At 32.4% G+C, this 144,179-nt stretch overlaps 3 protein-coding genes across 3 annotated transcripts; 2 read left to right on the forward strand and 1 right to left on the reverse strand.

The window, feature by feature from the left end:
- Positions 1-37,607: 37,607 nt before the first annotated feature.
- Positions 37,608-53,081, reverse strand: LOC127708477 (uncharacterized). Its single transcript, XM_052213352.1, has 9 exons — positions 52,722-53,081; positions 49,275-49,813; positions 48,402-48,556; positions 47,776-47,909; positions 45,923-46,073; positions 43,671-44,405; positions 41,234-41,428; positions 39,819-40,027; positions 37,608-38,331 (listed from the first exon to the last, which is right to left on the reverse strand). Exons 1-9 carry the CDS (start codon positions 53,053-53,055, stop codon positions 37,646-37,648), a joined length of 3,138 nt encoding a protein of 1,045 aa, XP_052069312.1. The 5' UTR covers positions 53,056-53,081; the 3' UTR covers positions 37,608-37,645.
- Positions 53,082-53,307: 226 nt separating this feature from the next.
- Positions 53,308-102,235, forward strand: LOC127708475 (uncharacterized). Its single transcript, XM_052213350.1, has 15 exons — positions 53,308-53,652; positions 56,619-56,929; positions 58,352-58,506; positions 58,918-59,051; positions 65,123-65,273; positions 66,155-66,704; positions 67,258-67,492; positions 68,069-68,232; positions 69,895-70,135; positions 73,592-73,794; positions 74,515-75,418; positions 77,244-77,423; positions 90,682-90,802; positions 98,726-98,940; positions 101,510-102,235. Exons 1-15 carry the CDS (start codon positions 53,367-53,369, stop codon positions 102,130-102,132), a joined length of 4,473 nt encoding a protein of 1,490 aa, XP_052069310.1. The 5' UTR covers positions 53,308-53,366; the 3' UTR covers positions 102,133-102,235.
- Positions 59,206-64,015, forward strand: LOC127708488 (uncharacterized). The gene is made up of 3 exons (XM_052213376.1): positions 59,206-60,780; positions 62,457-62,496; positions 63,642-64,015. The coding sequence occupies exon 1, from the start codon at positions 59,438-59,440 to the stop codon at positions 60,776-60,778; it is 1,341 nt and encodes a 446-aa protein (XP_052069336.1). The 5' UTR covers positions 59,206-59,437; the 3' UTR covers positions 60,779-60,780; positions 62,457-62,496; positions 63,642-64,015.
- Positions 102,236-144,179: the final 41,944 nt, after the last annotated feature.

Raw genomic sequence — 144,179 nt, forward strand, 5'->3', positions numbered from 1 at the left:
CCATAAACAATTATTCATTTTATTTTTAATACAGACTTATTTCCTGCATTTTGTTTGCAGAATATTTGTTTTTTCCCTGTCTTTGGTAAGGTCATTTTTTCAGTTTTTTCAAAATTCGTCGCCTAGAAAGGCAGGAAGTGTTTTATCCAGCTCATCATGAGCTTTCTCTGCCTAATGACCATTTAAGTATATATATATATATATTTATTCAAGATAAAAAGGCATGAATTTGACAGTTACAAAATATTACAAAGACATAGATACAGCACTAGACATAGTTGATAGACACTAAAATGATATACATGTTTACTAAAAATTTTAAATTAAGAAATAAAAAATAAAATTATGAAAATTTTCATGATATTTTGATAAATGATTAGACTAGATTAAAAATGAGTGAAATTTAACTTGACTAGATTTTACACTGTAGCCTAATATCTTAGGATGACCCACAACAGTTAGTAAAACTTATTTCCAGTGGTGTCCTTAAGTAAATACTTAGACCAGTTAGCATGAATTTTGTTAATAAAAAAGCTGGGCATACAAACATGTAACTTAAAAACCATTATCTACTCTTTAAAAAAAATTATCAAAGATAAGCTATATAAAAACTATCTCCATTTCTGGAAGGAAAATAGAAATAAAATATTACAATCAGATCAAGGCAAACTTAATACTTATTTTTCCTTTAAAACTCGATTTTGTTTCGAAAAATATTTGGATCTAAAAGATTTTAGATAAAGGTAATCAATCTGTAAGAATAGAATTAGCGCTCGTCCATTAAGGATCGAGACTGATAGATATGCAAAAAATATGTGAATAGAACACCTGGAAAATGTTTATACTGTAGTGTACATTGAATAAAGTTGAGGATGAGATACACGTTGTGACTAAATGCCCACTATATGTTGATAATAGAACTGAGTTTTTTACTGAAATTTCACTAACCTGCAATAATTTTCAATCTTAAGACAACTTTCGAAGTTTACATGGCCATTTACACAAGAAAATTTAGATGTATATAAATGTTTGGGAAAGTATTTATTTAAAAATCTGGAAATAAGGAGAAGTTCAAACTGGATAATAAATGCAAATTAGTCATACATATACTTATTTTGAGTAGTATATTTTATAGATGTTAATTGTATTATCTGGTTCTGTCCTTGCCGCTTATATAACAGTTATTGTAAAACTGTGTTGTTTTCTAATGTCGCCATCAGCATCAAATATCCGTGACACTAAGATAAATGTTTCCTAAAGGGCTGCTATTGGTAACATGGTTTAATTATTCTCTTGATGTGTGAAGGCTGTAGAAAAAATCACCGTGCTTTAATTGTAATTCCCTTTTATTTTACAGTTAAGATATACATTGTTGTGTTATTTAGACGAATTATATATACAGAATGTGTTTTCAGCCTTGTATCACCTTCACTGGTGATCCGATGGATAAAATCTGCCGTAGAGTTGTCACTGGTTCAGACGTACTCATAATATAATTATTTCTGTGACTGCATCCTACATGAATTTGTAAGATCCTCTACGTTAGATAATTCAGCTGATCTGTAATATTCCATCTTCATGCCTTATATATCATGTACTGTATTACGACGCTAGATAAAAACTGACGAAGAAAGGTAACACCCGGCCACCGAAAGCTTGATTTTTGTCGGCCTAGGTGGTCGAGTGGTCTAGCGCGCGGGCATAGTGCAAGGCGATTTGGTGCCACGATATCTCAGTAGCATGAGTTCAAATCCCAGCCAGGGAAGAACAAAAATTTGCCTCCGCAAATTTACAGATCTAACATTGTTGGGCTGTTATTTGGACGAATTATATAGACTCTTCAAAATTCAAGAGTCTATCCTAAATTGAGGTAAATTATATGGCTTTCCGAATACCGTTTCGATTCCTAACATCACTGAAGAGACATTAATTGTCGAAATCCGGATATGGTGTGCAAATTTTTGCACCTCATGTTTGCGGTATACCATCTTTTCCGCAAGTTTATTGTTTTCTGTTTGGGATCAAATTAATAATAAAGATCCATTTTGTTACATGTTGTGATCCGTTTGTTTGGCAATTGCCAATGGCAGTCAGCAGTGTTTAAGAACATCCGTTAATCGACCTGTTAGTCAAATGCGTTTTGTTTAAATATACTTTTTCACTTTTATGGTCTGTTGGAAAATGTTGTTTGTGCTGTATTTAGACCCCTCAACCAAGAAATTTGTTTTGCATGCACATGTATAAAAGTTGCGGTTTTTATCCAACGCAATCATAGGTTTGAACGTTGTTTTCAATTTAGAGATACATATATATATATATCAAATGCGTTTTGTTAAAATATACTTTTTCACTTTTTTGGTCTTTTGGAAAATGTAGTTTGTGCTGTATTTAGACCCCTCTAACAAGAAATTTGTTCTGCATGCACACGTATAAAAATTGCGGTTTTTATCCAACACAATCATAAGTTTGAACGTTGTTTTCAATTTAGACTTGTTTATATTTTTTCGTTTGGGCTTGTATCATATTTGCCTTCGGGTTTATATGATCCGTTCATCCTATTTTGACTCCTCAAAATTCAAGAGTCTATCCTAAATTGAGGTAAATTGTATGGCTTTCCAAATACCGTTTTGATTCCTAACATCGCTGAAGAGACATTAATTGTCGAAATCCGGATATGGTGTACAAAAACCTTTGCACCTTTTGTTTGCGGTATACCATCTTTTCCGCAAGTTTATTGTTTTCTGTTTAGTATTAAATTTATAATTAAGATCCATTTATTACATCGGTGATCCGTTTATTTGGCAATCGCCAATGGTAGTCAGCAGGGTTTAAGAACATTTGTTGTTCGACCTGTTAGTCAAATGCGTTTTGTTAAAATATACTTTTTCACTTTTTTGGTCTTTTGGAAAATATTGTTTGTGCTGTATTTAGACCCCGTCAACCAAGAAATTTGGTTTGCATGCACATGTATAAAAGTTGCGGTTTTTATCCTTGCCTAATATATCATGTACTGTGTTACAACTCTAGATTCTACTGACGAGAAATAAACGGATCACCAGATGTAACAAAGTGGATCTTAATTATTTATTGAATACCAAACAGAAAACAATAAACTTGCGGAAAGATGGTATACCACAAACATGAGGTGCAAAAATTTGTACACCATATCCGGATTTCGACAATAAATGTCTCTTCAGTGATGTTAGGAATCGAAACGGTATTTGGAAGGCCATATAATTTACCTCAATTTAGGATAGACTCTTCAATTTTGAAGATATAAGTGAATTCTTCTATGTGTAACTTATGTTCCTTTTTTTCAAACGGTCTGCATGTTGGTTGATTTTGTTTTGTGAGGGGGGGGGTCCATTAGAATTGTTTGGCCTATCCATACGTTATCCTCTTAAGTTATGGGAACAATTTCTTTGTGTGCTCCGTAGTTGTCTATAATGGATATAAAAAGATGTGGTATGAGTGCCAATGAGACAACTCTCCATCCAAGTCACAATATATAAAAGTAAACCATTATAGGTCAAAGTACGGTCTTTAGCACGGAGCCTTGGCTCACACCGCACAGCAAGCTATAAAGGGCCCCAAAAATACTAGTGTAAAACCATTCAAACGGGAAAACCAACGGTCTTATCTATATGAGAAACGAGAAACGAGAAACACTTATGAACCACATCAACAAACGACAACTACTGAACATCAGATTCCTGGCTTAGGACAGGTGCAAACAATTGCAGCTGGTTTAAACGTTTTAATGGTACCAACACAAGTGAACATACACTGAACGAATAAATTTGATCTATGATACAATGTAAATACAAAATCAATTAAATAAGGGATGAATAACTAAAGTAACAGTTACTGTATTATACCGCTGTGAAATGTTAAACAATTTCAGAACAACAATAACGTTAAACAAAAATCCGCCATTTACAATAATATTATACACAGGTAAATGAAAATAATTTTGTTGTTAGGTATACAGTTTAAAAGGAGAAAGGAAATATTTTTACACAATAAATAATTTTGATGTTCATAGTTCGAAGAAGTGAAAAATTATAGTAATACCAAACACTTATCAAAGCTGGTATATAGACCAGATATAACCCTGAATAAGTAAACATTAAATAACAAAAAAGCATTACAAATAGTATCAACAGGTCAAATTAACAAGAAAGTACGATTTGAGAGTACTCGCAGTTACTGACAGCTAGTTAAAAGCCAAAAACAATTAATAATTAAAAATCATGCATCAGAGGCTAAAATCAACTAAAACACATCCCAGGGATTTAGTATTTTAACGTCATGGACAGTCAAAGAAGACATGACTTGTGCAATGCCAAAAATAAATGTATCGACAGGCAGTAGGATAGTTAGTAGTTAACCTCTTAGTAGATAAAAATGAACGTGGGTGTGTCTTTATACATCCCGTTTGAAAAGAATACAGATTTAGTTATGGTTTAATTTGCTGATGACAAAATCGATATTAGTGCCAATGTAAACTATATTCAAAGATCTAATTACAACATTGGTAAGATAACCTTTACTAATAAGTTTGTTCAAAGGTTCGATGAGTTTACACGGATCACATAGTGATTTCCGCGCTTTTAGTACAATATGACCGTAAAATTTAGGATGTGAAATACCGTTTTTAATAAGTTTTCTACAGGTACAGCCAAATTTACTAATCAAATCTTTGTATCTATGAAAGAATTTAGTAAAAGTTTTAAGTAATTTATGGTAACGAAATCCCTGACTTAATAATTTACCAGTGATGCATTGATTACGTTCGTTAAAATCTATGACATCACTACACACACGGGCATAACGAACGAGTTGGGATATATAAACACCGTATGGTGGAGCCAAAGGAACATCGCCGTCTAAGAAAGGAAAATTAACAATAGGGAATGAAAAATCGTCTCTTTTGTTGTAAATTTTAGTATGGAGTTTCCCTTTAGACATTGAAATGTCTAAATCTAGAAAAGGACAACTACTGCTGTTTATGTTAGATTTAGTTAAAGTAAGTTCTTTTGGGTAAATTTCGGTAGTATATTTAGATAACTCTGGATTATTTAACGAAAAAATATCATCCAGATAACGGTAGGTATTGTTGAATGAATCAACCAAATGTAACAATGACGTGTCTTTACTGAGTTTTGGTCATAAACTGAGATTCATAGCAATACAGGAATAAATCTGCTATTAAAGGGGCGCAGTTAGTGCCCATAGGAATACCTACTACTTGTCGATACACTTTATCGCCGAAACGTACATATATGTTGTCCAGGAGAAAATTTAAAGCTTCAATCATATCTTCACATTTCCAGTAAGAGTATCTAGCATACTTTCCTTTTTCGTTACAGAAAAAGGCTTTAAACGAGTTACAGCAAATAATTTTGTAACGAGATTTCTCAAAAGACCATTCAAATAAATATGAAAACTTTTTCTTGATAAGATTGTGTGGAAGTGTAGTGTAGAGAGTAGAAAAATCATAACTGTCAACAGAATTAAAAGGACCATCAAAAGCACGTATTTTATCCAAAACCCCTTCAAATATTTTGACACTCCAAAAATAATTAATACCATTATTTTCATAAGCTTTATTACAAAAGTTAATAACAAGTTCTTTGATAGTAGTAAGGGAGGTAGTTAGAAGCACTGATAGATTAATAGTAGAACACTTACTAGATGCGGAGATGAAACGGAATTTAAATGGTATTTTGTGCAATTTAGGTAACCAGTACATAGCAGGGACTTTCAAATGTTCGGAGGAGGCTTTAAGCTTGTATTGTTTCTGTATTTAACAATGAGATTGTCGGGCAAATACAGTATTTGTTGAATTTCTTTGCCGGCAGGTATAACTAATCAACTAATCATGCACTGATGACAGTTTTTAAATAAATTATTTCCATTTCTTTACCCTTTTCAATGATTTTTACCATTTTATTTCACTGGTAATGATAGAAACTATAAAAGATTGGGGAAAATCAATTTACATACAAAAAAGAAAAGCGTTCATGCGGTTAATGTCCCCCACCACATTGCATACTAAGTAATTTTTGCATAATGTATACTTCCAACGGGCATAACTCCCCCAGAATATAAAAACTTACGATCGGCACTGGTTTTCGAACCCTATACTTATTTTTAATAAGCACAAGTTTTCGAAATTGATGATGATATTTTTAGTAGTAAGTTTATTTAAACCTGTCGTAAAATATTTATCAAAATCTTTTGAAATTTGAATAATCCAGATGTCCAAAGGCACGACTCTAATAATAATAACGTTAAAGGAAAACCGTTGGAGTTACAGATGACACAAATTGGGTACCCTCTAAAATTTAATGGCAAAATTGATCCACACTCTGGAAACCTAGCTGAGAAAACAAAATAAAATTTGAAGAAGGTGCATCAGATCTTTAATATGTATGCAATCACTGAACAACATCGAAAAATGCCAAAGGGAAATTATTACTGTTGACACAAACTAGATATTATACTCTCTAAAGTATTCAATAAAAAAACATAATTTTCGCAGATGATAAACCTAAGGGATGACCATTTGATTTCCAGGGACAGAGGTTTGGAAATGAATATATCCTTGCATGATAGGAACTGAAAATAAATAATATTGCATGCCATAGATAGGATATAAACACATATATTTTGCCCCCACAAAATAAAGATTATAATTTGTGTACAAAATCATAACAGCGCGAATTAAATAAACCGGCCTAGGCATCAGGTGAAAATAACCATTCTTTCTGCTGGAATCCCCCTGTCCCCTTTCCCACTAGAAAATAAAATATTTGTCCCGTAAGATAAGTGAGATCAGCCATATCTGTTCTAAATATGAGGCGCACATTTTATTCAATACGTGTGCGATCACTTTGCAAAGTTATATAATATGAAAGGAAAATGAAGGCATCATGTATTACAAAAAAAACTAGGTACACACGATAACATTCGATGACAAAAAATATTAAGTTTCACATATTGGAAATCTGGGAAAAGATGTTTGAATATTTCCAAAATAAGAGATGCACATCTTAACGAATTACGGATTTACAGATGACACAATCTAGATTCCCTCTATACATACATGTGTTTCGGACAGACGGATGGACGGACGGATAGGAGTGGTAAACAGACCTGCTCTCACCTCTGGCTCGCGAAGCGGCTAAATATTGACAACTTTTATCGCCGAGTGTAGACCAATTTATAATTCAGAATTTCTCGTTTCATTTCATGTTTTATTAAACTTTTTCTAGTAATTACAACGAGTGTTGTGTCTAGCCAGAAAAATCCTGGTAATTATTTGTATGCATATATATTTTTAAGTCCAAATACACATAAAATACAATTCCGATCAAGAGTGATAATTTGAGGGAAGGGATAATACAATGGACTTGTTGGTAAAATGTCAAACTTCAGCAATAGCAGTTATCTCAAATAAAAATCTTAAATATTGTATTGACTAGTATAAAACATATCATAAATACAAATCTTTAACAAAGGGGTTTAAATGATATATTTCGAAACAGCAGTAAATACTTTGAAGTAGGGTGTTGAAATATGAAAATGAAGTCCAGGGATATAATTATGATTTCATTTCTATGTTCAAATAAGTGTATCAATAATTAAAACTCATGTGAAAATATATACATATTTAAATCACCGGATCTAATCCTGTCAATGGATTCGCAGTGGTTGTATATATTCGAATACATAATTAAGAAGCGAATTATTAAGATATATATAAAACGGTCCACGTATATTAGTAATTAAATATATAGACTACTTTACAAATAGGATGAAAAGCAGAACAGTCTTACAAAATCCGTTCAAATCTCCTACAGATTTATACATTTCAAAAAGAGATTTAATATGACCGTTATTTTCGACAACTTAATCTATCTGTGTACGCCAGACTTATTTTGAAAAAAAATAATATTTTCACTGTGGATCGATTTCTATTACTTATAAGAATAATACGACATGTGTGATTTTATTTTATATATATTTTGAAAAGTAACAAAAAGAAAAGCTGGATTTATATTATCTTAATTAACTGCATAGCAAGTGTCATGTGAAGTTTTATATATACTGTGAGCAACAATGAGAACAGCCAAGTGTCAAAAACTTTCGGATTATTGATTACAAGCATTGATAATTTATCACACAAGTTATAATATTTGATAGATTGAAAGAGAAAATGAAGTTTTTTAACAATGTTTATCTTATCCAACCAGTAGGTGATTTGCTGTGTTTACCTTAGGTTTATTGCACTTTATTTATAATATTACTTGCAAAAAATGCCTATAGATCATTATAGAATGACAATCCAGGCCAAACCCCTGGCCTCACTTGGTGATAAACATCATAACGAGACGTCAGAGCCAGTTTTACTTGGGATAGCAAGACCACTGGGTCATCTTCGCAAAACCAGAAAAGTTTCAAATGCTGTTGTGAATATTCCAAAGCCAGAGAAATCGGAAGACTTATTTCCGCAAGTTAGCGGCATAGGAATATATGACTCTGACGACGAAATGTCTTCAAAAGGATCTACTGTTTCTAAAGATACTAGTCGCTCGAAGACCTCAAGTCGAGACAGTCTGCCATCAGTTCGAATGACTAAATCACAATTGTTCGAAAATCGATACAAACTCGCCGCCGCTCGTTCTCAACCCGATGCCACAAAACCGGCAGATATGTACAGTAAACGTGTAGTGTATTTACCAATGTTCAGAATCAACGTAGAAACGTACATCGGAGAAACAGAAGATCATAAAACAGTTGAAACTACAAGAGAATCTCTTAAAAAGATGCTGGATAACAGTCGCAGCAAGATGAAATCTCCCGATAAAATTGCTCGTAAACTGAGAGACTATTTTAAACAGCAAGAAATTGATAATATTAGAAAACAAGAAATAGAAAAGGAAAACGAAATTTCACGTAAGGAAATGTTACGAGTAAATATCCCCAGAACTCCATTTCTGACTGATCCATCTTCTATAAGAATTCCTGGTGTAATGTTAGATGGAAGAATTCACGGGACAAATTCAAAAGTAGAACCTTTAGATTTGACATCTGTTACGGACGATGATGGCATTTCTGTGATATCTGCTAAAACTAGCAAAACAAAACTATCTGATAATGAAACGGCAAAGCTTCAGTCAGGACGAGGAACGCCTAATAGCTTTACAAAACCCTATATTGGACTTGTTTACGGTCATGAATCTGAAAGAGAAGCGCAGAGCAATTATGCAACTTATTCTGATATCCGTCGAATGAGACAAAAAGGAAGATTAAAAGTAGTCCAGAAAAGAGACAGTTCCGCGAAAACAAGTCGATCTACAAACGACACACAAGACGCTAAAGACTGGATAACTATTCAAAGTAAACCGGTTTTAAAGTATACTACACCACAATCTGTCAAACCAAAATTGGATCCGATAATTGTACCGTCTCATCCATGCTCAGAATGTCCAATGTGTAAAGCTGCAAAATACAAATCAACCGAACCAACGGCAGTCCCTCCAAATAGTCCAACCTTGAAAAGACCGGCAATTGAGGAGGACTGCCACGAAAGTCACCAATTCCAACCAGACGTGACTGTTCAAACGCATACTTCTAACAGCACTCATGACATTCCAACGCATGAAAATTTCACCGAGAGAGTCAATACTGGGCGAGGACCAGAGGTAAAAGTGAAAAAAGCCGTTATACATAATGATACTTTGGCAGTGTCAAAAGTAACTATAAGGATGTCTCGATATAAAGCTGGACACATGAAGGATGCTAAGTTAACCAAAAGTATTTCTAGTAGTACAGGATCTATTAATGAATTGTAACGTGGGTAACGTTGTTTCTATTATCATTCGTTTGACGATTTATTTTTCCAGTGCTATTTCGATGTATTGATTTATCACATTATAAATTATGGGTTTTATTATATACATTTAGTTCGTTTTTATAAAATATCAAATTTAAACATGCAGGTGCTTACATCAGAAATATGTTTATTTCCTTATGTTGTCACTATCGCACAAAAAAGCCATGCATATTTATTTGATAATGAACCATAACAGTATGTTTCATATAGAGAAATTTTCAATACGTTGTCCCCATACATGCTTTAATTAAATATTTATTTCTCACGTAAATAATTTTTCGTAGTTTAGGGATATTCAAATTTTCATATTTAACCAATCTCCTTTTTTTTCTGGCGTCTTATAACTGAGTTGTGATTTTCTTATTTGGATTCTTGCACTGTTCCACTGAAACTACAATACCGATAAAAAAATTTAACCAACAGTGACATTTTTTTGTAATCAAATCGAATCTCAGATGGCGTCACCTATCAAAATCCAGCCTAAATAATGTTTCGGTTTGTTGTTTTTAAACTATATATGCTTTTACAAATGATAGAACTCATTTTTATAAACTTAAATGGCTCGGAATGAAAAAAATGAATACTAAAGGTCTGTTATGTTTTTTGACAAGAATATTCAACATAAAGTGTTTATATTTTTTAACTCAATGCTTAGAATAATTGTAAGACAAGTGAATGGTAAAAACATTTCAAGGACGCAATCATTGCCACTGAGAGCATTTTTGGAGTATATATTTTAGATACAAGTATGAAAACATATCAATCAATCATATATTTTCAAACAACTTTTAACAACCTATTACATATGACGTAACAAGGTTTTTAAGTTTCCATTACCACACATACTTAACGGTTAATTTAAGTAACTTTAATGTTAAACAATTTAATATGAACGCACAAGACCCACTTTATAATCCAAAACAAACGATTTACGACATAGTTAAGTATGCTTAAGAATTAATTCATGTATCGAAAACGTCAAATGATATATTTCAATTTGACTCTGAGGAGACTAAAATTATGTAATGGAAAAATCACGGGTATGATTAAATCGTAAATCATATAAAAAAACAGGGTTCCTCGTATGGCATGGTTCATTCAAACAAATGTTTCTATACATTGTATAACTGCAGGTAATAAATTACGTCAACCGGGTCAAACCAATATCATAATTTTCTTTATTTTTCCTAATGACATTAATCTTAGATTGATTGATTGTTGCTCGCTTCACGTCCCAGATGGATGAGAGAGCGATCTATAGGAGTTAACATTGATTGTTGTTCGCTTAACGTCCCAGATGGATGAGAGAGCTATCTATAGGAGTTAACATTGATTGTTGCTCGCTAAACGTCCCAGATGGATGAGAGAGCGATCTATAAGAGTTAACATTGATTGTTGCTCGCTAAACGTCCCAGATGGATGAGAGAGTTAACAAGTATGAAAAAACTTAGATACTGTGTCGATCAACTTATTTTTGATGACGATCGTAGATTTGAATATAGGATGTTATACGTCAATGAGACAGCAACCGAACGACAAAAATAACTAAAGGGCATCTAGTGGGCAACAATCTTCAACCATAGAAAGGTTTTCTATGCAATAAGTAAAGATTTAAATCATCCACGTGAAATCATCTCGAATTTATAAACGTTTTGAACAATTTAGACTGAAGAAATCAAAGATATACTGTAGTTAAGAAACCATTCTCTAAATTCGAACAAAAACATAAAGATATGACATGTGACATTTTTTTCCAGTGATGTGGTTTGTTTTACTCGTGACTTAAAAAAAAACAAGCAAGCAAAAACAGCCTTATAATTTGGTTTATCAGACGCGCGTTTTGTCTACGTTAATCTAATCAGTGGTTCTCGAATCATAACAGTAGGAATGCCTAATACGAAGTTGAAGAGCATTAAAACCCATCAACACAGAATTGTTTATTACTAGGCTGGTGATAACCCGCTCGAGGGACGAAACGTCAACTAGCTAGTTGCGGCATCAACCCAGTGGTGGTAAAAACTCAAAAAGATACCAGGCTTACTATTTGGTACGCCAGACAAGCGTCTAGTCTACAGAACACTCAGCAGTGGCTCTTAAATCAAAACAGTTGAAAGGTAAAATAATAAACCAAGTTGAAGAGCATTGAAAACCAAAAATTCCGAAAAATTGTGCCAAATTTGGCCAAGGCTATCTAATAATATAACATTTTATTTACAGAAAAGTGAGCGTACCATTGACACAGACGTGCTGACTGCTGGAATGGTTGTAAATGCGTTTTTTTTTTTATTCAGATTATTTCTAGTGCGCACGACACGTATTTCTGCCGTAACTTTTAGCAATACTCTCGACAACAAAACTTTGGTTAGCCTAAATATCAAAACTTTGGTTAGCCTAAATATCAAAAAACTTTGGTTAGCCTAAATATCAAAACTTTGGTTAGCCTAAATATCAAAACTTTGGTTAGCCTAAATATCAAAAAACTTTGGTTAGCCTAAATATCAAAACTTTTAAATACATAAAATCACAAAGGGCCTAAGGAAATCAGCCAAATAATTACTTGAGGAAGTTGCAACCTTATATAGTTTTAGTACAATAAAACACTTAATAAACTGGTAATTAACCAAAAGTTACTATTACAATCATACCAGTACCGAAGCACTGGCTACTGAGTGGATGGTACCCTAGGAGACCAGCAGTTGTACCGATGCGCTTCTAGAAACAAAAACATCACCACACGTGTTTCGGTAATAAAATTCATAAAATAAATATAGACAGCAAAAATATCAAACATTTTTGAAAGAGCAACCAAAATTGAGAAGATCTAATGTAAATAGAACATCCAAACCCGCTTAAAGTAGATATACCTAAGGGTGTTGCAACTTTAGTTTTAGTTCAAATACACAATTGATGACCTGTAAATTTTCAAAAGTATAATTAAAATTCATACCAGTACCGAAGCTTCGGGTGGCAAAGGGTTGATGTTAAAGTCCATCAGCAGTGGAACCTACCCAGTAGTAAAAAGACAAAAACGTACGATTAGATTAATTGTCTTGTGCAAGAAACATTTTTCGATATCCAAAATAAAAATCATTTGAGATCATAAAAAAATCGACGGTAAACTTTGTCTAAGGGATCTGCAACCACTGTTTTAATTAAACAATGTTTGCACTGGAAATTCAAAAGGTATCGATTAAATTAAACCATTATACCGAACGTAAAATCGTCACAAGTTTACCAAAGCGATTAAAAAGTGTTCATTATGAACAATCATAGCATATTTCAAATAAGTATTAAGTTCTTGTACTGATCAATTCTAATACCGTTTCTGTCAGATTTGTTTATCATCATCATTGGTATGGAATGGTTTGAAGGGCATTACAATACATATCATTTTGTTAGAGCTTATTTGACCTCTATATTAAGCAAACGATTTTACTTAGGTATGTCACTGGTATATTTCTGGTTCGATACATTTTATTTTAGTGCCATTTTTGTTTGTTAGTGGTATTTTTTGTGTGGAAGCAAGGTATGAAATTGGTATTTTTTTGTTTAGGTACAAATATGTTCGTGACGTTTTTGTTTTGGTACATAGTATGTTAAGGGCATTTTTTGAATTGGAACATGGTAAAATAGTGGTATTTTTCTGGCATTTTTTTTTGCATGGTATGTTAGTGTCAATTTTGTTTTGGTACATGGCATATTAGTGGTATTTTTTGTTTTGGTATATTTGTTAATGGCGTTTTTGTTTTGGTACCTGGTATGTTAGTAACATTTTTTTGTTTTGGTATATGGTATGTAAGTGGTATTTTTTTGTTTCGGTACATATATGTTAATAGCATTTTCGTTGTGGTACATGGTATGTTAGTGGCATTTTTGGTTTAGTGTATGATATGTTAGTGGCATTTTTGTTTTGGTACATGAAATATAAGTGGTATCTTTTGGTTTGGTACATGGCATGTTAGTGGTATTTTTTTTCGTACATGCTATATGTAAGTGGCATTTTTGTTTTGGTATATATGTTAGTCTCATTTTTTGTTTTGTATTTTTGGTCTATGATATGTTAGTGGCATCTTTTGTTTCGGTACATGATTTGTTAGTGGCAGGTTACTGTAACTGTTTTCTAACTATTGTATATGTTTTTTTTCTTATTTCCACATCCGAATTTTGTTTAGTCATGTTTAACCCGCAGAGGTCGCACTTTGAACGTACAAATATACCAGTTATGTTGAGTGGATACATGGGGATGTATTCATTGTCTTTTCTTTTAAATACATGTTAATGTAGTTAAGTGTTATTTTCTCCATATTTTATTTCTTATTTCTATAAAAACCTAAAATTTAAGGTGTACTTGAGATTTTTTCAACTGTAAAAATGAAGTAGAAAATCATGCTTCAAAGGAGCGAAACTGACGCGTACTGAAACATATCTATATATCCTCAGTTGACTTGTTCAAATTAAAAGTGTTACTACTTAGTCGAAAGATTAAATCCATTAAAAGCCAGCGCATTATACATGTTCAAATATTCTATGTTGGATTAACTTCAAAAGAATAAAGGCATCACAATTTCCCCTGCACTTGTTTTGAAAAAATTATGAAATCTATGGAATTGGATGAGAGTATAGATAATGCATGTGTAGGTTGATAAAATTTCCATGTCCAGAAATTGAAACTTATGATGTTTTAACCTCAAAGTACACATACGAAACTGCCCTACTGTGAATTTTGATAAAAAAAATCTATATGGAATTAAGCCCTCAAAGTTTTTTTTGTATATTTGTTTTAAACCTGGTCTTACTTTTGGCACATAGTGCCAGATCTAAGGTCACTTTTCGGGTTCTTGTATTTAAAAGAATAAAAAGATTATAAGTCAAAGTAGCTTTACCTAGACTATAGGAAATTTACTATAATATAATTTTTGGCAGACAGGCTTGTGACATAATAAATCATTATATGTAAAGTATAATAATAAACAATATGAATAAAAATGACAGGTCATGTGATTTTTTTCAATGGTAAATTATTAAATCCACTTGATAATTAAAAATAACACGTACATACAGTCTTCAGATAAGTATGTAAGTATTTAATTTATCTGTCATCAATTTTATGAACAACAATATAAGTTGTTAAATCAATTCGTCTGTGAAATAATGTTAAAATTACACACTTGAAAGAAGTGATAGACTCATATACAATGTTTGATTGACACGGGCGCGTTTATGGAGATAACTAACAGTGGGCAAACTGGTGAGTCGAGAACAATAGAAAATGGTTCACTTCGGTAAAGATTTAAAAGAGGGAGGTATACTGGTTTACATTTGTACCTCTGTCCCTGACACATTTCTGTCATAATCTTCTGTTCAGCAACTTCATCTTCTTTCACTAAGCTTCATTTTGGTTATACCTTACCGTGTAGCACAGTTTCGGTTCTTCCAATGTTCTACTTCCTGTTTGCCGAAAATGGAAAATATATACCTTAATTGTTTTTAAATGACTTTAATATGTACTTATTTTATTTCGTTATGAATGATCTTTGTGCGCTCAGCATTGAACGCTATAGTTGGCCTAATAAATATTTTTTTATCATCATACACAATGTATATGAATTTTGGTCACATTTTTCTCAGCAACTTCAAGTAATAGCTTTCTGATATGTGGCACCAGGCTCCATCTGGTTATGCCATGTCTTTTATGACCGAGTGTCATACATTCAACTTAAAATATTAAAATAAGGAAGTATGGTATGATTGCCAATTAGACAAATATCCATTAAAGATAACATGACAATGATATGAGCAAATGCAGGTTATTGTTCGGCCTTCAACAATGAGAGAACCCCATACTGTATAGTAAGATATAAAGACACCGGGTTACAAAACGTAAAACTGTACAAAAGAGGAACCAACGACCTGATGTATACTACCACCTTAAGTGAAAAACAATTATGGCAACCAGCAACCGAAGACAACCAGCAATTGAAGACAGCCACTGATTATGGCAACTAGCAACCGAAGACAGCCACTGGATTATGGCAACCAGCAACCAAAGACAGCCACTGGATTATGGCAACCAGCAACCGAAGACAGCCACTGGATTATGACAACCAGCAACTGAAGACAACCACTGGATTACAGTTTCCTGGCTTAGGACAGTTACAGATAGAATGTGGCGGGGTTAAACGTGACTGTGAGAGCTCAACCCTCCCCTAATCTGGGACAGTAGTGTAAGCATAAGAACAGACTATACAAGTCAGTTGGAAAGGGCTTAATTCATTAGATCGATACTAAGGGGTAAAATAGCAAAAAAGACAAAGGTACCGATCTAAGAATACTTAAATTTAACCATTTGTTCATCACACACCCTGTCCCAGACTATGATCATCGAAACACTATATGTAAAACCATGGAAGTACTATTCTATATAGAAACAGAATACTGTTTAACTTAATAATCGTTCCTTTTCCATGTCCCAGCACAATCCCTTTTAAAATCAATCAAACAGTGGATTAGTGGATCAGTAAGAATATATTATTAAAAAAATAATAATAAATTCATTTTATCCTGTAAGTCGAAACATCTGACATAGGACAGCACTTTCATTACTGTTTTTCGTCTCAATTATATCAGAGAAACCTCTAGTTTCACCGCAAAATACAGACACAATACAAAAACACCAAGACAACCATGGGCTTATCAAGATATTTTTTTAGATAAATTGACAGAAAATAATGTATGAATAGGGCAAATAATTCGTATTAACTGCATAACAATAAAAAAACGATCTTTTTTTGCTTATGAAAGGAATAAAGTCAGTTGACTCGGCAGCTCTCTGTTTTCAAGTCACAAAATTTTTAAAATTCGGAATTCATGAAAAATCTGCAATATTACATTTCTTGGAGATTTGAGAAACATTATAGTTTGTATTTAAAACTGAAGTTATTTTCTATCAAGAGTTTGGGCAGCACGTGTTTTATTGTGAATTGTATACCTATGTATTTAACTGAAATAAATCGCTTGCAATAAAGTTTGCAACCAAAGTTAAGGAATCAAAAGTTTCACGTTTAAACCAAACAGTTTAAATCATCATCGGAGACTGATTAAAGACTTTGATAAAACTTTTAAAATAGCAATGACTATTTTGAGTGTCATATAACGCGCTTAATTTATTGTATAGACTTTCGAAGTTGAAATTATGTTACAAGGGAAACAACTCGATACTTGTTTGTCAAAAAACCAATTCATATATTCAGTAAAATTTTGAATTAAGACTTTATACATTTATCGTTCATACATTGAGATAACCCAACACTTGCAAAAACGGTGCTATGGATTAAAAAGAAAGAAAAAGAATAATTTAGACGTGTCTTTACTGAGTTTGTCATAAACTGTGATTCATAACAGTACAGGAACAAGTCTGCAATTGGTGCCCAAAGGAATACTACAACCTGTCGATAAACTTTATTCCCGAAACGTACATAAATGTTGTCTAGGAGAAAATGTACAGCTTTAATCATCTCATCATGTATACTAGTTGCAGCAAATAAAATTGCATTCAGATAAATCAAACGACCATTCAATTAAATAGGAAAACTTTTGTTTGAAAAGAGTGTGTGAAAGTGAAGTATAAAGAGTGGAAAAGTCGAAACGTTCAACAGAATCAAAATGGCCATCAAAAGCACGTAATTTATCTAAACCATCCAGAGACGTTTTTTACACTCCAAAATTAGTTAATTCCACTATTTGCGTATGTTTTTATTACAACAGTTAATGATAAATCATTTGATAGTAGTTAATGAACTAGTTAAAAGCACTGAAAGATTAGTAGTAGAAGAAGCCGAGATGAAACGATATTTGACGGATTTTTTGCGTGGTTTAGGTAACCAATAAATAATGGGGACCTTCAAATGTTCAGAGGAAGCCTTAAGCTGAGATGTGGTAGTAACATGATTATTTACTATTTGACTCTCTGTGGAGCGCACGGCCTTGAATGTAGTTGAATGTATAATTTTATTCTTAAGGACTTCCGTGTAGTATTTACGACATACCACCACCGCATTGTTGGCTGCTTTGTCGGCCGGTACGAACACAAAACGCTTTGTGAATACTGTACGTATTGAAATTAAAATCTGTAATTCAGTGGTTTAGTGTCGATGGTTGAAGTCTGCCTTACAGTTTTTCATTCGTTGTTTTTAGTCATAATCAAGCCGTTTGCTTCCTCTTTCGAATAGTTTCACTAATTTTCATATCGAGTCCTTAATTTTTTATCTTACTAACTATATAGTTGTTCCCTACCGTCGTTCTTTGGTCACTGGTGGATAGATGTTTCAATGAAAATCATGTGCCCACATACCGGTATCCTTATTTCTGTATCAAATGAACGCCATGTACATACTCGTGACATAGTATGTATATTGATAACATGTTAAAGCCATTGTAAACCTCTTTGCGAATAAAATTTCACGACAGTAGCACATGTTATTTCGACATGAGGAAAGGTGCATGGGTCAGTAGATATTGTGTTTCAGAGAGGCTTCGAAACCATACCACAGAGGCTGATTGATTTTGGATATCTAATAGTATATGAGAGGATAAACAGCATAAAAAGCTAACATATATAGCTACAAGAACTATTCATTTTTTACTTTCATATAATCTGTTCGGACCTAGCGGTTCAGGAAATTTGATAATCTCTCGACTGGTATTTTTCTCATACCCCTCCTGAATATGATGTATCTGTTCAATATGACGACTTTAGCCCTAGCTGCTGAACGACGAGTTTAAGTATATCATTTTCAGTGACGATATCAAATTTTGTTTAACGAGAACCATCATATTTACAGATGAGATGCTGATAACGAGTCGACTTGCTTTTTTTAATTATTCAAAACTCTATGGTATTGTAACCCTATAAAAGTAATAACGTTTTGGCAAAAAAAATGTATATAACATTGACTGTTATTATTAGCTCTCTCAAGCTGAAGTTTTTTGTGGTATATATACGCTTAAATTTTTTAATTAATTCGGGATCATTAACAGTAAGTTCATCATCAAGCTATTATTTAAAAAAATCAATTCATTTGTCAGCATTTTTATGCTCCCGCCGTGCCGGTGAGGGCATTAAGTGTTACCCTTGTCCGTACTTCCCAAAATTAGTACGTTCTTCTACTTTAGTTTGCTTCTACTAAATGTTATGAAACATATACACAATGCTTATTACCACAAAACACAGTCCAAGTTCGAATTTGGGTTGCGTCACGGTTACTGTTCCTGGGTTATATATATGTCCCTTTATAACGTTATATACAAGCGGGGGCATCATCTGTGTCCCATGGACACATTCTCCATTTATTAATTTTTTACTTTATGATATTTCCATTAAAGCGATGCATTAGTTTAAAGGAAAAATTGTGCATTGAGTGGTGCGCAGTTAGTTGTACCCAAGGAATGCCGATAATTAAAGTTTGACGATGTACAATTTTGCGTTCACGAACAGAAATATTGTCCAGCAAGATTAAAGCCTTTATCTTGTCTGCACACGTCAAAGAAGAACTATTTATCTATGTTTTACGACTAAAGAAAGGTCTCTATTTTTACAAGTTATTTACATACAGTAGATGATGGAATTACTGCAAACACCATCAATTTCCTCAGCCGAGGCCATACATCATAATGTGTTTCGACTCCTAGCTCAGTACACTCTCAGGATGGGGGTCCACAGTGGTGATCAATCACTGCGCATTGGTGGTGGGTTTCCAGCTTCTACTGTCTTTTTCATCCATATCCCGCAAGACGCTTTCTCTGCTGATTGGCCCATTTTCTGAATAGCTGATCGTCTATGTCGGCCCGTCACTCCTACGGCAGAAAACAACATCCACCACTGACTGTGCAGGGAAGCCTCTGCAGCCAACCTCAACAGGAAAGCTTCATGTCTGCCATCCTCTATCTCTGCACTATGTCAACAGTCCATCATATTTTGCCCTGTTTCTTTCATTGGCTTCGCCACATCTCTCCTTGCAGGAAACTATCAACTCTATAAATGCTACTTTCTTACTGCCTGTCTTTATGTATGTTTCTTGTGTGCTTTGCTTCTTTCCTCTGTTTTTCTATCAACCCAGTAAGTTCCCGGAGTACTTGATTATATCGCCATGGTTATCTTCCCTGTGTTATAACGATAGTGCATCCTGAAAGAACATGTTGTAGAGTTCCTCTGTTACCGCACAAGAGGCTATCTGGTGTTTCTGAAAGGTTCCACCTGTGCAGATGTACAGGTGTTTGTAAAACATCATACACTGATCTTAGAAGGAACTGTAGTTGGAATTGAAGATATTTCAGACCATGTAAGGGATCGTTGTTATAATTCCCATCGTGACCAAACACCTTGGCTCCCTAATTCTCCTGTCTTTGCTTGTCCGTTTTCTTCTTCTCTGGATTTTATCTCTTTTTGAACTAGACTTCGTCTCTCATGAGTGTTAGCGTTTTTCCAGTAGCAGCTTTTCGATGTACCAAGGCCGTGGGTTCCTACAATGTCTTTATGCCTCAATCTACTCCCAACAGATGAATTCAAGACTTAATTTATCAAAAGTCAACTCAATGAGTTTATTTCTGGTCAGATTTTGTGGAAGAGTTGTCTACAAGTTCGAAGAAATAAATGTCAAAAGAGTTACTTACCTTATCAATGCATGGTATTAAAATTTTCTAAGACTTCATCAGAAATAAAGAATGTTTAATGATAATGTAGCAATTATATATGAAGTCCCGAAGCAAATTAAGCTTGTCTCCAAAGATCTGCAGTTTATTGTATTGAAGGGATGTGATGTTGAATACCCTCTTGGAGGAGAAGAGGTTTTTTGTCGAATAGTTTAGTTCAATTTCATATAAGATTTACAACATTTACTGTTATCATTAGGTTTTTTCAAGATGACGTTCTTTGGGAGGAAATTCACTTAGATTGTTTGATAAACTCGGGATTATCAAAAGTAAGTACATCAATCTTTGTTAATCTTCTGTCTCCATAACTATCATAACTTAAACAAAAATACAAGGAGAAAAGATACCAATCCACAGGTCGATGAAAAACAGACAAACCATAAAAAAAAAAAAACGACAAAAAGACAAACAACAGTTTACAATACACTACTTAGAAAACTTAGGAACACACTCAAAACCCAGGGTTAACTCGGGTGCTCTGGAAGGGTCAGCCGTTCCTGCTCCAGGAATAACGTTTTCAAGTCTTTGATGCCGGAAACCTTCGGAACGTTCAACGAGGAACCACAAAAGACTTTTCAGACTTACTTGAGTTGCATGTATACATACTAGTATAGCAGGATCGGTAACGACAATTATACATAGGAAGTCGTTTAAAAATAAAACTAGAGAAAGAAAGTAAAACGAAATTTTTTTAATAAACTCTCTGTCGCTATATTTTATCCGCAAAATTCATTTTGGCACTTGCAGAAAACTGATATTCAAAACAAGTGTATTAGATTGGATTGGACTGGATTGGATTGCATTACATTACATTGCATTACATTGCAATACATTGCATTACATTGCATTGCACTGTACATTGTAGTAGCGTATTCAAACTAATTTGTATTTTTTTTGGCACATAAATGGTGATTTGTCTCTAATTTTTGACATGCATGAAATATCTGCCACAGAACGGAAAGCAAACAACAATAAAAACAAAAGTGCACACGCTGAAATGTCTCGCCTGCTTTATTGACCATTAATTGAGTTTATGTTGAAAGTCTTAAAGATAAGGGTTTTACTAAAAGCATCACAGAAACTCAGGTCAGATAAATCCTGTCAAACAGACCTTACAATTTTTTATACACAAAATATAGTTGACCTATTGCTTATGATAATTAAAGAACAGACCAAAAAAAACAACAAAAACAACAAAAAAAACAACAACTTAACATTGACCATTGAACCATGAAAATGAGGTCAAGGTCACATGATTCCTGCCAGACAGACATATTCACCTTACAATCATTCCATACACCAAATATAGTTGACCTATTGCTTATAGTACTTGAACAAGAGTGCACACGCTGAAATGTCTCGCCTGTTTCACTGACCATTGATTTTATGTTGAAAGTCTTAAAGATAAAGGTTTTACTACAAGTATCTCATAAACATTTTTAAAGATCCATGACAATGAGGTTAAGGCCAGATAAAAACTTTCACACAGACATATACACTTTACAATTATTTCATACACCAAATATAGTTGACCCATTGCTTATGGTAATTGAAAAACAGACCAAAACACAAAAAACTTAATGTTAATCACTGAACTATGGAAATGAAGTCAAGGTCAGATGACACTGGCTAGACAGACATGTACACCTTACAATCATTCCATACACCAATTACAGTTGACCTATTGCTTATAGTACTTGAAAAACAGATCAAATCACAAAAACTTTACATTGACCAATGAACCATGAAAATGAGGTCAAGGTCAGATAAAACCTGCTAGACTGACATGTACCCATTACGGTCATTCAATACAACACATATAGTTGACCTACTGCTTATAGTATTTGAGAAACCGACCTAATCATGCAACTTTAACCTTGGTCACTGATCCATGAAATGAGGTCAAAGTCAAGTGAACCCTGTCTGACGGACATGTAGATGTTGCAAGGAACCCATATACCAAATATAGTTATCCTATTACTCATAATAAGTGAGAAATTCACATGACAAAAAAACTCTTCTTTTTTTTCAAGCAGTCGCTGAACCATGAAAATGAGGTCAAGGATATTGGACATATGACAGACGGAAACTTCGTAACATAAGGTATCTGCATACAAGATATGAAGCATCCAGGTCTTTTACCTTCTGAAATATAAAGGTTTATACAAATAGTTTACGCCGCCGCCGCCGGATAGTAATACCTATTTCTCGCATACTGCGACGACAGACAAAAACGAAAAAAAGGTTTACTAGACAAGTGTTTACAATTTTCCCAGTTATACAACACAATATCTATATCTTAATATATTATTAAACAAACAAAAAACAGATGGACAAATGTGAGCAACCACAAAATACCAAGATTTTTTAAAAGGTGCGAGCCAAGTTTATGCAAATAAAATGCTCGTATGCTGTACAATTTGGTTCCAAATGTATGTTGACTGATTGGTCACTTATCGAGTCCCTACCCTCCTTTTTGCTCAACCAATATGCAGGGGAATGTACTGAAGGTGTTAAACGATACGATAACTTAGAGATTATTAACACTAATTGTTTTGTTTAACAGCAAATACTTTTAGCGAGTTGGTCATTCGTAATTTTTGTCGATTCAACTTTTTATTACTGTTTGCAATTCTCCAGTGTCAGTGGGCTATATAGACTTGATACTTTTTACTGCTCAACCACATGTAAGAGGAATGTACTACAGATGTAAAAAGATTCTAGAATGTTGTCCGATTATTTAGTCACTATTTTTTCCATGATTCTATAGATGTCAAGGGTGACAGCTTCCATTTAATGTCCCTGTCAATCACACGACACGTCAACATAAACCTGGAAAGCACGATCACCCGTATAGATTGTTAAATGATCCAAGATGTTTTAAATGAGACATAATAAACACAAATAAGCATCAGTTTATAAATGTTTCTTAAAAAGGAGAAAATGGTTCACGCACCTGAGAACATCTGGTTTTGATACTTTGTTTGTCATTTTTTCTCTATCTATCAAAATGTTCATGGTTATAGTCGAAAATGTGTAAAAAAAAATAATAAACAACAGTAATTCAAGTACAATGGCTCATACAATGAATCCAATGACAATGTTAGTCTTGTTGACATATTTTAAGAAATTTGTTTGTTGATCATTATTGCTGCTTCAGTTTCTCTCTACCTACACTGTTTTTCGAGATAAAAGAAAAAAAAGTGAGATAAGTTAGATAAAATTTTGCAATTTTAAGTTTCTCGCTTTATCTATATTGGTTTTGAAGATAATGCCTAACGCATAATTGGTAAACAAAAAATCGCGATTAAAAGGCAGTTACTCAAGGTGAGAATTATTCATATATCATGGCTTGCTGATAAATATCGGTGTCCAAATTTGACTTTAACTATATAGTTTTCAAAATGATAGCATCCACCCCCCCCCCCCCCCCCAAAAAAAAGGGATACATATTGCCATTTAAGGGCAATACTGCTATAAAGGAATCGATTGAGCAATTTGGACCTTAGACAGTTACGTGTGATCGTATTGACGCGACGTTTTTTCTCTTAATTGTTATAATAGAAAAACATTTAAGGATATGGTGTATCCATCCATGACACAAAATCAGTACATGCTCAACAACAAAAAAACACACAAAAAGCAAGGAACAGCGCTTTTATTGCTGTTCTTCATCTTAAAGTCAAAGTAAGGCCTTCAACACGGTGCAAAAAACTCCGAGTCACCTCACTGCAATTTTTAGACGGCCTCTAGCATCGGCTTGAACGGAATTCTTTGCAAAAATAATTTGGATAGACTTTGTAAGATGTAACACTACCATATCGGGCCCGGTCAAAAAGGAACATACTGGAAAGTAGTACAGCTTTAAAACAAAACAGTTCCTTCGCATAGGTGTAAATTTAAAACTATGTAGAACATATTTTAGTAATTAAGGAATCAAATGAAAGGTGAAGGACTGGTGATCCTTGTAGAACACATATTGACTGATAATTTTGAATACAAGTAATACAAAAATGTATGAATGAATTCTAAAACTGAGAGCATTTATTGCCTGTTACTAAGATATGAAGTACCTGTTTTGGTGAATCCAAAATTCTGGTAATAGTTTTTAGAGATATGGTTCAAAAATGTGATTTTGATCCCTTTTCCCCTCGATGTTCAATTTTCTATGTTTGGCCATTTAGACAGAGCGGCCATGATTTTGTTCTTTGCTTTCACAACATATTTGTAATCTAGATAAAAATAAAAAGATGACCAAATGACGTAGAAGGTTAGCAACTGTATGTCACTGTACGGCTTGAACCATGAGCAAAACCCATACCGAATAACAAGCTATAAAAGGCCCCAAAATGGCAAATGTAAAGCAATCCAAACGAGAAAACTAACGGCCTGATTTATGCACAAAATAATGAACGAAAGACAAAGTTAACGACAACCGCTGAATTAAAGGATCCTGACTTGGGAGGGGCACATACTGAATGTGGCGAGGTTTAACATCTTTACGAGTTTGCACAAATCCTCCGGGACTCCCCTAACCTGGGAAGTGGTGTAACAGCACACCATAAGAACACATTATAAAAATCAGTTGAAAAGGGTTTAACTCATCAGATCGATACAATTTAAGCACAAAAATAACCAACAAAAGACACAAATGACACAAAGTACAGATCTGACAGTACTCGCAGTTACTGAAAGCTAATTCAAAGCCAATTAATATAGCCATGCATCTAAGGCTACAATGCCAATTAGTATACACATCCAACTTCCAATGGATTTATAGTAAAGACGTCATCAACAGTAAGAGAAAAACATGACTGTGTGCAATGTCAAAATATAAGTATCAACAGGATGTAGGACCGTGAATGTACCTTTTAACCTATTGATAACAAAATCAATATTTATACCGATATATCTGCTTATGGATGACTGTGGCCAAGTTTGGTTCAGATTGGTCCAGTGTTTTCATAAAAGATTTTTTTTTTAAACTTTATCATAAAAGAATTTTTTTCTTTTAAACTTTACGACGACGGACGACAAGTGATAGCAATACATTCAAACTAAAAAAATATATAACACATGGCTTATTTACACCCCTCAAGAATTGTTCATTTTGTGAGAAAAAACTCATATATACAAATATTTATTTTCCATACATGCCATACAAACAAGGATTTGTATAGTAATCCTTGATACAAATAAAGAGTAAATTCGAAACGAGATTACTTGTTAACAAATAATTTAATATCTACCGGTAAGTAGTTTTAAAGTTGAATTAAGATGGAAAGAACAATAAAACATTAACAATTTCTAGTTTAAAGCTTAGATAAGATTGTGAGGGACAATGATCGAACTTCTAACAATATTTAACTTTAAAGCTTAGATAAGATTTAAGGGACAATAAAACTTTAACAATTTTCAGCATTGGAAGCTTGATAATCTTTCTTTTTACAATGCCAACAACTGATACAGCAACATGTTAAACGGTCATCAGGGTGATAGGAACACGGACACCAGTCACAAAAACAAAACAACACTCTTAATATCTCTAAACTACAGAGAATCATATCTATAATAGCGACCACTGATGTTAATACACCATACACAGAGTCCCAGTTAGATATTGAGAATATAAATCCAGCATGGATACCGGTTGTCACTTTAAACAAAATAAATATTAGCCTCCATATTTTTGGATGATAATTATCAGCTATAAGTTCCCATTTTAAAGCAATGATGATAGTTAAAATGATAGCTAAGGTCAATAATACGGCCACATATACTATTATAGGTATTTTGTAGCTATCCAACCAATCCGGAAGTCCTATCTTTTGCCACACTATAACGAATGTTACTGCGTCCACTATGTAACCGATCCACACACGGATGGCAAAGACAATTACCCATTTCCGAGGTTCTTCTTCAAGTGTTTTATCTATGTATCGAGAAGCAAAACATCTAAATACACATAGCAAAATATCTCCATTGTTTCGACAACAATCCGCCATAACCTTTATTATTGATTGTAAAGATGTTCACTACACCATTAAGAAAACGCCCACTCGTGATCTAAATATAAACCTCTCATTGACCTATACACGTCTGTATTGTATTACTTTATTATACAAAAACTCTTCATTTTTAGTGTTGCACGATTTCCGAAATCTGTCAAACTTGACGGACATGTACCCTTAAGGTATCGTCAGTTTGCGTCATACTAAAATTGGTCAATTTTAAACAATAACAAATTAAAGCTAGTTTCTTTTTTGGAAGGCCGCGGGGCGTAACGCTCTTTGTAACGAAAGTGCCATTGTTGAATTTGTAATTTTGCATGTTGAAGCGGACGAAAAGCTACGAGAGTGTTTATTGATTCGACACTTTATCTATGTTTTTCTGTATACCTGTATACTATTGTTACTAAAAATATTCAAGGATGTATCAGCATTAAGCATAACATATATGTATATTATAAATTGAGATTTCCGAACCTAAAAACCAACATTTGTAGTGATATAGTTCAATGCAATTTTGCATGTTTTCTGCCAACTGGTCAGATGAATTAATTTCTAGTTGCTTTCAATAAAAGATACTTGATTTAAACAACAATTGCAATTGCAGTTACATCATAAGTTGACAACTGAAACTCATGCATCTTAGTAGAAATTCATTAATGAGGCCCTAGTAATGGACTTCTGAACTTAAGTAAAGATGAGAGAAACAATAATTATAAGTATATACCGATTTCTAACTTAAATTAATGAATCTTAGTAGGTTTACAATCTCATAAAGATAAGGAGATGTGGTATGATTGCCAATGAGACAACTATCCACCAAAGTTCAAATGAGGTGGATGTAAGCAATTATAGGCAACCGGTACGGCCTTCAACAATGAGAAAAACCCATACCGTATAGCCGGCTATAAAAATCCCCGACATGAAAAATATGAAACAATTCAATTGAGATTACTAACGGCCTTATTTATAACAAAACAACTTACGAAAAACAAATATGACAGACATTAACCAAGGACAACCATTGCAAATACAACCTCCTGACTTGGGGACAGGCACACGTAGAATGTGGCGGGGTTAAACATGTTTAAAGGCACCAAGCCTCCCCTAACCTGGGACAGTGGTGTAACAGTGCAACATAAAACAAACTATAAAAATCAGTTGAAAATGGCTTAACTCATTATATCGACACAAAGCAGAAAACATCTAACGAAAACACAGATCGGACGTGGCAGCATATCTATACATCCCACAACAAAAAAGACTCTAAGTAAAGATCTGAGAGTACTCGCAGTTACTGACAGCTAGTTCAAAGCTAATAACAACTAATAAAACAAATCCTGTTTCTAATATAAATAAGAAGTTGTGGTAATGGTGCCAATGAGACAACTCTCCATCCAAGTCACAATGTGTTAAGAGTAAACAATTATAGGTCAAAGTACGGCCTTCAACACGGAGCCTTGGCTCACACCGAACAGCAAGCTATAAAGGGCCCCAGAAACTAGTGTAAAACAATTCAAACAATTCAAACAGGAAAACCAACGGTCTAATCTATATAAAAACGAGAAACACTTATGAAGACTAAAATATTAATCAGTACACATCCAACATCCAATGGATTTAATATAAAGACGTCATTAAAAGTCAGAGAAAAAGTATATTAACGATTAAGTTTCTTTGTTTTATGGTTTCAGCAGCTGTTAAATTTTTATAAAACAAATCTTATTGAAATCAAAATAGATCAGACTAATTTATTACAAGACAATAGTGGGTAACAAATGGACGTTTTCACTCTCAAGCACTGAGTATGTTTAGATCCTTGTCTAAAAATACCTAATAAGCGATAAGCTAGAATTGTTCGTCATAAATATCCCTACTCTGTTTGCTATAAGAGTTTTTTTCTTCATGATGTGCACTAAACATTTAGTTACTAAATATTTAGTTGAAATACCTCTAAATTTTGTTAACAGTGTTTCTTCCGGTTTAATATATTTTCACATGTACAATTTAAAATTTTATCTTTTTGATGCTTCGATGAAATCCATGTTCTTCTTTGATAGCGGTTTTTGTTCTTTTCTGTATTGTCGTTAAAGCAAGATTGTGTAGCGGTAACACAGAAATTGTTCGGACCTCAAGAAGACACACTAATAATGTCAAATACAAGACGATACAGGACAGTTTTTGATAAAAACAACGAAATAGCATTACTGATAAAAAAAATTTTTTTAAGTAAATATCTTAACAAATCAAGATATTATAATATTAGCCCAGAAGGTTCAGCATGTTTACAGTCCTCGTGTTAGCAGCAAGTAGGATAGCAGTATGGTATCTCAAATGCAGCTGACACCAACAGATGGTTCCTTATAAGGACTGACTGGCAAGCTAAATACATATGCGGGACTGTCTCTGTCCTACATGTATCAAAAGCATAAAAGGTAGCAGCGTAGGTAACTTGAATGCAGTTGACACCATAGGACGATGCCTTTAGGATATATGAACATTTTCAGTTATAGAAAAAACAACGTAGTAAGAACACCGACCGTCCCGAGATCCTCATGAGTATTAATTGGCGTAACCCCCCCCCCCCCTTTTCTCATTAATGCTAGTTGTCGGTGACATTACAATCAATAAATATACATAATCTTAAGGAAGATGTTGTATACGAAATTACATATTAGTTTTAGTAAATCAACACTTTCTATGCAATAAATAGCCAAATGATTTTGTTTTGACAATCCAAAATATTAAGATAGTATTAACTTTTGCAATGCCTAATAACTCATACCATTGCGATACTTCAGGGGTTCTTTTCACAAAATCTCTTACGATAAAAGCTTATCGCAAGTTGTACTGAAATGTTCAGGACTTACGAGTATTTTTTTCTCGTAATATTTTTTGTGCAATGAGTCGCAGGCGTTTATATTTTGATCTCCTGTCAAGAAATAAGCCGTGATATTGTCAGAACCTCAACAAACAGGGAGAGAGATCTATTTGCGTCAAAAAAGTGTCTTTTTGCGCAAGGAATAGGTTTGTGCCACTATTTTTTTTTTAATACACCGTATCATTTGCTCCAAAAATTTAGTATACGATTGCGCCAATTCGTAGATAAAGTTTTGTTCTAATTTTACACGATACAATTGAATGCTGTTTCTGAAAGAAGAAAAAGCCAATAATATTAATGAAATGAAAGCAAGTGACCATCAGCAAATACATCTTATGCTTCAAACTCAAAAATTACAATCATACTTTCAATATCATTACAAAAACGAAGTCGTCGTCTTAATTCGTCAATACTATAACTTTCTGTATTTTTCTTATTTTTTCCTTTTTCCATCTGACCTGGATGCAGTTTTTTTCTTTCTCTGTATATTAATTGTCGAACAAGTTTCGAGTCAAGCTGCTCTTCATCAAAATTGAACAATTTCAAACAAATGATATTGTATGGTAGCTCGAATATCACTTATGTTGCCATTCGATCTCTGTATCTACTTAGTCTTTTGTTGCAAAACACCACCTTATAAATCTCAACTCTTCTGTATACACAACAGTTGTCCCATTTATTCCATCAAGTATTGTATTTAAGATGTCATAATGTACTTAAGACTGATTTATCTGATTTAACATAAACAATTTTATAAATGTGCACCGGTGCTAGGTGTCGTCTTATACTTGCAGTGAGGTGAGAGTTTTTTTTTTTGCTCCGTATTGAAGTCCTCACTGTGATTTTAAGATGAAGAACAGCAATAAAAGCACTGTTCCTTTGCTCTTTGTGTGTTTATTTTGCTGTGCATGTACTGATTTTGTGTCATGGGTGGATACTCCATATCCTTTGTTTTTTTCTTTTATACAGGTTATTTGAAATGAATTCCGAATACTGGCGCAATTAGTACCTTATAAAAATAAAATTTGGCGCAAATGATATATCTTCAAAATAACAATTGACTCAAAAGGGCTGCAACCAAAGTATATACATGGAATTGTCGTACTTTGAATTTAGTAAAGATTGAAAGACTTTGGAAAATAAAAGTGTGAAATAATTTCGTGGAAGATTGATCCTACGGTACCTCTTTAAAACACTGTGTTTATAAACATGCCTAGTTTTCTGGTTCACCGACGTTTACTTCACAATCTCTGTCGTATTCACTGAAAATATTATAAATGTGTGCATACAATGAGTGTGTGTTAGGTTAACAAATGTATATTAGTACATGAATTCAATTTGAAAAAGTCACGTTATTTCAATTGACAAATTGTTATATATTGCCGTCAATTTTCAAGTTAAACAAAAGTTATTAAATCAAATGATCATCGTTAAAAACATTAGCACTTCAAACGAGCAATTTGTCAAAACTTAAATAGACCATTTAACTTGTGTATGGTAACGTTATTTTCCACCTTAGAATGAAGCCATTTTATATATATATTAACAATGAAATTGTTCGATTCATAGGTAGTTTTTTTTAATGTAAAAGTAAAACAATATTAATCCATCCATGCATTTCACTGTACGTAGATATGAATAAAGTCTGGACGAATAATCTATTATGATCCGATTATACCATAGCATACACTAATTAATAAAATGGTAACTATTAAAACTTTTATCTCGGGTGACAAGTTTAAATATGAAAAGATACGACTTTTTACAAATTGAAACGGCTTTTTAAGTCATGGAGAAAAAAGATTACGAATAACATGTGCTGCCTTCAAACTGACAATTGAAAGAGACATATGCAACGTGGAAAGACTTGATGATCTCACAAGAAAAGGTTGTTCGGTATAAAACTTTTGTGACGACGTGTCCAATGGACACACAAAAAATCCGGTTACTTGGACGGCGACTTAGACCACATCCAGTGGAGCCAGTTCCGTTTGCTTCATGCAAGGAGAAAAATTTATCTGTTTATCTTAACTTACTCGACTCAAGAGATAAATTCGTAAAAAGTAAAAAGTACCAGGCATGGAACTATTATTCTGATAAGGATGTAATCGAGGAACATGCGTCTAAAAAGACATCGGTAGATCTTGCAATCATTGAATCACCTCCTGCTCATGTTACTAGTGTTTCTGTGATTAAGGCGGACAGACAAGGTAGTGGACGGTCTGTAGGTAGATCTGAGAGACAAAACAGTGAAAGGAGGAAGTCCGCCAAACATGCTAGCGAACGGTCTGTTGGTAGATCTGAGAGACAAAACAGTGAAAGGAGGAAGTCGGCCAAACAATGTAGCGATCGGTCTGTAGTTAGGCCGGACATACAAGTTAGCGAGTTGTCTGAGGTTATGACGGTGAGACAAGGTAGCGAACGGTCTGAAGGTATGCCGCAAAGACAAGGCAGTGAAAGGAAGAAAGTCGCCTTTAGTGTTAATGAAAAGGTTGATGATGCAGATAAATTTCCATCCATAGAAACAAGTTCACGTGCTAGCTCACATGTAAGAGCGAATACAAAACTATCCGATTTGACCTTTGGCAGTCGAAAGTCACCAGGACGAAAGAGTACTGCAAGTATTGATAGTGCGTTAAGTAGAGATGGGGAATTATTTCATATAACATTTAGGGGATGTAGCAGAGAATCACAACGAAGATATGATCCAAGAAGTGAAATACATAGTGACTATTATTCTATTAAAAAAATATCTGAAAGTCCTCGGAAAAAGGTGCAGAATATACAAAAGACAAAATCAGCCATCTTCCCCGAGTCAAAACAATCCTTCCAAGCTATACTCTTGGGTAGTCAGAAAAGAATGGTGAAGAAATTCGACAAAGGAAACATCAAACTTCCATATTATACGTGGGATAAATTAAACAGAGTATCACATTTAAGAGGATATACTTCAGTGCCTATTTTTTGAAATAGTTTTTGTGTTTATATGGACCATTTTAATCTATTGCACAATTTGAAGAAGAATGATAACCGCATTGATATAATTGGTCTATCTGTGCAATAACAGTAGAAAGTGAATTGTTTAAAAGAAGTTTACAAATACTGCTCTGTTAAAGTCACTGTATTCCATTGAATATATAGACTCAAAGAGTGTTATAAAATGTGTTGGATATGAAAACAACTGCTATCACATTGGTAATGTCGAAAGAGACAACAATCACACCTGTATATTTATACATTCCATCCTTTAATGATCGATTTCAAGTTTTACGTCCCCTGACAACTTTCCAGCATTCGTTTGTATTTTACCCCTGTCAGTGTTTGTTTCACGAATGTAGAATTTTAAATTGTATTATTTATCAATTGCTAATTGTATATAATATAAAGCAAAAATGTATAGCAATGGGCATAAAACAAAAACAATCAAATTCCGGAATGTGGTTATGTTTTCAAACTTTATTCTGTACAAGCTACGCGCTGTGTCCTCTTTTTCAAAGTTGGGGAAAGAGATCATAACGCTTCCCTTGTTGTCGCTCCAACATGGTTAAATGCAATACATATTATTGTTCTCGCCTCATGGCCACTGTAAATCTGTCCTGAGCTCAGGTCTAAAATAACCATATAAATAGAGTTGAGTAATGTTGTATAAGACACAACTTCTAAGCTTTTTGTACGCTAATAATACCAACATGTTTGACCGGGCTCATAAATTGAATACTCTCGACCAACATTTTTTGCACAATCACTGATTTCAGTGAAGGATTTAAAAAAAACAACACGGTAAATGAATTGTACATAAAACTTGTAGTGTTTTAAAAAAAAATAGACACATATATAGTTTGTGTATAGTTTAAAGTTTAAATAAGTAAATCTGACTCTAAAATCTTGACAACAAATTAAAAGTCTTAAGGGTTTTTAGGTTCTTAAGCTGATTTAAAATATAAATTATATATTGTTTAAAATACACTTGTTTGAACGGAAAATATTCATCTGCTGTACACCATAACCAAAACACAATGATGTGGCAAGTCGTTTTTTTTATATTTATCAAATTTCAAGATATCTTATAAATTATATAACATCATATTAACTAAATAAGATATCTCAAAAAGGATATCTTATAGATATCTTATAAACTTTATAAGATATCTTGAAATTTGATAAATATAAAAACGGATTGCCATATTAAACAGATGCAGATCCAGGATTTAAAAAAGGGGGGACCCCTAAACTAGGCATTGTTAGGAATATAGCATGTTAAATGTCTATACATTAACCATATATGTAGCTCCATAAGGGGACCAAGGTTCCCTGCCCCCTAAATCCTGCCTCTGTCAATGTGTTTTGGTTATCTTGTAAAGCAGATAATTATTTTCCCTTCAAACACTGACTGCATGCAGATATTGGCAATCGTAAACATTTATATTAATATCGATTAAATAAAATTGAGAATGGAAATGGGGAATATGTCAAAGAGAAAACAACCCGACCAAAGAGCAGACAACAGCTGAAGGCCACCAATGGGTCTTCAACGCAACGAGAAAATCCCGCACCCGGAGGTGGTCCTCAGCTGGCCCCTAAATAAAATTGTGTACTAGTTCAGTGAAAATGGACGTCACACTAAACTCCAAAACATATAAATGAACTAAAATTAAAAAACATACAAGACTAACAAAGGCCAGAGGCTCCTGACTTGGGACAGGCGCAAAAATGCGGCGGGGTTAAACATGTTTTGTGAGATCTCAACCCTCCCCCTATACCTCTAGCCAATGTAGAATAAAGAAACACATACGCATATATCCATGCCATCTTCAAAGAATTGGTGTTTCTATTAATGTTTTCAATAAATGAGGACAGACAGGAGGATTGAATCCATTCCTACACTTTGTCCCATGTAAGATGAAAACCAGGCTCTCTGCATGTTAATGAAACTTTTCAACAACTCTGAGGTCTTATAAATTGTATATTTGTTCTGGTTCCGATTATGCATAAAATATTTGCCACTGGACGTTATGCAAGCAACAATCAATCAATCACTTTCCAACCCTTCTTCTTTTCGGTCTATTTTCTTCTTTTCTTGCTCCTGTTTTACGAAGTTTTTAATGATTTCAGTTAACAAAACATGCTGTAATATGTCATCATACGAGGCTATAGACATCTGCTTCACAAAACATGCTGTAATATGTCATCATACGAGGCCATAGACATCTGCTTCACAAAACATGCTGTAATATGTCATCATACGAGGCCATAGACATCTGCTTCATGATTTTGAATTGTATATCTTTTATGCTTGTGAATTTTGAATATAACCTTATTCAAAAGTCACATCAGATATTGTCTGTAAGTTATCCAATTTAGAACATTAGATCTACAAAGCTACAATGTATGGTCTATGCCTTGGTGCCAAAGCTCATTGTGTTGAGATACAAGATGATGAACAAACCATATCAAAAGAAAACCATTGAGTGTTATGATGTGCAACACCACGATAACAACAGTCACATACTATTATACTACCTCAAATCAATTAATGTTCCTAATATATGAGTCATGAAAATAAAAATATGAAAAGTTAAACGATGATAATGGAAGATGGCAGTTGGAGTTCCAGAATCGATAGAAGGAGAGCTGGGAATCAAAATTGAGAAAGGGAAGAAAAATTAACAGTTGACACAGAGATATGTGTCACCTGTATGTTATATTGATAGGTTATTGCAACTGTTGAAGTTTAAATTGGCATTACTTTAACAATACTTTCACATTCCAATGCCAAAGCATTTGCACATCTGGATACCAAATACTATTGACTTCTCATAAGTGGTTCCCCTTAAACTGACATAAATACAAAAATTAACATGTAAACTATCCAAAAGTTTTAACATCAACGAACCATGACTGAGGGGCAGGACCAAATAATCTTCATGGATATGAGATGTGCAAATGATAATACAACTGCATACCAAATATTATAGGATTAAACACATTTTTTCTAGAGGTTATTGATGTGTAAACCGGGGCGATTAACTCACAAACTGAATAAAAGTCCGAAGGACTTTTATGTTAAGTTTGTGAGTAAGAGCCCCGGTTTACACATCAATAACCTCTAGAAAAAATGTGTTTAATCCTTATAATTCTTCAGTCAAACATTCGCTATTTTTAGTTAAGATTTTTTGTTTGATGGCTACTACCATCAAATGCACATGTCGTAACTAAGGAGTTAGCCGCCATATTGAATGTCTAAAATCCGTAAATGTTCGATAAATGCAACAGAATCTAAAATGAAATAGCACCTACCTCAAAAACGGCATTTTAATGAGATATTATCCGAATTTGAAGCGTACAAGTAACGAAATAATCTTTCGCTTGAAAGTTTTCATTTGTATGACGTCGTGTTTTGCCATGACGTAAATGCGCTAAATCATTCATGACATTTCGCGGAATTTTTCATGAATTTTAATTTTATAGATTTTCAAAGCTTTAATGCAATATTTTTTTTTGTTAACATTAAAATAGAAAAAAACTGTTATGTTTTTGTTTTTCAATCTCAATTTGCTGAAAATCCCGGACTCCCTGCATATGCATGTGTATCGCGCATGAATAGATGGTACGAAAGTAGTTTCGGAAACATGGTTTATCGAAGTGTAAACCAAGGTAAAAAATTCTAATTGACCAATCCGTTTCAAGTATTTATAGATATGCAAATCATATAAGAATTATCATTAACTAAACATAAGTGGTTCATCTTCAATTGACCTAATCACAAACTTCAACATGTAAACTAAGCAATAGTTTCAAAGACAAAAGACTATCACTAAAGGGGCAGGGCAAATTAAGCTCCATGGAAATGGGATGTGCCATTGCTAACACAACTACATACCAAAGGTCATTGACAAATCACTAGTGGTTCCCCTTAAATTGACCTAATCTCAAACTAATACATTGTTGACGCCACCGCAGCTGACAGAAACAGCATGCCTTAGTCTTTCCTCATCGATTTCATCAATTCAAGACAAAAACAATATGTCATACAGGACCTATTGACAAGATGAGCTGTAAACATTATTGGGGTCTCCAATGCCTTTATAATTTTCTCTTCTACAAAACACAAGAACTAGAAATTGTATAAATGTGCCTTTATATGAAAAAAATGGTATATGTCTTAGTGATGATGAGAAAAGCTTTATCATTTCAAGAAATCAGGGACAGGTGCCCATACTCCAATTCTTCTAAAAATGTGTGAAACCCCTGTAACTTTCCTATCATCTGGAAAAAAATCATAAGATTCTGAAATTTTGCCCCATACCCTGCTCAGCAAACACCTAAAATCATGGGTCTGTAGATCTGTCCCAGAAATACTGTGAATTTATTAAATTTATTTAAGGAATGACTGTAATATTTTTTCTGTCTATGAAGAAATAACATAAAAAATGTGGTGCACACTGAATAACCCACGTAACCCGAATAGACAGAAAAAAATATTACAGTCATTCCTTATAATTTAATTTTAAATAAGGAGTAAATCATGAAAAAACGTTGATGATATCACGGTCACATGACAAAATTAAGCTGATAAACAACAAACTTTCAGCCAATAAGAAGATGTGTTACATCCAGAATTAAATTATATAAAGTTATTTGAAAACTTTGACTACTATGAGATATTGAGATATTTTAATAACAATCTCACAAAGGCAGCTGTGCATGACCATGATATCTCAGATACCTAAGATTGACATTTCCAGGATCTGACCAGGCTCAATTGGGTCAGAGTTGAAATAAAAGATAGGCAGAAGATATCTGAAATCTCAAAGACTTGTATTCTTACCATTTGTTTCAATTCTTTTTCTCATCTGGTCAATGTTCTATTGGATTCAAAACTGATCATAAATTGTCAGAAAAGGTGCATGCATACTGTCCCAACTATGATAATGAAAGAAATTACTAAAACCTTGTAAGGTTAAAATTTGCTTCCTATCCAGTGTCATTTTTCTTGTTTTGACATTACAATATGTTTATGTTTCCAATTTAGTTCATGTTTCATATTTATCAATCACTTCCAAAACGTTTAATGATTTTATGATTTTCGGGTAATTATTAATGAAAACAAGTTTTAATCATTATATTTCAACATATTTTCATAATTTATTGTCCCTTTTCTTTAAGGGATGCCAGCATTTCTAATGCAGCTATAGTGTCATTATCTATAGGTTTATTCGGATCATCTGATATTATATGATATTCAGTCCCGGACTCTGTCTCATACATAACACAATGGGTAATTTCCTGCACATTTGACTTATTCATATTGACAATACATGTAATATCATGTTCAGGACAATAAGGTTTGTTATCTAGATCAATTTTCTGTCCTGACATTGGCTTGGTATCTTTGATATGTTCTGTCACATGCTTAGTATCTTTGATATGTTCTGTCACATGCTTGGTATCTTTGATATCTTCTGTCACATGCTTGGTATCTTTAATATGTTTGGTCACTGCATTTGTTTTCTGATTTAAACTCTGAAGATGTCCTATTCTATGATTGGTTATCAATGTTTTATCTCCACTTGCTACCTCCTTTTGTCCTATTCTATGATTGGTTATCAATGTTTTATCTCCACTTGCTGACTCCTTACTCCCTTGCTTTAATTTATCTTTTCTAATTCCATTTTCACTGCTAGTTCTCGGTATTTTCTTGTTTAATGTTTGCTGACAAATTTTATGATGGCTGGTTAGATAATGCTTTCGATGAAAAAGTTTTCCACATTTGTCACACTGGTATAGTTTTAAATTTTGATGTCTTGACTGTTCATGTCGTTTTAGTGAACCTACAATATAATTTTGTAAAATACAAGGTATTGTAATATTTGTATTTTCCAACTAAATCTGCATTAAAAGTGCTGTCAAAAAAGGATGGTAACTGATTACAAGTGACAAAACAAATTAAATTCTAACAAGCAACACAACATATCAGACTATAATCAGCAACACAACATATAAGACTATAACTAGCAACACAACATATTAGACTATAACTAGCAACACAACATATCAGACTTTAACCAGCAACCGAACATATTAGACTATAACCAGCAACACAACATACAAGACTATAACCAGCAACACAACACATCAGACTATGACTAGCAACACAACATACAAGACTATAACTAGCAACACAACATATCAGACTATAACTAGCAGCACACAGCAACACAACATACAAGACTATAACTAGCAACACAACATATCAGACTATAACTAGCAACACAACATATCAGACTATAACTAGCAACACAAAATTTCAGACTATAACTAGCAACACAACATATCAGACTATAACAAGCAACACAGCATATTAGACTATAACTAGCAACACAACATATCAGACTATAACTAGCAACACAACATACAAGACTATAACCAGCAACACAACATATCAGACTATAACCAGCAACCGAACATATTAGACTATAACTAGCAACATAACATATTAGACTATAACCAGCAACCGAACATATTAGACTATAACCAGCAACACAACATATTAGACTATAACTAGCAACACAACATATTAGACTATAACCAGCAAACGAACATATTAGACTATAACTAGCAACACAACATATTAGACTATAACCAGCAAACGAACATATTAGACTATAACTAGCAACACAACATATTAGACTATAACTAGCAACACAACATATTAGACTATAACCAGCAACCGAAAGCATATCAGACTATAACCAGCAACACAACATATCAGACTATAACCAGCAACACAACATATCAGACTATAACTAGCAACATAACCTATTAGACTATAACCAGCAACACAACATACAAGACTATAACTAGCAACACAACCTATTAGACTATAACTAGCAACACAACATATTGGTCTTTAACCAGCAACACAACATATCAGACTATAACTAGCAACACAACCTATTAGACTATAACCAGCAACACAACATATTGGTCTTTAACCAGCAACGCAACATATATTACACAATGTATATGATAGCTAATAACACAACAATTAAATTTAAAACCAGCAACACAGGCAGATTCAAGATTTTGAAAAATGGTAATTGCAAAATAGCATCCTGCATTTTGTTCGGTAACTAATCATTTTCATTCTGTTTTCGACAAGGTTATTTATTTTATGATATCACAAAATTCAAGTTTTACCATCAAATTAAGGCAATCTGCGTCACTATGCATGACAAATAGTCAGCAAATGCAAACTGTTCCGAAAAACTTACACGGTCCTAATGAACCAAGTGAGCTAAAGTCATTTTATGCTTACCTTTCCTTGTAAATACTTGGCTACACACAGTACACTTGAATAATGAAGGAGAACTAAATATATGTCTATTGTTTATATGTGCAGTAAGATGAGTGTCAGTAAAAAATCCTTTAAAACAATGAGGGCATTCCAATCTTTTGGGGTCAGAATGCATCTGTAGGTGAGATTTAAGAGAAAATGATTTTACAGTCTTTCCACAGGTGCTACACCTACAGTAGAACAATGTATACATGTATATTTATATAGTCAGATCAGATAAAAGACTTCCAAGATATCCAAATGACTCTTCTGGCAATCAACAATAGCCATGCTGATCATGAATGAACAAAGGATATATTCAGGTCAAATTTTTATAAAACTGATTTCCAGTTTCAACTGAAACTTTCTTGTAGTAATTTTTCATGTGGTTTATGCTTTGAAAGAAGTTCTTCCAATAATTTTCCTAAAAAACAAACACAAAACCTGAAATTTATGTGTTAATGCAAAATACAGAATATCTCCTTTTGGAACACCATTCAGCTTTACAGCTAAAAACAGCATGTTAGTTTATAATAGTGACACAAGATATTCCAACAATATTTGTGAAATACCTTTTAGTGTGTATTGAACACAACCATGCAAATTGAATTTATGTCAAATATTACTCTGAGTCAGGGGTAAAACTTTATTAAAAGGTATAAATACAATCAGAGACATATATACACATATATATATATGTCTCTGATACAATGTAAGTTAATTTGTGAGATTCTAATGTTCTTTGCAGTATTGAATAATCTCCCCTTAACCTTCCCAAAACATTTTCCATATAAGAGTATTTTTGAACTTTTAAAACCACTGAAATTCTGTAGTATTGGGAAGTCAAAATATGCCCCAAATATTTTTTTCTGCTTGCTATCTATTTTTCAATTAGAATTCAACCTTTGTTTTCAAGAACATAGCAAAGAAATCTACTACGCACAGATAATAAGCATCTGCACAAGTCTTCAAAAATTGCTCAATGGAGGCTTGTCGGCCTCTAACCACAATTATTTTTTTCCATAGTTATCAGTGTTATCTTTGTAAAAGTCAACTGAATTAAAGAATTATATTGGTTCAAATGTAAATGCACTGGCTTATATAGAACATCATTATTCTACTAAATTATGCATGTTTCAGCAAAGTCCATCACAATTTTTTCTCTTGAAAGCCATATTCACATCCAAAGGGTAGCATTTGAGTCTTAAATAAATGACAAAGGCTAATTTCTACCATAATTTCGCTTGAGTCTTAATCATATATTTTCCTTCACTGGAAAAATATTTCATATACCTGGCAGTCCTTGCTGAACATAAAATATCACCTAACATTCAATAGTCATTCAATAGTCATGACTTAAAACATAAAAGGATTGAAATGACTTTGAACATACTTACAAACAAGTAAGAGATCTCCTGTGAGCTTTCATTAACTTCTTTGATTTACAATCTTTTCCGCTACCTTGGGAATTAGTCCTGTGCCTTTCTGTAACAGATTCTTTACTACCAGTAAAGATTTTCCCATCTTTACCACCTTTTATTTGCTGCTTTGAGTGTCTTGTCAGTGTGTGATCTTCAATTTCTTCAACTGTCCTGGAAAATGAACAAATATTATATCATAGAGCTTTACAAGAAATGTTGTTCCATGCATCAAACATAAAAATTAAACAAAAATTAGGAACAATATGCTGAGTCTTATGAATAATTGTTTCTGTCCAAGGGAAATAAGTGTTTAAAATACCCCCAGTAAGCGCCACTAATATTAAGAATAAATAAAACAGAAATGTGGGGTAGGGTATACGTTCATTACGTAGCAACTTAAATCATACGATACATACACTTTGTAAATTAACAAATACCATTTAGTGCAAAGATTTTCAAAGAGGGAAATATATCAAACCTAAGATTCTGAGAGCCAGTCGAAAATTACAATTATAACCACAAACCATATGCTCAGAAGTGATAGTAAACTTGTAGTAAACCATAATACATATTGTGGTTCATTGTAACAATTGGTCAGTATACTGTGAAAGTATTTTTATTCATGGGTATCGATTTTCTTGGTTTGAGCAAAAGTTACAAGTTTGTGGGTTCTTAAATTCATGGATTTTAATTTTCTGAAAAAAAATTGAGTGAAGAATTTGATACCATTTGAAGCAAAGATTCTTGAAAATAATCATGTTATTTTATAATGATTTGTGGGACATTGCAAATTAAGGTTCTCATTTTTTTCTCTTACTTGTTCTGCTTTCATTACTGACAACATTCATCAAATTTGTTATAAAATAATTGCTGTCGGAAATAAGCTGATTCATCTATGCTTACAAATTGTCTCAATTGAAGGAAATTGCAAAGTAAACATTTTAATTGTTGCACACGTGTAATCAGAATTGATGACATTAATTAATTGAATGATCAACCGATTAATGATCATCAAAGGTGTTAATTGGGCCATAAACATGTCACTAATGAACAACTCATCATTGCAAATCATCACCGTAGTCAGAATTTCTTCGACCAAAACTAATTTTTGATGAGAATTAAAAGATTTAATGGGTAAAATCCTGTCTGAAGTTGTATATATAGGTCATAGTGCACTTGCTGATATTCGATGTATTGTCTAGATTGTATGCCCAAATACATGTAGTCAAACTTACAAGGGGATCTTTCCATGTCATGATTTGGACAACAGTTCTTATATTTCCTTAGAAAGTAAAATTTGTGGATAAAGCCATTATTTAAGAAACAATGCAAATTAGGAGATTATTTAAATTTTTAATAAAAACCAAAACCTATTGACATTGATTGACTAGTAGAAAAGCTGCCCTTCTTAAAATAACTTATAATCCTAATAAACTGTTATCACAGAGATATGTCTCGCCTTTTTGTAATTTTGATAATGCAAATGTTGAAATTAAAATAGCAATACTTTAACATGTAAGTTATGCAAATATTCAAAGTCGATGAACCATGACTGAAGGTACATGGCTAAACAATCTCCATGAAATGAGATGTGCCAATGCTAATACAACTGCATACCAAATACCATTGACTTATTATAAGTCGTTCCCTTTAAACAAACCTAAACACAAACATTAACTTGTAAACTATGTAAAAGTTTCAAAGTCAATGAACCATGATCGGGGCTGGGGCTATATAATCTCCATGGAAACAATACTTGCAAATGCCAATAAATTTGCATACCAAATAGCATTGACTTAACATTAGCAGTTCATCTTAAACTGATCTAATCACAAACTAATACATGTAAACTAAGCAAAAGTTTCAAATTAAATAGCCCATGACTGAGGGGGCGGGGCCAAATATTCTCCATGGAAATGAGATGTGCTAATGCTTATACAACTGAACACCAATTAACATTGGCCTACCACTAATGGTTCCTCTTGAACTGACCTAATCACAAACTAATACATGTTAACTTAGCAAAATTTTCAAAGTCTACAGACCATGACTAAGGGGGCGGAGCCAAATAATCTCCATCGAAATGAGATATGCCAATGGTTATACAACTGCATACCAAATATCATTGACCTACCACTAGTGGTTCCCCATAAATTGACCTAATCACAAACTAATACATGTAAACTATGAAAAGTTTCAAAGTCAATGGACCTTGACTGAGGGGGCGGGGCCAAATAATCTTGTGCCAATGCTAATACAACTGCATACCAAATATCATTGACCTACCACTAGTGGTTCACCATGAACTAGACCTAATCACAAACCAATACATTGTTGATGCCGCCGACGCCGGAAACAGCATACATATGTCTCGCTTTTTGACTCCGTCAAGGCGAGACAATAAAAAAATTACCTGGGGTTTCCATCATGCTCTTTCTCATGTTCAAGTTGTTTCACCATATCTGACTTTACTTTCTTTTTGGAAAGACAAATTTTAGATTGAACATTATATGTCAAACACTTCTTTCCTATTTCTGAATTATCAGAATGTTCTGTCATTGTATCTTTAATCTCTGAAGGACTTTTCTTGTTACAAGTTGCCTGATCTTCATCCTTACAAAACTTTTGTTCCAAAACTAAGCTGTCATCAAATGTTTCTTTTTGATTTTCTACAATCTTGCAGTTATTGGACTTCATATTTTCATGATTCGATTTCCTTTTGCCTGAAACTAGTTTAATCTTTTTTGAACTTTCTGAAACAGAACCAGAAGAAGATACATTCCTTTTCTTAGTCTTTAAACTATCTGTGGTCTGTTTATCCGATGATAGAGAACAGTAATCAATTCTCTTGTTTCTTGTTGTCATTTTACATGGAGATTTCACAATTTCATTATCATTTACCATTTGTGTTGCCTCAGGATTGTCTCTTAAATATTTTAAAGGATTATTTTCTGTCAAGTTGACATCTTGTTTGACAGGATACTCTGATACAGAATAACCTTCCACCTCAGTTGTAATATCTGTGGTGTTCTTGTCATTTTTGTCACCCAGCTTCACTGACTTACTGGAACAATATCTATATAAGTTTAGTAATTTTTGCTGATTGCTGTCAAAATTAGGAATTTTATCTTTAGTTTTCTTTCTGTGTCTGAAAACAGAAATTATATTTAATAATATTAATGTTAATTTATAAGCATTCATGTGTATTTGTTAGCTTTGGATTTGCTGTCTCAATGACATGTTTCTAACACCTTTTATTTATACATGATTTTATATACTCGTTACAAATAATGTTTCAGTCCATATTATTGTTAATTTTTCTATCTTTAAAAACCTGCTATGAATAAGTAATCCTAGAGAAATGGAAAAGTTGTGTTTCAGATGAACATATATATCCTTGTTTATGAAAAAATGTCCTGTTTCCCTTTGTATTTTCTTTCGTAGTAACTATGACATAATTAATGGTCGAGTCTCAGACAATTGAGTATCAAATGATAAAAGTGCCCAGTATTCTCTCTTGCCAAAGAAGATTTTAAGCCTGAATGGTAAAAACTATTTTAATAATTCTTTTGCAACTTATACCTTATCTTGTATGGTTGGGAATTTTTATACTACAATGTATTGATCTCTTGTTTTTTACATCAAAAATATTAGCAAGTTCCAGAAAATTACATAGATTGAAGTATGTCTATGAGAAGCCAAACTGATAGATAACTAGAGGCTCTAAACAATGGCCACTCTCCAACATTGTAGACAAGAATATAATTTATGACCAAAATCTCTTTTTGGTTGATCATGGCTTGCTTATCATTTTTACTGTTTAGATTCTCTGTTGACCAATGGTTTCAGCAATATTGACCTTTATGAAGATCTTGTCTTGTGGGTTCATTTTGCTATTCAAAGTTTCTCTTTATCTATTACATGTATAGTTTTTGAAAAAAATAGACAACACAATAAATTGGTAAATAGTCTTCTAAGGGCAATAACTCCTAAGAATATCAACTGACAATTTCAGCCTTTTGTCTTATTGTTTTGCTGATCATTTTTGCTTTTCTATCTATCAGATAATAGGCAAAAATGCAAAAAATTGGTAAAGTTGGTCAATTAAGGGAATTAACTCAAATAAGGAGTTCAGTCATTTTACTAATTTGTAGATCATGTCTTGCTTATCATTTTTGCTATTCAAAGTTTCTCTCTCTCTATTCTACTTTTCTAGATATTTGGCAAAATGAAAAAAAAAATGGTAAAATTCATCATTTTAGGGCAATTACACCTATAAGATCCTATAAGAAGTCATCTGACAGTTTTCACATAAATGGACAGTAGATAGATCTCATTAGTCTGAAAATTTCTGCCTCTGTCAGATTTTCTCTATAGTGGTTTCAAGATCGATAATAGACAAAACTTCCATTTTACCCATATGTTCTATTTTTAGCCATGTAAGCCATGTTGTTTGACAGGGGGCATCAACGAACACATTTTTTTCAAAATTGATAAGCCAAGTTTGCTTCCAATTGGCCCTGTAGTTTCAGAGAAGATTTTTGTAAAAATTAACGGAAGGCAGACAACAATAGACAATGGACACCAAGTGATGAGACTGAAATGAACTCATTTTTCAATACAGACTTATTACACATTTTTCTAGAATATAGAAACAAAATATACCTTCTCCTGGTGAAAAGAGTGCAGGTTCCATCAACACCATCATCATATTTAATTCTAAATGGCATTATGGAAAATGATAAGGTGCATGGCCAGTCTGAATTGTTCTTAATAAAACTTGAAACCTGGGTCTTCAGTAGTGTCCAAATCTCTTCTGAAATAAGATTTATAAGCATAGTATGTTTTCCACATTTAATTTTTAGAGTAGCAGTTTTTGTTTCTCACCTAATCACAAAAATATCTAAATATGAGCATTCATTCTTTAATTTTCTTAGTAAAAAGAACATAACTCAAAAGAAATAGGCAACTTGAATCAGCAACAAGAGTGATAACATTGAAATACGTTGTCTAGTTAAATGATCAAGACAAGAAAATATATAAAAATTCTTTGATATTATTTTCCTACATTTATCAAAAAAACATAATTTTGAACATTGCATCATAAAAATAACTTTTAAATCAGGTGAACAGTAATGCAAAAAACATGTAAATCTTACAAGTCTAAATAAAGGTAGCCTAACACTTCAGATAGCTAAGAAACTGACATAAGCATGAAACTTAATGTTAACCTTTGCAAGTCATTAACCAATGAAAATATTGTCTATTTTCCACTTCCAGCTAAATGTTGTCTTATCATTATTCTCCAATATTCAAATGAAGTTGTATGTGGAAAACTGTATTTAAATAAAGATATATACCTGAAGACTGATAATCCTTCAATTCTTATATACAAAATGTAGTACATTAACTTTTCAGATGAGATCTTTTTTACTACTTTTTACAACCTAACTAAAAAATTAGACCTCCCAACTGTCCCATTTTATGGGGGATTTTCCTGATGAGAGGTGTTAACCTCAACTTTAGAAACCTTCGTTACATGCATTTAATACCTTAAATCAGGCATTCAAAGGTATGAAAATTACATATAAACACAAATACTAATTAATAAAGTATTGACACAAAGATATCTCCCCTGTATATAATTTTTAAAGGTAAAATACAAACCTTGAAATAAAAATTGCAATACTTTTAACATGTCATGTATATATATGCAAAACATTCAAAGTCAATAAACCATGACTGAAGGTTCAAAAGCCAAATTAAATCCAAGGAACTGAGATGTGCAAATGCTAATGCAACTGCAACTTCATACCTAATATCATTGACTTACAATAAGGGGTTCAGCCTAAACTGACCAAATCACACACTAACATGTTAACTATGCAATAGTTTCAAAGTCAATAGACCATGACTGAGGGTGTAGGGACAAATAATCTCTATGTAAATGAGAGGTGCCAATGCTTATACAACTGCATACCAAATACCATTGACTTACCATTAGTGGTTCCCCTTAAACTGACATTATCCTGAACTTTAAAAAAATTATTGATTGATGTTCCCTTAAGGTCCTGTGGCAAATATTTCATGTATGTTCACAAGGATTAATAAGTTTCTGATGCTGCCTCTGATGCTGTCAGAAAAATTACACCCAAGTCTCACCTTCACGACTTCATTGAGGTGAGACAAAAAACATTGAATATAAAATTAAAATACTTCTGGCATGTATAAAAGATGCCTTAGTCACTATCATGCTTTAGATCCCCCATGATGATTTTGAAAAGCTGGCAGGTATGGATAATGGACATCTTATTTCTTTGTACAGTCTACCTGAATAAGGGACATCCTATTTCTTTGTACAGTCTACCTGAATAAGGGACATGTATCCATTTACACTTTACATCTGATCTGAATAAGGGACATTCATTTACTTTTTATAGCCTACCTGAATAATGGACATTCATTTACTTTTAACAGCCTACCTGAATCGGGACCTCCATTTTCTTTTTACTGTTTACCTGAATAAGGGACATCCATTTTCACTATATCTATGTGTAAATTAGCAGTCTGTAAAAGCTGGACATCAGGAGTAAAGAGTTGTAATGCACCACATGCACTCTTCCTCAGGTATAATCTTTTCATTACATTGTATCTGAAAAATCATGATAAAAGACAAATAACATCAATTAACAAATATCTTTGAAGTCTCCATATAATTTTTTTTTCTGGGATGAGAAAGTCCATGATCAAATTTACCACAATCCAACAGTTTAAAGTCAAATCTTCCCAGCCAACACAGAAAATACAATCACCAAAAATAACAGGAAACAAACTGTTTTAATCCTTACTTGGTTCGTACATATAGAAAACCATGTAATTAAACACAGTAAATGTAATTCTGAAGCTCATGATCAAACAATTATCATTCCTAGACTTTGAAATTTTAATAAAAAAGTATGTGTAGTATAGGTTTTGATGTAAATATATCTATGTGGCTATAAAATCTAGAGCACCTGCTTACATATAAATATTTGTTTACTGTAATAATGCTGTAAAATGAAGTTAGTTTATATTTTAAGTTCTAATATGATTAAATATAGTGGCCTTAAAGTTACACATATACGCAAACCCTATATTGCAGTACCTGCATAAAAGGTCCAGTAAACCCATGGTAATAATAGCTGGTGAAATTGTATCTACTATTGTTACCTCTGGCCACAACGAATAGAGTTCCAAGAATATCATCAAATACTTCTGTCTACCCTGAAATTCATATGGTCCAAGCACACTTAATTCTACCTGAAAAAGGAGCAAAATCTGAAAAACTCAGAAATAATCTCAATTATACTTCAATTGATTTTACTGTTAATATAGTCTTTATTCTCTGTTAAATATCACTTATTTTCAATTCTGATGGTAGTACATTGTAAAAACTAAAATGTTAAAAAGATTAATTCCATTATTTCAAAACAAGACAATGTTTCTGGAACCATTTCCTTTCAGAGCATCTATGGATCTTAATGTATAACATCAAAATGATTGTGAAAAGTGACATGTCTACCATGTACATGTAGTTTAGAGGGTTAATTGAGAAATACTGAAGATGGCAAGTTGCCAAAACATCTAAAATTGGTTTATAATTAAATACTACAATATTCATAATAATGTAAAATATGTTCCCTTTTGGAATTTCTACACAAGATATTATTTTTAAACAAAACTCTATGGACACAGTTTTGAGAACTGGCAATTCAAAGTGAAAATGCACTTTTTATGTACATTCTACATACTCATAGTTGTTTCACAAATTTTTAATTAATTGTATCTCTGGATGTATAAATGCTTCATTCAACTATTTTTCAATGAAACTATAAAAAGACAACAACAATATGAGTTCTAAATGTATGCGAAATTTCATAAAAATCCAAATATGCAAAAATCTACAAAATTCCAAGATGATTATTTCTGAAACAGGCAGGCCACAGTATAACTAGAGTGTAATGTTAAATAATCTTACAGAATGCCAAAAATAATCAGGTTCAACATCAGATTCCAGGTTATACATTTCTACTACATATTTATCTGTGTTTTCACACTCTTCTTTTTTCTCCTTCTCCTCATTTTTCAACATACAACTCTTCTCATCAGCTGAATTTTGCTTGGTAGTGCTATCTTGGTTTGTTTCATGCACAGTTTTTATTTCGTTATGACAAATATCAGACAATTCCAACGATTGGCCGATGACATTGATATTTTCAATATGATCAACATCGATGAATGTGCTTGTTTTAAAGCATTCAATTATACAATCACTGTTTCCATGACTACACAAGTTTTCCCTTTCTTGTAATACATGGTTGCCATGTTTTTCACCATATAACATATCTAATATGTCCATGTCATTTTCATGCTCCTTTGCAACAATGTTAGTTGTATCTAATCTTGAACTACAGATGGGACAGTTCCTGATCAACATCTTGACCATTTCAATCATACACAGAAAATAATATTTATCTCTACACAGTGCTACAGTTCTGTTTTTACCATGATGTTGACCTACAAAATATTCATCAATATTACATTATGTCTCTGCTTCATGAATGAAAATAACCCCTAAAAGATTTTGTGAGTCCATATCACTTTTATTTACCCAAAAAACTTAAAAACTAGGTCAGAAACCACAAAACTAAAACAAGACCAAAATAGAATAGCCTAATTCATCCAAGGTCATCTTTGCCTGAAGAAGTTTGATTCCTTTAACTTTTACGGATGTATTCTACGTTTGAGAATTATTCTCCAAAAAATGTGATACAAGTGGAAAATATTAATGAATTTAAAAACATTTTAATCATACTAAACTCTGTGAAAAAATTGTGTACTTACAATAAGTAGTTTTGGAGTAATAAAATTTTCAAATTTTATAACCAATCCGGTCAGTGTCGTCAGCCAAAATGTTGAGAAAATGGGTGAGGGTTATAAAGAAATTTTTACCAAAAATATCTACATCCTATATCAATTTTTTTCTTTTCAAAATTCTTAGATATGTTATTTTTCAATCATTTTTAACAAAGAAGTTGAAATAATATGCTTTTTGTTCTAAAAAAAAAAAAGAAGAGAAAAATCCCAAATTTACAAAATTGACAGCATGGTCAATTTGACCCAAAAAAGCAACAAAATTTTATAAAACTTTCTAATATTAACATCAACTTATATTTTTTTTAAGTTAAATTTATTCAGATTGGTCCACTTCATCTTTAGTGAAAGTATGAAAAAAAGTTGAATTGTGAAACTGATTTTTTCATGATAATCATAATACCCCAAAATTGGGTAACAATTGATGAAAAATGGGAATCATAAAAAATGGGGTACTTTCAAATGGCCATAGCTAAAAAAGAAGTGCACCACCATATGGTTTTTCTGCATCAATTACTTTCTAACAGTCATATAAACCCAAAAATGAGGTTAAGAAAAAAAGTTTAATTCTAGAAATTTTTGGCTCCTCAGAGTGGTCCTTAAGCAATTTATCAATTTATCTTTGGACAATTTAATAAAAAGTATGTTATAAATCATGCCTCTTCATAATATTTGCATGAAGGTGACCACGGGAGACCTTTAACATTTGTCTGTAAGTTTTTTGGAATGGTCAATACTTTATAAATACAAAGAACTGTTTATAAAACAACCAGGTGATGGAAACTTAGTTGAATTGCTTAGGTGAAACTTTGGCAAATCTAAATTGGGAACCAGGCTGTTTCACTTTCAAAAGTTCCTTTTGGTTCTTTGATCTTGTTTTGCTTAACATATTTTCTGTTTTCATTTTCCCTCTTTCTACTATAATGTTTGCCAATAATACAAAAGAAAGTGTATAAACAGTCATTCAACATGTTTAAGGGCAATAACTTTTTTAAGAAATGGATTTTCAGTTTTAGCTTTATTGATCTATTTGCAGATCTTGTCTAGCTGATCATTTTTTGCTGTTTACTGTTTCTCTTTATCTTCTATAGTTTATGCCCAACACATAAAACAGGGTAAACATTGTCATTTAAGGGCAATAACTCTTTATACATGTTATAAGGAATTAACTTATAATTTTGACAGAGTTGACTCATTTGTAGATCTTGTTTTGTTCATTATTTTTGCTTCTTAGTTATCTTGATTTATTGTAGTTTTTGCATAATATGTTCAAATTGGGGGGAAATCATTTTTAAAGGGCAATAACTCCTATAAAAGGTCAACTGACTATTTTTCTCTCTACCTTTTTAAAGTTTTGAACTTTTCAAGATAAAAGGCAAAAATACAAAAAAAATGTTAAATGGACATTTAAGAGCAATAACTCCTACAAGATGTTGTCTGACAGTTTTGATGAAAAGAACAATAGGTAGATCTCATCATTCTGAAGATTTCTGTCCCCTTCATATTTTCTCTATTGGTAGCAGTTTTCAAGATAATTTAATAGACAAAACTTGCATTTTACCCCTTTGTTCTATTTTAAGCCATTTTCTTTAAGTACTTAGTACTTAAACAAAATCTTATATTAGAGTAATTATACATTTTTATAATATTAAAGAACTTGGACATGTTGGAACAGTATATCTAACGGGAAATGAATCTGATAGGCTTTTCAGTATAAAATTGATAAAATCTCGAACTTTACGAGACTTCGCGAGATTTATGGATTTTGGAAGCATCTGATTGAACTGCTCAATAAATTATAACCACATAATTTCAAACGTTCAACAAATACAATGAATTGATAAGTTTTATTGTAAAGTAGATATATTTTGTCATATAAAATGACCAATATAAGTGTGATTTATTTGATGTGAAGTGTTTTATAATGGTTTGTGAAACTCACGGTTATTGGGAATGCCATCTGCACCATTTTTTTATTACCCCGTTTGCATTCTGTATACCCTTCTGTGATGAAATGAATGCGACTATGACAAATTTGAAGTGACAGATTACAAGTTCAATACACTGGCATCACTTATTACTAAGTTTGAATGACATTTTATTGATATTATCAGAAATTATTAAGATAATAGCGAGTATGTATTTTACACATGTCCGTTTCCATATCATATCATGTCATTAATTAACTATGTCCATGACCCGACGATAAAATCAGCTATAATTAGGTAGTCATGGTAGTGTTAAGTCCCGTCAATATATATATTCCTGTAAAGAATAAATATGATTTATATACTATCATGACTGTAAACCATCTACATTTTATTTTCGGGACTTACATGTATTAAATTGCTAGTGGTAGAAATTATAACACAGCTTATATCAATTGTCATAAATATGTGAAAACTTGAAGCATCACTACATCTATTAAATCCCTTTTGAGATCTTGTGTCAGGAGCAATTTTCTGATTTGGAGCCAAATTATTCTTATTGTTACTTTTTGCGGGTAATCATAGCCAGTACCTCTTCAATAATGGTCTATTTCATTTTTTACCTTCTTTGCTTATATGACATTCATAGAAGGCCTGCAACTTATCCTCGTTGGAAAACAGAACCAGTCTGTTAAGTATTTTTTTCTCACTTTTCTGACGGTCAGTATCACTATTATTATCACAAGCCAATGCAAGGGGAGCAGAATAATACTGTAAGTAAAGTTTTCCATTTTCAATGATAAAATCTAAAGCTCTTTGTCTAAGGTTAGATCTGTGTATTCGGTTGGTGTAACGATCATCTGAAGGATACTCATTGGTTTGAAGATAGCTGAAAACGTGTTCCAGATGTAATTTTTGATAGGGAGATTTTTTTGTCTGCTTCTTATTTTTTTCCATTTTGCCGGTGTTTTGCAAGGTTTTGTCCCTTTTGTTATCACGGTGAAGTGGGAGAAAATTAAACGTTTGTTTGACTGATTTCTTTAATATTTGAAAGTAGAAATTGTGAATATAATTTAAATATTGAAAATCAGTTTAGACTTCTAAGTTTTACTTCATATGAAAACTTAGAACTTTACAATATTGTGAATTTTTCTTAAAAAAACAACATAACATTTGTTTGAAAATTTACCATTGCACCAGTAAACAGAATTGCAAATGGCGGTGTGGCCAGAATGAAAAGTGAACGATAAATACCACTTATTATACCCATGCCCCCGAAGAAAAGAAGAGCTGCTAAGAGCAGTTTGAATTATGATAGTTTGATTCATTATTTGAAGTATGAGGCATATCCCCCAGAAGTCAACTCTGATCGAGAAAAACGAAATATCCGGAAGCGTGCAAAGTCGTTCCGCCTGGAACAGCTTCCTAGTGGAGATAAACTTTATTTCACATACACATATTCAGACGAAGAAAATACACAACACACAAAGGAAGTAATATATAAAATTGAAGATCAGCAAAGAGCTTTTGACGAATTTCATATAAATTCTAAAGGTAATTAGAGCATTTTTTGGGTGGAACTTTTAATAGGATAAAGTATCCTCGTCTCATGGGTTTTCGTGCTATTAAGAATGCATTGTGACGTCACAATTTCCATTGAAAAAGAATGCATAGTACGAATTGAATTCATATGACGTACGAAAACATATGATCTGACCATACCTCTTTAGCTCACCTGCCCTGGTCCGAAGGGCCAATATTATTATTATTATGAGCTTTTCTTATCAGTGACTTGGCATCCGTCGTCATCGTTAACTTTTACAAAAATCTTCTTCTCTGAAACTACTGTTCCAAATTAACCAAACTTGGCCACAATCATCATTAGGGTATCTACTAATCTAGTTTAAAAAAATGTGTCCCATGATTCCGCCTGCCAACCAAGATGGCCGACATGGCTAAAAATAAAACATAGGGGTAAAATACAAGTCTTTTATCTTGAAAACCACTATAAATAGAGAAAATCTGACAAGGGCAGAAATGTTCTGAATGATAAGATCTACCTATTGTCCATTTACTTCCAAACTGTCAGACGACTTTTTATAGGAGTTATTTATTGCCCTGAAATGACGAATTTTACCAACTTTTAAAATTTTTGCCTATTATCTTGAAAATTATAATAGATTATTATGATAGAGTGAAACTTTATATAGCAAAAGATAAGTTCTACAAATAAGTTGACATAGTTGAAATCGTCTTATGACCCTTTATTGGAGTTATTGACCAAATTTAGAATCAGTGCCCATGAACTTGATATAGAAAAGGGAAGACATAAAGGAATACCCCCAGACAAAAGATTTTGTAAATTATGTAATAATGACATTGTTGAGGATGAAATTCATTTTCTTCTTCAATGTCCATCACTTAAAACTGAGAGGTCCAGTTTCATTTTAGAATTATCCTCTAAATTTACTAATTTTAAAATTCTAAATGACCAATCAAAATGTGTATGGTTGATGTCAAATGAAGATCCATTTGTTAATAACATAATGATAAAGTTAATAGATAGTTTGATAAAGACTAGAAGAGCAAAATTAAGTGATAAAACATGAGTAGACAAGATCTACAAATAATTCAACATGATTTAAATTGTTTGATGACCCCTTATTGAGGTTGTTCTCTTTAATAAAGATTGAGAGTATCCATTGTTGAAGATGCACTTAGACCTAGGTGAGCGACACAGGCTTTATAGAGCCTCTAGTTTGTTGTTGATTCAATAATAAGCATATGGAAATTTTCTAGAAAATCCTCAACCTTCCCTCTTTGGGCTCTTAAATTTGACAATTCAGTAATTAATATATAGCAAATTACTGCATGCAATGCTAGCAATGGTTTCCTAAAAATGATGATGTATTAATAAGTTAAGGATTATATATCCTTTTGTTGTTTCAATGCTAATATAAACATATGAAAATTTTACTAAAAAATCCACAGCCTTTACCTTTTTACTCTAATATTTGACAATTGGGTACTTAATAGAAAAAGGATTATTGTATGCAGTGCTAGCAATGATTTCCCTTAAAGAAGTTTATAAATAAAGATAATGGTTAAAACAAGTATAAATATGGACCTATTCAAGTACACCCTCTAGGGTGTGCTTGACTTTAGAAACTCAGCACAAGGTTTTTTGGATTGTAAAGATTGCTTAGGACTTTTTGTAAACAATAAACCCTAGCACAGCATGGTCAAACGAGTGAGTAATCTATGTTTAAAATTTTATAGCGAAAATCTATGTAATAAAGTGTGGATCTTTTGCAAAAATCTTGGCTTTATTTGCCACAAAATCCCCCATTTTCTATTAAATGCAATGGAACATATAAATAGTATTGCTTTGAACGACTTTTCCAATTGATATATGTGCTTTTGCTAGTCTTGTATGTTTTTTAATTTTAGTTCAGTTATATGTTTTGGAGTTTAGTATGGTGTCCATTTTCACTGAACTAGTACACATTTTTATTTAGGGGCCAGCTGAGACCCACCTATGAGTGCGGGATTTTCTCGCTGCGTTGAAGACCCATTGGTGGCCTTCGGCTGTTATCTGCTCTTTCGTCGCGTTGTTGTTGCTTTGACATATTCCCCATTTCCATGATTTCCATTCTCAATTTTACTAAATGGCACATAACTTTAATTCTGTATTTTTTCTGTTTTGATATTATAGCACTTTGAAAATTTCGTAATAAACAGACTTACAGAAGGGGTCATAAACCTTAAATCGTACAAATATGAACCAAATTCAAGTAAATCTTGTAGGGTGCACTTGAGTTAAGTGACTCAGCAGAGGTCTTTTGGATTGTTTAGGCTCATCAGAAAGAGTGGAAAAATATGGCTGTGCATACATGTTAACACCAAAAAATTTACTCTTGAGTACAGACATGCTTGTTCACCTGGTAAAGTTTTAAGGCATGACAGGAACTATATTATTTTTTGCCAATGCAACATAATACATCTTATAGCTATTAATTCCTATCTGGATAAGTTCTACAATCAAACAACTTTTCAAACCAGTTGAACTTATCTTGGACCTTGTTCAAAAAATGTATTGTCTTTTCATAGAGACATGTTTAAACCATCGTAAACACATCAAACAAAGCATTTTCAATGACTTTTATTTGTCTTTCAAAAATTGCTTCTTAAACTATCAAAATTCTAAAATGTCCACTTTCCAAACTTTTTCCTCCCTCAGCTCATTGCTGATGACCTTTGTTTTGTTCAGCTTGACCTCAACAGGAAGTTGTCTAAGTAACTGTTTTTCCCGGATTGGACTAAACAGCGATAAGGTGTATACAAAAGACATACATTTAACCAACATTTATGAATTGCAACGTTAACAAGAAGTTTGATCCACTGTTTAAATTGTTACAAATTGTATCATCAAATGTTAATGTGATGAATTTTCTGCACATTTCATACATGTACATTGCTACTTTTATATTAAATGAAGATTTTTTTATTTCCATTTTTAGGTGTCCACATTGGTCGTGAGAAATTACTCACCTTGATAACAGAAAAATATTACTGGCAGGGAATATGTATCAAGATTCGAGAATTCCTCAGAGCATGCAAAGAATGCCATCAAAAGGTAGAGGCACAAGTTACAAAGAAGAAACTCATGGAAGAAAATATACAAACAGAAGGATATGTTGCTGTAAAGATCGAGGATGATCAGGATGATGAAGAAGTAATGGAAGCTGAAGATTTATCTGGTGTATCACTAAGTGATATATGGACATCATCTGAACAACAGTCATTACAATCTCAGCATTTCTGGGATATTGTACGTAAAAGTGACCTAATTTGTCAGTTTTTAAAAACCAGGATGTTCTTTCGAATGTACAAGAATGTTTTTGTTGAGTCTGCAACATATTGTCACAAAAGCGAGACATAGGGATCCTACAATGATCAGCCAATGTTGTCAACATTTTGGTTCAGTCTGTGGTTTGAATTGTTTAAGACATCAAAAACTTTGTCTAATCTTTTATGGAGTTTTATGAAACTTGTACAGTAACTTTTTATGACAAAAAGGCACTCACAAGGTTTCGCAGAACACTTTACAATTTTTTTTAATCTTTTACACAAATTTGTATGAAATGCTGTAACTTAAAAAAGAATTTAAATATTTATGTCCATAATTACCCTTTATCATTTTGATTCTTTTATATAGTGAATATCTGTTTCACAGATGACGACAGATATGTTCCAATTGTCATAACTATAATCCTGTTCTCTTTTCCTCAAATGTGACCTACTGAATTAGACTTATCACCTGGTTTGTACTTACATGAGCAACACGACGGGTGCCACATATTGAGCAGGATTTGCTAACCCTTCTGGAGCACCTGAGATCATCCCCCAGTTTTCAGTGGGGTTTGTGTCGTCAGTCTTTAGTTTTCTGTGTTGTGTTTTGTGTACTGTTGTTTATCTTTTGTTTTTTTATAATTTTTTCGCCATGACGTTGTCAGTTTTTTTTCGACTTATGAGTTTGAATGTCCCTTTAGTTTCTTCTCCCCTCTCTTTTACAATGTTATCCAAAAAGTATTCATCACCCACAATTTGTAGCATTTCATAAAATAACATATAATTTTTCAAAAAAATGTTTTGAAGGCATTTGTAATTGGAGTTTTACAAATCATGTGTTGAAAGACACAAAAATGTCTAGATCTGTGGAAACTCTGAATAATTGGTACCAAGTTAATAAAAATGAAATCAAAAATGATATATTTTCTTTGAAAAACATGGTTTTATTCGAAATTTATAGCAAAAAATTGTAGGTGACAAATACAAAATTGTGTATGAACATGAGGATGATCTAGAAAAAATGCAGTTTATAAAAAAGTGATTCTCTAGATGGATACCCATCCATATGACAGCACCTAGATCATAAAAAAAACAAAAAAATACGACTGAAAATTCAATGAATTTGAAAATCAGAATATGTTGAAGTTGTTTGAAATAAGACAGAAATCTTCTTCAGATAATGTACAGAAAACGAGAACATCCAATTGTATTAAAGATTTTGTAATTTATTAGTGATTGAAAATAGAATAATTTAATATTTCATTGAACAGATTTTACATTTTGTTTACCTTTAATAAACTTATTTGAACTTGAAGTGTAAGGAGATTGTTGAAAAGTGAATGAAAAAAAAATATAAAAAGTTTTTTTTTTTTTATAGTTTATTATTTAATTAATTATATAGGTTGAAGTAAAGATGTTAGGACCATATCTTTGTAATGGAAGAAAGAAACATGTTATGGTATTTATGGATGTATTTTCCTTATGGCCAGAGGCAGCTATTGTGGAAACAATGTCCTCCACTGTTGTAACACATGTTCTGATCAATCTGATATGTAGGTAAGAGACTTAAACAAAATATTAAATGAAGTGATGAGAACAAAAGGAAATTATATTTTAGCTTGTATGGATGAATGAGCTAGTGTTGGCTTTTGCCATGATGGCCTATCATTAAAATTTTATTGCTTGTTTGACAACTTTACATTTTCAATCCGTTTAAAAAATCTTAAGAAAATTTTCCTCTGCAATAACCTTTAAAGTGTTAAGTATCAATATTACATTGAATTATTCTCCTAGACAATAAATATGGCTACCGTTAATTTAGATAGAATATAGGGGCTAAAAAAGGCAAAATGTTATTGTTTATGTTGAGCAACACCCATAAGGTATAGTCAGCTTTAAAAAGCCCTAGTGAGAAAAGGTAAAACAATTCAAAAGAAAGTTAAAGCATCTCATTTTATTTGTGAACAGATTTGGAGTGATGAACAAATTGTTAATGGGAGCTGATCAAACTGATACAAATATTTTGATGTTACCTAGGACAGATATTCTTATAGCTTCTGACATAGATATAAAGATACTGCACAGAGCCTCTCCACAAACAGGTAACAAAATAGTAATGTAGAGTCAGTGAGATAGGTTGAATATAAGAAAAAGAGAATTCAAACATCGGGTATGTATGCACCTATTAAGATACCGCATGGGTCAGAAGAATTTTAGTATTGGAACAGAGTGGATTGGAAACATGTATCTTGGTCATAGACATATTATATATCATAACCCGGGCTTGACTCGGGTTAATAGTGAACCTTTTATTATGTGCCAGCCACACGCCTATTTTACAGTTGAGTGATTTTTTGTATGTCCAGGTAGTATATAAGGCCAGGTGACCTGAGTAGTATCCTCTTTTATTTCAAGGCCGCACGCATTTAAGTACGTATCAAGCAGACCCTGTTTGATCGATACACGTGTCTATACTATAGATTTTCAAATGGCAAGGTCTCGTAGACCATCTTCTTCAGAATCTGAAGATGAAAGAAACTATGAGGAGATTATGAAGCTTTTTGCTTCCGAGGATGAGTTTGACGCAAGTTTCTCCGGGTTTTCTGAAAATATAAGTGTGAATCTCGCTTCAAATACACCGGAGTGCATTCAGGTTTTAGATAAACCGGATATAGATTCTATTTCACAAACTGTGAGTACAAACGTAAAAACTAATAAGAAAACAGTGGTTGTGCCTACAGAAAAAGGACCTGGAAAAGGTCCAGGCAAAAATAAGAAAGGCAAAGCACCTTTGAAAAGAAGTATTCAAATTACGCAGGACGAACCGTCCGCTAGCTGTAGTAAGCCAAAGGCTCCCAGAAAAACTTCTAAAAGTAAACAAGCTCAAGCCGAGCAAAATGAGTTACTGAAACAATTATTTGCTGACTTATCTAGTAATATTGTGTCTGCAATAAATGTCAATAGTAGTGGTACTGCAGGTCCAAGTAGTGACTCCCATAGTTTTATACAGGAACTTGAAGATAATGACATTAATGAGGTCGAAAATGACCAAAATGTTTTCAATTTGTTTGAAACTGATGATTTGTCTGAACATGAGAGTAATGTTGATCCCACACAACTTGTCGTTGAAAGTGAAGACGAGGAGTTTGATTATGAAATGCCAAAAATTTTTGAGGACGATGAACGGTTTGATTCTGAGGTCAGCCCTTCGATAGCATCAGTCATAGAAAAAATTTGTAAGAAAAAGTCGGATGTTACATCTTTGACTAAGGATAGCAAGATACCTAGCAATTGTAAAGCTTTAGTACCACCACCTGTCAACCCAGAAATTTGGCAATTTTTAGCCCGTAGAGCTAAGACTGAGGATTTGATTTCTCAGAATATTCAAAAGCTAACAGGGGCAGGCATGGTCCCTTTGATTAAGGTGGCGGAATTATTACGAGGGAAAAATCCTTGTATTAAGACAATGAGAGAGTTAATTTCAAGAGCTATTTCTATACAGTGTAATTTGCATTTTGAGCTATCTATTAAAAGGAGAATGAATTTGAAGCCTCATATTGAACGTAAATTCCATCAATTGTGTAACAGAAATGAGGTCGTGGGTGAAAAACTCTTTGGAGATGATATTAGTAAAAGACTTCGGGAGATTAATGATGCACAAAAGATAAACAAAACTTTCAGTTCAAAAAACTACAGAGGCCGATCCTATCGGCGAGGGTACCGGTTTGGTATGTCAAACCCAAGAGGCAATTTCAGAGGGCAGAGCCGCTACCCAAGAGGGTCATACAGGCAACCCATGATGAATTCTCAATACAGAAGAAAAAATTGAAGGTTGGTATTACATGTAAACATGTTGAAAAAGTTGGCTTAAACATTGGTAAATTAAAATATCATATTAGAAATTGGAAAAAATTAACATCAGATAGTTGGGTATTAGAAACAATTACTGGTTACAAAATAGAATTTGATGAGATACCAGTTCAGAAAATAATTCCAAGACCTATAAAATTTAATAAAAATGAGGAAAGACTAGTTGATACAGAGGTATCTGATATGTTAAAAAAGGGAGCAATTAAAATTTCACACCATGAGAAAGGTGAATTTATTTCAAATCTCTTTCTTGTAAAAAAGAAAAATGGAACATTTAGACCAGTTATTAACCTGAAAAAATTAAACAGTTATATTCAGTATTATCATTTTAAACAAGAAACTCTTGAAGTTATTTTAAAAAGCATCTCTAGAAATGCATTTTTTACAAGCCTGGATTTGTCCGAGGCATATTGGTCTGTAGCGATACACGAAGACAGTAAAAAGTATTTGAAATTTATGTGGAATAACAAATTATATAATTTTGAATGTCTCCCATTCGGAATAGCTTCGGCTCCAAGAATATTTACAAAAATCATGAAAGTGGTATTTTCACATGTGAGACAGTTAGGCATTAGTTCTTTCTTTTATATTGATGATTCCCTATTACAAGCATTTTGTTTCGAACAAGCAAAAAGAAACACACATTTTGTAAATGATTTAATAGAATCACTAGGTTTTTCAATAAATATAGAGAAATCAAATTTTATACCTTCACAAAGAACAATGTTTCTGGGATTCATTATTGATTCAGTTTTGTTCAAGGTATTTTTACCAGAAGATAAAATACAAAAAATTATAGAAATTTCATACAAAGTGTTTGAAAGGAAGATTACACAAATTCGTACGGTTGCCCAATTAATTGGGTTATATTCTTCATCTTATCATGCAATTACACTTGCACATTTACAGCATAGATATTTGGACATTGACAAAACAAAAGCTTTACAAAAATCTTTTAAAAATTTTAATGCTCATATGTCTTTGTCGGTGGAGAGTAAAAATGAGATTTTATGGTGGATTCAAAATATTAAAAAAGAAAATGGTTGTCCAATTCGACAAGAGCCTCCAAAAGTTTATTTACAAACTGATGCGTCGTTGATAGGTTGGGGTGCAGTATTTGAGAAAGATTGTACCCAAGGTAGATGGAATATAGATGAATGTCAGAATCATATTAATGTGTTAGAATTAAAAGCAATAATTTTGGCATTGCAGGCTCTTTGTAGATCTGTTAAAGATTGTCATATTTGTGTTAGAACAGACAGCGCAGTAGCGGTTGCATACATCAATAATCAAGGGGGATCAATATTATCACTTTTAAAACTTGCAAAAGAAATTTGGTTTTGGAGTACTGAAAGAAAAGTATTTATATCTGCGGTACATATCCCAGGAAAACAAAATATACAACCAGATAATTTATCTAGACAATTTAATGATTCTTCAGAGTGGAAACTAAATAGTTCAGTTTTTGAAAAAGTGACTTTAAGTTTATTTAACCCAGAGATTGATTTGTTTGCGTCTCGTTTAAACAAACAACTGCCAAAGTATGTTAGTTGGTTTCCTGATCCAGAAGCTTATGCTTCAGATGCATTTTCTCTCTCTTGGAGTAATTTATTACAATATATTTTTGCTCCTTTCAGTCAGTTGCCAAGAGTCCTACAGAAAATAGAAGAGGACAAGGTAAGGAAGGCATTAATTATAGCTCCTGTTTGGACCACACAAACATGGTTTCCAAAATTATTAGAATTATTAATTTCTACTCCACTAAAATTACCAAATTGGTCAGATCTATTAACTTTGGCTCACAATGGTCAAAGACATTCAATGAACAAACGAAGATTATTCCTTATCGCTTGTATTGTATCCGGCAATATCTCATTGATAAAGGCTTTTCAAAAAGAGCTGTTAGAATTCTCTCCGAATCATGGAGAGATTCAACCAATAAACAGTATGAATATGCTTGGAGGAAGTGGATTTTGTGGTATAGTAAAGAACAAATTAATTCCACTTCTCCATCTGTGATACAAATTTTGAATTATCTATCTTTTTTGTATGAAAATAAAAAATCTTACAGCTGTATTAATTCTCATAAATCAGCTATTTGTCAGACTCTGACATTAATGGGTATGGCTGAATTAGCAAAAGATAAACACATAACTAGATTTATGAAAGGCATTTTTAATTTAAGGCCGTCTTTACCTAGATATACATTTACATGGAATGTTGGTACAGTTTTGAAGTACTTATCACAATTATATCCAAATGAGAATTTATCTCTAAAAATGTTAACTCTGAAATGCATTGCTTTATTTGCATTGTCATCAGCTCAAAGATCACAAACACTTGTTAATTTAGATCTGAGATTTGTATCTGTAACAGACAATTCTTTGATTTTTAAGATACCAGTTTTACTAAAAACAACTAAACCAAACAAATCTAATTTGGATGTTATCATACATAAATATCAAAAACAGGATATTTGTCCTGTTAGATGTATTAAACATTATATTTTACGGACAAAGGATGTTCGAAAAAGTAAAAATTTATTCATTTCTTTTAGAACATTCAAACGTGTTACAACTTCAAATATTGCTCGTTGGTTGAAAATAGTGTTAGGTAATGCAGGAATTGATATAAACAAATTTAAGGCACACTCATATCGTAGTGCTTCAACTTCAGCTGCTAAACAAGCTGGAATTTCACTGAATGATATATTAAAAACTGCTAACTGGAGGTCAGCCTACACTTTTCAAAAGTTTTATTTTAAAGATATTGAAACTCCATTGCCATCATATACTGAAACAGTATTTAATTCTTATTTATAGCTAGTGGTTTACAGGAACTGTATGGTGGACCAGGAGGATCAGCTATGGTTTTTCTACGTACATGTTATGATGTATCTAGCATTTCTGCGAGATGAATGGTTTTTGGACATTCCATTTGGTTTTTTGCAACAGGAGTTTGCTGACATTTGGAGTTGAATCGAACAGTTTTAGTCAATAGCATTAAATTTCGAGAACGTTTGAGAAGAAGCATAGAGAAAATGTGATAATTTAAGAATAATGAGAAAACAACAGTGTTATTTTGTTATATTTGTTACATGTGAGAGGCATTTTAAAGTGAACTTTATAGAGTATTAATTGTTTTCTGAAGATTGTAACAGATTTTTGTTTTTGAACATAATAAAAGTTATTATGAAGCTTATGTCTTTATTCCACAAAACAAAGAAATATTCTATTATTTCATGATAGTCATTGCAATTCTGTGTAGTTTTGGAGTAATGTTATTGAGACAAAATGTGATAATTTATGATCTACTACATGTACATATTATGTAGAGTGGTAGTTAGGTTTTCTACTAGAGGATGTTTTATATTTGGTATTAATAGACAATAGAGACTGTTTATGATTTTGGTATGAAAACAGAAACATCTAATACATGGAATAAAAAGATAGAAGTTAGACATATTGGTGATTGTGTATTCTCTTTCGTACAAGTGATATACATGTATGGAGACAGATGAATTTTCTTTTTATCTGCAGTTAAATACTTTGATATGATTTAGGCTCATACATAGATACTTGTTAAAGTATGAGAGACCAATTGTTTGGTTATGGTGATTGATGTTCTTGTTGTTCTTGTTGGTATTTGCATTTTTGGCTGTAAAGAGTTCACTATTAACCCGAGTCAAGCCCGGGTTATGATATATAATGGACCATCATCCAAACATCTGTGATGTGATGGATGAAGGTCATTATATGAGGAAGCCAAGGGCTTCCGAGGGTTAATAGTACCCTCCCTAGTGAAAACCCATTCCCGATGAGGTTTGATATAAATGCAAATACTGGTCATGTTACTACCCATTTACACTGGAGATTTTACTGTTTGCCTCAAAATAAAAGAGGATACTACTCAGGTCACCTGGCCTTATATACTACCTGGACATACAAAAAATCACTCAACTGTAAAATAGGCGTGTGGCTGGCACATAATAAAAGGTTCACTATTAACCCTCGGAAGCCCTTGGCTTCCTCATATAATGACCTTCATCCATCACATCACAGATGTTTGGATGATGGTCCATCTTCAAGTATACAGACACTGTATAAGAACAGGTGTTCGGGAGAAAATTTTTGTTTGAAGCAGATGTACTTCTACTAGACAGGTAATGTTAATAAAGAAGAAGTTTCATTTCTCTGACATTCAAAGGAACATTAAAATATGTTCTAGTTTTTGATGTGATAAAATGAATTGAAATTTTTATTTAAGAGTTTTTATCTTTTCACAATAACTCTCTTACTTTCAGCTGAAGCATGGCATGAAATAGAAGAAACCATGAATCAGTTTGTTGCCAATAATTCTGACTGGACAAATTGTCTGCCCTTTGCTCTACTGCCACACAGAATATCTCGTGGAAGAAACACTGAATACTCTCCAGCTTATCTGACATACAGCAGGTAAGGGGATATTAAAAAAATTATTTGGACATCAGTAATATACTAAAAGGCTTTGCTGTATTGTTACTTAAGGGACACCTGCCAACCTTTTATACAAAGCAGTAAATCATGAATGTAAATTTCATTTTACATTATAATTGTTACCATTTGTAAACATTCTTTTTTCCAAGTTTGCTATCAACTTGTTAGTAATTGAAAATTACATCAAATGTGATGATGAATGCATAACTCCAAATTAGATTCACAGACTTTAATTTTATATAAAGATGTAAAATGATATAGACATATATGAACATGATGAAGAACATTTTCTTTGTTAAAATATTTTAAAATTAAGTTCATACATTGTAACATCATCTTTAAGAGAAATTTATGACTCAAAAATACATTGGTAAAAAATACTAACTTTTTTACTATAGTTTATAATTGGATATCAAATTATAAGTCAGGGTTTGGCTGTGACCAAGTGATCTAAAAAGTTCATTTACAGTTATCACTAGCCTGTCAACACTGAGGTTGTGAGTTTAAAACCTACTCCTAGCAGGTGTGCTTGACTCCTACTTTAATTGACTAAAATTCCCAGTTTTCCTGCCGAAGGTCATGATAGTCTCTTGCCTGGGTACTCTGGTTTCCTGCCAAAGGTCATGATAGTCTCTTGCCTGGGTACTCTGGTTTCAGTCACCTATAAAAACTGGCTGCAACAATAAGGCAAACAAAGAGTGCTGAAATTGCTGTTAAACACCAGCAATCAATCATTCAAATCAAATTACAAGTGACAAAAACCATTTCATGGAATTGATATCACTAAATAGCCACAATAATTTCATTAGAACATGCTAAATTATTGTTGAATTGAATAATTATCTATTTTGAATTTGTAGAGAATTAAATCTTCCAACTCTACTGACACATCAACCCACAGCAGAATATCTTCAAACAAGTGATGGATATATTCCTATTGACAAAAAGTTACAAACCCTAAAATCATTAATGACTGTTTACAAAGGATATTGTGGTGATGATAATGTTTCTCAGGATTCTGATGCATTTAAAGGTCCATATATGAATATGCCTCGAAAAAAGGTTTCTTCAGGTCATGTTAAAACCATGCCTCCATCTATTAGTTTAAGTAGTCAAGAAGTGTCTCCAACAACTTCATCTCAGATAAGTCATGTGGGTATTGATACATCTGTGATGTGTGATGAAGATGATAAAAGCACAGACGACAAAAATGTCAAACCGAAAATAGAAAATAACGAGGACCAGGAAACTTCAGTGAATCCCCCACTAAGAAGGAAAAGATGGTCAAAAACTCATAGAACCAGAATGGATAACAGCAGTAATAATAGTGATGATCTAAGTATAGAGGAAATACAGAGCTATGAAAAACTTCTAAAAGTCGATGAAAATATCAATGCTGATAAATTAATGGTATTTAATATTAAAAAACAAATATTCTCCATCATAAAAGAGGGCAATGGAAAAATCAGTGGTTTCTTAAACATGATTTATTAAAGTAAATATGAAATTGAGCTATGAATTTGTTATTACTGTGGAAGTTAAGAATACATTAATTGATATATTGAATCTCTTGATGATATGTTCAAGTTCATGGCCAATTTCTGAAGAAAACTTCAGTTTGAAAATGTTTATAAATGTATGTTTACTTTCATAATAGATAGCTAATTTGAGCTGGAACTGTTGTAACTTAAATTTTTAAACAATGTTGTGTTATCTTATTATATGAATAAACTAATTTTATTCGATAAATATTTAATTCATTTTTTAAAAACAGTAATGCTGAATTCGTAAAAGAAATGTTAACATGTAGGTTATATAAAAATGTAAGTTATATAAAAAAAGTAAGTGGAAGTACATGTATGTGACAACATGAATTATGTTAACAAATGTCGTCAATGAAATGGGGCTCTTTAACCAACATACATAAATTGTCAGGTTATTTAGAATTTAAACTTCATTTTAGGTTTCAGGAGAAGTTGATGCATATTATGACGATGTGATATTGTATCTTAAACATAAAAGATATGGAGTAGGTGTTGTAAATGATCACATGAAAAGGAATATAAGAAAGATGTCTGAGAGTCATTACTTAGAAGGGGATATGCTGTACCACAAATGGAAGACAACCAGTAGGATTATACCTCTCAGATTTGATGAAAGATATTATATTATGGAAAATTACCATATTGATAACAAAGGTAAGACAGACTTTATGTTCATATTCATATTTAAACCTATCACCTTTAGTAAAGGTAACTAGATTCTGAAAAAATTACCGTTTTCAAAAATCACTTTTTTGGGCTTTTTGTACTTTTTATCTGTTTCCTTATATATATCAATGGGTTTATTTTTATACCACCACACCACTCTGGGGGAAATTTTGCAACTTGTCTGTCCATCAGTTTGTTCATCCAATAAATATTTTTCACTTTTCTCAGGCATTACTGAAGAAAATGACTTTATATTTGTTAAGCAGCTTCAAAGTGATGAGTTGTAAAGTGTGAGCATAATCCATAGTTTTTACTCCTTTATTCCTTTTTGCTTGCTCTTCAAAACAGCACAAATGGTTAAGCTGAGTCATGTATTAAAAATAGTAAGTAGTTCGATATCATGAATATAATTGCACAGAGATTTTTTGTTTACACATAATAATTGAGTTGGTCACTTTGAGGCACATTATGGATAATGACCCAAATTACAATTTTGATTCTTATATGCTATAAATAATAATGTATTGTATATTAAAGTATTTTGTACTATATGTTCTGTAACAGGAAGACATTTAGGATTCAGACAAATGTACGAGAGACTGAATAAGTTCCACTGGAAGAGTATGGCTGTAGATTGTGAAGCTTATGTTAGGACTTGTGTTACTTGTAACCAGATGAAAAGTGTTAACAATGAGAGTCTATTTGAGTATTCTTATGATGTGACTGATGTAAGAACTATTATTAAATCTCTCAGGGTTTTATAATACTGTAAATTCACAAATTATTGCAATGTTTTTATTAATGTGAAAAATGTGACAGTATTAGGTTTTCAATATTAATAAAAACTTGCATTCATAATTTCAGTAGCGATTTTCCTTCACAAAACTTTTGCAATTGCATTAATTAGATCTTGCATTTTTATCAGTAAACGGGGATTTGCAATAACAAATGCACACATTTATTTCTGAATTTACCATGTTTACAGGAGTTATTAAAAAAAATATCAATTGTCACAGCTAATGCAAAACATGCTTAGCTAATAAGGAACTATTTTACATGTTAACTGTGAAAACAGATGTTTTGAACGTTGAATTATGCTGTGATATCTTTGTGTGAACGTAATGTCATTCCTAGCAAATTTGACAGTTGCCGATTTTGTGTTACAAAATTCCGCCAATTTGTTGCATACGAATAACCATGATAACATCTATTGTTTTCATACTTTTTGTTTTTTGCTACATTTCTTTAATTACTGATATTTACAAGCTTTGTATTGCTAAATAGGTGTCAAGACGGACAAAATGGTGCTTGCTTTCTAAATTATCCTATATTTATGTACTCGGTGACAGTAATACACATGATTAACCTTGACTGTTAGCGACCTATTTCTTGCACGCTATGTTAATGTGTGATTTGGCGTATAAAAAGGGGATTTCCCACATTAAACATGATTATGATTTGAATTCTAACTCATCAGCTTAAATTATAAGGTAAATACTTACGACATACGAAAATATATTACAGAAAACCGTTAAACATATTTATTGTTCCTGTATTTATTGTATTGCTCTATAATTTATATAATTTTTTTATTGTGAGACAACGGTAAAAGCACTTTGCATAGAAGAAATAAGGATTTTATTAACTAAAAACTATTGTTGTCCAAGTAAAGGCAACAATTATAATGACAAATATAAGGTAAAATCTCTTTTTCATTGATAAAAAATGTATAAGGAGTCACAGAGTTTGTTTTTTGCTGTTTAAATCATTTAAGAGTATCTGCTGTATATAATAAAACTTTGAAAAATGAGATTTAGATGCACAATGTAATTGCAATGTCACACTAACTTCAGCTTTTCAGCACTATTTCAGGATGTGCAGAATATTAAGATGTTTATACGTTGTGTTTAAAACGGATAAGTAAAGAGAATCTGTCATGTCTGTTGGACAGGATTTTGACAAATGATAATTCAAAGTCAAAATTGCTAAAACAAAATTGTGATATTTCCCTTTATTTCATGATTTGTACTTCTACTTTCTTAATAATTACTCTGCTATATCTCAGAAAGTATAAAAATAACATATATTTTTTTCTTCACAATATTTCTATCTAGTTCCAGATGATCTAGTATCATGCAATAATCATGAAAATCTGTGAGATTGCCAATTAACAAACCTGCTATCTCAGTCGTAATGCTTGTATTACAAAGCAGTTGTATAACAGTATTTAACATTTTTTCACAGAAATCAGTATTCCACAATTTTGGTATTTGTGTACACAAATTTCTTAAATATGCTGTTTTCTTGGTGTAGTTTTAACAATAATAATATACTATTTCAATTTAGCATATTTAACATTTTATTAAAACCTATTTCATTTTTTTCTATAGGAGGAGAGAGCCAAGCTTGCTGAAGAAAACTACAGTTTGTTGGTTAAGTATCTACAGAAAGGAAAGATTTTACAGTCTGTTCAACCAAACAAAGCTAGACTGATAACATTACTGGCCAACTGGTTCATTATCAACAATGGCCAGTTATACTACAGGAGACCAGATAGAGATTTTAATGTGTGTCTTGAGATAGCAGCTAGAGCCAAGAAAAATGCCATTAGGAATGTTCATGTTATTGCAGGTTAGCTATAGACATACTAACTTTCAAGAGGTTACAAAAGGTCATGACCCTATTTTGAATTGAAAAATAAAATTAAATGAAATTTCTTGACTAAAGTTTTGTGTAAATGCAATAGTTGTAAAATGTTAAAATGCTTCATGAAAGTTTTGATTAAATTGAAAGAAATAAACCTTTATTATTCTTTTATGATGTGCAATATACTTTGATTTGCTGTTTAGAGGATGTCACTCGTTTATATGTGGATACATTTTTATACGACCGCAAAAAAAAACAAAACACATTGGTTTTCGCACTCTAACTTTAGTTTAAGTGAATGGATCGCTATGAAATTTTACCACAAGGTTCAATACCACAAAAGGAAGGTTGGGATTGATTTTGGGGGTTATGGTACCAACAGTAAAGGAATTAGGGGCCAAAAAGGGGCCAAAAATAAGCATTTTTGTAACTTCCAGACATAACTTGTGTGTTAGTGTATGGATCTCTCTGACATTGTACCACAAGGTTCCATATCACAAAAGGAATGCTGGGATTGATTTTGGGGGTAATTGCCTCAAAATTTAAGAAATAAGGGGCCAAAAAAGGGGCAAAAAACAAGCATTTTTCTAGTTTCATGACAATAACTTGTGTGTAAGTGTATGGATCTTTCTGAAATTGTACTACAAGGTTCCATATCACAAAGGGAAAGCTGGAATTGAGTTTGGGGGTATTTGCCCAAAACGTTTAGGAATTGGGGGCCAAAAAGGGGCCAAAAATAAGCATTTTTCTAGTTTCCAGACAATAACTTGTGTTCAAGTGTATGGATCTCTCTGAAATTGTACTGCAAGGTACCATACCACAAAGGGAAGGCTGGGATTGATGATGGGGGTAATTGCCTCAATATTTTAGGAATTAGGGGCCAAAAAGGGGCAAAAAACAAGCATTTTTCTAGTTTCATGACAATAACTTGTGTGTAAGTGTATGGATCTTTCTGAAATTGTACTACAAGGTTCCATATCACAAAGGGAAAGCTGGGTTTGAGTTTGGGGGTAATTGCCCTAAACGTTTAGGAATTGGGGGCCAAAAAGGGGCCAAAAATAAGCATTTTTCTAGTTACCAGACAATAACTTGTGTTCAAGTGTATGGATCTCTCTGAAATTGTACTGCAAGGTACCATACCACAAAGGGAAGGCTGGGATTGATGATGGGGGTAATTGCCTCAATATTTTAGGAATTAGGGGCCAAAAAGGGGCAAAAAACAAGCATTTTTCTAGTTTCATGACAATAACTTGTGTGTAAGTGTATGGATCTTTCTGAAATTGTACTACAAGGTTCCATATCACAAAGGGAAAGCTGGGTTTGAGTTTGGGGGTAATTGCCCTAAACGTTTAGGAATTTGGGGCCAAAAAGGGGCCAAAAAACACATTTTTCTAGTTTCCAGACAATAACTTGTGTTCAAGTGTATGGATCTCTCTGAAATTGTACTGCAAGGTACCATACCATAAAGGGAAGGCTGGGATTGAGTTTGGGGGTGATGAATCATAAGGGGGTTCCAAAAATTTGGGGGGGATTTTTTTTTTTTTTCATTTTTTTTCTTTTTTTCCTTTTTTTTTCTTTTAAAATTTTCCATTTTATGTTGGTTATTTCTGATATATATTTAAAAGCAAATAATAACGATATGGTAGGAGATACACACCAAACAGGATGTGTAAATTATTATATAATAAGTATTGTGCAATAGCAAGAAATTTTCAATTGCACAGTATTGCACAATAGCAAGAAATCTTCAATTGCACAGTATTGCGCAATAGCAAGAAATCTTCAATTGCACAGTATTGCCCAATAGCAAGAAATATCCAATAGCACAATATTGTGCAATAGCAAGAAATTGTCAATTATACAGTATTGCGCAATAGCAAGAAATATTTAATTGCACAGTATTGTGCAAAAGAAGATACTTCGTATAAATTGCTTATTTTTTGACCAATTTCAATGGGGTTTTATTCTTGAATTCTTGGGATTCTTTAATATGCTGAATCTAACCGTGTATTTAGTTTTTGGATTTTGGGCCCCGTTTTTAAATTGGTCCACATTGAGGTCCAAAGGGTCCAAAATTAAACTTTGTTTGATTTCATCAAAAATTGAATTATTGGGGTTCTTTGATATGCCGAATCTAACCGTGTATTTAGATTCTTAATTTTTGGTTCCGTTTTCAAATTGGTCTACATTAAGGTCCAAAGGGTCCAAAATTAAACTTAGTTTGATTTTAACAAAAATTGAATTCTTAGGGTTCTTTGATATGCTGAATCTAAACATGTATTTAGATTTTTGATTATGGGCCCAGTTTTCAAGTTGGTCCAAATCGGGGTCCAAAATTAAACTTTGTTTGATTTCAACAAAAATTGAATATATGGGGTTCTTTGATATATGCTTAATCTAACCATGTATTTAAATTTTTGATTTTTGGGCCCTGTTATCAACTTTGTCCACATTGAGGTCAAAAGGGTCCAAAATTAAACTTTGTTTGATTTCATCAAAAATTGAATTGTTGGGGTTCCTTGATATGCTGAATCTAACCATGTATTTAGATTTTGGATATTGGACCATAATAGGTGAATGTCCAATTTAAAATTTTTAAGTTCTTAGACCACATTCATTCTGTGTCAGAAACCTATGCTGTGTCAAATATTTAATCACAATCCAAATGCAAAGCTGTATCAAGCTTGAATGTTGTGTCCATACTTGGCCCAACTGTTCAGGGTTCGACCTCTGCGGTCGTATCAAGCTGCGCCCTGCGGAGCATTTTATTTTATAATCACAAAATATAATGAGTCTGTGAAAAAATAAAGATAAGTTTTACAGCTTTTCTATAAAAGCATGCAAGGCAAACCTTTGATCGACTTGCTTGCTATGTTTGCTTGGATGTTTGTAAACAAAAGGGTAGGCAGAGTTTCAGTCTGTTTAATATATACTGGTATTTGATTGGACAATAAAAATTGACATACAATGTGAAACTTAACATTTAAATGAAGTTAATGTTTATTGTCCAATCAAATTCCAGTATATAGTAAACAGACTGAAATAGACTACCTACCTGTTATTTACAAACATCCAGACAAACATAGCAAGCAAGTTGATCAAAGGTTTGCTTTGCATGCTTTTATAGAAAAGCTGTAAAAATCCTGTTTTTTTTTTAATTTGATTCAAGTAGCAAATAAAAATCTTCAACTTTATACATTCTATCTTCACAAGTTGTCTCATATCTGGGTGAAGCATTTTATTGACATAAATATTTCTTCAAAGTAGATCTTGTTTCAGAAAAAAGTTGCAAATCTTTTCTTTAATTGAAGAAAAAATGAAAGGAAACAAGTTAAAAACTTTAAAATTTATTTAAAATTCTATAGCATCAGCTTAAAAATTGTGTTCAAGTTTAAGGTACAATACATAATATATAAAATATAATTTTTACCATTTTTATAGAACGTGGAAATCATTTAAATCAACTTGACACATTACAAATGTTAAGCGAAGGATATATATGGAATGGCATGAAGGAAAACTGTGAAGATTTTGTACACTCTTGTTGTAATCTTCCAAAACCAGCAAACGTCAAAAGAAATGCTGCATTAAAAAAATATGATCTTCTACAAAGGGTTTCATTGTACAAGAAGATAAGAGTTATGGTGAGTTTGTTGGAATGTTTTCTCATTTGTAATATTAAAATCGTTTTACTGTGGATTAATAATTTTTGGTTGGATACCAATTTTCATTGATTTTGTGGCTAAAGATGAATCATAAATTTCGATGTTCAATAAAATACAAATACAAATTATAATATGCTTGTATGCAGACTTTGGCAAAACAACTTAATCAAATATCTACAAAAATACAATGTTTCCTCAATCCAAGAAATTGGTACTCACAAAAATATACGAATCCACAGTAATAGACCTTAGTCAGATTAAAACTTTTCAATAAAGGAGATGATGTTTTTTACCAAAAGATAACATGAAACTTTTGACAATTTCATAGCGATTTAATCAGAAATGAAAAAGTATTTTCTTATTTCACTTACAATTTGTAAAATTGTTTCATATCATCATTTTGGATGTCAACAGACAGTAAATACTTAACCTATAGGACTGCTAGTGTTCATTGTTATGTCATTATGCTAATTACATTGATAAGTTGATTGTAGTTCCCTCAGTGTATTTTTGTAAAACATATTACCGATTGAACAGTTTGGGCTTCAGTTATCTCAGATTTCCTATGGACTGAAAATGGTGAGAGAGAGAGCATACAGTCAATTTACAATAAATGTTCATTTAGTTTTAAAGACAATTAGGTGTTTTAAAATGGTAATTTATTGAAAATAATACCTTAAAAGTATTTTTTCATTGCAGCAAGATGATCCAAAGATGACGCAAAAAACTAAGCAGCATAAGTCAATTGCATTATATAGATATCAAAACATTTTAGACGACACAGCTGAAGATTGTTTCAGGACAGACAATGATCACACAGAAGTTTCTAGTGAGTTCGTAGAAATGACAGAAAATGACCAGCCTCATTTTGAACAAGAGAATGAGATGGAGATTGAAAATTCCGGATTGTGTGAAAATACAGACGCTGATACATCTGTGACAAATGAAATTATAAAAAAGGACGAAGAAGTAGGAGAACTGGATGAGATTAGCAGAAACCAGCCATCTGTTTCTCAAGAAGAACAGACTATGATTTGTAATTCTAGTGATGTTATTGAACAGCATGTAGATGATATTGAGCAAATAATAAACTGTAAACAACTAGTTGAAGATGACCAGAATATTAATCAACAGGCAGTCCTCCATAAACAGGCAAAAAGTCATACAGCTAGTCCACATACAAATTCTAGTGAAGAAATGGGAAATGAAGGATCAGTGGATAATATGACCTTGGAGACATCTGATGGTAGCCAGGACGATGTTATTAAACAAGAACATAGGTATACTTCATCAAGGGTGGTCGATACTAGAGAATCTCGGATGATTCCACTGGAAGAAGCTCTACTTCTTTGTTCATCTGATAATAACTTACAGGGCTCAGGAGATATACATATAGATAAACATGAAAAGCATGATATAGCAGTTGAGAACAAAATGGTAGAGAGTAGACCAACACAGACAGAGTATCTTAGAAATGTTTCTGATGAGGTTACACTGTCAGCCATCAGATCTATATTACCATCTGACGAGCATGATGAGGAGGAAGGAGAACTGTACGATGAAGAAACGGAATCAGAGAATGAAGAAATGACTGCAACAGCAGGTAAGTCATGTTCTCACAAGGTTTTAAGAAAAAGTTATATTGCTGGGCTCTGATTATATTGCATGCTTGTCATTTTTCACAATGGAATAATTTTAGTTTACATTGGTAGCTTTTTATTCATTCTGAATATATTGGTTATCACGGCCTAAGCCTTTTTATCAAAACAAATAAATTTTTTTCACAAAAAAACAGACCCAGCAGATGTGTATTTTTTCAAACTTTTTGGGTATAGTTAGTGTGGTATTTGAGCAATATAAGTCATCACCAAAACTTGAATTTAAGTTGAACCATTTTTACAGAATATAACATTTAAGGATATTAAGAAAAATATATATAAAATTTTATTGTAAAATATTAGCTTTAAATCAAATATAGAGCTTTTTTATTGAGATAACTGAATGAGCCAACAAAACAGATATTTATTAACAATCCTAATACACCAGTTTTCATTAAAACAAAAAATAATTACTAAGGTATTCAGATTATATGAAAAATTGAAAGTTAATCTAATTAACACTATTTTAAATCATGTATTTTTTTTGCAGGACAGAAATTTTGATATGTGCTTCTTGCAAAAAATTAAACATTTGGAGAAATAACTTTTTATTTTGCCTTAAAACTACGGAATAGCATGTCCTTAATAAATGGGTATTGGACTTGTAAAGAAAAATGTTGCAAGGTTTTAAAAATGTTTCTCTCTTTGCATCATTACTTCTCCTTGCTTTTTTGTATGATATGCCTTTGAAGTCCTAGTTTTTGTCTCGCCTTGACGGAGTCAAAAAGCGAGACCTAGATATGCTGTTTCCGGCATCGGAGTCGGCGGCGTCAACAATGTATTAGTTTGTGATTAGGTCTAGTTGTTTGTGATCAGGTCTAGTTTATGGTGAACCACAAGTGGTAGGTCAATGATATTTTGTATGCAGTTGTATAAGCGTTGGCACATCTCATTTCCATGGAGATTATTTGGCCCTGCCCCCTCAGTCATGGTCTATTGACTTTGAAACTTTCACTTAGTTTACATGTATTAGTTTGTGATTAGGTCAGTTTATGGGGAACCACTAGTGGTAGGTCAATGATATTTGGTATGTAGTTGTATAAGTATCGGCATATCTCATTTCCATGGAGATTATTTGGCTCCGCCCCCTTAGTCATGGTCTATTGACTTTGAAAATTTTGCTTAGTTTACATGTATTAGTTTGTGAATAGGTCAGTTCAAGGGGAACCATTAGTGGAAGGCCAATGTTAATTGGTATGCAGTTGTATAAGCATTAACACATCTCATTTCCATGGAGAATATTTGGCCCCATCCCCCTCAGTCATGGTCTATTGACTTTGAAACATTTGCTTAGTTAAAATGTATTAGTTTGTGATTAAATCAGTTTACGATGAAGTGCTAATGTTAAGTCAATGATATTTGGTATGCAAATTTATTGGCATTTGCAAGCCTTATTTCCATGGAGATTATATAGCCCCACCCCTTCATCATGGTTCATTGACTTTGAAACTTTTACATAGTTTACAAGTTAATGTTTGTGTTTAGGTTTGTTTAAAGGGAACGACTTATGATTAGTCAATGGTATTTGGTATGCAGTTGTATTAACATTGGCACATCTCATTTCCATGGAGATTGTTCAGCCATGTTCCTTGAGTCATGGTTCATTGACTTTGAATATTTGCATAACTTGCATGTTAAAGTATTGCTATTTCAATTTCAACATTTGCATACAAAAAGGTGAGACATATCTCTGTGATAACAGTTTATTTGATAATTTGATGATATAAGCAAGTGTTAAAAAAAAAAGAATATTTTGAAATTAAATTACAGAAAATGATTCAGACTGGAAACCAAAAGAAGTCAAATCTAAACACCAACAACAGGACACCAGTGCAATAGTAGGCAGCAAGGACCCTGATTTGGATCCCATAAAGAAGAAATATGATACAACAACCAGATTTCGTTGTAAAGAATGTGGGAAATGCATTAGAGGGATCATAAGATACAGAAGTAAGTTGGTAGCAACAACAATATATTAGTTTGTGATTAGCTCAGTGATAGGGGAACTTTAAGTGGCTGGTCACTGATGGTTGGTAAGCAGTTGTATTATCATTGCCACAATTGCAAAGGAGATAATATGATCTCACCCCTCTCAGTCTTGTCTCATTGTCTTTTGATTTTGAAACTTTTGCATAGTTTACATGTTAAAGTATGTGTTTTAGACAATTTAAAGGGAACTACTTATTCTAAGCCACTGGTATTTGGTATACAGTTGAATTTGCATTGGCATTTCTCATTTCCATGGATATTATATGGCCCTGTTCCCTAAATTATAGTCTATTGACTAAAACATTTTCTAAGTTTACATATTAAAATTTTTGATTAGGGCAGTTTTAGATGAACCACCAATGGTAAGTCATTAAAGGGAAAATTCGCGATTTTTTACTTATCATCTAATTATGTTCATAATACCATAAAAAACATATTCACCAAGTTTTATCTGGATATGAACACCAATAAAGAAGAAAATTGGGAATTATTAATTAAATTTATTCGAACTTCCTGACTTATGTGACGTAGTTTAAGTCTTTTTGCATGCCGGGAGTGGAAATAATCTCATTTTAAGTCTTGTTCGTTAATCATCTTATAACGCGATTTAAAGCGCATCGACGATTTTTGGTGTAGCCATTAACCAACTAATAATTAAGAAAGTAAAGTGTCAGCCGTGCAACTTTTAAAACTAAAAATGTTCTAATTATATTTAAGGATTTCTGATATGATTTTAGTAATAAAAGTAAATCATACAATAGAATATTTTTATGATTTTTTTTCCGACGGATACTTTGAACAAACATATTTATCTGATAATGTATTACATGCTTGTATTCTGACCTTTTACTTCAGCCTAGCAAACATTTCCCGATAGTACTGGGTAAATACAATGTGTATTGTACTGAGACACTTAGTGACTACCTGTTGAATGCGTGGTTAAATTCCAGTTAATTAAAAGATTAGCATTATGTAATTCTAATCTTTTGATCTTTACTCAGTGAATTTAAGCCGTCACGGTTCACCGTTCCAGGTGTGAACAACATTTCGTATGAATGATAAACGGGAGAATTTTAATATTTTGCATAAGCTCAATTTAAATGTATTATGAACACTGAAAACTTTTTGTAACAATGAAATACTGAATTAATTTAATTGAATGAATTTATGAATAATAATGTCCTTATAAACACGAGTAAATGAAATAAAAAATAGTACTATTTTAAATTAGAATCGGTGACCTTGAATGTTTGAAATAGATAGTAATTACCAATTGCAATTACATAATTTGGTCCGTCCAAAGCGATCTTTATTTACATATTCAGGAATTAATCTACTTATCAATTTTTTCAATTCTCACCACGTACTAATACTTCAGCTATTTGAACAAAGATATCAAAAAAGTTGACAGAACAATTTAAAAGTCAACTTTGTCTTATTGGAATGGAATCGAATAATTACGAACAAAAATTATTATTTTTTTTTTATTCTTTGTGATTAAATCTGGCAAAGTGCTGTCTATTTTATTTCAATCAATGTGTGGTTTCAACCCCGAGGCCTTTAAAATCTAACATGAATACACAAATATTAGTTTGGATAACCTGGAATTTCAATAATGGAATCACCATTGTTATAAATACACAAGCTCATCAAATTATAAAGAATAACTTCTAGCTAATTTTTATACTAGATCAAAAGACGTCGAATTAACTTATTCAATTAACTTTTTCTCAATTTCTTGTTTTCTTATGATTGGAACGTGGTTGTTTTTGTAAGAATAAAAAAGTTTTATATATAAAGCCCTTTAAATAAATCTATACTATTAAGCTAAAATGTCTCGTTCAGAGAGTGAAAGTTCTGATAGTGTATCCAGCTCCCCAAGTGAGGCAAATTTTGACGAGTGGGGTCAATTTGGGTACATATTAGAACCAGAGTACACTGAAGAAGAACTCCAACAAATTGAAGCTGCAGAAAATTCTAGACAGCAGGATATTATAAACAACCCTCGCCAGTTTGACACCAATTGGTGTTCATGTACAAACTGTATAGTCATGCCATTGCCGGCGGAATGTTTCTGTTGCCACGAATTTACGCTATTTGACGAAAAAATGAAATTTGGTGAATGTGTCACTGAAAATACAGATTTTAGAATAGTTTGTCTAAACCCCGTTGTTCTGGAAACAAGCTACATTAGTTTCCTGAGGTACAAGCGCCATAGAGGGAGAGCTCCAGACGCACTTACTCACAGGCAAAGCAGACTAATGGCTTATCGTCAGTTTGTTTGTTGGGTCAGGAAAGGTCAACCACTTGGCAAGAAACACAGAATTATCCTACCGGCTTGTGTAGTTAACATAATTAGAAAAGAGTTTCCGTCACTGGATGGGGTATACGAAGGATTCAAAGAATGTGATAGTGACACGTCAGACTCTGAATAGTTCTAAAATTGACATTTAAACGATTAACCAATACAATTTTTCACAGAATGTTTCAGATTAATTTTATTATTTGCGTATTAATAAACCTATATATGAATTCTTTCACTTTGATGTCTAATTTATAGATTGCTTGTTGTATATAACATTAAGGTTTGGTTTACCACAGTACCACGGAAAGTTGATATGATTTGACCCGAGATCATCCCTAGTTTTTGGTGGGGTTTGTGTTGAGCCAGTGGCGGATCCAGAACTTTTCATAAGGTGGGGCCCGCTGACTGACCTAAGGGGGGCCCGCTCCAGTCGTGCTTCAGTGATTCCTTATATAATCAACAAAATTTTTCCCACGAAAAGGGGGGCCGGGCCAACAGCCCCCCCCCTGGATCCGCCTATGTGAGCAATCTAGACCAGTTTTCTATGATGTGTTTTTTATCCCTTTGTTTGTCTTTTGATCGTTTATTGGTTATTTTTTGCCATGACGTTGTCAGTATGTTTTTTTACTAATGAATATGACTATCCGTTTTGGTATCTTTCGCCTTTTTACAAACAAGACCATGGAACTGGATATTGGAAATTTATCATGCTATTGCACAAGGTAACAAGTTTGTAAGAGAACATGCCACTCTACCCGGATACGTTAATCGGTCGACCAGTCTCCGGGCCTGTCTCTCACCCTTATACATATTACCTTTATAAATGACTTACAAATCATTGGTTGTCGTTTGTTGCTGTGTAACATATTTGTTTGTCGTTCATTTTTTGTACATTGATGAGGCCGTTAGTTTTCTCGTTTAAATTGTTTTACATTTGTGACTTCGTGGCCTTTTACAGCTGACTATGCGGTATTGGTCCTGCTCATTGTTGAGGGCCGTACGGTGATCTATAGCTGCTTAAGTATTTCTGTGAAATTTTGTCTCTTGTGGAGAGTTATCTCATTGGCAATCATACCACATTTTCTATTTTATATTTTAATGGAGGTAATTATATCGTTTATGGTTGTTATACTGCTCAAACGTTTTGGAAAGACAATAGAGTTTGAAGTACTTCATACAGGTTTATTCTTTTTGACACAATCAATAACAAATTAACACACAAATAGTTATTCATGTTACATTATAACTTTATACGATGCAGAAACCTAACATTAATAAATCAACGAATTATGATACTGTACACGATTCAAATAAAGATATTACAAAGGTAAATACTTAGTCTCTCACAAAGGTTTCATTTTGCATATTTTTACTATCTGACTCTCTCGATCTCCTCTCATTTTACAAAGACTTTGTTCACTACTTTCCTGAATTTATTTATACATGTATATATATTTATGTACGGATTTTGTACTATCCAGAAACTTACTTCAATAAAGCAAGGAATTCGACTTGGTACATGATTAAAATATAGATATTACAAATGGAAAATAATTCAAGTCTTACACAAACGTTTTCGGCTTGCATCTTTCTTCCATCTGCCCCTCTTGATCTCCTCTAATTAAGCAATGACTACTTTCACTTCTTTCCTCTATTAAACTTGTTTATACATATATATTTATAAGACTTCATATAAAAAAAAATAAAAGCATCAATAGGGATAGTTGATCAATTAATGCAACATCACGCTCAACAAACTGTCAATTTGTCAGATATTTGATCAAGAAAAGCGAGACCTGTGATCGTCAACCAGGTCTTCCTTACACGGCGCAGGGTCCTTGCTTATGTTTGCTGGCAGTGACAGTGACTTAAGCTGGTGAATTGTTTTCCTGTTGGTTCCCTCCTGTTGGCTGGTGACTGCAAACTGTAATATATCGGCTTTGAAATCGTAATCCTTCTTTTCGTATATTTTGCGGGCCGTCCACCTTCCAGTGCTCTTGGGACATCGGGTTGCGAAAGACAGTTTGCCATTGGCATCGGTCTTTTGGTTTCTTCCGATGTTCACATTGTTGTCTACCACTGCCAACTGAGTACGGGCAACCATGGATGCATATTCAAACTCGATTCGCTTGGGACAGTATTTCAGCATCATGGAGTGGTACGTTTCCAATGCTCCTGTGTGGCAAAAAAGATCTAGTTGACGTATGTCCCGCAGAATAAGCTTGTCTGTGACAACCTTCTCTAAAGCAGCATATACTTGGCTGTCTTGGTTCAACCATTTCTTTTTCCTTATATCATCAGGGCTCAGTGGGGGGTGTCCACATTGTGTCACAATCTTCCCAGGAAAGGTGTGCCTATTGGAAATGTGAAAAAGCAGGCTTCTCCATGTCTCTTCAAGTTTATCAGGATCACCATCAGCTTGTCGGGAGCAGTACCAAATATGATTACAGATGGAGGGGATCCATGGCTTAACCTCATTTAGTAGCTTCTTTGGCTTTATGGCTAAGATCTTCTTCTTTATTGACTTTGAAAGGTGCCAAACGTCAAACTGATGTTTCTTGTCACTGTGATCTGTTGCCATGGCTTTGCGGATCTGGACATGTCTGTCTGTAACTACGACTCCAACGGTAAGATCTGCAGCCTCAATGCTGGCAAGGGACCGCTGAAATCCTATTAGTTCCATCTTGTTTGATGATGTGGTCTCGGAGACTTGAACTAAACTGAAGTCTGGTATGACGCCGGTGGCTGAGTCCATGAACGTATATGTACAATACTTTGCTGAAAAGCCCGGACTGTCACAGCGTCCATCTCCACCAAGGATGAGCTGTTTACCATGTAGTTGTTGCAGAATGACGTCTCTTTGCATGGTGTAATAGCGGTCAATGGCAGGGATGGCGACGTCTTTCTGTAAGCTGTAAAATTGGGTTGATCCAATAAACTTTAGTGAAAGTATTTCGGCAAAGTGAGATACTCTTGAGAAGGTTTCACCGGACAGGATAATAGCTGTAGCCACCATCATATTACCTGCAGGTTTATTGTTGACCAATGGTTGTGACTCCCACGAAGTTTGGTGACCTTTCATACATAGGAACTTTACTTTCATGGCAGTACCGTTATAGATTATCTCGGATTCGTCAGCAGCAATCGGTTCTCCACAGTCTGTGCAAATAACTCGTGCAAACAATGACTTCAGGCAGCTCTCAAACGCAATAACCTTAGGTTCTGTGGTGATGTGTTGCGAGGAGTCAGAAGAGGATGACTGATTTGAGTCTCGGGATTCGTCGCTAGGTACATACGATAAGTCGCTGTCGGGCTTCTCTGGGCTGGATGTTGGTGTAGGCGTGGATGCATCGGATGCATCCTGGTCTTTCAGAGGCGAAGTAATAAAAGCTGTGTCAAGTGGTTGTGATGAGGAGATAGGGACCTGTAAGTAGCTGTGGTTTGTCATGGATGTACCGAAATCGTTGTCAGTTTGAAGTTGTGGTTGTGGTAATGTCTGAACCCCGACGTCAACCATTAATGGTTTCGACTGTAAAGAAAATGGGGATATAAAATGAAATTACCATACTCGTTTGAATTGTTTTTCATTTCGAAGCGTTTAAGTTGACATGCAATATGGGTTTTACTCGGTGTTGAAGGCCGTATGATGATCTATAGTTGTTAATTTCTATGTCATTTGGTAGCTTGTGATCTGTTATCGCATTGGCAATGATACCACATCAAGGATCTTCGTTTTTTATATATATAATTCAACTTGCATAGTGCCTTGAGGTTCAGATTTAAAAAAAATATAATACCGATATGCATAACACTTTTTCCACACTTTCAATGACGGAAATACTAAGAAAATATAAAGAAACTTAAATAAACCAAATCTATTTCAGTCAAATTGTTGAATACTCCTTAGTTGTGTTTGAACTAAATTGGTTTTATACATAAGAGGATTGCACACTCAGTACCAAGAAATGACATTACTTAATCGAATCAGAAATGTTACTTGTTCTTCATATATCATGGTTCATTCAGCATTTGTAGACAAGCCAAAAACACATAATTTCTAGGAGGCATATGACCTATTATATATTGATGCATGAAGATGTCAGTATTTTCAAAAGTTAGAAAAATTAAATTCCAATCAAAAAACCTACTGACTATCTATTACCATAACATCTATGAAATGGTCTCTTTACCTTGTGAAATAAAAAAAAGCTAAGAATACTTACCAATACATCGACCTTTTCCCCTACAGCTTTCACAGCATGTCTGGTTTTTTTCTGTGGAATGTTGTTTTCTGAAATAATTTTACCAAAGTTAGTTCGAAGACAAAATTGCACATTTGAAAATTTCTAAAAAATTACACCTACAACACAATAAACATCAGGAATTCGTTCGTCAGATTGATAATTGATTGTTGGTTACCTCGCTTCAAGTGGCAAATATTTCATGCATGTTCAAGACGTGACTACAGATTAAATAAATACATTATATAGTAGTTAAACTCGAAGTATACAATGCAGAAAAAAATGAATATATAGAATGACGGTATTATGATGATTTCCAACGTGAACACACGAGGACGTCTATATCGACACGAGTCTAGGTGCGTTTTTATTTTTTTTAAATTTTTTTTTTCTTTCTCTTTTTTTTCTTGCAAGAAGAAGACATATGTACACCCAGCTTCATTTCGGAGTCTTTGTTATCACAACAGTTGGTTAATAAGTTAACTTGTTTTAAATTATGAAAATAATAATTAAACATGTATCCTCTCCATTTCAATTAGACTCGCATGCAAGTACTGGAAGTTTTATCTATAGTTCCTGCAGATTTTCATATGGAGTTAATATGTGTCTATAAATACCTTTACTTTCTGTCACAAATGAATTCCCTCTGTAATCGTTGCCCCCACTGTCAATTGGTAGTGGCATCTGTTGGAATAAAGTAAAACATTATAAGGCAATGATAATAGATGTACAAAGACCATTGGTAATTTTTAAAATGAAACTAGTCTGTTCTACTATTCAAACCGGGGTATGTAGTCAAACCTTTAAGACTTGAAGTTGCTTTATATAAATAAGAATGTGGTACGATTGTCAATGAGACACATTTTACCAAATTTAAAATGAAGTGGAAGTGTCTGGAAGTAGAATATTGTGTTTTTACGCTAGAATTAGTTAAAACATTTCTATTTTAATGTCATTAATTAAATATTTGGAAGCAAAAACCAAATTAGGTTCCTAAAAATTAGTATGAAATAGCTGTTATTGTACTCCACTTCCTTTGAAATATTTATTTTTGATCTGCCAACATCGCATTCATTTATAAGTCAAAAAGATTTGAACATGGTGAAATTTTTACCTCATGCAACACTCTTTTTCTTGTTTGTGAATTATTGTCATCTCTTAAGCCTTGGTTGTATGCAAAAACTGTTGGTACTGCATCTGACTTCAGTCTTCGTTTTCTTGGTGTGAAGCCTATCAACCTGCCCTGAAATATAATAATGTAATTCATATGTTACTCTGTCTCATTATTTTCACTTCTGTCACATGGCTAAGTCTCTGTTATCAGTCTAAGCAATGAAGAAATGCTTACGTAAAAATTGTATGGAAAGCCATAGTATACTGCATGATGGGATGAAAACGGGTTTGCACAAGTGGGAATAGGTAGTTCCCCTTTTGTAATGACTGTATCACAGAAACAAAGTCACAGGACAAAAAGTCACATACGAAATGGCACGGACAAAAAGTCACAGACAACAAGTCAAGGACAAAAAGGTCAGACAATTAGTCACGGACAATAAGTCAGACAATTAGTCACGGACAATAAGACATTTTATTTTAGTTTATAACTCTTTTATCTATAATACTTAAGAAATCAATCGAATACAGGTTTCCTAAATCATTTAAGATGTTTTGATAAAATTTGATATTGATCAATTAAATGCTGTTGAAACTGTTTTTGAATAACTGGTAACATGGTGTCAAACAATTTTATCATTTATAAATCTTCATGTTATACAATATAAAAAATAAAAAGATGTGGTTTGATTGCCGATGAGACTACTCTCTACAAGAGACTAAATTGCACCTAAATTAACAATTCTAGTTCACCGTACGGCGTTCTTATATGAGCGCAGCCTGTATCGCATAGCCACTGCTGTTAGATGCACCAAAGCAGTGGCGGAACCAGAGGGGGCGCAGAGGGCGTACGGCCCCCTTTTTCTTGCACTATTTTTTTTGTAAAATGATTAATCATACTAGACCGTGAACTTTGCCATGTCCCGTGTATTTAATTTTTATGCGACAATTCTTTTCTTATAAAGATATTTTCCATGTCCATTTTTTACTGACAAGTCCCACATCAAATATATTGATTGATTGATTATTGTTTGCTTTACGCCGCATTAGCACAGAAAGGCTATATCGCGGCGAGAGCTAATTCGAATATTATAACAACTTTTAAAATCAGACAAAAGGTCTTTCAATAAACTAAAATTCTAGACTAAAGCAAATTGATTATTTACAAATAAAAATCAACACTAAGATAACGTGATAAAAATTAAAATCGTTTTAAATATAACAACATTTTTTATATTTTATAATATATTCCAATTTCTTTTAAGAATGAAACAATATTTGTAAATGGAACATTATTAAATAAATCATACATATTATTGACATTGAAATGCTTCTTCCGAATATCAGCAAAGTCAATACAATTAATTAAAACATGTTTAATAGTATACTTGCAGTTGCAAGGTACAAATTGTGGTTCATCTTCATTTTTTAAAAGATACTCGTGTGTCACTCTAGTATGACCAATTCGGCATCTAGAAATAACACACTGATCTTTTCTGCATCAAATATATTAATACTAAGCTTTGGATCCATCCAATCATTTTATAATAGACAATTAATGGGGAGAATACAGTATAAAAAATGTCCAACCCTTACACTTTGACTATAAAATATACATGCCCCACGTCAGGAACCGTTAAGAAAGTGCATTTTACACTTATCTTATGTTTTTTAGCCAAAAAAAGGTCCAAAAATTTTTTCGCCTCGCTCCGCTCGGCGAAAATCAATTACTTATCCCCCCCCATTTCCAAAATCCTGGTGCCGCCACTGCAAAGGACAAATGTAAAAAAAATTCAAAGAGAAAAATAACGGCCTTATTTATGTACGAACTAATGAACAAAAAACAAATACATGTATGTTACACAGTAACAAACACCCAACACTGAATTACAGTCTCCAGACAGGCACATACAGAATGTGGCGGGGTTAAATTCTTTTGAATGCAGGGTAATGCAGATTAATTATATTTTGAAACTGTAAAATGAATTTGTCATATAAAAAGAAATTACTTCAATATATTTCTAATATAAATATATAATATTTTATAAGCAATTGCGACTTGTTGGTCTATCAGTTATGTGACTTTCTTTCCGTTTACCTTGCAACTTTTGTGCGAGGCAGAGAATTTAGAAGATAATACATATATTCATGGGGACTCAATGCTCGTCACTTTTGAGAGCAATAAACTATTTAGGGTATTTTCTTCGTAAATTATAAATATCGTTAAAATACTATCACTATAAATGTTCTGTGCACTATATTTTGAAAGTAAATTCGTTCAACAAATATACTATTTGACCAGGTATATCAATTTGGAATGGCATTATAATTATACATGTTAATCTTACGTGAAATCCTAGCACGAATAGATAATTAACCATACTAAGTTTGTCATGGGAAACAATTTAAAATAGTAAATTGTACCTATATATATACATTGGCCAACTTCTGTCGCGAAACAAGCACACAAAGGTCGGGTTTTTTTCTTAAAAAATTGCTTTAGCATATTCAAAAAAATAATGGTCAAAAATAAAGCAAACCTACTTTTTATACACCAAAAATCTACATCATTCCATTTAATTCTCAAAATCTTATATTGATAAAAATGACAACTCCTATATTGAAGTAATTGAATGTACAGAAAGACAAATGATTACCGCACGTCCTCGATGCAGGCCACGAACTAAATATCATCTTGATGTCATAATCGTGCATGCATGTCTTTTCAATCCAAGTATACGCAAAGTTCCTAATAGCCAAAATATTTCGTAAATGCGGCCGCTCATATTGGAAATAGGACAAGAAAGTATGGCGGACAGTTACCCATAATTTCTCGGTTAAATTCTCTAGGATTAACTCAAAACAATGTTGTAAAATGATGCAGTATGATTTTTTCTTAAATTATTTATCACAACTCAAGATCATAACTAATTATAAACATTTGCTAAGCAAATAAAACAAGCTGACAAATTATTATGTGACTTATGGTGTACAAAAATAAATTCCTTGTACAATTGAAATTTAAAAAAAAAATCATTTTATAATCTTCTATACTTAATTTTGAAACCGAAGTCAAAATTAATAATTTACGGTCTAATTATTTCTGTCTTTGCACATGTTAGAATTAGACAGCCTGTGGATATAAATTTTAAACTCTTAATTTCATATTTGTACGGTTTTGTGTATTTCAATCAGATTAGGGACACAAATTGTAAACAGGATGTATAATACACCTGACAGCATTTTCGATGACATTTTTACCTGTGCACACCTGGGTCACTCAGCTGGGAAGAGCTGCGTAATGTCACCAGTTTATGAGCCCTCCAGGAAGTCACTAGAATACCTGAATGTGACACTTTTACATGACCTCTGGCAATAATTCAAATTAGGAAGAACCCGAAATGAATAAAATGTATTACATATGAAAGATAGTTTTTGGCATGGCATTTCAAAAAGTCGAAAATCGCTACAGACACCTTTTAATCTCATTATATTTAAGCTTTTACAACTTCCAAATTAGTGTCCGCCCCACTAGATGTATTCCTATATATTAACTTGTTATCATAAATCTACGAAGAAAAAAATACTCCTTTTCGATTGACCATAAATCATTACAAATATCGCTAGCCGACCTGTCGACATTTTCTATCACGAAACTGCTTAGCCTTAACTTGTTAAATTACCATCTTCTATGACTACGCAACTGGATTGTACTAGTAGACAGCTAAGCATAACGAGGGGCGATAAGACCTATTAAGTTTCCCCACGAATCCGGGTTGACATACGCTCCCACCTACCCATCACCTCTTGAACCTTTTATATATCACAATATAAAAAAGTGGGGGGGGGGGGGGGGGGGTTTAAACAGCATCTGTAATTATACTACATAAGGTTCTATATTATATAAATAAAACCTTATTTTTAAAGCATTGTTATATTACACAAATGAATCTTTAAATGCTTTACATATTATATATGTGTACATACGTTTTTAGCACCTAAAAACAAAAACATACTTCATTGAACTTGTGAATGTAGGACAGAAAGTCACAAGACAAAACGTCATAATTCAGTTTCGTGTTTATTTTTCTTTGAACGATGAAACATAAATTAAAATTTTTAGTTTTTTTTTGTTTGTTCTTGAAATATTATATTTGAAGCAAGTTTGTAACTGAAATTTATTCAATAAATATCAATAATGATCAAATAATTGTTATAAAATCAAAATGTCAAAGTGGCTAGGTACCTTACATGGCTTCATTGTGCCAAGAAATATATATCCTTTGCATGATTAAAATCAAATAACTTTTTATTTTTAAGGCTTATAATGAATTTCCTAAACTTAAAAATGAAAATATGTAATAAAAAGATAATATTTCAAGATTTTTCTCTTGTATTTTCAAATAATTATCAACAATTTTTTTGTGACTTTTTATCCGTTTACCAAACGTGTACATGAAAACGAGAAATCGGTTACTAATGCATGAATGCAGAAATACTGAACTATATTAATCTGACAATTTCCATTCAACAAGGTTTTCTTTTCAACCAGGTTTAGAACGAGATAACAATAAAAACATTCATGAGAAAAAATCATAATTACCATCAAATTTCCATCGAAACAAGATGCTTCAAAATGGTCTGCACACACCTTCTTGAACTTGTTGTGAGTGAAGCTGGTTGGTGTTAGGTTAAGGTTAATCATCCACGTCTGGTACAACTCTTTCTTTTTTGCAGGATCCGGGAAAGTGTGTAAGCTTATGCCATCTGAACTCCGAGTTGAACATCCGTACGCTTGACAAGTCATTTTGACACTGAATGTACGATATGCCATGCTTGTTTTTTGATTTTGTGGTATTAAGATATTTTATTCAAATAAACTCATCACGTGACAATTTGTATCGGAGATGCCGTCAAAATGGCGATAAGTCCGGAAGTGATAGTGGGATTTTAATTTTTATTTTAATCACTTATCGAGAAGAATTAAACATTAATTTTAATGAATATATGAATATTTATATCAAATAAACATAATATAAAATTTTCATTTTTTTGCGAAGTTTCCCTTTAATACTGTAAATTCAGAAATTATTGTGAGGTTTTAATTATTGTGAATAATGCCACTGGGTGAGTATCACAGTAATAAGAACTTGCATTCTGATATTTGATACATATGTCTGTATGTATATTTTCCTGAAATCTCGCATTTATGCCTATTCTTCAAACATCGCAATAATTTCTGAATTTACAGTATTCTGTATGCAGTTGTAATGCCATTGGCACATCTCATTTCAATATTGATTATTTAAGTCTGTCCCTCAGTCATTGTTTATTGACTTTCTGACTTTAGTATAGTTTACATATTACACAGGCAATTCATATCTCTGTGTCAATAATTAATTTCAAATAAGAATTTTTACTATATGTTTTTATTGCAGCACATTTATATGAACACACATGAATTTGATATTAAACTTATACTATATGTTTTTATTGCAGCACATGTATATGAACACACATGAATTTGATATTAAACTTATGCTATATGTTTTTATTGCAGCACATGTATATGAACACACAGGAATTAAACCTTTTGAATGTGAACATTGTGATAAAAGGTTCACAACTTTAAAGACAAAGAAAATCCACATGATGAGACATACTGGTGGTCAACAATTTCTGTGAGTCATTGTCTTTGTAGAACTTGTATTTAATTATGTCAATATTCCTATTTACTAGTGAAGTGTCTAATACAAAAAAATTGATATTTTTGAATGAAGATGAAGAACTGCAATAAGAGCACAGTTCCTTTGCTTTTTGTGTGTTTTTTGTTGTGTATATACTGATTTTGTGTCATGGATGGATACCCCATATCCTTTGTTTTTATATTTCATGTGAATTTGTTAGTTAAATATACTTACCTGGTACAATTACATTATATATAGAATACTTTTCGTGTATTAGAAAATCTACTCCCATTGCAAAAAACACCCAGATGAAGGATGTTTAAACTTATCTGCTTCATGATGTTTATCCCATCAAAATAACCTGAGTAGAATGATTTACATTATTTTTGACAACAAAAAAGTATATTTAGAAGAAAAAGCTAATAAAGAAAAATATGAGATTCTTATGACCCCGCCGTAGCAGAGGGGGCATTAAGTTTTACCCTTGTCCGTACATACGTACGTACATCCACAAGTTGGTTTCCGTTCTCTAACTTTAGTTTGCCTCAACCAAATGTTATGAAACAAATATTATACAAAACGCTTATTACCACAAAACACAGATCAAGTTTGAATTTTGGTGGTGTCACTTTTACCGTTCTAGAGTTATGCCCCTTTACAAAGGGAAAAATTGCTGAATTTTTCGTATACGTTCTCTAACTTAAGTTTGCCTCAACCAAATGTTATGAAACTTATACACAATACTTATTACCACAAAACTCAGATCAAGTAAAAATTTGGGTAGAGTCACTTTTACCTTTCTGCAGTTATGTCCCTTTATAACTTTATATGATATGCAAGCAGGGGCATCATCTGTGTCCCATGGATACATTCCCCATTTATTAATACCTACAATGTAAATATATAATAATTTGCAAAATATGAAAGTGAGTGGTACATATTATTTTTCTCATTTTTTTCCCCTTCTGAACATGACATTCTATGAAAATGAAGTCTGTGAAGTATATAGGAAGACCAAGTCATTACTTGTTTTTCCTCAATTATTAAAATAAATTAATTGACATAAGCAAGTTATACTTTCCTTATTTGGTTTTTACATCTGACTTTGAAGAAACAAGTTTCCCTTATTCAGTTATTTTTGTCATGTTTTTGTACTCCTCTTTATATGCTGAGAGATGTACTGGATACTTACAATGCCAAGAATTCACGTAAATTTTTTTAACTTGACAATGTGCCTAATTTAGAAATCGAACTGTAGACTTTCACTTGCTTAGGTCTTTACTTAAAATATGAGATAGCATATTAGTCATTGTCTGTGTTTCATCAGACTTTGTTTTATCAATATTTTGAACTTGTACCTTCTCATAATGTACATGTTTAGAATATCTTTCCCCTTTAAAGTTCAAGAATTGATTAGTGTTCTCTTTCACTGGACTATTTCCAGACACACTATCATCATCTATATCTGAATGAACATATAAATCATCACGTTCTCTATCACCTACATTGATAGAAATTTCAGAAGGTTCATCGAAATCTCTGTTCAAGAATCATGTGGAGACCCTAAATACTGGTCTAACATTTTGTCTAAGTTTACAATACTCATTGTTACAATCAGATTTCGGCAAAGCTGAAGTTTCCCTGTTCTGATAATTTTTATTTTCAATACAGCTGAATTTTATACTATGCTAAATTATAAATGGAAGAATTAAATCAAGACTATCTGTTTAAATCAACATACTGTATATCCAGAATTTAAATCCATGCATTTATTATTGCAAATCACTGGATTACTGGTTAAAAAGCCATGATCTAATGATGAGACTAATCTATGCAATTGCAAAAATTTAGTGAAGGAAAACCACTACTGAAATAAGGAATTCAATTTTTTATTATTGCTAATCTGATAGTGTTACATTTTTATACGACCGCAAAAAATTTTTTGGGATCGTATAATGGTATGATGTCGTTGTCTGCGTCGTCGTCTGAAGACACATTTGGTTTCCGGACAATAACTTTAGTTTAAGTTAATGGATCTCTATGAAATTTTTAAAGAAGGTTGAATACCACAAAAGGAAAGTTGGGATTGATTTTGGGGATGATGGTCCCAACCGTTTAGGAATAAGGGGCCCAAAACAAGCATTTTTCTAGTTTCAGGATATTAACTTGTGTATAAGTATTTTGATTGCTCTGAAATTGTATCATAATGTTTAATACCACAAGTAGAAGTTGTGGGGGTTATGGTGCCAACAGTTTAGGAATTAAGGGCCAAAAAGGGGCCAAAAACAAGCATTTTTGTAGTTTCTGGAAAATAACTTGTGTGTGAGTGTATGGATCTCTCTGACATTGTACCACAAGGTTCCATATCACAAAGGGAAGTCTGTGATTGAGTTTGGGGGTAATTGCCCCAAACATGCAGGAATAAGGGGTAAAAAAAGGGCCAAAAACAAGCATTTTTCTAATTTCCAGACAATAACTTGTGTTAAGTGAATGGATCTCTCTGAAATTGTACTACAAGGTTTCATACTACAAAGGAAAGGCTGGCATTGAGTTTGGGGGTAATTGCTCCAAGGAGGGATTCAAAAAGTTTAGGGAGGGGTGGATATTATTTAAGGGGTTTATATTTTTTTTTTTTTAAATTTCAAATTTCAAATTTTTGAAAAGTTTCAAGAAGAAAGAAGAAACCTTCAATTGCACAGTATTGCGCAATAGATTTGTAAGATCTTTGACCACATTTATTTTGTGTCAGAAACCTATATTATGTCAAAAATTTGATCAAAATCCAAATTCAGACAGTATCAAGCTTGAATATGTGTCCAAATTTGCCCCAACTGTTCAGAGTTCGACCTCTGCGGTCGTATCAGGCTGCCCTCAGCGAAGCATTTTATTTGCATTAATAATACCATTGCAATTTATTCTGAATTTACAGTACTAATCTTAATTGGTGATTTCTACTCAGGTTATTTTTATGGGGTTTACTCCCAGTAGCTGATATGTTTAAATCTTGCTCATCTTTGTGTTTATTCAAGGATTTGTATAGTAAGATCTTACTATACAAATCCTTGGTTTATTTCAAAGAGAGTATTTTAATATGCAAAATAGATTCTATGTATAATGTCATTGTACCAGGTAGGTATATTAGAACTAAATTCACAGAAAATGTTAGTTACATAGATACTGTAAATTCAGAAATTATTGAGTGCATTTATTATTGTGATTTTTGAAGACTGGACAAAACTGTGAGGTTAATTATTGTGATTTCAGGAAAAACTTCTTTAAGATATATATATATCAGATAACAGAATGCAAGTCCTTATTATTGCAATATTTAACCAGTCACATTATTGGAAGTAATCAATATTGAGAAAAGATCACTGTATTAAGATAAAGATTTATGTTATTCCAGGTTTATCTTATATCTGGAATTGGATCCCAGTTACAGGATACCAGTCCAATACCCACGAATGAAGTCCCTTAATAAATCTACCATCTTTTAAATGGGATATTGTACCGGGTTGAAAATTATGTAAAGATGCTTAAATTTGTTGTAGGTGATTCTGAAATGTCATGAATGTATAGGGTGGAATGATTGTCTGAGTAAAGGGTCCAAATTTTATTTTTGATTTTAACCAGGAAGTAAATAAAATGACCCTATTAATACTCAAAACAGTTTTGCTCTTCTTAAATGCCAGTCATGACCTTTCAAGAAGTCTCCCAGAAACCATGAAGGGGGCTACTAGTATGAAAAAGTAATTGAAATTTTGCAGTCTAATAAAGGGAATAAAAAATCTGCCCCTCAATTTGGATAAAATTGCATTGAAGTAATGGGGGAAATAATTGGGTCCTCATTCCATCTAGTACATGTTCCAAAGTTGGTTATTTATGATGAAAAAGATCGCTTTTAATGTTTTACTAATACCATGTCTAGAAATGATATATTGTTTCCATATGTTAAAGTTCATCCCCTTTAAAAACTTGATACAGTAGCTTGTATTGATACTGCAACTTCATCTTGCGGTTCATTTTAGTTATTTGTGATAACAAAAAAGGATAGTTTACACAACTTGAGAAGAAAAAACTATTTAAGAATACTTTTTTTAAATACCGACAATGTAAATAACAATTTACAAATTATAAAAGTAAGCGGGTGCCTTATTTTCTCAATTTTTTTTTTTTTTTTTTTTCACTGAACATGACTTTCTAGGAAAAAGAAGTCAGTGAAGTATATAGGATGAAACAGTCATCACTTGTTTTTCCTCAATTACAATAATCAATTAATTAGACCTAAACAAGTTGTACTTAAGACACCCTTCCTAATCTGGTTTTTACTTTTGACTGGAAAAAAAAAAGGATTTTCACTAATCAGTTATTTTTGCCATATTTTTCGAAGAAAGCATTCATCATGTCGTATTTCTGTGAAGTGAAAATTTAAGCTGGGAGAATATTTTAGGAATGCAAGTCTTTATTATTGCTAATCTGATACTGTACAATTTCACATTAATGAAAGCATTGCAATTATTTCTGAATTTACAGTACTAAAACTTATCTTAATTGTGTGATTTCTACTCAGGTTCTTTTGATGGGGTTAACACAAAAAAGCTGATATGTTTAAATCTTGCTCATCTGGTTGTTTATTGCAATGAGAGTATTTTAATATGCGAAACATATTAAATATATAATTTAGCACATACTTACAACTTTTCGTCCAATCATATTGTTTGAATTTGCCTTCTAATTTTCATAGTACATACTTTTCCCGTGTTCTAAGTAACTATGCATGAATGACCAACAGGAGAAGATTTCATTGTATCGTAATCCAGATATTAAAAACAAAAAGTGTCACTGGCTATATTGGAATAAGATTTTATGTCCCTAATCAAAATAGTGTTTGTAATTAGTTTTCACATTGATTTTTATATATCCTTCTATTTAAAATCTTTTGTTTTAAAAATATTTTTGAAAATACAAGTTTCTCTCATTTATACTTATAAAGATTAGATTTAACTTTTGATATAGTGTTTTCATATGTTAAAGTTCATCCCCTTTAAAAACTTGATACAGTAGCTTGTATTGATATTGCAACTTCACCTTGCTGTTCAATTTAGTTATTTATGATAACAAAAAAGGAAAGTTTACACCACTTGAGAAGAAAAAACTATTTAAGAATACTTTTTTTAAATACCGACAATGTAATTTACAATTTATAGATAAGAAAGGAAGGGGGTGGGGTGCCCTTTTTATTTCTCAAAATTTGTTTTTTTTTCACTGAACATGATTTTCTAGGGAAAAAAAGTCAGTGAAGTATATAGGAAGATACAGTCATCACTTGTCTTTTGTCAATTATAAAAATAGATTAATAAGACAGAAACAAATATACTTAAGACATCCTTCCTAATCTGGTTTTTACATCTGCCTTTAAAAAAAATCAGGTTTTCACCTAATCAGTTATTTTTGCCATATTTTTAGAAGAAAGCATACATCATTTTGTTATTGTATTAATGCATGGTTAAAATATTTGCTAGGGTATATTTTCAGTAATTTTGCAACATTGGCAAAATGTGAAAATATTCCTTTGCTTAATTTTGATCTTTATTAAACATCAGAACTAAAAGCCAAGTACAACTGTGAAAACAAAACCTCGTGGAATGGTTTGGCCCTTGAAACCATACCATAAACTGTGAAAAGAAACCTATTTACGGTAAATCATTTGTGCAGTCAAAGATGATTGTCATATTTGAACTAGAGCTCTAAAAAAACATTTTGAGATATCTTTACTCACTCATTTATTATGCCCCCGCTGTAGCGGTGGGGGCATTAAGTTTTACCCTTGTTCGTCTGTATGTACGTCCGTCCGTCCGTACGTCCCAAAATTGGTTTCCGTTCTCTAACTTGAGTTTGCCTCAACCAAATGTTATGAAACTTATACGCAATGCTTATTACCACAAAACACAGATCAACTTTGAATTTTGGTGGGGTCACTTAAACCGTTCTAGAGTTATGCCCCTTTATAAATAGAAAAATTGTAAAATTTTTAGTTTCCGTTCTCTAACTTAAGTTTGCCTCAACCAAATGTTATGAAACTTATACACAATGCTTAATATCACAAAACACAGATCAAGTTTGAATTTTTGTGGCGTCACTTTAACCGTTCTAGAGTTATGCCCCTTTATAAATGGAAAAATTGCAAAATTTTTAGTTTCTGTTCACTTTCTTAATTTTGCCTCAACCAAATGTTATGAAACTTATACAAAATGCTTATTACCACAAAACACAGATCAAGTTTGAATTTTGGTGGCGTCACTTTAACTGTTCTAGAGTTATGCCCCTTTATAAATGGAAAAATTGCAAAATTTTTATTTTCTTTTAAATATCAAGTAATTTTTAAAATTGGAGTTATCTTCCTTTGTCCATGATTTTAGTTGAATCAACTACAATCAATGCTTTATACAATGCAATGTTCAATTTTGACTCCCACTGATGAAACACAGATCAAGTTGAATTTGGGTAGTGTCACTTTAACCAACCAAACATTATGAAACCTATACACAATATTCATTACCACAAAACTAAGATCAAGTACAAATTTTTTGCGTTTTCTAACTTTAGTTTGCCTCAATTAAATGTTGTGAAACTTATACACAATGCTTATTACTACATAATACAGATTAATTACGAAATTTGGTGGCGACACTTTTACTATTCTTGAGTTATGTCCATTTATAAACATAAAAATTGCTGAATTTTTCTTTTGTCGTTCTCTTACTTTAGTTTGTCTCAACCAAATGTTATAAAACTTATACACAACCATTCTAGAGTTATGCATGTTTATAAATAGAAAAATTGCTGAATTTTTAGTTTCTGTTCTCTACTTAAGTTAGCCTCAATCAAATGTTATGAGACTTACACACAATGCTTATTACCACAAAACTCAGATCAAGTTCAAATTTGGGTAGCGTCATTTTTACCGTTCTTCAGTTATGTCCCTTTATAACTATATGATATGAAAGGGGGGGGCATCATCTATGTCCACATGTGGACACTATCCACATTTATTTATTATTTTTTTCTAATGTTAATTTGTAGAACATTTTGTTTTCATTTTAAATTTGAGTAGTCTCCCCTGCCAACAGTGCCCTAATATGGCCCCTTTGTCTAGCTAAAATTTCGAATTAGGATTTATTGACCAATATTACACTGAATCATATTAAAAACAATGACTAGCCTTTTTGTTCAAAATTATTACATATAAGCATTCTTTTTATGATGTCACAAATAACACTCAGGTAAAATTTCATTGATTTTTTGGACTGGAAACAATGATGCATTGCCAAGAAAGCTTTTTTTACATTATGTTTGTTGTAACATTTTACATATGTTTGAATATTTAGTAAGTCAAAGCCTGCTCTCTATGTTTACGAGGCCTAAATTTGGTAGAAATACAGATGATTTTGTCAAATTTCATCAAAATCTCTATTTTTGACCTATTTGGGTTGTTAATGTTAACAACTTATAAAAAAGCTGAACACAAATAGATTTATTTCACTTTTTTATGTGTCTTTACATCAATTTGAAATTGTTTTTAATCTTCAAACTATGGACTTAATTTCCAGGGCCAAATATGGCCCTCACTAAACTTACTCCTTTCCAAAAGTAGTTAGAATTCTGGGATTCTTTTCACAAAAAGTCCTACGACTAAAATTGATCCTAAGTTATACTGAAATGTTCATGACTTATGAGTGTTTTTACTCGTAAGATTTTTTGTGAAAAGAGTAGCTGATCATAAGTATTCAAATGAATACAATGAATTTTTTTTAAAATATTTGGCACTTGTACAAGGAACAGTTCTTGACTTAGTTACTAACTTGTTCAATGAAATGAATTTTTGTTGATGTAAATTCATGTTTTTATTTTATTTAGGTGTTATTTATGTGGAAAAGGATTTAGTACAAGTATCAGTTTGAAATCCCACATAAACATACATGAGAAAGGTGGAAATATTATGGTGAAGTGTGAGCTGTGTCGTCGTGTTTTTAGAACCAAAAATAGATATGAGAAACACATGCAATGTAAACATCCTTACACACCTGAAATATTTAGATGTGACGAATGTGACAAAGATTTTACTACAAGAAGTAAGTAACAAAACAATAAGGCATCAGATTTTTAAGTCTCATTCTGATCATCTAGTTTACTCATGAATGTTTTAACTTGATTTTTGTTGAGCCTGCGACTTTTGTCGCAAAAGCGAGACATAGCGATCCTACATTCTGTCTTCGGCGTCGTTATCGTTGGCGGCGGCTGCGTCCACAAATATTCACTCTGTGGTTAAAGTTTTTGAAATTTTAATAACTTTCTTAAACTATCCTGGATTTCTACCAAACTTGGACAGAAGCTTGTTTATGATCATAAGATAGTATCCAGAAGTAAATTTTGTAAAAAAAAAAATCCTGTTTATCCGTATTTTACTTAGTTTTTCTGCTAGTTAACATTACAGTCACTCTTTGGTTAAAGTTTTTAAAGTTTTAATAACTTTCTTAAACTATCCTGGATTTCTACCAAACTTGGACAGAAGCAGCTTGTTTATGATCAAAAGCTAGTATCTAGAAGGAAATTTTGTAAAAATTTATTTCCTGTTTTTCCGTATATTACTTATAAATGGACTTAGTTTTTCTTCCAGTTAACATTACATATAGCCTGCAGTTAAAGTTTTTAAACATTTATTAGATTCATAAACCATCCTGGATTTTTACCAAACTTGGATAGAAGCTTCTTACAATCAAAAGATAGTATCCAGAGGAAAATTTTTAATAATTTTTTCCCCATTTTTGTTGAGCCTGGAACTAACAGCAAAAGTAGGCGAGACACTGGGTTACGCAGAACCCTTACGAATTATTTTTTTTTAAATTAATGTTCCTGTGTACTTAGAATTATGAGTTGGGGTATGCTTAACAGGACAATGTGCAATCATGTTGTAATCACCTTTTCCATCAGCTTGTTTAAATGTTTTTGATGAACAAATATTTTCATCAAGCTTCCTGTTTGCTGATACTTTGAATTACTACAGAGTGTGCTAACAGCACAACTTGTGCAACTTCATTTTATAAAAGTTGAATTTATGGTCTACCTTTGGTTATGACTTGAAATTTAAAAAAAAGTCAACAGAAATTATGTTCTGTTTTTGGTAAGAACTTGAAATTAAAAAACACAGCATCCTTTCCATTTGATATTTTCTTTTAACATCACTCTTTCATTTGTGTCCGTGTAAAGATTACAAGAATGCTGATGATAAGAATAAGAAAAGTAAATGTCTGATTACTCTTACTTGATGATATAAATTTGCTAGATATAATGATATGTGGGAACATAGATTAAGTACTTCACTAGAAAATTAAATATTAATAATTGACAAAAAATTTGAGAAAAGAGAATTATAGATTTCATAACGAGTAAGAATTGGATATCGTTTGATACCAACTTGAGATTTTTTATTTTAGTACAATAGTATACAAGCCACTATTTAAATTGAATAATGAGAGTTGATATCAAGCGATATCCAAATTGCCAGATCTTTATGAAACTTATACCATAGCTTCTTAGACGAGTTCGAAAATCAGTGTCGATCAATTATTTTTAAAAGAGTTATGCCCCTTGGAAACATTAATTATATGGAAAATTGCATTGTTAGCACTCTCTTTGTACAATTCTTGACAGATTTTTATGAAACTTACATCATAGATTTATATCAGCAATGTCTTTAACTAGTTCGAAAATCAGTGCTGATCAATTGTTTTTAAAAGAGTTATGCCCCTTAGAAACTTCAATTATATGGAAAATTGCATTGTTAGCGCTCTCATTTGTACAATTCTTGACAGATTTCTATGAAACTTGTATCATAGCTTTATATCAGCTATGTCTTGGACGAGTTTGAAAATTAATGTGGATCAATTATTTTTAAAAGAGTTATGCCCTTGAAAACATTAATAATATGGAAAATTGCATCGTTAGCACTCTCATGTGTACAATTCTTGTTAGAATTTGATGAAAGTTATATCATAGGTTTATATTAGGGATATCTTAAACAAGTTTGAAAATCAGTGCCGATCAATTATTTTTAAAAGAGTTATGCCCTTTGAAACATTGATTATATGGAAAATTGTATTGTAAGTGCTCTAGCATGTTCAATTTTTGCCAGATTTTTATCAAATTTATATGAAAGGTATATAACAGCAATGTCACAGACAATTTCAACAGTAAGCGCCGATCAAATATTTTTAATGAATTTCCTTTGGTAATATTAAATATATCGGAAATTGCTCTCAAGTTTTCAACTCTCTAGTAAGATAATTTTAAAAAGTTTTAAAGAACAAAAAAATTTTTAAGTTATTATCCTTGGACAGAACAGATAAAATGTGTGCAATGCGGAGAACATTGGAACTGTTCTATTATTTTTCCTGGATTGAGGAAAAATTGTATTTACATAGATACTTGATTTCAAAGTTGTGCCAAAGTTTGCATACAAGCCTATAAGAAATTTGTACAACTCTAAACACCTAGATTTCCCGGTGAGATAAAAAAAAATCCAAACAGAAAAATTTAAATACATGTGCAATACTTTCACACACATAAACATCATTACAAAATATATTGTGTGTTTCTTCACTTGGATATGGGATTAGGTAGTAATGTTCTTAATTTTTTTAGGGAGTTTGTACAGACACAACAAGTCTCAACATGAGAAAATTAAAACCCACATTTGTGAGATATGTGGTAAAGGATTTTATAGGAAAGAATATCTGAAGCGACATTTGGAGACACATGAATCTGTTAAACCAGAACATTCATATAGACGAAGACCTATCATTGATCTAATACAAGAAACTAGTGTTAAATATGAAATTCCTATATCACAGACTGAAGTACATATACCCCGTAGATGTACCATAGACTTAATACAAGAATCTGGTGTTAAATATGAAATTCCTATGTCACAGAATGAAGTACATATACCAAATACAGTGCAATATACAAACTCTGAAACAGTGATGGAGAGTATAACAGTACCAGGTGAATATACTATACCCCTGTCTGATTCAACTCACATCGCCTTGCCTAGTACAACTGTGGAAAATCAAATGACAGTGGAATCAAGTTATTACATCAGTAATCCTGATGATGAGAACCAAGTATCACATATGTTTGTGTATGAGCAGCCAGCTGTTCAATATGAGGTAGAATGTGGGTCATCTGGTGAACAAATTGACGCTGCTGAAGCTCTGACAGCTATTAATATGTTGGCACAGGCTAGCATTAATCAAGGATTTTGAAATTTAAAATCATTAACAAATACCTCTGTTATTTTTTCACTAGCTTATAGTATTGAGAGTTATTGAAATCATTATGCTTTAATTAAAATAATTATACAATCAGTTTTGCATATTCTAATCGTTTGTCACTTACTATATGCAATTTATATATCCCAGTAAATATAGTTTGGGGAAATAAGAAAGTAAGTAAAATTTAATTTTGATTTGAAATATTGACAAGCATTTTAAACATATACAGTAACAAATAAAACAACATTGAAGCATGCAGCATGCAAATAAATAATAATAAAACAGTGCAACATAACCTTACAAAAATCTGACAGTAAAACCTCATATAAAGCACTAAGACATCTATAAAAATTACAAAAGTTCAATTTTTGTGCTTTAAATATTTTCTCACTATAATTAATAGTTCAACTATATTTGATCTGTATATTCATAATGTGTACATGTCTTTCTGCCGCCAGGTAAACCGAACATTGACACCATTTTGATGGTTCAAAAGTCAATGTACAGTTTTTCTATTAAGGTCAGTCTCTCAGATATTTTAAGCAGAAGGCCAATTATATTTGATATTATAGCATCACTGTTAAGGTTTATGTGTCTGACAGAAGTTGTCTGACATGCATGTCATTCCTTGTTCATTGATAAAAAATGGAAACAACACTTTATAAATTGCATGCGTCCGAAGTGCTTTTCTGGATTTACCTTCAATAGGAACGCTCAAAGCCGAATATTTGAAAGCTAAGGATGTATAAGAACCTAAACAGTTGAAGATAAATGTTATATTTTATTATGCTACCTGAAATACGTTTTTGGGAAGCATAGTCATCGCTTTAGCTGTCTGCATAAAATGTTTAGTTTCCATTGCTTGAATAAAAAAAATGATACCAATGGAAGATATAGAGAATGCAATTATGGGAAGAAGCCTATTTGTTTGGAATCAATGAGACAAATTTCAATGTTGCTACTACAATGTGTGTATATATGTCTCTTGTGTTACTAAGAATAAAAAATTTTTAAACCAATGATTTTCCTTGCATCATTTGGATAAAACTTCTACAGATACATGATAAAGGGAAAGTTTAAGGTCAACTTTACTAAAGGCAGATTTTAAGAAAAATTGATTTCTAAGACCTTATGGATCAGGCAGGGTAAGGGGAACCCCTGCCAAAATTTCAACGGACCCAAATGTTGGAATAACAAGGTTCTAGCAAAATATTTTCAATACATTACATCTATATGTACTAAAAGGTTGAAACATCACCAGATTCTTGGTTTCGGCAATGTTATTAGATATGTGCCTCATAGCTTGTGTGTTAGCCAGGGTCATGGGAACCCCTACTTAATATTTAATGGTGGTGCTCTAAATGATATATCTGTGTAAAAGGGCTCTAGATAAAGAATTGTGTAACAAGTTTCGTTTCTAGTTTACTTACCTTTTCCTTATTAATGGTTAGATAACATCAATGCTGTATTGAAATATGTAAAAAAAAAGTGCTTTGCAGTTACTTGAAATTTGGTACCAATTTAAAACATGGTAATAAAAATCTTTTATCTCATTTTAAAAAGAGAAAGGATAGACATTCTCTATGTAATCTTATGCAAAATATGTTAAATTTAAAATGTTTTAAATAGTGGTGATCTAAGGACACTATGAATAAATACAATTTTGTAACTAAACATTAAATAAATTAAGATTGATCGTAAGTATACTGAATTGTTCATGACTTATGATCAATCTTAGTCGAAAGTTTTTTTGTGAAAACGACTCCAGAGAGCTTTTATTTAAATGCTCAAATTATTTTGAGGTAGTGTTGGTGTTTTTTTCTATTATGACTGGTCTCTGTTGGCTATTTGTTTTGGGCAAATTATGACAAAAAAATAACATAGATGTCATATTTTGTGTCCTAAAACAGAAACATGTTACATCCAGCCATTTCGTAATGTTCTGTATAATATGTGATTTGAAATGTCATGGCTTTAAACAAACATACGCTTAATCGTTTGAAGTACTTTTTATCGGTTAAAAATCAACATTTTCATTTTAAGAGTCTTTTTAATGCTTAAAATTAAAAACACAAAATATGTATGAATTATGCAAGGCAATGTTGACAAACTTGTTCAAAAGAGTGTTATACGTTTTTTTCGGTATCAGGTCGTTCCGGCTTCAAACCATCCGGCCCCAGGTTGATTCGGCCCATAATAAAATAATGAATAATTACTATAAAAGTCGGAGAGTTTTGTGTAGTATTTGATTCAAGAAAAGAGGCAATTTGCACATGAAAAAAATGTGTACTTTTGCTGATCGGAGGAATACTTTTAGGAAACAGTATTAATCAATGACAACAGGTAATTAACTTTTTATGGAAGGGATTCGTCACTAGAGCAAAATGTTTGTGTGCATTAGCTTTGGGATCACTCTTGTGTATTAACCAATTGGGTTATGACACCAGTTGAAAAGATTAATAAGATCGAAGTCATATGAAAAATTGCTGATTAAGGTGAATGATTACACTAACTTCAGTAACATATGTTTTTACGTAAAGTTTAAGTATGCATACCAAATATTTTTGATATATAACTTTATAATTTCTAATAATGATTTTATAAAAATAAATGTTATAACTGCATAATCATCCCGACTTGGGACCAGATCGACATGAAAGCTTTATTTTTTTTTAGTTTAACTTCCGTATTTAAAGGCCGAGATTAAAGTGAGGAGATACTACATTGATTTTATAAGTATATCCTAAATATGTGTACACTCTTAACCCCAGTATCAGTATATACATGGCACGCACTTAAGAAAAAAATCATCAAAGATACCAGGCTTATATAATAATAAATTGCTTCTTTCAAAGTCTTAGGTTTAACCTGGGAAAATCGCGAAATAAACATGGATAACACGACAGTGATGGACTTTCAAACAAAAGAGGATCATACGAATAAACTAGTCCGTGAAAGACTTCTTGCACCTATTGTGTACCTTATAATTGTTCTTATTATTGGAATTCCTGGTAACAAATTCGTTCTTATCATATACAGAAATTACAACAAAAACGTATACAGAAAAATTATCTGGACCATCGGAGCTCTTGACTTGGTGTTCGTCATGATTGGTTCTCCTTTTAATCTCGGTAGAATGTTCAACTACTACAATTTTAAGTCATTGCGAGCTTGCCAAGTGATTGCAGGAATGCTGGACGCTGGAATCATAACGACAGCACATCTTTTGATGCTATTGTCAGTTCATAGATTCCGACAAGTCTGTCTACCTCTTGGGCGACAACTAACCTTAACAACTGTATCATATTTCATTGCTGGATGTTTTGCAATAGGTGTCATACTCGGAATACCACAGATTGCTGTTTTGCAACCGCTTGCAACGACAGATCTAGGCAACAACATAACTGGCTATTCATGTTCTGTGGGATGGAAGGATTCACCTCAGTCTTGGAAAAATTACAACACCTTCCTCACGAGCATTTTTCTACTGTATGCATTTATATTGCTCGTGCTTTATATACTAATTGGTAGAACCATCCAGATTCAAAACAAAAAACGGAAAAAGGAACTTCAAGGGAAACAAATAAAACCAGCGAAATCAACAAATGATTCACAGAAGATGACCAAAATTGCTTTTACAGTGAGCACTGTGTTTGCCTTTAGCTATCTTCCTTTATTTGTGAATGAATGGGCAACCAAAGGTTTAAACGAGAAGAAAATGAACTTATTTACGTTTTCCTTGCTTAAAATTGTACAAAGGGCATACCTGGTTAACCACGTAGTTAATCCCTTTATTTACGCTACATTTGACAGGCGATTCCGTCATCAAGTGAAAAATTTGATTGTGTACAGAAGAATGCACGAAGAAAAAGTTTCTGATACTGATAGCAGTGCAACCAAACCATCAACCTCAGCTACAAGTGTTTGATACACACAACAAACTGAGTTGTACATGGTTTGAATGAACTTATATTATGACTTATATTTTTGATTACAGAATGATATATCTATAAAGATAAAGCACCTTTCATCTAGTTTAACAAAAATGAATTTTAGAGCTGAAAAAATTAATATAAACGTGATTTTTTTCAGTTTAAGATGATAACATACAATTATTCCAAATATAAATATTCCAAACACATATATAATATTGTGAACAGTACTCTTAAATGCCGGATCGAACATATGAAGAACATTTTTGACAATATATTACATTACAAACGTTAATACAAGTCTGAATGTATTCCGTCCAATCTGAAAATGACAGAGAGCTGAAAATGTTGGTAGAATATAGACTCCTAAGACAAATCGCAATGCTAGTAACATTTTTGTCTAATTTCCTACAAGTTTTATTCAAAAATGTTATAATTTTTCCCCAAGAAGTTGAAATTTCAATTTATTCTATAAAAGCTTACAATTTGTTGAGACTTGAAAAAAAAAATTGACCAAAGTTTTAATTAAAATGTGTTATTTTTAAATTAACCTTAGATTGCAACTCCCACTGAAATCGGTATCATACGTTTGTATTAATATAACTTCAGACTTATATGTTCTGATTTGTGATAGGTTTAATAATGATATATTTGATAAAATAGTGTTTCGTCTCAGCATAGCTTTGTGTGTACTGATCAGTATCAATCAGAAAATATAGTTCAAAATTAAGTATTTCAATACTTTAGATACTTATTTGAATAATGGGGAATCTATTAAGATAATATGTACATGTGCCAGTGTTTATCGTTTTAACTTTACGAGAGTATGTTAAGTTCTAGTATTTGTTACATGACAGATGAACTATGACCTATCGTAAATATAGAAAAAATGTCCACACGGTTAACGTATTTTATACATAGTTTTTTGGACAGAATATATTTGAACCAAGTCCTTAACAACTTATATAAAGATATTTTACACACAATTACATCTTTGTAAACTGTGCTTTTGTGTAAAGCTTTTGCTCATATCTAAATGTTGATAACAAAATCACAAACGAGGCTATTTTGGCTGTTTTGCAGTTTTGCAATAAATGCAATAAGTTTTAGCTTTAACGCAAATATGTAAGACAACAATTTGAACAATAAAAAAAAGTATAATTCTTGATGTCTAACAGCTTGATGTCCAATGAACAACGGGAATGCCTTTCAAAAGGCAGTAAACAAAGATTTGTGCTCAAGAAATGACTTAACCTCAATGTTCTTTTTTATACAGTCAAATATATATATGCTGTAAAGCTGTCAAGGAGGTACAGTTTATATATAAGAAGACTTTCTGAAAAACACTTTTTTCATTTGGAGTGCATGTAGCAAAACAAAACAATTGAAATATTGTAGTTCATCCAAAAATATAGTTTATTGTCTGTATTTTAATGGACGAGAATGCCAAAGACGTTTATCTACTACGAAACCTTTAGATTGCAAAATATATGTATGCTAATTTGGCTGCAGCGACTTACAAACTACCGAAATCGAATGTATCTAAATCAATGTTTAGTATTCGAACTTAAAACATTTTGAAATCTATTACTAGTAAATATATGTCTGACAGGAAAAACCTGATTGACTTCTCACGGTCCAATGATCAATATTTTTGCACTTGAGTAAGTTTCTGAATTTACTTTTAAAACACATGCCGACAGGTTTCACCTAACCTTGACCCTTTTTCCCCGGTTCAATGGTCAAAATGTTAAGTTTATGAGCTTTAGTCAGTTTCACAATTACTTTCACGACAAAGTCAACTTTAATTGGTAAATTGAATGTGTGTAAAGCGTTCATATCTGTCTGATAGGAGTCACCTGAATTTGACTTCTAACATTTCAGGTAAACATTAGGCTTTGGTATTCAGGTTAGTTTCTTATGAAGAATAGGCGATTGTGAACTTGACCTCTTTTAAAATTAAAGTGATTGACATTTAATTTTGAGTTGAGGTCAGGTTTAAAGTTACGGTGAATTAGGTCAGCTTATCTTGTCCATAGCTATTTGTTGTAAAATGTACTTATTCGACTTACAAGGTCGCTTAACCTTGACTTCATTTTCATGGATCAATTACAAACGTTAAGTCGTTCTGCTAAAATACTTTTTTGTCTCGCACGCAACGTAAGTCGCAAAATACGAGACATATAGATTACAGCCCAGCGGCGGCGACGGCGACTACGTAAACTATTTGCATAAAGCTTTATATTGACGATAGATCACCTGTATGCTTGCCTTCGTACCTTGTATGCAAATATCTTGTGTAACGAAGTTTCCGTCTGTCAAATGTCCATTGTCCTCATTTTCATGGTTCAGCAACTGCTGTTTTTTTTGTTGTTGTCATATTCACTTATTATAATAGGATAACTTTATATGGTTTATGAGTTCCTTGCAATGTTTACATATCTGTTATACAGGGTTCACCTGGACCAATCAGTGATCAAGGTTAAGTAAACGTGGTTGAGGCCGTATCTAAGATACCTTAAGCAATAAGTCAACTATATTTTGTGTATGAATGATTGTAAGGTGTACATGGCCGACTGGCAGCTTTCATATGACCTGGACCTTAACTTCATGGTTCATTGGTAAATGTTTTCATGATTTTGTCAGTTTATCAGACATAATAAGCAATAGGTCAATTATATTTGGTGTATGAAATAGTGTACATATAAATAAGAAGATGAAGTATGAGTGCCAATGAGACTACCTTCCATCCAAGTCACAATGTATAAAAAGTAAACAATTATAGGTCAAAGTACGGCCTTTAACACGGATGTCTGTCTGGCAGGGTTCATATGACCTTGATCTCATTTTCATGGTTCATTGATCCATATTGAGTTTTCTTGGTTAAGTCATTTCATCAGATACTATAAGCAATAAGATCAACTATATTTGGTGTACGGAATGATTGTAACATGTACATGTCTGTTTGGTAGGGTTCATATGACTTTGACCTCATTTTCATGGTTCATTTGTTAATGTATTTTTTGTGGTTTGATTATTTCTAGGTGTTATAGGTATAAGGACCACTATATTTGGTTTATGGAATGATTTTAAAGTTTACATGTCTAATTGGCATGGTTTATTTGAACTTGATACCATTTTCATGGATCATTGATAGTATCAAGTTTATCATGTTTATGTGATACTTGTAGTAAAATCTTCATATTGCAGACTTTCAATATATATTCAATTATAAGTAAAGTTGACGAGACATTTTAGCGTGTGCACTCTTATTCATTTAAAAACGCACTATAGTCAACTATAGTTGCTATAGAGAATCAAGAGTGTATTTGACCGTCTTTCGACTTACGTTAGATTTATATGAATTACGTTTTTTTAGATTCTAGGTAGACGGTTATTTTTATTTGGTAAAAAGAATGGTTTTAATGTTAACATGTCTCTCTGATATGGTTCAATTGAACTTGACTTCGATTTTCATTATTCAATGGTCAACGTTATTTCCTGATAAGCAGGATTTTTTTTATTTCTAAGTAAGAGGTGAAACGGTTTTATATTCGGTAAATGTGTCTGACCAGGATTAAATGCCATTGATCTTATTTCCCTGGTTCTCTGATAAATTTTAAGTTTTTCTAGATACGTGTAGTAAAACGATGTAGTATTTCAGACAATACTGGAAAATAACAATGGAGCAAAAAAAAAAAAAACAAATATGTCAACGCAAACCATACCAAACAAAAAACAAAAGATTGACCCCATTAAAGAACTCAATTGCTACAAAGGGGTTGAGATTCAGTACATACGTATTTTTTACCAAAGAAAAAATAAACAGTTTATACATTTGGTGTGTCTGAAGCGCTTTTCTGGATTAACCTTTATCAGGCACGCTCAAAAACAAATGAAAGGAAATAGTGTATAAATACCAGAAAACGCGAGGTGCCATATGACCAAGAGGGGCATAAAATAAATAGCCGATTTTATCTAAGGTCACTTTTCTTTGTGGAGGTTGAACCTTAATTTCCTAATTTCTTGATTTATCAATGGCAAACTTTTAAAACTATGTTATATACAATTATTATAAGTTGGATCGATGCCACTATTGATGGAGGTTTCCTCCCCGAGGGTGTTACCAGCCCAGTAGTCAACACTTCTATGTTGACATGAATTATCACTGATATGGTCATAAGCGAAATACTAACGATTTTCTACCACTGGAATAGATTACCTTAGCTGCATTTTGGGTCTTCAATGGTCTTCGACTTCCTACCTCATTTGGCCTTTTAATTGTTTTGATTCGAGCGTCATTGATGAGTCTTTTGTAGACGAAATGCGTGTCATTCGTACACAATTTTAAGTGTTGTATCTATAATAAATGTATAAATCATGTCAATTCCGAATCACTGACTAATGAGCTCATGATACCCTCTGGTACTAACAGTCCACCAACAATGGTATCAGTCGAGTGCTTGTTAATAGAAATAGCATTTTATGAATTATTTCTTTCCGTGTGCTTTTCTAGATTTACCTTCAGGATGGTCACTTAGAATGCTTAAACCTGAAAATACGCTAAAAAGTACTTGTCATTTTTATGTCGCTTCAGAATGCAAGCCATAGTGATGATTACTCGGTATATATTGTTTTTGTCATTTGAATTTATCACTTATTATGAGTAATAAGATAACCATATTTGGTATATGGTTCCTTGCAATGTCCATCAGACAAGATTAACCTGATCTCGAACTCATTCCATGTATCTCATATATTTGAAGCAGAAAGTGAACCATAGTTGGTGTATGTAATAATAGTAAAACAAGTAAAACAAAAATACCAAACTCCAAGGTAAATTCAAAAAGCGGAAGTCCTTAAAAACTGTCAAAATCAAACGTTAGACTTTATCAACCAACTGAACGAATGGAGAATAACTGTCATATTCCTGACTTAATGCAGGCATTTTCCGACGAAAAGGGTGGGTTAAACCCGGTTTTGTAGCTAGCTAAACCTCCTACTTGTATGACAGTTGTTTACAGTTAAAAGTAAAGTGCACATGCCTGTCTGATTCATCTGACCTTGACCTCATCATCATCGTTCATTGGTCAATATTAAGTTTTCCTTTTTAATTCTGTTTCTCAGATACTATAATATATCGATCAACTATATATTGTGTTTAGAATGATTGTATGGTGTAATTTCTGTCTGGCAAGATCTCGACGTCATTTTCTTGGTTTAAAGATCAGCGTTACATTTTCGTAGTTAGGTTTTTTTCTCAGATAATATAAGAATAGGTTACCTATATTTGGTGTATCGTAAATAATGCATGGTGTACATGTCTGTTTGACGGAGTTCATCTGATCTCACCTCATTTTCATGGTTTATTTCTTAAAGTTAAGGTTTTTTGGTCTGTTTCTCAAAACCTATAATGAATAGCTTAACTATATTTGATGTATGGAATGATTGGAGTGCGTATTTGCTGACAAGGTTCATCGGACTTAGACCTCATTTACATGAATCATCGATAATGTGCATTTGGTGTTTCTTTGTCGAGCCTGCGACGTGTCGCAGAAAGCTCGACATAGGGATAGTGATCTGGCGGCGGCGTTAACTACTTGAAAGCTTTATATTTTAGAAGGTGGAAGACCTGGATGCTTCATTCTTTGTATATAGATGCCTTATGATATGAAGTTTCCGTCTGACGTATGACCATTGTCCTTGACCTCATTTTCATGATTCAGTGACTACTTTGAAAAAAGTTAAGATTTTTTGTAAATGTTAATTTCTCTCTTATTATGAGTATTAGGATAACTATATTTAGTATGTGCGTACTTTGCAAGGTCTTCATGCCTGTCAGACAGTTTTCATCTGACCTCGACCTCATTTCATGGATAAGTGAACAAGGTTAAGTTTTCGTAGTCAAGTCCATATATCAGATGCTATAGGCAATAGGTCTACTATATTTGGTGTATGGAATGATTGAAAGGTGCACATGTCCAACTGGCATGTGTCATCTGACCTTGACCTTATTTTCATGGTTCAGTGGATAAAGTTAAGTTTTTGTGTTTTGGTCTTTTTTTTCTAATACTATATGCAATAGGTCAACTATATTTGGTGTATGGAAATATTTTACGATGTATATGTCAGTCTGGCTAGTTTTATTTGACCCATTTTCACGGTTCATTGCTCAGTGTTAAGTTTTTGCATAGATTGATTGTAAGGTGTACTGGTCTGTCTGGCATGGTTCATCTTACCTTGACCTCATTTTCATGGTTTATCAGTCAATGTTAAGTTTTCCTGGTTAACTTAAGTTTGTTTCTTAGAAACTATAAGCAATAGGTCAACTATATTTGGTGTATGGAAAGATTGTAAGTTGTACAGGTGTTTCTGGTTTGGTTTATCTGACCGTGACCTCATTTTTTTGGATCATGTTAAATTATGTGATACCTGTAGTAAAGCTTTATATTTAGGACTATCAACATAAAATCAATGGTCAGTAAAGCAGGCGAGACATTTCAGCGTGTGTACTCTTGTTTTAGTAAACACGTTTTCTTTAAAACTTACCCAACGTAAATTCAAACATGATCAGAAAAGGAGGCGAGATATTTCAGCGTGTGCACTCTTGTTGTACCTATGTGCTGCTTTTTGTGCTTAATTTTTATATCAACAATTTGCATCTTATCTGGTGAAACATAGTGTTGTCGTCAGAAATTAGATTCATGTCATTTCTGGTATACGAGGTTGTAACAGAAGGAAACATAAGATCACCATTGCAACGCCGTTAGTTATGAGACGTAGTAACTGTTATTGTTAATATTTGACCTATGTTTCCAAAAGTCGTTCATGTAATCCGTAGATAACATTACAAAAATAAATTTTGATAATTTTGTTGATCGTACTTCTATTTGATAAAATATATAATAATAAAATGAAAGAAAAGAAATAGTTTTAATCATCCGTTAAAACAATTCATAGAAAAAACAAAACAAAAGGAAGCTTTAAGTGACTGTACAAGCATACTATACTTCCTGTTATATCATATGCTCTCACTTGCGATTTGTTAATGTAACCCTAACAACAAATAAGTAGGCGTACATAAACAGAGAATCATTATAAATAATTAGAGATTTGTGAACCGATGTTTAAAGATAGGTATACGGATTGTGTTAATAGGGAAACTATATAATTTTGACGACAATGGATATTAATACAAACATAACTGATTTTTTGACAAGAAATTTTTACAATGACGTAATTGTCCGCGAAAGACTAGTGGCACCAATTGTGTATCTTATTCTTCTTTTCTTAATTGGACTTCCTGGAAACATTTCAATTGTGGTCATATACAAAAACTATAATAAAAATGTCTACATAAAGATCATATGGACTATTGCTGTTTTAGACTTGGTGTTCTGTTTGATTGGTATTCCATTCAATCTTGGCAGGATGTTTAACTACTACAATTTCCAATCATTAAGGAGTTGTCAAATTGTTGTAGGTATTTTGGATAGCGGAATTATAACTTCTACTCATTTACTAGTTTTGTTAACCATTCACAGATTCCGGCAAGTATGCTTTCCTCTGAAACGACAGATAACACTGAAAAACGTATCATATTTTATTGTTACATGTTGTGGAATTGGAGTGGCTCTCGGAATACCACAGATCGCTGTATTACAACCTTTAGCTGAAACAGATCTCGGGAACAATGTTACTGGCTATACATGTTCTGTAGCATGGAAAGATTCACCACAGGCTTGGAAAAACTATAACGTATTCCTTACACTTTTGTTTGGATTCTATACACTAGTATTGTTTATTCTCTATATTATGATTGGAAGGACTATTCATCAACAAAATAAGAAACGAAAATCCAAACTCCATATTGTACAATCAGGCAGATCAACAATTCATTCACATAAGATGACAAAAATTGCTATAACAGTAAGTGCAGTGTTTGCCCTTAGTTCTTTGCCTTTATATATTAATGAATGGGCAACAAAGGGTTTGGATGAACAAACGCTAGATCTGTTGTCATTTTCCTTGCTGAAAATTGCACAGAGATCATACCTAATAAATCATGTTGCTAATCCTTTCATATATGCCACATTTGATAAAGAATTTCGAAAACAAATAGCAAACATTCTTACATGTAAAACGACTGATAAAGATCACGATAGAAGACCCTCAGACACAGAAAGTAGTACACGAAAGTTGTCGACATCAGCTACAGTAACTTGAAAAAAAGCATGGAATGTTTTGATTGTATTTTTCAACAGAATCAGTTTACCAAAGGATGTATAAATAATAAATGTATCATTTCGCTTTTGCATGATCGAGATTTACAGAGATTACACAAAAACCCAGAGATATAAAACAGTTTTTCGCAGCGTTTATTTATATCTTCATTTGCTTTAGCTTAAATTTTTCATGATTTTATATGGATTCAAATTCAATATATTCCATGCTTTCTATGAATATAAAGCAACGGAAACTTTTATATCTCAGGACATGTATTGTTATGCACTTGAAGTAACTACGCATTGTCTTGGATGTTCTATATTTTCTTTGAATATGAACGCTTATTAATAAAAGCTTCGGAAGGAAATGACTATCTTTAATTAATTACATGGAAATTTATCATATTGTTAGTTTGTAATAAGATAAGATACACACTTAGCACAAAGTGTTTTATTTAAAAATAGTAAAACGCTTTATCTCTATTTCTTTTGTACATTAAGTAAAGAAAAGTTATCAAACTTCCATTTCCATATATGGCTTTTCTTCTTTTGAAAATATTGGTTCATTTTGACAGATTGTATCTCCCTTATTATTTACAGAAAGCAATCAATATATGTTACATCATCTTGTAAAAAATGAAAGAACGGATATGGGGGGATGCACAGTTGTCAATAATATCCCGATTTGGATGTAATCAATTTGTTAAAATTACAGCGATTTGTTCTTTATTATATGATTGATTGGGTATAATGTGCATACACATATCAAGTAAGTGGCCCGAGAACACAGTTATTTCGTAGTGCATTTCTTTTAGACAATAATTTCAAATTAAAAAAATCACACTTGCTCTATCTCAAAAAGATGTTTACAGTGTAGTGTACTACTATTGGGACAAATAATATCAAAATTATAGAAAAGTCTACCAGCTCTAACTCAAAATATTGACAATTGTATGTTATGGGGGTCTAAAATTCAGTTTGACAGCTTCAAACATACTAATTTTTGACCTTTTTTAACTGGACCAAATCACTACTTAACATAAAGATTTAGCACCCAAATTTTTTTAATATGCAATTTCATCACCTTACTTAATGTTTCATGCATAAAATATATAGTAATAAATTTGGAAAGTATGAAAAATTATACACTGTCCACACTAGGGATTATATTTGTAGGGAAAACGGTACTATTTATTCTGCCATAGGCGACAATACTAACATTTTCTAAATTTACCACTTTTTATAATAAAAACCCGGATAAAACAGTTATGTGTAGTGTTAGTACTTTATTATTCTGTTTTAAAAATTGAAGCCAAATAGTATCATGACCAACTTCCAACGGAGCTTGTTAATGTTATCCATGCCCACCGTCATTTTACACCAAATTTATGAAATTTTTGAAGTCTTTTCGAATAATTCTCTAGAAAATATTTCAATAGGTTTCACAATTTATATTGTAAATATACACCCTGCAGTTATTCATAGATAAATAAAAAAAATATATTGTACCCTAACATCCAATCACAGCGCTCCAAAGTTGACTTCCTTCACCTGCCTTGGGTACACAAAAGGCCAACCTAATGCTGGGAAAATGTAATAGTACCGTTTTCCCTGTAGACAACGAAAATCAAAGAACGATAACTGTGCCCTCGGACTAGGTAGCTGTTTTAATAGAAATTACCGTTATCACATTCGTATGATTTCATGGAATTTTATATTTTCTACTGTTCTTTGTATAATTTTCGTATGTTCATAAATGAGCAGTAAATATCTTAGACAAACATGTGTTTTTTTAGCTCACCTGGCCCAAAGGGCCAAGTGAGCTTTTCTCATCACTTGGCGTCCGTCGTCCGTCGTCCGTCGTCCGTCGTCCGTCGTCCGTCGTCGTCGTCCGTCGTCGTTAGCTTTTTACAAAAATCTTCTCCTCTGAAACCACTGGGCCAAATTTAACCAAACTTGGCCACAATCATCATTAGGGTATCTAGTTTAAAAAATGTGTCCGATGACCACGCCAACCAACCAAGATGGCGGCCATGGCTAAAAATAGAACATAGGGGTAAAATGTAGATTTTGGCTTATATCTCTGAAACCAAAGCATTTAGAGTAAATCTGACATAGGGTAAAACTGATTATCAGGTCAAGATCTATCTGCCCTGAAATTTTCAGACAAATCTGACAAACTGTTGTTGGGTTGCTGCCCCTGAATTGGTAATTTTAAGGAAATTTTGCAGTTTTTGGTTATTATCTTGAATATTATTATAGATAGAGATAAACTGTAAACAGCAATAATGTTCAGCAAAGTAAGATCTACAGATAAGTCGTCATGACCAAAATTGTCAGTCGACCCCTTTAGGAGTTATTGCCCTTTATAGTCAATTTTTAACAATTTTTTGTAAATTTTTGTAATCTTTTACAAAAATCTTCTCTGAAACTACTGAGACAAATTTAACCATACTTGGCCATAATCATTATTAGGGTATCTAGTTTACAAAAATTGTCCGATGACCCCGCCTTCCAACCATCATGGCCGACTTGGTTAAAAATAGAACATAGGGTAAAATGCAGTTTTTAGTTTATATCTCTGAAACTAAAGCATTTAGAGCAAATCTGACAGGTGGCAAAAATGTTCATCAGATTTAGATTTATCTGCCCTGAAAATTTCAGACGAATCCGACAACCCGTTGTTGGGTTGCTGCCCCTGAGTTAGTAATTTTACAGAAATTTTACAGTTTTTTTGTTATTATTTTATATATCATTATAATATCTAATATCTAATACTATTAATTATGATTTTAACCTTATTTTACATGATTTCCAAAGCATCAGTAAATACAGGTGAGCGACACAGGCTCTTGAGAGCCTCTAGTTTTAACAATTTATGGATCTGAAAGTGCAAACAGATTAAGTTAAGACACTTTTTCGAGTATTTTTTTTTAGATTTAGTTGTGTTTTCACGGTTAAATAACACATTAAACATAAGATATCAAATAATTTTGTTTTGCCTTGGAATATGGCCATTACTTAGTTAAATACCAGAAGCTTTGGCCAATTGGAAATACAACGGGTGTCGCCTGCAGACTATGATATAAATATATATATCTGATATCGATCTTTATCGATTTTGATGGAAACCCTGTATCTTTAATGAGTTTTTTCGTGTATGTACGTCTGTTTTTTTTTTGTTTTTTTTTTTAATATGTATAACTATCTCGATGATTTTGAATTGTATCCCGGTTGTGTCATCTTGATTTTTTTTTTTTTTAATTCCTCTTTTAACAAAATTTGTATGATATCATCTACCTGTAAGTTATATACAAGATACTGTTGGTGAAGTTTTTAAACAATGTTTAATGATTAAAAGATAAATGCAATATTTCAAACCAATGATGTTATTAAGTGTGAGTAACTACAGTTGGTTAACGTATCCTAATATTCAATGGCGACATTTTTTCTACAAGTGAATATATATATATATATATATATATATATATATATACTAGTACGTCTTAAAAAGTGACAAGTCTACGACAGATCCATCCATTGGATCACCAGTAAATGTGATACAACGCTGAAAACACATATTATATTCATAATTTCTCTAAATATCAGCACAACAATGTTAAATCCGCAAATTTGCGGAAACAATTTTTTGTTCTTCCCTCGCCGGGATTCGAACTCATACTATTGGGATATCGTGACAACACCGCCTGCACTGTGTAAAGCGCTCTAGACCATTCGGCCAACTAGACTGAACTATAAAATTCAGCTTTCGGTGGCCTAGTGTTGCCTTTCCTCGTCAGTAGAATCTAGAGTTGTAACACAGTACATGATATATTAGGCATGAAGATGGAATTGATTGCAGATTAGCTAAATTATCTGTCGTAAAGGATCGTAAGATGCAGTCACAAAAATAATTATTTGATAAGTACGTCTAAACAAGTGACAACTCTACGACAGATCCATCCATTGGATCACCAGTGAAGGTGATATATATATAGATGTGGCGGCATGGCAATTAACATTATCATCCTTTACGACAGACAAAATAGCTGATCTGAAAGTTACACCATCTACTTGCCACTATACAGCATGTACTGTGTTACAACCCGAGATAAAAACGACGAGGAAAGGCATTACATCGACTACCGAAGCTATATTTTTATGTAGCCTAGATGGTCGAGTGGTCTAGGGCGCTGGACACGGCGCAGGCGGTGTTGCCATTATGCCACAAAAGCAAGGGTTGGAACCCTGCTGAGGGAAGAACAAAAATTTGCTAACAAAAATTTACAGATCTAACATTGTTGTGCTAAATTTGAGACGAATTATATATATATATAGATATATATATAAATAAGGAGATGTGGTATGATTGCCAATGAGACAACTATCCCCCAAAGTTCAAATGAAGTGGATGTTAGCAATTATAGGCAACCGTACGGCCTTCAACAATGAGAAAAAACCTATACTTTATAGTCGGCTATAAAAGGCCCCGAGATGAAAAATATGAAACAGCTCAATTGCGAAAACTAACGGCCTAATTTATAACAAACAATTTACGAAAAAAAAACTATGACTGACATGAACCAACGACAACCACCGAACTACAGGCTCCTGACTTGGGACAGGCGCATAAAGAATGTGGCGGGGTTAAATATGCTTGTGAGAACTCAACCCTCCCCTAACCTGGGACAGTGGTGTAACAGCACAACATAAGAACAAACTATAAAAATCAGTTGAAAAGGGCTGAACTCATGAAATCGATACAAAGCAGAAACACATCTAACAAAAACACAGACCGGACGTTTCAGGGTATTAATACATTCCATTCTCAATTTTATCCCTAACAACAAAAAAGACACAAAGTACAGATCTGAGAGTACTCATAATTACTGACAGCTAGTTCAAAGCTAATAACAACTAATAGAACAAATCATGTATCTAAGACTTAAATATGTAAATATCATATAAAATTTGTGCAAAAAAAAAAGAATTGTTATAAAATCTGCCATCAATTTCTCAAAATAAGAAAACATAAAGATATGACATAAGACAAACACTGACGAGATCTCTGACTTCGCACAACCTTTTGGTATTTTAGGTTTTTAAAGCTCTTCAACTACGTGTTAGATTTGACTTATCAACTGTTTTAATTGGAGCGCAAAAGATGAGTCTTATGTAGACAAAACGCACGACTGATAACAATAAGCTGTACTAAACAATCAATGAATGGTAGCACTAACGGGAAGTAAGGTAAAGTACGGTATTTAACACGCTGATATGATATAATGCTGTCCTACACTCTAATATCGGCTGTTGTACTTTGTAGTAGATTACACACATAAACGGGAAAAACAGTACAGGAAAACAATCTTGTGCTATTCGTGCTATTCCCAGAAAAATCCAACAGAATTCAACTTTAGGAAAATCATTTGATAAAAAAAAATTACGAAGCAGCGAACAATTACAGTATGATTTAAACTCTATCAATAAGAATATGCAGTTAAACAAAGAAGTATATGAAAGAAAATTCCTTAATTTGTTAGCTGGATAAATGGTTATTTAACACATTGACAAAATAGGTGTGAGCAACTGCCTTACGCAAAAAGATATTTTACACACATAAACAGTTTGCTAAAATACTTCTGGTACCAAAATATTTTTTCTTGGGTAAAGCTTTAGCTTTAAATATCAATGACAAGACCTCAAAATGTGTTGTAGTTTTGAACTGATTTCAAGACGTTTAAACCTTAATGCAATTATGTGAAGCAAAATTAAATTTTTTAAATACTGTCAGACTGATAGCTGACGCACATCTGAATGATGATATTTGTAAGATTTATGATAATTTTTAATTTTCGAATTCAAGGGCATAAAAAGTGGCTTTATTATTAATTTTTCTTTGTGTTTCACCAGTTTACTCGAAACTCATGAAAATTGACCGTATCCTACGAAAAAAAATGAATCCACAGTAATAATGTTTTAAAAAAGAAAATTCAGTCTAGACTTGCAAGAGAAGTCTAAATGATCAGAGTGAGACTAAAAATTAAATAAAATTATTTAGTTAAATGCTTGCTTCTTGTATAAAAATATTTTTCACTTTTATCACATCTGAATATTTCAAGTGTTAACATCGTATGTGTTTCTTGTATCTAATTTTGACGACACCGCTTAAACTTTACGATAATATGTCCACCTTCCTTATATAGATATAAGAAGATGTGGTATGAGTGCCAATGAGACAACTCTCCATCCAAGTCAAAATTTAAAAAAGTAAACCATTATAGGTCAAAGTACGGTCTTCAACACGGAGGCTTGGCTCACACCGAACAGTAAGCTATAAAGGGCCCCAAAAATAACTAGTGTAAAACCATTCAAACGGGAAAACCAACGGTCTTATCTATATAAAAAACGAGAAACGAGAAACACTTATGAACCACATCAACAAACGACAACTACTGAACATCAGATTCCTGACTTAGGACAGGTGCAAACAAATGCAGCGGGTTTAAACGTTTTAATGGCACCATATTTTATGTTTTTGAAGTGTGCTTCTAAATAAATACTTGTACTTAATACTTTAATACATAAAAACACATAAGTACAATAAACATAAATCTAAATCGACAAAAAAATATTTTATTGAACAAGTAAGTGAGTCAAGAACTGTTCCTAAACCAATTCAAAATATTTAAACAAAAAATTGTTTGTTGTGTTCTTTTCTATATTTATCATCAGAATTCTGACTTCTTTTGGAAATTTTGACAATGTTTTTTTTAATTTTATTTGTACATATATTTTTCAGGGCTCTCATTTAAATATGACAGTCATCTTTGATTTCACAAATGACTTAATGTAAATTGGTGTATTTTACAGACTTTAAAGGTTATGATTTCAAGGACCAAACCATTCCGAGAGGTTAGATGTTCACATTTTTACTTGCTTCTAATTTTGATGTTTATTTAAATTCAAAAGTACGCAAAGGAATAATGTTAGTATTTATCATAATTGCGAAATTAGTGAAAATAAACTACTGGCCAAAATTTTTTTTACTTCACAGGGGTCCAAAAGACAACATAATGTATTCATTTGTTTGAAAAAGAGATGACAAAATTAACTGAATGGGGGAAATACGTTTTTCAAAAACACCAGATCAGGAAGGATGTTTAAAGTATGTTTATGACCAATTAATCTCTATTTATAGATGATTGGTGGATCTTTTTATGGAAGTCACTGATCTATTTTTAAAATATGTTATTATTTATAGCTTATAAGTTGTGATTTAGAATTCCTAGAAAGTCATGTTCGGTTAAAACTTTTAATTTTTAGAAAAAATAAGATCTATCATTTACTTCATATTTTGAAAATTGTTATTTACGATTTAGGTATCTAAAATTGTGTATTTTTTCTTGAAAAGTATTTTCTTCTCAACATGTGTAAATTATCTGTAACGATAGTTTGTAAATTTGCAAGTGTTTTACTTTTAAACTATTTGCGTGTACTCCGTTCAAAATAGATGATAGATGAATTATGAATTTTTTATTATAAATTATAAATATAGAAACAAACCTTCCAAACATTTTTAATTCATCCTTTTATAACTCCTCTCATGATTAGATTGACAATTATAAATTATGAGGTATGATAATTTTTACGAACCGGTATTTGGCCCCTGAAATTGCAAAAATAGTTAAGTTATTTAAGCTTTTCAAAATTGTTAATTTTATTTATAAATGAAACAAGTGTGGACACAGATGAATGTGGATAGTATGTTTGGATGTTTGATATGACAAAAGGAGTTCTATGTTTTTCCTATATGTTGTTATTAACTGTGTTGAACGATGACAACCAACCTGAGCATGAGGAGTGTTGTTTATTTAATATTTAGATTTTATGTTCAAGACGGACATGGAAGAGACACTAATTGCATTAATTACCAAATGATTATGATAGAATATTTTCCACATCTTTGATTTTGGATACATTTTGTAGCTAGGAGAGCAACACATAATAGGTTCATTTTTTCATGTGATTTTTTTTTAAATGGGAGATGATATCTGAGAACATGATATCAGGCGGTTGTAATTCAGTGGTTGTCGTTTGTCTATGTGTTACATAATATTTGTTTTTTGTTTATTCTGTGTACATAAATAACATAAATGACTATGTGTTATGGGCTTTGCTCATTGTTGAAGGCTGTACGGTGACCCGTAGTTGTTAATTTCTGTGTCATTTTGGTCTGTTGTGGAGAATTGTCTCATTGGCAATCATACCACATCTTTTTTATATGTATTTGCTCACTATTTGTATGGTTCTATTTATATTACTTTGTGGTGGATTGCAAGTATCATTAGTAAAATATTTTGTTAAAATGTCGAAATTGTTTCTCAGATTAGAAGACATTTATTGGTTTTTAGTAATGACAATGCCTGACATGATGCTTGGGGCTAGAAGAGCTAGAAAGTAAACTTCTGTGTTGTTTTTTATCAATTCTTTGATAACATCTCCTCCAAAGCTGGCCGAAGCAAAAAAAAGTTTTGACCAATATGAAAATGATATCAACAAAAAAACCTTTGTGAGCATGCTTCAAAGACTCATAACTGCTCCAAAAGTAATCTGATAGAATTTCAAGCATGTCAAGTGGGTATTATGAAAATCTACTTAATATATCTAAATATCAAAAAAGTTATAGTATTCAATATGAAAAAGGTATTGCAAAATTATTCTCTTTTCAATTTTTTTTGTTATATGGATACAAATATAAGTGATACCAATACAGTATTTGTTGTGGTATGAAAGTGTAGTAATTAACATTTACTGTAACAATGTTAATTCACACAAATTAAGAAATAAACAAATGAATGATAAATGTTGAACATGTACAATGAAATATAGTTTTAGAAATCAATTAGGCCTTATAAATTTTGCCCTTTTTTTTTAACATACTGAATGACCATTTACACTCAGGACCGAGTCATCAGTAGGCAGTACAGATGTATTAAAACAACCTAGCATCATATTGCTAGTAGCGAGTGTAGCATTGTCCGGTAAATTTGTTCTTTTTTTTAAATTTGGTTAATGGACAAAAAATGTTTGGTTCAAATCATAATAAAATGCTTTTATCTCCTTATTACTTACATTGTACATAGAATGGATACTACCCTGACAAATCCTTGTACATGAGAGTTGTCTGTCAAATCTTTATTTCACAAAGAATGAATTGTATAACAATGAACTGAGCTCAAAGCAAAGCACTTTAATAATGCACTTAGACAAAGAGCTCAATCCAGTGATATACTTTGTACTACAGGTCCTTCATGAACATCCTATCCACCAAAACCATATCTCACAAACATGCCATACTACATGGTTGGATCAGAGGTCCTGAAAAAGACATGAATTTTATTATCGTATTTTAATTATATATACACAGGTTAAAAGTTATATACTCCAATGGCAGTCTTTCCTGCTAAAATGTCATGTGTAGAATGTGATATACCATTTTTGGGTCTATATGGGTACTGTCCTTCATATTTATTAGGTCATTTTGACACAGCAAAATATATAGAAAATGTTAACTTTGATCTGGAAATTGAGTTCTTTTTCGCAAAATAAACCCACTAAAACTAAACTTTGAATGCAAAAGACCCCTAAATGGCTAACAGATATTGCTATAAAGAATAGTCCATGATGATTCTTGTTATTAAAGAGTTCATGAAATGTACACCTATTCTGTCAGTTGAATGGACTAGAATGAGATAAGTTATATAAACATAAAGGTTTTTTCAACTGTTGTGGTGTAAATTAAATCAGTTTTATTTTATGGTGGACATATTTAAGTATATATGTAGATCATTGGCTTTTCAACACATTGATATTTTACAATATCGATTATCTATTTATTGTTATGTTGTTGGTATTTTTCACCTTCCTAAAACAGTTTTAACGCAACATGAACACAAGCTTGATAGATCTTGATAGGGTGTCCTCACATATTTTGACGTTGCTGAAAAATTTTGGTTGACATATGTATCCTCTTCTCATTATTTTTCGTGCTATTAAGAATGCATACTGTCGTCACAATTTCCGTTGAAAAGGCATGCATAGTACAAATTCATATGACGTACGAAAACATATGATCTGACCATATACATGTACATGTATGTATAGGTTATCAGCTTTTCTACACATATTAGCCAGTAAGCCGCAATGAACCTATTATGGCGAGTGAGCGCAGCTAATGAGCTAAAATGAATCAAATTGTGTCCTCAGTGGGGGATATTTTAAGGGATCTATATGAAGAAAACCTGATCATCTGTTTATCGTTCTATTACTGGCTTTTTCACCTCCCTAACTTGGCCTAAGACAGTTTTTACAGACGAAAGGAATCTTGATAACTACTCCTCACACACATGTATAGATTATCGGCTTTTCTACATGAGTCATTAATATCGTAAAATGTTAGCCAGTGAGCATGCCCGCAATGAACCTTTTTAGCGAGTGAGCCCAGCTAATGAGCTAAAATGAATCAAATTGTGTACTCAGTCACAGTTGGTGATATTTTAAGGTGGTATCTACACAAAGAAAACCTGCTTATATAAATCTCAGTGGCGGATCCACAACTTTTCATAAAAGGGGGGTGGCCGCTGACTGACCTAAGGGTTGCCCACTCCCGTCATGCTTCCCCAGTGGTGGATCCTGGGAGGGTTCCGAGGGTTGGAACCCCCTTTTTTTTGGACGATCAATGCATTTGAATGGGGACACATAGTTGGAACACACCCCCCCACCCACCCTTTGTCCTGAGTTGGGAACCCCCCTTTTATAAAATGGCTGGATCCGCCCCTGCTTCCCTATAAAATCAACCAAATTTTCCCCACCCCCTGGATCCGTCTATGTAACTGTTTATCGTTCTGCGTAATACTGGCTTTTTCACCTCCCTTACTTGGCCCTAGACAGTTGCTTATCTCAATATCTGTTTATCGTTCTGTCACTGGCTTTTTTTAGACTAGAGACTTCATGTGTACAAACCTGACGTCAAACTCCAAACTCGTGTACTATAAAAGAAGAGACAAATGATTTCACATTAAATCCTGTAACATTACATCTAAAGATAATTATAATCCGAAGTAAATTATATTACGATGTCAATGGACTAAATTCCCGCGCAAATGTCATCACTGGGATAGACCAAAACGAATTTTAGGTTTATGTATCATCACATTCCGATCAATTTACTCAGTTAAATAAAATATATGTGTTAACTATTTTTATATTGGTTTTGAATTTAGTTAATCTATCAGAAAAAAAGATTTATTTCTCGCAGATAGCCCTCAATACTATACACCAACTCGACACTGAAGTTAAAAAAACCCTAAAACATAATAGTATATGGAATCGTCCAAACGGATTACCTAATATTGATATAGGTGAAATATGTAGATTCAGAATTGTGTACACAGAAATAAGATCAGAAATAAAGCCCTATGTAAGGTGAAAACAATAACACAACTGTATAAAATCATTGTTTATTAAATTTGCTTGCATAAGAACCATGAAGTTAAAATTTATAACGATTACGTTTATCCTGTCAACCCCTTTTCTTCATTGCATCAAGGCTTCCGTTGCTTTACATCGAGCAGCAATTCAACCAATCGGGAAATGTTAAGTTGGGACATACCTCTATTTTTGGAAGCGTGATCTTTACATCGAGGCTTGCGTTGCTTTACACCGAGGCCACAGTAGTTCGACCAATCGGGGAATGTTTATTTGGGGCATGTGACCTATTGAACTGCAGGTTTTATAATATTTTAATCGAAATTGTAGAAAAATGAAATGTTGTTAGTACATACAAAACAGAAAATGATGAATACTTTTAGTAAAAGATAATTTGGATCCGGGTTCTGTGTATTCACATCATTTGTACAACTCTCCTTACTGATGCCATTTTTTGGAATTTCTGTGACCTAAATGGTTCGCGAAAATTAATATTTTATTATATAGTATATTAACAAGAGCTTGTATTTCAATAAATGAGAATATCAGAGAGAGACATCTTCTTTGAAGTTAGCAAAATGCGAAATACGGGTACGTTACGGACCATATGAGTATTTGGACAAATCGTGTATGGTTATATAGATATAGGAAAATGTGGTATGAGTGCCAATACTCATATGATCCGTCCGTGTGATTAAAACGATGAAAAGTTGCTTTTACTTTAACTTGCCTAACGTAAAGACTTTAAGCAGCCATAAATTAAGAATTTCTACAAACGAAATTTCACTTAGTAAAGTGAATTTTACTCACAAGTAAAATTATAGTCAAATCGTATTTACATGGTCGTTATCGATTTTTCCTTACGAAACACAATATGTCAACTTCAACTTTTGAAAATAATTTCAAGAAATGTCTAAATGAACAATAAAACAAGAAGCAAACTGTTTTTTTATTTTTTTTTTTTTTTTAATATTTCTGGTTATATAATGTGTTCATGCTCATATTCATTCAATTTTACCAAAAAAGTAGTTTATACGTGCTATTTGTATGTGGAAAATAAGAGGAGACGGGTATCAAGTGTAAACTACTGTTGTTGTATGATCGTATGAAAAGGAACAAGACCACATAACTAAAAGTTCTACGGTAGCGGTATCGACCCAGTGCTAGTAAATGAAAAAAAATTATTTACCAATTAGATGCTTCCGAAGCGTTTTTCTGACTTAACCTTTATCAGGATCGCTCAAACCCATGCTAATGATATGCAAATGCATGGAAACCTTTTCCTTTGAAAATACACTGGAATGGTAATTGTCATTTTTGTACCTATATACTGCCTTTTTTGTTTTATTTTTATGAAGTATTTACATCTAATCAAGTCAAACAGATATAGTGGTGTTGTCAGAAAGTAGATTATTTGCATTTCTGAAGTATGAGGTCATAAGAGAAGTAAACATATTCTTAGCATTTCTGATGTACGAGATCGTAACAGAATGAAAACACTAGCCTAGGTTACCATTGCAACGCCGTTAGTTATAAGAGCTATCAATTGTTGACCTTTGACCTTGGTGTCAAAAAGTCTTTTATGAAGTCCATATATGTCATTCAAAAGAGGGGCGAAAGATACCAGAGGGACATTCAAACTCATTAATCGAAAATAATCTGAAAACGCCATGGCTAAAAAAGAAAAAGACAAACAGACAAACAATAGTTCACAAAACACAACATAGAAAACTAAAGACTAAGCAACACGAACCCCACCAAAAACTGGGGGTCATCTCAGGTGCTCCGGAAGGGTAAGCAGATCCTGCTCCACATGTGGCACCTGTCGTGTTGCTCATGTTAGTACAAACCCGGTAAATAGTCTAATTCGGTAGGTCACATTCGTGAAAAGGGAACGGGATTGTAGTTACGACATAAGGAACATATCCGCTATCATCTGTGAAACGGATATTCCATAACGGTCAACCAACTCGTGATGGCGTCCGTAAAATTTACGAAGGGATGATTTCAACTTCACCATTTGGAACTCTTGTTTTAATAGCTTCCTTGTGAGCAGCAACCCTCTTTCAAGGAAATCATGATAGGAAATACAAGCCCGGGAATATCGTATCAATTGGGAGATATATACTCTGTATGCAGGCGATGCTGGAATGTTGCTACACAGAAATGGAAAGTTCACAATTGGGAAGCTGAAATCATCTCTTTTGTTCATTCAAATGACTCTGAACAGATTATGTCCAATTAATCTCTATTTATTGATGACGAAAGACAAATGATGTCTGGATCTTTCACTGTACTTTTTTTTATTATAAATATATAATTCTTCTATGATTTGCATATTAAGGAATACGTTTATATGATTGGTCGAGAGGACTTCCGGTAGTGGCTTTGACGTTGTTTATTTTTCGATACTGAACGACGTTGACCGAACTACTTCTTGTAACCTTTGTAAACAAGATGGCGGCGATAATTACACAATCCGGCTCCACGTTAAACATATTTATGTTCACTTAACGTTAATCGTTAAATAAAATGATCAACATAAAACATTTAATTGAATGATAATAAGAGTTTTTGTAGTTTTTTTTATCAGATAGCAAATTCCATGGAGAATATATTTTTGCGTTAATCAACAAACATATTCATGCGCCAGGCCAAATCAATGACACAAATATACAAATTACGTGTGATAGATGTAACGAGTGTGGAAAATTAAATTCGTTATCTCAAATTTAAAAGAATTATAAGGATTAAACGTCTTTTTAAAGGAATTTATTGGTGTATAAACTGGACCTAGTCACTCACAAACATATCATAAAAGTCCTTCGGATTTTTATTTGTTTGTGAGTGAATTGGTCGAGTTTATACACCAATAAATTCATTTAAAAAGGCGTTTAATCCTAAAAATGTTTATTAACAGTTAAGAATGTATGATTCATAATTCCTAGAAGATTATATTCTTTTTTGTATTTTGAGAGCGAGACAAAATGTACCATTTACTTCATCTTTTGAAAATTGCTATTTACGTTGTAGGTATTTAAAATTTTATAGCTTTCTTTAATAGATGTTTCTTCTCAACATACGTAAACTATCCTTTTTTGTTGTCAAGCATAACTAAATCATACAGCATTTCTTTTTTTAAGTTCATACAAGCATCAACAATTATCAAAGCATACATGCGATTATGAGCACAAACAAAAACAAAACAATAACACCAGAAATTATAGATTATCGATGGTTTTTCAAACGAGAGGGTGTTTCTCAGCTACAATCTCATCGAAGGGCGACACTCCTGAGATGAGATGTGGCCGAGACACATCCTAGTGTTTGAAAGACCATTGATAATTATCACATGCCTTTCCGTAACGTTATCGCATGGCATTCTGGCGTTACTCGGCATATTCCGGAAATTACACTTCAATGGTACTTTTTCGGTGAAAAGGACATAACAAAGTAGGGAACTAAACAATTATTAGGAAACATATTATGTAAAATGCAAAAAAAAACAAAACAAATGATACAATAATTGCATTTTTCAAAGTTTCCAGCATAATTTAGAAAGTTACTTTACAAATGTTGACTTTTCCAAATAGTGTTCATTATGTTTTGTTTAATCTTTATTTATCGTCAATATAGAAATATATTATACTATTGGTTTTTTTTTCCTCTGTTGAGGCATATGATAGAAAGATTTCATAACGGATGTATTGCATTTGGTGTCCGACGTCCGTAAACTTTTCACTTTTTGAACTTCTACTTGAGAACCACATAAAACGATCAATTATTCAACTGTTATTTTTCTCCATTGTTGAAGCATATGATAAAAAGATCATAACATGTCATTTTTCATATCAGATGTATTATCAGCCCTCGGTTAATATCAGCCTCGAGCCTTTGGCTCTTGGGCTGATATTGAACCTTGGGCTGATAATACATCTGATATGAAAAAGGCCATGTAATAACCTGATATTATCATATACTTTGAGCAAATAACTTATAAGTTTTACAGTATGATAATAGCATTAAATTTACGTGAATTCCGTATCTTCCGAAATAGTGTTAAGCAGACTAATATGAAAAATTTATCACATACTTCCGACTATTATCACATGCCTTTCCGTAACGTTATCGCATGGCATTCCGGCGTTACTCGGCAAATTCCGGAAAATACACGCCAATGGTACGTTATCAGTGAAAAACATTACAAATTATGTCTAAGGATACAAAAAAATTATAAGGAAATAGGAAATTGAATATATTATGTAAATGCAAAAAACAAAATGGTACACTAGATGCATTTTTCAAAGTTTCCAGCATAATTTAGAAAGTTACTTTACAAAATTAATGTTGTCTTTTCGAAACATTGCTCATTATGTTTTGTTGATTTTTTTATCGTCAATATAAAAATATATTAAACTGTTGTTTTTCCACGTCTGTTGAGAAAAAAGATTTCATATCGGATGTATTACATTTGGAGTGCGACGTCCGTAAACTTTTCACTTTTTAGAAATCTACTAGAGAACCACTTAAAATGATTGATATATTAAAATGTTATTTTTCTCCATTGTTGAAGCATATGATAAAAAGATCATAACATGTCATTTTTCATATCGGATGTATTATCAGCCCTCGGTTAATATCAGCCCTCGAGCCTTCGGCTCTTGGGCTTATATTGAAACTTGGGCTGATAATACATCTGATATGAAAAATGCCATGTAATAATCTGATATTATCACAAAATAAGATCAAAGGAAAAAAACACAAAATAGCGATAAAATATATAACAATATAATATAAATAACATGACCTGCCATAATATTTCCAGGTTTGTAGAGATATAACGTCAAAGGGAGAAACACGTCGTTTACTGTCAACGTTACGTCAAATCCTGTATAGGAACATTCATGTTTATTTCTAGACTGAATTCAGAGTGTAGATGCTTTTTAGCATAACACATAACACGTGATTTAAAGTGTTTCGCTAAAACATGCGAATTAATCATATTCGGCAATACGAAGTTGGGTCATTTTACAAATTTTCTTTTCGACATCCGTCTCAAATTCGTGTAAATTTTAGTAAAGCTCTTTTTTTAGTCTTTTCATAGAGGTATATTGTATCCTCATTTTGTTATTAACAATTTGTAAATACCAATAATGCCATAATACTAAATAATTCCTATATTTGTTTCTATACTGTATGCATCTTCCATTATGGTCAACGATTTAATATGGAATATTCATGTGACAGTTGTTGATGGTACTTATAGGCAGACAATTATCAAATTACGAAAATCAGTTAAATGGCAATATATTGAATCATACAATTTTACAAAAGTTTATTTTCGGTATGCGTTCTCTACTTTGATGAATTTCCAGAATTGAAAAGGTCATTTATAGAAAATGTATTAAGTTGAAATAACATCTGTTTCCATTTTAGACTACTTTTTAAAAATGGTAAAAAGTTCTCTTCTATCTTCGTGAAAAAAAAATAGTTTCTTATGCAAGTGAATAAACCCGTTGAAATAAATAGTTGTTTCTAATTGATCAGCCATTTACAGTCGTTCTATAGTTAGTGTGACAAGTCTTGCTAGTAGTCGTATAGAAAGACTACAAACATAACCACTGGACTGATGATTGACTATAATTTACTTTTTTTAGTTTATCTATTCTTTACAAGTTCGTTTAGTAACGCTTCATGTACCTCAAGATTACCTTGTTTGGTTTAATTATTCAATCAACACCTGATTGCCGTACAGAAAAATGACAAACAAAAAAAAATATCGTGATTATTGATTAATTGATTATTGGTTGCTTAACGTCTAGTGGCAATCAGTTAATGTCCATATACATGATATACTTAGATATAAGAAGATGTGGTATGAGTGCCAATGAGACAACTCTCCATTCAAGTCAAAATTTATAAAAGTAAACAATTATAGGTCAAAGTACGGTCTTCAACACGGAGCCTTGGCTCACACCGAACAGCAAGCTATAAAGGGCCCCAAACATTACTAGTGTAAAACCATTCAAACGGGAAAACCAACGGTCTAATCTATATAAAAAACGAGAAACGAGAAACACTTATGAACCACATCAACAAACGACAACTAATGACCATCAGATTCCTGCCTTAGGACAGGTGAAAACAATTGCAGCGGGTTTAAACGTTTTAACGGTACCAAACCTTCACCCTTATCTGAAACAATAGTGTAACATCACAACATAGAAAGACACACTATAAAATATCAATTGAAATGGCTTAACTCAATCAAAAGACATATTAACACCAGTGAACATACACTGAACAAATAAATTTAGTCTATTTTCAATAGTTTTGACCACATATGATTCAAAATAAACTGAATTGTATATGTTTTTTTTTCCTGCTTATATTATCAATGTATTCATCAAACTTAACCTAAACACCATCTCTCTAGCACACTTTTCGGCTTTTTAAATGACATTTTAAAGTCGTGATTCAAAATATTTGATATTTTATTTGCACTTGGTTCGTTTTCTCGTGTTGTCATACCATAAAAAAACAATAGCTAATTATGTATTTCGGACAGCAAAAAATAGACGGCTTCCTTGATTTTTAATAATGTACCGCTTGTACTATCTCGTTGGAACTCTTTATTCTCTCAGGTTCAGAATGGATTTTCACAGGCAACAATGTCCCGTCAATTCGGAACTTCTGAATAACTTTTTCTACAATATTGTCCTGTTTGTGAATAAGAGAACTTCCATATTTTGTTAAGTTTCGATAATAGTGGGAATTCCTGGTTTGTATTTTCTTCCATACTTATTTTCTTTGTTGTTTTAATTGATTTCAACCGATACTGTACAATAACAGTAAATGTGTACAGTTCCAATTAATTGACAACATGAAATAAACTCACTTAAAATATATTTACCTGTTTTACTTACCTTGCTTACAACTTTGCTCCGTGTTACTTGATAAAAATAGCTGATAGGACAGTAAGAGAATTTCTATATCAAATTGGTTCTGAATTTGCAGGATTTGCTGACCATTTATACCCACATAAATTCACAAATGTAGCTTCTTTTTGGTGTTTAAAAATTCTAGATGAAATAAATTATAAATTTGGAAGTCTCGGTGTACTCACGCTATATCTGCTATGCTACAAATATTCTACATTCTAATATGTCTGTCCCAAGCCAGGAGCCTGTAGTTCAGTTATTGTCGTCGGTTCATGTGTGTCATATTTGATTTTCATCAATTGTTTTGTTTTAAATTAGGCTTTTAGTTTTCTCAAATTAATTGTTTCATATTTTTCATGTAGGGGTCTTTTAGAACCGACTATACAATATGGGTTTTCTAATTGCTGAAGGCCTTAATTTAGAAATCTGGTGGATAGTTTTCTTATTGACAATCGTACCCCATCTTCTTATTTTTATATAGGTACTGCAAGATGTTTATGTGAAATTGTTCGTATTTTTTTCAATACGGCAATCAGGTGTTGATTGAATAATTAGACCAAACAAGTTAATCTTGAGGTAAAATGAAGCGTTACTAAACGAACTTGTAAAGAATAGATCAACTAACAAAAGTAAATTATAGTCAACTATCAGTCCAGTGGATATGTTTGTAGTTTTCTATACGACTACTAGCAAGATTTGTCATACTAACTCTAGAACGACTGTAACTGTAAGAAATGTAAGGAGAGGAGCTGTATTTTGATAATTGTCTTAATGCACTGAGCATTTTATTATATCATTAATCGAATATTTTTAAGGATTTGTGAATCCTTAAAACTTGATCACATGTACATTTGTATTTACTCAGTTTGCACGCCAATACTGTTGTGTTTAGCTTTTCGTAGGTCAAAACAACATATTGCACAGAGCATACAGCATATGAAAGCGTACTTTCATTCCGCCGTGTATTTATTTCGGGTAACTGTTTTTCACCAGAGAATATTGGATGTAAATAGTGTGAAAGCGTCGATCTTGATATTGTTGTTTTGTTAATATTAGACCGGTTTATTGTTTACATAATTAAATGGGTTAAAATTAAAATAATTTTCAAGGAACCAGTTTAATTAATCTGAGTCAATCTAGTAAATAATATTGATGATGACGAAGAGGATATTTTTATAACTCAAAATATTTTATCAATGATCAGGACATTAAACTTGATATAAACCAAATTTAAAGAGCAGATTTGTTCTTACATAAAGTTTCAATTATAGAGGCATCCTTTGATATTGACAAAGAAGATATGATTTTATATCCAAGTCGACCGAAGAGCAAATACACAGAAAAACTTCGGCAATCCAATAGATATAAATATTACAATAAGTGACAATTCAAAGGCATATGATTTTATAGATTTGCGTAGAAAAATTATTTAAATCTTATTCGTTAATAAGCATTATTGTGTTATCGTGTGTTCAAAATGAGTACTAATCACTTCATCAATGTATGGATCTAAAGCACTAGTGTAATGAATCCCAGTATAAAATAACTAGTGAAATCATTCCGGTACAAAATCACTAGTGTAATCATTCCTGGTTCAAAAACACTAGTGTGAACATTCCTTGGATGAAAACTCTCCACTTTTTATATCAATCAGCTATGCAAGTTTCAAATATACTAAAAACTATTAAGCCACATTTTATATATATTTCTCCTTCAAAAAACCCTTTTTAGAACCTTATAATGACTGGTGGATGTTTTACACTGGACCCGGATAGAAAAACCTAGTAAATTTTTGTTGGTGGATAAAAATTATTGGGGATTTTCTTCCTCCTGATAAAGTACACTGGCGGAATCAAACCACTGTTACACATGTTACTACAAATACATTCTAGAAATCCAAAATTTCACATTGTTCATGCAATAGTTGTTGAATAATAGTATAACAATTATAGCCTTTGGTTGAGGTCAATACGATGTTATATCGACCTAGATAAGCATATTGACATCGGACTTCATCCTCAGTCAATATGCTTCTATGTATATGTTAGCACATACTTACAACTTCTCGTCCAATCAAATTGCTTATATTTGCCTTCTAATTTTCATAGTACATACTTTTCCTGTGTACTAAGTAACTACGCATGAATGACCACAAGGGTAAGATTTCATTGTATCGTAATCAAGATATTTAAAACAAAAATTGCCATTGGCTATTTTGAAATAAAATGCTGTGTTCCAAATTAAATTAAAAAGTTTGTAATTAGTTTTCACATTGATTTTTAAATATCCTGCTATTAAAATCTTTGGATCTAAAAAATGTTTTTGACAATTGCAAATTTTTTCATTTAAATAAAGGGTAATACATATGGTTCTTTATACCTTGATTAGAGTACAACGATATCTTAAAATTATGATAATGTATCATCTATGCAATTACTTTGTACACAGAAAAGTGTGTACTATGAAACCTTGTGAAGGCAAATTAAAGCACCTTGGTGATAATTTTTTAAACTTTCTTAAGGAAAGTGATCTATTTCGTCATGAATTGATTGATTTATTGATTATTGGTTGCTTAATGTCCAGTGGCAAATATTTCATGCATGTTCAGGACGATGTCATGAATTGAAAAACTGTGATTATGTCTAAAGATAATGTGCCACCTATATATTTATATATATAAACATATTCTGATAAATCTTTGTTTTTACTTTGAACTAATAAAAAAAAAAACACAAAACCTATAATCTCTGATCTATTTGTAGTTGCTTTTTAATGCCTATCTGCTAGACTATATCTTTGGGGACAAACTATCTATATGTTTCAAATTTATTATAGCTTTAGTTTTACTGTGAAATTAAAAAAATGTTTTCAAAACATGTAAAGCTTCCACTGCAATTTAATTATTGCCTGCTTTTGGTCAATTTATTTTGTCATCTTACCTTGTAAGAAGAACATGTATAGTAAAACACCGCTTTATATCAGTATACATACTTACACCAGCAGCTACCATCTTTTCATTCTGGAGTGAAGGGCCTTTTGAAATCACATATTTTACAATGATACTAGTGAGTAGATTTACAAAATTCGTTAATGAGCTCTGTTTTACAAACACCTGTGATACAAGTAGTCAGCCAAAATAAAATATCAATAGACCAATTAAAAGATTACTCGAGTTATAAGTATGTGCTAAATTGGATAGTCTATGGAAAGGTATATACTATGAAATTAAGAGCTCGGGGCAAGCCCCTCGCTCTAAATTTCATAGTATATACCTTTCCATAGACTAACCTAGACTTAGTAAATGATAATCCCTTTCTTCATGATTAAGTACGAGCGTTAGCGAGTACTTATCATGAAGAAAGGTATTATCATTCTCTTACAAACTTAGAATATTGTAAAGTGCCCAAGGTTCAAATGATCTCTTGATTGGTTGTATTCAAGAATAAGTTTCATTGTCAGAGCAATGTTTATAATCGTGACTTCTTTTTTCATTTATGGATTAGTTTGAGTGATGTAAGGACTTTCTTATACATGTAATTTCGGAAAATATAATAGATTGTGTTTTAGACAGTAGATGACACAACAGTAGAATGAAATGGTAAGAAATGTTTCCTGATTGTGAGTAGAAATGTAAATCATGTAATAGTTTAGCGAGGAATTATCTTTTTGTTTATTTTCAGTTCAAATCAATAAATTCAAAATTTGAGTTACCACTAAATTTTATTTTACAGCCAATATAATTTGAAGTTATTAATATTCTCATAATAACGTTAACGGTACCAATGTTACTGCATCAGTAAACTTCATCTTGTTTTGATTTTTTTGTTTGTTTCAAAATTCAACTTTTAGTCAGTTTCAATCACAAATTCTTTCAAGTAGATAAATGTGCTTCAGGGTAGTTGTAACTCATTTATAGAAACTCTTTGTTTTGAACTGTAAGTAGGCCTAAACAATAGGATAATCCCTTACAAAGAACGTACATGATTTCACTCATTCTTCACAATTAAGAAACACCAAATCCTACAATTTCATTGGTCGAGAGCACTTTCTATATTCTAATATGTCGATATAACCTCGTATCGACCTCATTCAAAGGCTATAATTGAATATTAAAAAAAAAAGAAATGCCTTACTCCTGAGTCCACCTTGATAACTATTTTAAACCAGTTTGATTACCCTTCAAACCATGATTAGTGATCATTCATTTATTTTGAAAATCACTGTAGAGGTCATATACTATGTGGTAGAAATATTGCATATATAATTCAAAAAGAAAAATGCGATCCTTGTTATTATCATTCTACTTAAGTAAACATTGGGAATTGAAGAGTTACTTTCTTCTGTTGTAACATTGAAAACATATATGTAGTTTACCTAACTATTCATTCATATTCACTTTTTAAACATAATATTCTTTTTTTTTCAGATGTATTTGAAGTCATCGTTTCACAATGCACTTCAATAAAATTACAAAATTTGCATGGTGTATGAAACTAGTATATGTTCTAAAAACTAGTATATGTTCTTAAAATATCAATGCTGTCATGGTTAAAGTAATATCTATAAAATTGGAGTTGTCTTCCTCTGTCCAGAATTGTAGTTGAGCCAACTTTTCCCCCTTAGATTGACTAGTTTCTACTAAGTAATATATAATTACATTGTCATAGTGATATTCTTATATCTTTACTCTTACTTAGATTCACAAACAAGGTTTCTGTATATAGTACTTTTATTTAAAAAGAAACACTAAATATGTTAAAGAATTGTAAAGATGTGTGAAACGTAAAATTGTAAGAAATATAAAAATGTAAAAGTAAACATTATGTGATATAAAATAAATGTCTTCTATAAGGTTAACACTTTTGTAAAAAGGGAACATTTTAACCAACATATAAAAAATGTCAGATTAAATAAAAACCGTTATAGGTTTTCAGGAGAAGTTGATAAATATTATGACCATTTGATATTGTATCGTAAACAAAAAGGTGATATCAATGATCACATGAAAAGGAATATAAGAAAGATGTCTGAGAGTCATTACTAAGAGGCGGGTATAATTTACCACAAAGGGAAACAACAAGATTATACCTCTCAGATTTGAAGAAAGATATTACATGTAGATTTCGGAAAATTGCCATATTATAGCAAAAGTAGAAGAGATATATTATTTTTTCTAGAATAAGCAAAACGAAAGCAAAGGTATGAAATATATAACATTCCACAAAACTGCAATATTATTGACAGGTGTATGCAATGTATATTCAAAATAAAAAAGGTATCAAAGATAGTGTATTTATATTCAAACCTTTCATAATAAAAAAGGTAACATTATATCCTTAAAATTACCAATTAAAAAATGTATCTCACACATTTTGATGATATATGCATTTTGGAGTTCAAATAGCATTTTTTTTTATTACAAAAGTTTAACAGAGAACATTTTACAACACTTTGTTTTTTGTAAAAAATGGTTCTTCTATAGTTTAATTTATTGAACTAAATGAATCTTTAAACACACTTCCAGTATGTGCAAATTGTATTGCCACGACTATCACAATTTTTTCCAGTTGTACTTTTTTTTAACTAAAATATTTTACATGTAAATATACTTAGAATTTCCATGAGAATAGGAACTGACTCTTGTTTCTTGTTATCTTTTTTATTTTACTTTTAATTTTTAACCGAATTTTCCGAAGTAACATCCGATAATTAAAATGGAGAAGTACGACGGGAGGTTGGGCAGCTGTTAACTGTTCATTTCAAATTCTAATATGTTGTTCCGGATGACAAAATGGAGGTCAATTTTGATATGGACTATATTACTTTTTTTCGGAAAATTGCACTGTGTGCCCTTTCAGTACAATACCTTATTAACCGTTTAATCAAAGCGTTTCGGATATAATATTCTTATATTTTGTTACTAAAATGTAATTGACAATTTTTTTCACACTAGTCGTTTAGGAGTTATGGTCCATGATATATTTGACACTGGAACTTTCTGTCGTTTTCGTTAAATAGCTTATGAACTGTTCAAATATGATGTTTTCTAAATGGAGGTCAAGTTTGATATTGATTATTTTCACTTTCACTTTTCATGACCTATGAACCTTAATTGATTGGAGAATAGTAACAGAATGTGGCAGGTAAAACAAGCACGAAAGCGCCATACATTAGAATGTATCTTTTTAATTCATGATAACAATGGCTATTTTCAAAATTTAGAAAATGCGGTCATTTCATGATTCTTTCATGTGTTAGGATTTGTATTACTTATAACCAGATTAAAGCTGTAAACAGTGAAAATCTAATTGCAAATTTTTATGATGTAAGAACTATCATCTTTTATGTTAGGGTTTTAAAATAGTCATTAAATGTACTAGTTGCCAAAATTAAGACAAAATGTGCTTTATTGCTAAGTTATAATAAAAAAAAGGTGTTGTTAAATATTTTAAAGGCCAACAGCAAGCTTTTGATTGGTTGGACAAGGCCTTTACCTGTACAGTCAGGATTCTACTTCGTCAAAATTATCTTCCCGTTACGCCACCTAATTTTTATAGTCGTAAAAATGGAAACCATTGTAGTGATGACGCGCTGTCAATTTAACTCTTGAAAACCTATAAATTTATCCACATAGTATCATTCCGATCGAACCTTATATGCCAGTTGTATTTTAAAAGACAAATATATCTACTAGCTATTGAACATCATTCAATGTACTTTTATGCATTTGTTCAACTTAAAACTATTGTCTGATCGGTTGTAAGGGGGAATTTTCGAAAGTTCAAAAATATTTTTAAAAATTCTGAATACATATTTCGTGGAAGGGCATACTAAAAATTTCGAGAGGTTGTAGACTAATTACCCGAGATAACACACACAAAAAATGAAGTTTTTTGAAATTATGCATTTTTAAGATCCACTTGAAAAGCCTGTCGTAAAGTAATTTTAGTAAAAAATTGTTATTCGAACACACCTACTCTGCTGTTATGACTCATTAGAAAGGTTTTTCATTGACCCATATATTTCATTTTTTAGTACTGTCAATGTTTAATGTTATTATATCAACCTAGAGCCTAGATATATAAAAATAATAGAATCTGAAGCGAGATGATGTATCAAATATATTTCTTTCATACGTTTTCAAGACAGAGGTCAACTCAAACACGCCTGAACTTAAAAAGGTGCACTCGACTTCCCCTTTTCGATGAAACTATTGCCCATTTCGGGGATTTTTTCCCAAACAATTTTCGCCGGGGGCAGAGATGCAAATTATTGCTTTAAAAATATCAATCTATTATCTTTCTTTGGAATTATTTTCGGCGGAATTTATGCTAATGCACAAAAAAGATCCACATGTATTTGCACCAACCAAAATCGACTGTTTTGTGAAACATTTTCCATAATTAAAAAGTCTACAAATATCTCAAAGCTCCATACTATAATTTAAGTAAAAACACAAACATAAAATGCATAAAATCCTAAATTAGGCACATCCATTAAACTTTTGAAGCCCATAGAAACAGATGTAAACAATTCTAATTTACCAACTTGGCTTTTTTATCTATTTTTCATATGAACAAAGAGTTCCATTTCTTTTGTTTAATTTCAACTAGGTTCAGTTCAGTCAAGGTGGCCGATTCGTCTAGAGCGCTGGACACAGTCACGATATCCCAATAGCATGAGTTTGAATCCCGACGAAGGAAGAAACAAAAAATTTGCTTCCGCAAATTTGTAGATTTAACGTTGTTTAGCTGATATTTAGAGTAATTATGAATATAATATGTGTTTTCAGCCGTGTATCACCTTCACTGGTGATCCAATGAATGGATCTGTCGTAGAGTTGTCACTTGTTTAGACGTACTTATATATATATATATGCACATGCACACGTTTTGCATGCACACGTATAAAAATTGCGGTTTTTATCCAACGCAATCATAGGTTTGAACGTTGTTTCCAATTTAAACTTGTATATAAACAAGTCTAAATTGAAAACTGATGGCGTTGTATAAAAACCGCAATTCTAATGCAATTATTTTGTATCAATGGTTCTGATTGGATGACAGTAAGCGTAAAATTCTCTATGTCCTTGTCTGTAACTAAGGAAGCCGACATTTTGAATTGCGGAATGTATTGACATGTAATTTCTACAATAATAAGCAAAAAACTCACATGTTGCACCTAGAAATCTTCTTTTTATCAAATTTTATTACATTCTGAAGCGGTCAAGAAGCCAGAAAACGCCCGGTGTTTACGTTTGACGCCGGAAGCATACCTATGACGTCACCTAGTTTGGGGGCCAAAGAAGATAACATCTTTTCGCGGAATTTTCTTAAATGGAAATTTTACACTGAAATAATGATTGAAATTGAATTATGTACTTGTTTTGCATTAGAATAGAGATAACTGTATTGTATTTGAAGCTTTGCGGACGTCCATAGGTAGTTTTACTGTCGCAAATACCCGTTTACCTGTCTCCGCTACGCGTCGCAAGGTAAACTAAATTTGCGACAGTAAAACTACCGATGGACGTCCGCAAAGCTTCAAATACAATACAGTTATCTCTTCATTTTTGAACGTTGTTTCCAATTTAGACTTGTATATAAACAAGTCTAAATTGAAAACAACGTTCAAACCTATGATTGCGTTGGATAAAAACCGCAATTTTTATTTTATATTTTATATTTTAACAAAACGCATTTGACTAGCAGGTCGAACAACGAATGTTCTTAAACCCTGCTGACTGCCATTGGCGATAGCCAAATAAACGGATTACCAGATGTAACAAAATGGATCTGAACTATTAATTCAATACCAAACAGAAAACAATAAACTTGCGGAAAAGATGGTATACCGCAAACAAAAGGTGCAAAAATTAGTACACCATATATATCCGGATTTCGACAATTAATGTCTCTTCAGTGATGTTAGGAATCGAAACGGTATTTGGAAAGCCATATAATTTATATATGTTAGCCCTGTTTAACAACGTGTTATCCGATGGAGAATGTCTGTCATAAAGTTGTCACATGTTTAGACGTGTGTATATATATTATATATATAAAGTGCCTCTAAAATTAACCTAACAATGTTAGAGTAGATCTGATTCTTTACTTCCTCCCTGAGCGGGACTGGAACATGTACTTTTCACTTCATACTTCTACGACAACTAAACGCAATACACAAAGTACTGGATTGCGCAAATCTTTATTAGACTTATATATATATATATATATATATCCAATGACAGTCAGCAGGGTTTAAGAACATTTGTTGTTCGACCTGCTAGTCAAATGCGTTTTGTTAAAATATACTTTTTCACTCATTTGGTCTTTTGGAAAATGTTGTTTGTGCTGTATTTAGACCCCTCTACCAAGAAATTTGTTTTGCATGCACACGTATAAAAATTGCGGTTTTTATCCAACGCAATCATAGGTTTGAACGTTGTTTTCAATTCAGACTTGTTTATATTTTTTCGTTTGGGCTTGTATTATATTTGCCTTCGGGTTTATATGATCCGTTCATCCTATTTTGACTCCTCAAAATTCAAGAGTCTATCCTAAATTCAGGTAAATTATATGGCCTTCCAAATACCGTTTCGATTCCTAACATCACTGAAGAGACATTAATTGTCAAATCCGGATATGGTGTACAAATGTTTGCATCTCGTGTTTGCGGTATAACATCTTTTCCGCAAGTTTATTGTTTTCTGTTTGGTAATAAATAAATAAAAAGATCTATTTTGTTACATCTTGTGATCCGTTTTTTGGCAATCGCCAATGGCAGTCAGCAGGGTTAAAGAACATCAGTTGTTCGACCTGCTAGTCAAATGCGTTTTGTTAAAATATACTTTTTCACTCATTTGGTCTTTTGGAAAATGTTGTTTGTGCTGTATTTAGACCCCTCTACCAAGAAATTTGTTTTGCATGCACACGTATAAAAATTGCGGTTTTTATCCAACGCAATCATAGGTTTGAACATTGTTTTCAATTTAGACTGGTTTATATTTTTTCGTTTGGGCTTGTATTATATTTGCCTTCGGGTTTATATGATCCGTTCATCCTATTTTGACTCTTTCAAAATTCAAGAGTCTATCCTAAATTCAGGTAAACTATATGGCCTTCCAAATACCGTTTCGGTTCCTAACATCACTGAAGAGACATTAATTGTCGAAATCCGCATATGGTGTACAAATTTTTGCACCTCGTGTTTGCTGTATACCATCTTTCCGCAAGTTTATTGTTTTCTGTTTGGTAATAAATAAATAAAAAGATCTATTTTGTTACATCTTGTGATCCGTTTATTTGGCAATCGCCAATGGCAGTCAGCAGGGTTTAAGAACATCAGTTGTTCGACCTGCTAGTCAAATGCGTTTTGTTAAAATATACTTTTTCACTCATTTGGTCTTTTGGAAAATATATATATATATATATATATACAGAATGACATAACGCATACTCACTTTGATTCTGTGAATTTGTTTTTAGTAATGATTTCCTGACGGTTATATGTCCGTCTTGCTTAGACGTCCGTTCTTCATTACAATATAAAATGTGTAGTAGAAACTTTTTTATTTTATTTGGCACACAGAGAAAAATGGTATTTCACCATTGCAAAACATAGTTCAATATAAAAAAACAAAAACTGAATAAAGTCAAGTAAAAATGATGTAAACTTTTTGTTACAAAATCATAAATTTTGAGAAATATCTTCATGCTATAATTTCAACAAAAGTTGATATATAGGTTATGAATTGATAATGCTATTCAAAATTTATTCCCAATAACAAAATGGGTTGTCTAATTGGGTAAAAAATGGCCGTAAAAATTATAGTGTTTATCTTACCTTCCAAATTTTTGAAGAAAAAAAACAACATTTATTTGTGCCAGAATTTTAAAGAAAGTATGATAAACTATTCCAAATTGATTCCAGGTGTCCAAATTTAAGAAACTGGGATAAAAAATACCATGCAAACTTACCTAACACGATGTAAATATTTAACAAAATGCTTAAGATTGAAATATATATCTATGTTGTGTTATGCTATTTATATTTCATTCCATATATCAATATTGAATTTTTTGTGAAGTTTAAAAACAAAAACATGGCCGTAAGAAACATTATTTTGTGCTAGGATTTGCAGTGATAGTTGATACATTCGTATGATTAATTTCCAAATATTGATTCCATGTGTCAAAATTAGAAAACAAATGGGGTAAAAACTTATCACGCAAACCAACCTAAGACGTTGCAAATGTTGAGAATTGATGTATAAGTTATGATATGCTGTCCCAAAATGTTCCTTGGTTTTATTACGAATGTCAGTATAATTTGCTATTCAAACTTGTATCATTATTATTGTGTCAAAATGTTTATTTCAGCACAATTTACGAAACGACTACCTACATAATAAGTGCTTGGGTTTTAACTCATACCGAACTTTTTCCTGA

The sequence above is a fragment of the Mytilus californianus genome, unplaced genomic scaffold (genome assembly GCF_021869535.1).
Source record: "Mytilus californianus isolate M0D057914Y unplaced genomic scaffold, xbMytCali1.0.p SCAF_7, whole genome shotgun sequence".
Lineage (NCBI taxonomy): Eukaryota > Metazoa > Mollusca > Bivalvia > Mytilida > Mytilidae > Mytilus > Mytilus californianus.

Excerpts from the sequence above, each read along its gene's own strand:
- LOC127708477 (XM_052213352.1), bottom strand. The coding sequence starts at position 53,055 with ATGGAAAAAAATAAGAAGCAGACAAAAAAATCTCCCTATCAAAAATTA. Across the intron at positions 47,910-48,401 it reads TTACTGGACCTTTTATGCAG|ATACAATGTAATGAAAAGAT; the intron begins GTACTGCAATAT and ends ATGATTTTTCAG. Across the intron at positions 46,074-47,775 it reads AATGGATGTCCCTTATTCAG|AAGAGATTTGGACACTACTG; the intron begins GTAAACAGTAAA and ends ATCTTATTTCAG.
- LOC127708475 (XM_052213350.1), top strand. The coding sequence starts at position 53,367 with ATGCCCCCGAAGAAAAGAAGAGCTGCTAAGAGCAGTTTGAATTATGAT. Across the intron at positions 77,424-90,681 it reads AGGGATCATAAGATACAGAA|CACATGTATATGAACACACA; the intron begins GTAAGTTGGTAG and ends TTTTTATTGCAG. Across the intron at positions 98,941-101,509 it reads CAAAGATTTTACTACAAGAA|GGAGTTTGTACAGACACAAC; the intron begins GTAAGTAACAAA and ends TAATTTTTTTAG.
- LOC127708488 (XM_052213376.1), top strand. The coding sequence starts at position 59,438 with ATGGCAAGGTCTCGTAGACCATCTTCTTCAGAATCTGAAGATGAAAGA.